The 144179-nt window shown below is 33.4% G+C and overlaps 3 protein-coding genes and 1 non-coding gene across 4 annotated transcripts in view; 2 read left to right on the top strand and 2 right to left on the bottom strand.

The window, feature by feature from the left end:
* Positions 1-12977, top strand: part of LOC129234136 (transmembrane protein 98-like) — a 16636-nt gene extending 3659 nt beyond the window's left edge. The window contains 5 exon segments of the mRNA XM_054868031.1: positions 4477-4546; positions 4548-4594; positions 5902-6108; positions 7872-7992; positions 9216-12977. Coding sequence (XP_054724006.1) covers positions 4477-4546; positions 4548-4594; positions 5902-6108; positions 7872-7992; positions 9216-9350 — 580 coding nt within the window. The 3' untranslated portion in view covers positions 9351-12977.
* Positions 12978-26564: 13587 nt separating this feature from the next.
* LOC129218160 (F-box/LRR-repeat protein 4-like) lies at positions 26565-73867 on the bottom strand. Its single transcript, XM_054852378.1, has 13 exons — positions 73637-73867; positions 71375-71471; positions 68002-68107; positions 65941-66036; positions 49627-49870; positions 47817-47887; positions 45416-45485; positions 40808-40917; positions 38933-39042; positions 32279-32414; positions 32102-32194; positions 31917-32024; positions 26565-26655 (listed from the first exon to the last, which is right to left on the bottom strand). The coding sequence occupies exons 1-13, from the start codon at positions 73865-73867 to the stop codon at positions 26565-26567; spliced, it is 1563 nt and encodes a 520-aa protein (XP_054708353.1).
* Positions 73868-74170: 303 nt separating this feature from the next.
* On the top strand, positions 74171-93604 carry LOC129234134 (probable actin-related protein 2/3 complex subunit 2). The gene is made up of 10 exons (XM_054868027.1): positions 74171-74361; positions 74669-74762; positions 74841-74894; positions 76142-76187; positions 83798-83984; positions 85034-85127; positions 88025-88151; positions 89744-89844; positions 91922-92022; positions 93269-93604. The coding sequence occupies exons 1-10, from the start codon at positions 74288-74290 to the stop codon at positions 93291-93293; spliced, it is 903 nt and encodes a 300-aa protein (XP_054724002.1). The 5' UTR covers positions 74171-74287; the 3' UTR covers positions 93294-93604.
* A 10083-nt stretch (positions 93605-103687) lies between these two features.
* On the bottom strand, positions 103688-103775 carry Trnay-gua (transfer RNA tyrosine (anticodon GUA)). Its single transcript is given in 2 exon segments — positions 103688-103723; positions 103739-103775. It is a non-coding gene; the product is annotated as a tRNA-Tyr (tRNA).
* Between the last annotated feature and the right edge of the window lie 40404 nt (positions 103776-144179).

Raw genomic sequence — 144179 nt, 5'->3', positions numbered from 1 at the left:
TGCACTGCCAGAAGCTAAGTGGGGATAAGTTTAAAGTTGGTAACCCAATCTGAAGCGATCACATTTTTCCCTAACCCCTACTATCCTTTGTTAGTTCTAAGTTCATTTCGTTGTATATTATTATTTATTAAATCATAAGCGGGGGGCGGGGGGGAGAAAAGTGTTTAGGACGCCCTTTTCAGAGAAAGTTTACGCTTTTTCAGAGAAGTTTACAACGACACTGCTGCATAAAACAAACAAGCAAAATTATAAAACCAAACAGACTGTCAGCTATTAATTTCTTTCAAAGAAACAAACAACAAGCAATATATTTATTTGGCTGTAGTAATTTATTGCTTGCAGGAGCATCACAAGAGTGCCGATTTTTTTTTCAAAATTAGTAGATTTTATATAAAGCTGATTCCTCTCATTTAACTTTAAAAAAGGTTCAGAAAATTATCGTTATTATTCACAGAAAATATGCGTTTTGATTTAAGAATTGCTCTTTCAATAAACAATTTGTGAAAGATCCATTTTTGTTTATCAGAATTTTGTGAAGGGTCCGTTTTGGTTGATCAGGATTTTGTGGAAGGTCCGTTTTAGACGGTCAGATTTTTGTGAAGGGTCCGTTAATGGACCCAAATTTCCTCTGGCCAGACCCCTGTTAGGTTTCCTTAAAATTTTTACATCTGATTTACTGGTGTGGATTACAAATTATCTCTTGAATTTTTAATTTTCTATTTTGTATGTATGAGATATTTCATGTAAATGTCTGAGCCAAGATTATGTATCAAAGTACATGTAGAAACATGGCACCAGTATCTTGACTTTAGCTAACAGTGTTGGTTTCAAAAGAAAGTGTTTTCTAATGTCTCAGAAAATAGAACAATCTATTTACAGAATAATCATCCCCAGTGTATGAACTTTCTTTTACATATTTTCAATACTGAATCATTCTGAATTTTTTTTTTTTTTTTTTTGCTAATTGGTGTCATAAGTATGCTGTTCTTTTAGTGGTGCAAACAGAAAATGGTTTTGAGGGAGGAGGGGCACTTTTAATTTGTGTTCCTTCTTTGAACTTCATGTCCTCTCTTTCTCCCTCTATTTATATATACTAGAGCTCCAGCAGTGTAGCCCCCCTCCCCCCATTGTGCAGGAGTGGCATTACTAATCTCAAATGATTATGCATATAGCCAGCTGATTATCAACACATCCCTGCAAGCCAGTAGCTGAGCGCGTTCACCTTCACTCGCTGTTTACAATCTGTTCTATACATATTCCACCTTCTCATGACTTGAGAAGCGTGGAATTGCACACTTCTAGATCAACTTCCTCCCCCCATATGCCATCTTGGGAGATTTCAGTGGTCATAACCCTCTCTGGGGGAGTCCAGACTCCAACAGTAGAGGCTTAATAATAGAAATATTTTATAGAAGACAATAACCTTTGTGTTCTTATAATAACATTGAAAACACTTATTTTCATCTTTCTACCCAGACTTACCATGCCATCAATCTTGTAATATGCTCACCTTCTTTTCTGCCACGTTCAGATTTCCAGGTGGAGGGTGTGGCCACTTTCCGATCAGGATAACCTCTACTGGACGCTGTGGCCATCAGCAGCATTAGCAAGCCTGACTTCGCATTGATTGAGCTGACTGGGCAGCATTTACCTAGTTGACAGAAATAACATCCGAAGACATGATAGATATTGATATAGTTCGATGTCAAATTTATGGCTCTGCAGTGAAAAGCTATCTAAAAGCCCTGGATCCAATACATAATCAGGCACTGCACATCTGCGTAGGCACCTCCAAACCTGAACTATCAACAGTCTTTATATTCTTGCACATAAACAATTTCTGAACTATAGACGTGTTAAACTTTCTTTAAACTTTTACTTCAAAACAAAACCTTGCACTAATCACCCACTACATCTCCATATTTTTAATCCGTCTAACGTTGTCCTATTTCTGCATCGTCCTTCTGCAACCCCAACATTTGGGATCCTAATGCGCTGGCTGCTCTCAGATTTGCAGCTGTCAGATTTCAGTACTCTCAATAGAATAGAACCAATTGAACAATGGTGCGAAGTAATTACATCTACCATCAATAACCTAATTAAACTCCCTAAAGAGACTACCTCCAATACAGCTTACCAACAAATATTTTATGATACAAAAAGCAAATATTCTGACTATCATGACATTTTCACAGACAGATCAAAAGCAAACGATCACGTCTGCTTTGCTACAATAGTTAATAGTCTAGTTACCACAGAAAAACTAAAACCCATCTTGTTCAGTATTTACCTCCGAAATAAAAGCTATATTTAAATCTCTCTAATCAATAGCCCAATCTAACCACAAAAAATGGGTAATATACACTGACTCAAAGAGTTCAGTGGAAGCCATCACTCACTGCAATAATAATAGCCATCCTATAGTCATCCAGTCATATCATTTATACACAAACCTTATGCAAAATAATTTTCAAATTCTTTTTTGTTGGATCCGTGGCCATATGGGCATTGCAGGCAATGAATCAGCCGATTTGGCTGCCAGAGCTGCAAGTATTCTGACCGATGACAGTGTCCCTTTTGAGGATATTAATAAACTCATTTGTGAGTGTCTTAACACACATTGGCAGCAGAACTGGAATCTTGAAACACAAAATAAATTGCATTCCATTACAGCCCTCCACTACAGGTTTCAAATCAATGCAGCTCACAGGAGAGAACAAGTTTTATTAGCTCGACTATGCATCAGTCATACCAGATTTACCCATAAATACCTCTTATGTCATGAACCAGTTCCAACATGTATTACATGTAATGTAAATCAGACAGTGTTACACATTTTAAGTAACTGCCCACATTTTAATCAAATACGTTTTAATTATTGGAGGAGTTGCTGGGGGGGACCCACCCCCATCGCAATTTGCACTCCTTCCTCCAGGAGATTGGTTTCTCCTTTTTAATTTAGTGTTTGTGTCGTCAAAATGTGATTTTGTCCTTTTCTTGTTAAGCAAGGTTTATTGTTACCTATTGTTTTAATCCATATAAATGCTTTTAATGTTTACATGTTCTCTACTACTTATTTTCAAGTACTGAAGTTTTATACATTTTTTCCCTCAAAACAAATTTACTTTTACAATATCATGACTTTATATAAATAATGTTAAATAAAAAGTAAAGTTTGGTGCAGTATAGCCCTCAAGGGCTCTTGCGCCATCAAAACTAAATAAACCAACCAACCAATCAGCAGTGTAGGAATTTCTACATTGTGATGCATCGCCAACTTTACATTGTTATGTTGCAATACATCATGTTTCTTCTTTTTTTAACAAATAATAAGTTTCATGCTTAAATTTTACAAAAGTAGGAACGATTAAAAAAAACATCCCAGGAAGAGAGTTAAAAAAAAAAAAAGCGTCAATTGTAAGATAGCAATAAATATTGCAGTCACGTGTTTTGGCATTACATTGAGCCTATTTTTTTTCTGTGCAAAAATATGTGAGCCTATGAAAGCAAAGTCGGACATTCCATTCATATGCTCACTTTTGGCATTTAAAAAGAGGCTCCATTTAACGCCAAAATGTGTGACTACATTTTTTGTAGTTATTTTGTGCATACAACTTAAGCCCTTTTTTATGAATGATTTTACTTTGCTCATCAGTATGTTTTTTTTGTTAAGAGCTAAAACAATTTTACAATTCTTTCCTGTTTTGGGAGAAGAAGAGATCTTTGTTTGCTTATGACGCTTCCTATTACTAACTTATCACACCTTCATTGCCCAGCCAGATTGACTTCACATATAGCCAATTTAACACTGGTGAAAAATAATTAAAATGGCAGTGATCACAGACCGGTGTTTGTTCATTGGTGCTAGGATATTTAGTCAGTGCATCAATACTTCGGTTTGGAGAAAATATCTAAACCACTGTAATGATGTGGGATCTACAACTTTTTTCGATGCATTGATTCATCGATCAGCCTTAAAGCTCTAGATTAGTGGTTACCAATCGCCAGGTTAATTGAAAATTGCTACCAAACCCCCAAGTCCCAGTAGCTAAGAGTGGTCATCATATATATATATTTTTTTTGTTAATTATATCGTGCTATGACTACGAGATTTCAGCCCTTTTCTTGAGTCGAAAGAGACTTGATTTTGTTCTAATAGTTTTGCTTTGTCATTCAGTTCAGATCAAATATTTTCAATTAAAGCAGCGAAGAACAATGATTCCTGAAGCTTTCCATCTACTTGTATTTAAAAATGGCAGATAAACCAGTTATATATAGTCGATGAATTTTGAAAAATGAACATTATTCTACACTTCGTTCTTCCTGTTTTATGTATTCCTACAAATGTTTGTACCTTTTACAATGAATTGATATTAAAATGAGCATAATCTTGAAGTGAAAAGTGTATCTAATGATCTATGTAACTATACCTACATATTTATTTTTTCTAATAGTTGATTTGAATTCTTTTTTCAGACCTGAAATTCACCTGATTTCAAATGATGATGGAACAGACATGGAGTTAGATGATGTAAGATTACATCCAAAACATTGAAAAGATATTGGCTGATGAACAATGGGTTGATGATGCTACGTAAGATTTTTCATCATAAATAAATTAATACTGAAATTAGCATGTTGCGACTATTACAAAACTTTCTTCTATATTTTGCAAAAAAACATTTTAACAGGCTCGATTTTACGGTACAGCCGTCATATGCCCCCTCCCCCAAATGAGAAAAATACCCGTCAAAACAACCCCTCTAAACATTTCAATGCCGCAGTCTGTGCCAGGACCGTCCCCCTCCCCCCCCAGGTAGGCACCCCTGCATGTCTAAACTCTTATTTTTTCCTCTTTGTCTTTTTGAAGGAAAAGGATTTTGTAAATTTGGGCAGAAAAATCATGAAAGAACAGTTTTTATTTGATACTAGTGGTACCCGAACGGCTTTGCCCGTAATAGAAAGTTAAAAGGTCTTTTGGTTCGCCTGTATATTTACAAATAATGTATGGTGAATTTTTTTGCCAATTGGCTTGTGTCCATGTTACGGTTCCATGTTATGATAATTTTGTAATTTACTCGCTCATCTTATGATAATTTTAATCTTAAAATTGGAATAGAAAAAGAACCACATCAAATTTTTGAAAAATCGCTTCGAAGTGCACATCCCCATGCTACAAACTAACTTTGTGCCAACTTTCATGAAAATTGGACGAATGGTCTAGGCGCTATGCGCGGCACAGAGATCCGGACAGAGAGAGATCTTGACAGACAGACTTTCATCTTTATTATTAGTAAAGATGAAGAGAAAAATTTAAAGCCAATTGCAAGTTGACATATTTCTAATAGTATTCTTAAATCTAAAACTGCAATCCATACAAAAATTTGTTTTATACTGAAATTTAATAATTATTCATAATGGGGACCATTGTGCTAACACAACACCAAATGGATAATCTTTATTACTAATAATAATTACTAATAAAGCTGAAAGTGTCAGGATCTCTGTGACGCGCATAGCGCCTAGACCGTTCGGCCGATTTTCATGAAATTCCGCACAAAATTTGTTTGTATCATGGGGGTGTGCACCTTGAAGTGATTTTTCAAAAATTCGATTTTGTTCTTTTTCTATTCTAATTTTAAGAGCATTTTCCCAAGCAAAATTATCATAAAATGGATGAGTAAATTGCCAAGTTATCATAACATGGTACCGTAACATGGGCAAGACAATTGACAAAAAATTCATCATGCATTATTTGTAAATATACAGGGGAACCAAAACACCTTTTAATTTTCTACTGCGGGCAAAGCCGTGCGGTAATAAATTAGTAGTTATAAAAGAATTAATACAAATTTCATCAAGAAAATTACAGTAATTATAAATATTTCATTTTTATTCTAGTGGCCTCATTCCTCACTGCTTAGCTATACTGAAAAAATGCCATCACTTGACAGAGAGGCTTGTTCCAATGATGATGACTCATGTTTCCCAGCAGTCCCACCAAGAGCTTGGTGAAATCATTGAAGTTGCCAAGAAAATAAGCCCTCGTGTGGACGATGTTGTCAGAGCAATGTACCCACCCCTTGATCCGCGTCTGTTAGAAGCAAGGTTTGAAGTTCTTTTTAACTATTAAAAAGTGCGAAATATGTCATATTTTTAAAAATAATAGTGAAAAGGATATATCGTCGTCTCAGAGCAACCGTAAAACATCTAATTCCAGAAAAGACAGTATGATATCCGACCGTTGCTCTGAGGCGACGATATAGTTGACTCTCTCTAGTCCACACAACTTGAAACCAAGCAGCTTCTAAATTTAAAGTCATTAATTTGTCCCCATTTATGGCAAAATTATCACTATTATTATCAAAGAAAACCTTACTACTACTCAAAAAAAGAAAAGACTATATATTATTATTATTATATAAAATAAAGCCATTTTAAAAAACAAGTTTATGTTATGCCTTTTTTATGCCATTTGTTTGTTTTTACAAGTTATATTACATACTTACTACATTACAGATACAGTTGATTCTCTATTTAACGCCTTTCAAGGGACTACAAAAAATGTTCTTAAGTAAAATGCGTCCTTAAATAGAATGCTTCTAAAACACAGTGGAGCATTCGGGACCGTGAAAAGTCATTTTTAAATAGAGAAAGTCATTAAATAGAGCATTGTTAAACAGATAATCAACTGTAGTTCGTGCTTGATATTTCTGCTAATTGTGTTTTCTAAAGCAAGTTTAATTTATAATAAAAAGTTCCAGACATAAAATGCACACCTGATCACATAAAATCTGATTGATAAAATGAGTTTTTTTACATGATACATCATTAAAAAAAGGTGTACCAAAAATTTTGCATAAAAGAATGAAACCTGTCATATAGCTATAATAAAGTATAGCATAGCATAAAGATTATTAGAATAGACTTAAATTTAAATCATATTTTTGCAAATTAAACATTAAAAAAAGGTTGAAGCAAGAATTGATTTCTCATTTTCAACATTTTCCTGCTATTTTCATCTTGAATTCCTACTTAACATTTAATTGCAAAATTTATTAATTTACATCTCAAGTTTGGTGCAGATTTCAGCTCGGTGCCTTCAAGAAACTTGACTGTAATAAGTAATATTTAAAATAATTAATAAGCATTTGATTTATTAATATGCTGGTGCTAGAAGTTAATAGGTATGCTGACAAAATTCCTTAAGCTTGGTAGTCTCAATTTTAGATAGATCAATCTGCAAATAGTAGTTTGATTTCAAAATCAAAAATAAATGTTTACTTAAAATTACATTTAATCAGAAGTGTTTAAAAATCACAATGTTGCTTTGAAACATCTCTAAATTTGCTGAACCATGAAAATTTGTTTTATCATTTTTGTACATAGTTTCCTGTGTTTCATATGAAACAAAAGGAAAATCATGCGTTTTTCTTTAATTATTTATTATTATTATTATTTTAATTTGTTTATTTCATGTTTTCCAAACCTTTCATGTTTGTTAGGAAAGAAAAAATATTTTTCTCTTGTTATTAAAAACTTTCTTTAAGGGCATCAATTACTGAATTAAACTAAAAACTTTTGATTACTGAATTATATACCAAACTTATATCAATTTTAAGACAACACCCTAAAATTATTTTTAAGCACTTTTTGGAAATTTTCTTAAAGTTCAAATGGCATTTTTTTTTCATAACATACATTGTGAAAGAATATTAACTGATTTATCAGTTGATCTGAGTTAGTCAAGTTTTACTAGTATTTCATGCCTGTTTGTGTCGTTGAAAATATCTATTGTATTTTTAATATTGTACAAGTTTACACACTTCATACCTCTTTTTTTATGCCTTTTTTTCTTTAATTGTTTTTAGATGCATGTCTCTCATCTTATCTGTGAATCACCTGGCTCTTGTAACAAGATCTTTGTGCCAATTGAGGACAACTTGTAATTGGATTGAGGCTGCTCTGGCAGATATGGAGGAAAATTTACAGGTATGTGTCACATGCAGTCGAAGTATTTGATAATCACTTAGAAGATCTTAAATATTTAGTCTTACAGGTAAAATGACTCTGCTTGACTTGGGGAGCAAGTAACCCTAAACTCAAAAAGTTTTTAGGGCTCTTGTAAAAACTTTAAGTGGTTTGTAACTATTTATTCATAAATTACTTCTTGATGAATATTGTAATAAAAACTGAGCAATGAATACTGTATATAATTTAATAAAGATGTCAGAAAAACTAAATGAATTAGAAATGGGCCCAAATTCCCCTCTTTATTAATTTACACCCTGCCAGTGTGGGTGGGAAATTTTTTTTAGTTTTTTACTTTTAAACTAACCAAATTTTTAATTGGTAAAGTAAGTTAAGGGGCAAGTTTTAAGTTTTTGATGCAAAAACACATTTTAGGTTCTTATTTATTATTGTTTTGTCCGGAAAAATCATGAAAGAATGGTACCCATCAGGATTCTAAAATTTCAAGAGAATTCCTTGAGGCGTCATTATTATCACTTTAAAGTTTTTTCAACATAGATACAACTGAAAGTAACTTGTGAAGAACGCCTTCATTTATTTATAAGAAAAATAAAGAACCGGTAAAAAATGTTCGTCTAAAAAAGCCTTAATCAGGCATTGCAATTTTGTAGCAGTTGACTGAATTCATTCAAAATCATACCAAAAACAGCCATACTTTTAGTAAATACCTTTTTAGCAAAACTAGTTTTGAGGAGTATAAACCCAGATAAAATTAAGTTTACAAAACACAGTAAAACATTTAATTGATCATTATAATTAATGGAAGGTTAAAAATACAAAAAAAAAAAAAAAAATGAGACCTTGTATTCCACAGCTATATCTCAAGATAGGACTTTTTAGGCAAACTTATTGTGAGGATTATTCGAGGCAGTCAGAAGCAAACAAATTATGTGTCAAAATTAAAAAATTGGTGATTACCAGTCATATTCTTTGTTTTGGGGCAACAAGTAGTAATAGTAGCCCTGGTAGGTGCTGCATGATTTAGAAGAAAAATTGAATGAAAGCCCTTCCTAGGATCTGAAATTTAAACTTGATTTAACCAAAACTTTAGAACGTCCACTTACCTCTCAGTGCCGCATTTTGAGATAGTGTTATTCAAATTTTCAAAAGATGAACATTCATTTGAGTGTCATTGTATATTTTGAACATTTTATCGAGTTGCTAAATTAAAATATTTTATCTAGGTATTGAGAGAGGCTGGAATGGCATTAGAAACGGCGCCTGCCCCTCAGGTCAATGGCAGCTCATTTATGGAATGCAATGAAGCGGCCCTAGGATGTCAGATGTCTCATAACACAGGCCTAATTAATGCATGCTGAGATGTGAAAGAAGTTTGTACTTTATGACATTCCACTGTTCTTTATTACTTCCTTTCAAGGTTTCTGAAATCTCATTTTTTAAAACGATTTATTCCATTTTATTATACTATTGTTATAATGTTGATGTTTTGTGTATCTGTTATTTGTTATGAGCTGTTATGCTTATATACTCCACGGAAGATTCATATCAAGGTAGTGACATAATCATAAAAAATACTGTAAGCCATGGAAGTCCTTAAATATTTTGTGCAGAGGTTCCATTGCATTTTAAAATGAATGAAGATGATTCAAATTTTACAATCTGAACTTAGTGTTTCAATACCTTAAGATTTTATAATTGTATTTCTATATATTCTTCTGAATATCAATGAAGCAGGAAATGTTCTATTTTCATGTTTTGATATTAATTAAATGAAAATGCTCATAGATTTGCACCTACATGTGAAGCCATAAAGAATTTGTATAATGAACATAATATATATACATTTGTTTTCCCTATTTAAAAATACTGCAAGCTAAAAATTAAGAGTCCCCCTCCCCCTGCTATCAAGAATAAAATAAGGTTTTCCTCGAATAAATTTTTCTTATATAGTTTTAGTCTAATATTAAAAATTCAGAATAAGAGGGAGGAACATGGATTGTACTGTAACTCTATGCATTTATATGTATGATTAAAATTCATGCATTTATAAGTTTGTGTGTGTGTGTGTGTGTTTTTTTTTCTTCAAATGTGTTACCGTTCATATGTTTCAATTTCATCAAGAAAAAAGTGCCTAAAACCATTTTTTTTTGACTGTGCAGTACATACTATTACTGACAAACTAATTGGCTATGTGCAGTTAATTATAATAAAAAATGTTTATACATACAGCCTGTTTACATTGACAAAAATGTCGGACACATTTTCAAACTGCTGCAAAAAATAAAAGCTCTATAAGGAAGAGTGGATGATTAATTGTATGTAGAATTTTCAACTCTTTACCAGGTGAAAAAAGTATTGAATCAAATGCGGTTTGCAATGTAAGTGGGTGTAATTGGAACTCTCTATGTTTGCAGTAAGCTGGCCTATTGCATTTCCTTTGTAAATCTGCTCATATATATCCTTATCATCTATGGGCAGTATTACTGTTCCATGAATGGAATATTAATATTTTTTGTTGTATGTATATTGTTTTAATATTTTAAAAGAGCAAACTGTATGTCATAGTTGTTTTAATGCAAATACTCACCAGTCTAGGTAAACAGCCAACTTGGGGTTTTTTAAAATATTAGTGCCTTTCTAAATTTGTTCTCTCTCTCTCTCTTTGTTATTGTAATGGTTAAGAAAAATTGTTTTTAAGGGGGAAAAAAACACTATTTAGAGTACTTTTATCATAATTAAGTTATCCAAGACTTTAGTTAAAGACCACAAATGGCAAAAGTATAAGCTCCCATTCTATTTTTTAAAGCTTAAAATTACTTGGTAAACATACTTATTTAAAATCTATCTCAGAGCCAGACTGACGCAAGTCCAAAAACTGAAATTTTCCGTTTATTAGTGCATTGTATGTTAAAGCCTATTCCCTATCGAGCCATGTAAACGTAGGGTAACGGCACCAGTAACAGACAGTCATAACTTTGAATTTTAATAATAAGAATTTCTGATGGGTAAAACTGATGTTGCTGCAACCCATGAATACGGTGCAACCATCTAGTCTTATCAGAGTGAATTTTATGAGCCAGTTGGTATTTAGAAGGCAGTGGTGGAAGGTTATGAACAGCTACCGCGAGGTCTGCCAGTATTTCATGTTCTTTTGAATTTAATAAGGTTTTAGGTCTAAAAATAAAGAATTTTTTCACATTTTAAAGAGAAAAGGGGGAATTCTGTCCATTACTCATCCTTTCTTCTTCCAATCTGTTGCTGGGTATCATCAGAATCGACGGTGTCTGATAATGGGGTTCTGGGGTTTGTAACTTTTTTTGAAATGGAGTAAATAAGAATAAAATTAATTAATTCAGAGGATCCAAAAGCAGCCAAACATTAGATGAGATGTAGTTGCATGAGAGAAAACTAGTTTTAAGAGTCTAAATACATTCAAAGGCTCAGAAAATTGAGTGAACCTGAGAGCGATGTCTTAAACATGTCTGTTACTGGTGCCGTTACCCGTTACCGTAAAACGTACACACGCCCCGTGCTTTCCATGAGCCAAAAAAAAGTTTTTCCTCTTTCCTGTAAAATTACCATAATGTGACTAATGTCCTTCTGGCTCTGAGGTACAGAAATTATGTGTATTAATCTTTTAAATAAAAAAACTGTGTGCTGCCATTCTAAAATGAATACATGTAGAATTTTGCATCCATAAAGACTACAGTGGACCAGTGAAGACAACCAGTGGTTCCATTCATAAAGACAACAGTGTACAGACTCTTGCGTAGTAACCGTGGCAACAAAATTGTTTATAAATAACAACGTTGTTGGACTTATTGCTAACCTTTATGATGTGCAAAATGTGCATGTAAGTTATTTCATACTCTTCAATTTGTTCTGTCTGTCTGTCTGTTCAATCTGTCTGCATATTAAACATAAATCATGTACAGGCCAGGGTCGCATTTCTCGCAAAATGCGAGAATACTATCCAAATTGCAAAAATGGAACAAAGCATTTTCGCTTTTTTGCTCCAATATAACAAGAAAAAGAAGGGGGTTAAAAAGGTGTACAATCAGAGAGAGGAAGCGATATTGAACTTAATCGTATTTATAAATCATATCTAACATGTATAAACTATTGTTAAGTTAAACAATATTTCGTCTTAATTTGCATTTTATCCCCCCCCCAAATTAATGAATTATTGGGGTTTTTCAAAAAAAAAGTTTGCTCCCTCAATACCAAGAACAATTCTGAATTTTTCTTTTAAAATTTTTAAAAGATATTGTGCATTTATTTCTTCAAAGATGCCAAGCCTGAATTTTAGCATTTTGCTAAAGACTTTTCCCCAATTTCAGCTTTTTTGCTAAAAAAATTTTAAACTCGACTTAAACGCTGGTACAGGCTAAAATACAGTTGAACCAGTCGAGCACAGAGTTTGTTTCTTTAGTTGCATTTGGTTCTTTCAACTCCCGTTATTTTTCTAGAACACCTCAAAGTGTTTATACTTCTAAATTTTATGGTTCAAATCAAGATTTAGGATATCTTCCAAATTTAAAACTTTTGAGTCCTGCTGTTTGAAAGGGGAAAATTTAAATAAAAGGTATTATTCAGCTAAGCATGTTTAACATTTTTATCTTCACTATATTTACCTATGGAAAAACTGCTTTGCTTTGTGATGAAAAAACTCCAATCAATCTTAATATTTGATCATTCATCTTATTCCTCTAATTTGAGATAAATGGGTAACTAAGATCTTTAAGGTAAGACTAGTAGCCAAAATAATGCTCCGTGGCAGCTTTAATATTGGAAATATATTTTTTAAAGTATGAAAGCTATATACTCCATAACTTTTGTAATCAAAAATATTTGTGATATTTTCCATTTAGTTTAAAAGTGGAAAGCTATATTTTTATAACAACTGAGAATGTAATTATTTATGATATGATGCTCTTTAAATGTAGCAGTAAAAGTAGTGAAATAAAATACACACTGAATTCTGAATTTTGCTTGTCTTTCTTCTTTTTTGAAATAATCAGCTAGATACTATAATAGATAGTAAAATATACATTTGAATTTTCAGAAGAAAAATAGAAAGGATAAGTAAAATAAGCTAAATTTATTTGAAATGCATTTTTTCACAACATTTGTAAGGTATAAAAACTTACCTTCAGAAAGTTTTTTAAAAAATCATTAGATTTATCACAAAATTTGTCCTAAGAAATTAATTTTTATTCTTTTCCAATATTCAAGCAAAAGAAATAAACAAACAAAACAAAGTTGCAACAAAAACAGTTAGAAAGATATTGCAATGATAATTTTCGAGCATTAGACAATGAGTAAGTATACATCATCGCCTCAGGGCAATATTAAGACATCCAAGCACAGAAATAACAGTAAGTACTGTTGCACTGGGGCGACAATATAGGAAGTATAAGTGCATTTTTCACTTTCAGTCAATGTTAAATGTCTTCATGAAATATTTTTGGATATAAGGGTCTAAGGACCTTTAACCTTCAAAATTTAGGAGTTTTTGGAAAAAATATATGTTATGCATAATTTAAACAATTTAATACCTTAATTATTAACATACACAAAAAACTTTTCAAGTTAGTGTAAAAATGCGTAACTTTTCCCCATAGAGATTTATGTTAACAGCAGCTGTTTAAGCCTGTTTTTCTCAGGTGCCAGTTTCGCTGGTTTTACGGTTTGTGCGCGTGATATTTCAGAAAGTTTTCTATATATTTTCGTAAAACTTTTTATGCATGTTCGTCTGGTTCACTTCTATGATCTGAACCTAATTTTATTTATTATTTTAAAGTTATTTATTTATTTTTTTAAAAATTTTAAAAGTTACTGTCAAAATTTTCCAAAATTTTGGGCAAAAATATTTTTAAAAAAAAATATTAACTTTCATTTTTAGTTAAAATTTAGGTTCAGATCATAAAAATAAACCAGGCAAACATGCATGAAAAGATTTAGGGAAATATATAAGAAACTTTTTTAAATATCACACACTCAAAACAAGAAACCGGCACCTGAGAAAAGAGGCTTAAATAGCTGCTGCTAACGTACATCTCTATGAGGAAAGTTTACTCATTTTTATGACAACTAGGAAAGTTTTTTTCGCATGGTAATAAATAAGGTATCAAATTGTTCAGAATTAAACTATACACAACATATTTTTTCGAGAAAGTCGAAAATATTGAAGATTTAAGGCCCTTAGACCCCTTAAAAACTACCTCTGCTCCACCAATTCATTAGAAAATTATGTAAAAGAACTGAATATTTTACATGAAGTGTACAATTTACAGATAATATCACATTTTCACAAAATGATAAACTTTGATGATCTGTAGGAAAATAATTGTAGACATGTTTGTTTCAACAAATACATAAGCATAAAATTACAAATAAGATATTTCACATGTCACCTGATGATTTAAATAAAATATGGATGATGATGTACAGGATCTGACAAATCCCGGATGACTATAAAAAATACCTTGGGGATCAACCTCAAATGATGTCACAGTTTAAAAAAAAATTTTTTTGTCCCAGAGTGTCACACTTTACCTTTCTTGTCTCTTGCCCCCATACAATTTTTCATATGCATATTGTTATTTAAAAAAAATTGTGATATCATAATTCTTGTTCCTCTCCCCATCAATGTGCGACATTATTTGTGGACAATCCTCTGGTAACGAGTTCTTTCACAATAAGAATCTTTCAAAAGCCATTTTACTCTGAATTTTCTATAAATTCTGAGAAAGAGATTTTCCTGGTGCCTAAGATTTTACAATTTCTGTCGATCTTTGATGATGCATGTTTTATAAATTTGGTCAGAAACTTAAAGCAATTTTCATGACTTTCATATAGAATATCAGACCGCTTTTCGGCCAATTCTGAAGCACTTATTTTAATAGTTAATACCATTTTAGGTAATATTTTCTAGTCTTCTAAGGAAGAGAAAAAAAATGAGAGATAGAGTTGAGTTACCAAGGTTTTGAAAAAGTAGAGTCATATTCACTAATTTCTGGAAACTGAATTACACATTTTCTTAACACTTTTTTCTAATTTTCTCCATCTAAAGTTTTTAAAAACTATGCCAAGGGTTTTTAAATTTTTTAAAAAGAATATTATTTATTTGTTGTGGAAAATGTGCTGAAAGGGCATTTAAAAATAAACGAGTTTTAATTTTTTTTCTAGTTTGCTTTCATTCCCAAACTTCAAAAATTTAATCTTCTATCTATAAAACATTTGCTTTTCACTAGCCATTTCTAGCATTTAAAAGTGGAATGATGAGGACACATTTTTGCTCAAAAAGTGGTTAGTTACAAGTTAAAAACCAAACTTCATGTTGTCAAAATATTAAAAAAAAAAAAAAAGCACAGAATTCGCCTGGTGATATTGTAACCTCTTTCTTCCAACTCTAACCCTAACATCCTACTCGTATTTATTACTTTTCTAGGAAAAGGATTGAAAGGGCATGCAAATGCCAGAGTGAAACTAGGTTTTCTGTTGATAGTTGCTAAGAGAAAAATGTCAGTTGAATCTCACTTTCGTAACAAAATTTTCTATAGTAATGGATTTGTAAAAAAAAAAAAAAGATAACTACAGAAAGCACGCAAGAATTATGCAGTTTTTTTTCTTTTGAAACATCAAATTTCAATTTAAAGTCTAGAATGAGCTTTGTGCATCATATAGGTAACAAAATGGTTGCTTGTCACAGACAAAACATATAGACAAATAACTTCAAAGCAATACATTAAATTAATATTTAAATTTAACTGAATCTCTCTCCCCCCCCCCTTTAACTTGCTTTTTTCATTTAAAGTTAATGCATGAAATCTGGAACTTGTGTTTAGAATGAATGAGGAAACTTTTTCTTTCACCTTAGTTACAGCGATTACATGCTGTTTGAAAGGATTGGCACTTTAGTTACATGATAGCTGAAGGAATGCTGCGCTTAATTGCAACTTGTGGAAAGTCTTTGTTGAATTCAGGTATAGAGTTTTTTACAGAATTATCACAGTAGGAGACATCAATCAGTATTAGGTTTCTGCAGGATTGCAACACACTGTAAAGAAAAGACAAACATATTACCCAAAGATGCATTCAAAGCCCAGCTTCCCCAAAATAGTAATTGAAATGCTTCTATACAACAGCCTTACAAGAGCTCTATTAATTTACAGATGGATGCATGAGCATTTGCGGTGGGCTATGTCATTCTTCTAAATGATCCATTCATCAGAGGATTGTTCATGTTTTTGACACGTACGATAAACTCCTTCGTTTTTGAAGAACTTTGTTCATTCGAAAAAGTTGTAGGTGATATTTTTGAGACCAACAAGACTTACTCATGTACATTAAAAATGTTTCATTGGTTTTGTTATATTCTTTTAAGGTAAAGCAACTAAAACTACCTAATACTTAGAAAATACAGTCGAACCTCCATATATCGAAGTAGCAAATTGCCGGAAAAAAATTTGATATATAGAAACAATTTTAGTTTATCATAAAAATATCCTAAAACATAAAAATTAAAGCTAATTTTCGCCAATTGTAATGCTGTTTCATGGTTTTGAGTGACGTTCTGTAAGTTTCAGTACATTTATTATTGCTTTCCATCATTTCTCATTATAGCAGGAACGCTGCTTGCTGAAGTACTAAATTTACAAGAAATGACATTTTTGGGCCTTCATACATCTTTGGCGATTTAACTTGATCCACAACATTAGGGGACTTTCGTTTTGACAATGTAATCGTGAAAATAGTAAAAAAACAATCCACTTGAATGATTTTCACCGAAGCTAAAAAGACTAGGAATGATAATCAACACATAATAGGGATAACTTGAAAGTGATGTTACTATATTACTGTTTGCAATTAAGATTTGAAATAAACTTGAGGGTATTTAAGAACTCCAGAATGGAACTACAACCTATCTACACACCCCTCAATCCCAGATTCCTGGTGAGTTTTGTAACAACCTTTAATAATTTTCTCCCCTAACCTTCCTTTTTCAAGAGACAAACAGTCTAAAGTGAAAAAAAAAATTACGAATGTCTCGAAATTTTTTTTGATATATAAAGATTTTTTCGATATATAGAAGCAAATTTTCTATTTAATGGTCTTGGAAATTTGCTGGGACTTGTATATATAGAAAATTTTGATATGTGGAAGTTCAATAGATGGATGTTCGACTATATACTAATAAAAATTTAATCAAGAAATATATTATTTTGGTTAAGATGTATAAAGCAATTAAATTGGTTTGTAAGTTATTTCTCAGTAATCAAGTGGTAAGACATGTTATTCCAAAAGTTGCAGGTTTGATTCTTGCATAGTACGAAATTAAATTGTTACATTTTATCTGATTAAAAAAAAATAAATTGACATGAAGTCGAAAAAATTTCAAAATTGACCCAAAAAAGAAAGAACTGCCGAATACTGTCCTATCAGGCTTGGAGTTATCGCCGATTATGTAATCATAATCTGGCAATGAGACACTCCTAATCTTGTAATCGTAATTTTAATTAATCGTAACTCTTGCATAATCGTAACTGTAATCCAAATTTCAATAATCGAAATCTAGCTTTGTAATCGTGTAATCCTGACTTGCTGCAAGTGAAAACTTATTAGCAGAGATTCTACAGTGGTATAAAGGAGATGGGTACCGGACAGAGGAGAAGATAAGACTTCAATGGAAACGTAAAAAGGATGGCCTTTAGGCACTGCTGACCATTGTCAAATGAGGATCATAAACAAGCCATATTGTAAGTCGTTTGTACCCTGTAGGTGGCATTGATAGGGATCCTGCAGGAAAGGTCTTGTCTCCCGGGGTTTTAAGGATTGGTCATCAATTTTCATTTTCATCACTCAATGAAAGGCAAACAAGCGAAGCTACCGCCTCAGAAAGAGAACAATATGAACAGACTTGCGTATGTATTGGGTTCGAAAAAGTTTTGAAATACAGTTATATGCCTTTTGGCGTTTTTTACTTTCAATCAGAAGATGCGTCATCAAAACTGCCTTCAAAAAAAAAAAAAATTGTTTGCATATTTGGAAAAACCTGCCCACACTTCCATAACTGATAATTCTTTCATAAAAGAGAAAGTTGAAAACGAACTAAAAGCTTACGAAACCAGCGCACCAAATGGGCATGATACTGATCCCCTAAAATACTGGGGATCAGACTGTCATGTGTACCCATTGCTCAGTAAAATTGCACTTTTGCGCATCATCTGCTCCAGTTGAGCGTTTGTTCAGCATTACTGGAAAATTTTACACTTCTCATTGAATGAGAATGAAACCTGACAGTTTTGAAGCGTTAACACTATTGAAATAAAATAAAAGATTATTTTAAATGCAGTATTTATATCTATACTATATTTTCCAACATTTACTTTCATATCATTTATTTATACTATCTGAATTAATTTTAATACTAGGCATGTTTTACAAATCCTGCATTAAAAAAAACACAGTTTTTTTCTCAATTAACTAATATTATATTAAATTCTAGAGAATAGAATGTAGAAATATAGCATGTAAATTTTAGGAACTGTTACCTCTAAAATTTTGTTGTATGCAAAAATAAAATGAATATTTAAAACATGTACAATATGCATTATGATGGGGTGAGCCATTCAGATATGGGAGATCTAATTACTTATGCAGGATATATTGTCAAAATAGTTAGGAAGTATTGAAATTCACAATCAAAACTCATTTTTCAACTATGATGTTACCGCAAACCAGCAAATGAGATTAATATATATATATATATATATATATATATATATATATATATATATATATATATATATATATATATATATGTGTGTGTGTGTGTGTGTGTGTGTGCATGTATTTTTCTCCCATGAGTCTGTAATCGTAATGAAAATAGTAATCGGCACATCATAATTGTAATGGATTGCATTTTAAAAATAATCTAATCATTGCTGTAATCGTAATTACATTTTGGCAGAGGATTGTAATCGTAATCTCCTATTTGTCAAGCTTATAATCGTAATTGTAATCGATTACATTCTTTCGTAATTTACTCAAAGCCTGCGTTCTATAAAACATTTTGTAGAAGAGAAAATTAAGCAAAAATTGATTTTGAATGTGTAAACTGAAAGTAATATCAAAAGCTATTTAAATAATTTTTAGATTGAAAAATTTAATGAGACACAGAGAACTATATGAAATAAATATCATCATTCAAACGAATGGCCGTTCACTTATTAGGAGATCTTATTGTACCATTCATTTTGAGGAGTTGGTCTTTTAAACCCATTCGTCCATGAGTGACACATCCCTAATAAACTTTAATTTAATGCGAAGAGGGGTTTGGAATATTTAAGAGACATTTTATGCAAGCTATGTACACTTTCTATGGAGATGTGTAATTACCTTTGCACCAGATGATGTAATTACCTTTTTCGAGTCCCAGAAAATAGTTGATTACATTTTGTTCAGAAGAAAAAATTTTTATGAAGTTATTGTTGGGTAATATGTGGTTTTTTGTGTTGAGTCGAAATGCAGCAAATGTGAATTTCAATTTCTGTAAAACTTCAGATAGGTTTCAAAGTTTTCTTTTCAGGTGTGGTTTATAGAAGGCTACTTACTATGATCATTTCTTAGCACCTGTCTAAAGTTGCCAGAAAATGAACCCTTAAGTGAGGGTTTTGTTGGCAAATTTTTGAAGTTCGAAGCTAAAACTTGACAAGTTTTGTACAAGTACCAAACGTTTTTGTGTGCCTTATGTTTTAGGATCATGTTAAAATTATTCTTACAACAAAATAACCATGGAAACTAAGCATTTTTTATGCTAAGCAAAAATAAAGTTTTCACAAATTTTACCATTTTTAAAGCTAATTATCACACAACTTCAGAGTCCCAAATTTATCCTCATCATATCCACATCCAGGATATAAATAGGCAAGATCCACATTCATGAAACGAGGGTTTGTTTTTCATTTACCTTATGAAATAATTAAATTGGAAAAAATATATAAATATCCCCGACAATTGAGCTTTTTGTGAAATTTTTCAACTAGCCCAAAACCCTAAATTTTCTAACTTTCTACTTCTGTAGCAATTCTGCAAAAAGCTAAAATGCCAAATAATACCAGAAGATTGCATAAGAGCATAGAAATTAGAAAAGGTGCTTTACTTTTTAACAGATGAAGCTGTAACTTCACTCAACCCCAGCAAATCTAGTTGTTCCAAATCTCTTGAGTAAGATGCAAGAGCATTTATTTCAAAATCTGACACAGATCTGGAAAAGAACATGAACGAATCTTTTAATTTACTCTAAAACTTAATGCCAACAAAGAATGTTAAAACTAAATAAATACTTATTTTAATTTAAAAAAAAAAAGCTATCCAAATTTTAAACCTAGGTTTTTTTATCCTGTTAAAACATCTCATCAAATATTTGTTCAAAACAATGGTATTTAATATTATTTTACTTCTAGCATTTTCTATAAAATTCCATTATTAGCTGACATAGGAATAGGAGGAAAAACTTTACTTTGGGTTAGAAATTGGCTGACTGGAAGGAAACAGAATAGTTGTGAGGGGAAATCATTCTAAATGGAGTGATGTTTTTAAGCAGGGTTCCTCAGGATTCCGTTTTAAGGCCTCTCTTGTTTATTATTTTTATGAATGACATCAATGAGAAGATTTCTGAAAGCATGAATTGTTTTGCTGATGATGTAAAAGTTATGGGGATTCTAGAATATGAAGGACAGGTAAAACAGCTTCAAGAGGATTTAGATCATATTACTTAGTGGGCGGATAAGTGCGGTATGGCAGTTAATGTAAGGAAATGTCAAGTGCTACACTTAGGTCATGGAAATAAGCGTACGAGTTATCGTTTTCAGGGTTCAATCATTAGTCAAGCAGAAAATGTTATTGATCTGGGTATCTTTATAAAACAGGACTTCAAGTTTTGTCAACAGTGCAGTACTGCAAGTAACAAAGCCAACAGAATGCTTGGGTTTATCAATAGATCTATTTCAAACAAATCTAAGGTGGTTTTTCTGCCTTTATTTAGGAGTTTAGTAAGACCCCATTTAGAGTATGCTGTGCAGTTTTGGTCGCATTATCTGAGGAAAGATATTTGTGTATTGGAAAGGGTTCAAAGAAGGGTAACTAGACTAGTAAGCAGACTTTCAGATTTAGATTATGATATCACACTTAATAGGCTTAATATGTATAGCCGAGAGCAAAGGAGGATCAGAGGGGACATGATTCAGTTGTTTAAATTTATCAAATGAATGATGGTAATGGATTAAATTTTTGCACCGAAAGCAGGACGAGGGGTCATTGTTTTAAGCTATTCAAATCTCAGACTAACCTGGAAATAAGGAGAAACTACTACTTTAACAGGGTTGTGGGCACTTGTAACAGCTTACCAGAAGAGGTGGTAATGAGCAAGGGGTGGATAGCTTTAAGAGGGCCATTGATCTTCATTGAGGACTAATAAATTGACTAGGACCAGCCTAGCTGGGCCAAGAGCCTGTTGCTGGTCGTCACATTTGTATTATATAAAGCAATCACCCCCAAATCATATTTCCAATGAAAATTAGGATATTGAGAGGAATGATGTCACACAAGAAGTTTCTTAAAAGTCCCATACAATTAAAGTTAATCAATCCTTCAGAAATCAACTTTTGAAACATGATTTTGGTTCACAGTGAAATAATAATGTTTTTCAAATGTGGCAAAACACTAAAGCATCATTACCTGTAGCATCATTACGTGTAGAGACGGGTAATCCAGTTGTTAAAAGCGAACATTTATTGTAAATTGCAACAAAACACATTACCATTAAAAGAAATAAATATAAATTAATCAGTTCCATCTCGGAATAATCCAACATTTACACAACACATCAATCCAGATACCGCGAGCTAGCCAACTCAGCTGGAGACTTTTAAATAAACTTTGCCAGATTTGCATGCGCTGTTTCTCTGAGTTTAGGCCGTTGCCACAGACTCCCTCACCAGTCTCACAAGACCATTGGGAGACGAAAACGTACTTTGCGGCCAAACCTTGTTGTAACTCCAGGAGTCCTTGGATTGGAATCTCCAGCAATTAAAAATGCTGGTTTGAAGCGATCGATGTGAACGATCTTTTCCTTGTCGTTCACCGAAATCAAAAAGTTCTTGTCCATTCTCTTTAGGACCTCATAAGGCCCTTCGTATGGCGGCTGCAATGATTTTTTTACAGCATCTAAGCGCACAAAAACATGTGTACAGTTTTGCAGATCTTTAGGGATATAAATCCGTTGTTGATCATGCCGAATAGGGGTAGATGGACTTAGCGAGCTAATCAGTCTTTGAAGACGTGCAACGTAGTCAGGCATATTAGATAAAGTTTTTTCTTCATACAACTGTCCAGGTAACCGTAGAGTTGACCCATAAGTCAGCTGTGCCGCGGACGCGCCAAGGTCTTCACGTAACGTAGATCTGAGTCCCAACAGCACTAATGGAAGTGCTTCAACCCAATCGGATTTGTAACACATCAAAGCTTGCTTCAATGGTCGGTGCAGTCTTTCCACCAGACCGTTACTTTGGGGTCTGTACGGCGATGTCCTTGCTAATTTTATGCCAAGCATCTTTGATAGACTCGTAAAAAGTTCAGATTCAAACTGTCTGCCCCTGTCACATGTTATCCTTTGTGGAGTACCAAATCGAGAAACCCATGACTGTACGAAAGCACGAGCTACCGTTTCTGCTGTTATATCAGTAATTGGCACAACTTCAGGCCACCGCGTAAATCTATCCACTATAGTCAAGCAATACTTAAAATTTTGAACTTGTGTTAGTGGAACTATTATGTCTAAATGAATATGAGAAAATCTCTCATCCGGAACTAAAAATTTAACTAACGGGGATTTAGTATGCAAATGTACTTTAGTCTGCTGACACGGAACACAAGCTCTGCACCAAGCAGTTATATCTTTGTTTATATTTGGCCAGACATATTTGCTATCGATAAGACGTTTTGTAGCACGTATGCCGGGGTGAGACAAACCGTGCATTGTATCAAAAATTTTACGCCTTAGAATTTGCGGAACAAAGAATCTATTATAATTTCCTGATGTATCACAATATAGAGATTTATCGGTACCAGGCATAGGAACTTTAGCTAATTTACCACTGTACTTAATTCGTCCCTCTAAAACGTCCTGAAGTTCTTCATCCTCAGATTGTGATTTTTCCCACATTTCTATATCATCTAGAGATGAAAATGTGATCTCCAATATTCGCGATAGGCTGTCCACAACCAAATTTCCCTTACCAGGTAAATATCTGATATCCGTAGTAAATTGAGATATGAAATCCAACTGACGGATAGTTCGGGGGGAGGATTTTTCATGTTTCCGCCGAAATGCGAAAGTTAGAGGTTTGTGGTCTACATACAAAATAAATTTCCTTGCCTCTAACATGTATCGAAAATACTGAATTGCACTATATGCTGCCAACAATTCTCTATCATAAGTTGAATATTTACATTGAGTAGCCGATAGTTTCTTTGAAAAAAAACCTAAAGGCTTGGGACCTTCGGGGGATAATTCATGCAATACACCACCCATCGCAAAATCACTGCAATCAGTTGTTAAAGCAAGTTCTGCATTAGTAGAAGGGTGATAAAGCAAAGTCGCTTCCGCTAAAGCACTTTTAATTTTTTCAAAGCTTGTTTCTGAAGCAGTATTCCACGGAATTTCCCTCTTATCTTGTTTTTTTGCTTTAATTAAAAACTTATGAAGTGGCGCTAAAATCACGGCGATATCTGGAATAAAGCGATGATAATAGTTTACCATACCCAAAAAACGTCTAAGTTCAGAAATAGTTTTGGGTTTAGGGAACTCTACCACTGCCTTCACCTTTTTTGGATCTGGCATACACCCCTTACTGTTTATCATATGTCCTAAAAGAATTATAGTTTCTTTCCCAAATTCACATTTTGATTCGTTTATAACGATCCCGTAGTTAAGGAAACGTTTAAAAATTTCTTCTAAATGCTTTTTATGCTGCTGGTGATTTTCACTCGCGATTAAAATGTCATCCAGGTATGGAAAACAGAAATTCAACCCTCTCAAAACCTCATCCAAAAAGCGTTGAAATGTTTGTGCTGCTGAACATAACCCGAAGTTTAGAAACGGAAATTCATATAACCCAAAAGGTGTTATTATAGCCGTTTTCGGAATATCAGGGGGGTTCACAGGAATCTGGTGATACGCCCTTATTAAGTCAACTTTCGAGAATATTTTCTTCCCGTGTAAAATGCTAACACAATCTTGAATGTGAGGAATTGGATATTTGTCCTGAACTGTTATACGATTTAGTGCTCTGTAATCGCCAGTTGGTCTCCAGTCATACTCGCCTTTTGGGACCATATGCAAAGGACTAGCCCAATTACTTTTTGACGGTCTACAAATCCTTTTGTCAAGCATATATTCAAATTCCTGTTTAGCTATTTGAAGTTGCGTTGGGTGTAACCGACGCGCTTTAGCTGAAACAAAGGGTCCCTCAGTCGGAATGAAATGAACTGTATTATGTTTCATTACCTTTTGTGAAAGAACATTAAGTTGTGTAATCTCAATATATTTCTTTAACAATTCTTGATATTCAGAATTCCCATAAATTGTTTTCACATTCGGAACCTCGCAAAATATCGATCGACCGCTTGCACTAAATTTAGTCACCGGATCTAAAATACGTCTTTTCTTTAAATCGACTAGCAATTCAAAATGCTGCAAAAAGTCCGCCCCTATTATAGGCTTTGTAACGTCAGCTATGATAAACGGCCATCTCAATCTGCATCCTAACCCGAAATCTAAATTTAATAACTTAGTACCGTAAGTATCAATCCCAGATCCATTTGCAGCGTACAAAGTGAATTCTTTTTTTCCGCTGTCTAAATTCAAAAAGGATTTTGGGTAACAAGAAACATCACTACTTGTGTCAATTAGATAGCTCGTTTGAGTTAAAATATCAGTGATATACAGTCTGCGACTAAATCCTGTTTTAGTAAAAGTCATAGAAACTTCCGACGATTTTGAAAAATTTGAAAATTTCGCTTCAAAAGCGCATGGTTTTACACATTTGGTAGCTTTGTCTTTAAATTTAAAATGATACCAACATAACCAATTATTCCGCTTTTCAGCTCTCAAATTAAATTGTTTACGGCCCTGAGATTGATTTGGAGACCTTGAGCGACTGCGGGTTTTTACAATTTTAGTAAGTTCGTCTACTTTCAGTTGCAATTGTTCCAACTGAATTTCAGTACTAGCAGTTTGGTATTTAAAAGTTTGCTTATCAATTGAGTTTACAACCAACCCAGTATATTCGCAAATCTTGTCTGCCATTTCCGCTAACTTTTCTAAATTTTCAGAACTGACCGCTAAAATTGTTTGCACTGGTACCGGTAACCTACGAAGCCAAATATTTTTTTAAAAATCATCATCTACATGACTCTCACTTAATTCTTTCATTTTTCGTAATAACATAGATGGAGATTTGTCACCTAATTCTAAGTCTTCAATTAATGTCTTTACTTTACGACTCTGAGAAAATTCGAACTCCGCTAACAATCTTTGTTTAAGTGCGGTGTATGATTTTTTCTGGCGGCTGACATAAAATATCGGTAGCATGAGACAAAGTTTCTGCATCTAGCGACGCAACCAAATGATCGAATTGCGTTTGTTCAACCGTAACGCCAGCTAACCTAAAACTAGCTTCAAGTTGTACAAAAAATAACTTCGCATTATTAGGCCAAAAATTAGGTACTTTTACAGAAACCCTATTGCAACTTAAGTTTTCAGCACTTACTTCCTTTTGAGTCAAATTTAAATTCTCTTTTGTTTCCATACTAACATGAAACAAATATTTACTGAATTTGTAACACGAACAACTAATAGCTTAGGTACAATGCTACACTCAAGAACCTCAAAGGACACATGCACAGAAAAGCAAGACAGTTGAAAAAAATTGAAGTTTTTCGTCGAAATAAATTACCTTCCGGTGAATTGCTGCGACACATTCTTTCTTGAAATCATTTCGCTACCAACTGATAACTGCGTGTTCAGGTCACCAATGTAGAGACGGGTAATCCAGTTGTTAAAAGCGAACATTTATTGTAAATTGCAACAAAACACATTACCATTAAAAGAAATAAATATAAATTAATCAGTTCCATCTCGGAATAATCCAACATTTACACAACACATCAATCCAGATACCGCGAGCTAGCCAACTCAGCTGGAGACTTTTAAATAAACTTTGCCAGATTTGCATGCGCTGTTTCTCTGAGTTTAGGCCGTTGCCACACCTTCATTAAGGTATGGAAAGAAAGATGGATTTTTTTTTTTTTTTTGACAATGAATCAATTTTGGGGTTTGATAAGAATTAAGAAAACAATACTATCAAAAATAAAATGTAAAACATATATAAGTTATTCAGTTGCTGTGTTGAGTTTCCTGCCGATTTCATATCAATATTAATATTTTAAAGCAATTTTAATTGCACAAATAATATTTCAGTGCAAAACAGCATTAAATAAAGGTCTCACCTAATGGCAGTTAAAAACAGCTTTTTCAAATTATGACATTGACTAATAAGTTTCTTGATGCACCCACATGCTGCATCAATTTTATAGCTGTAAAATATAAAACTTCATGTTACAAAATCTATGTAAACATTTACAAATGCCACATTAATATCTAAAATCATGAAAATGTTCTTTATGTATTCATAACAGTAAGAAAATTAGAAGAAACAAAATGCTAATGCAATTTTTGGAGGGAAAAAAGTTTGAGGAATGGGGGGGAGGAGAGGAATTTAATGAATATTCTGAAAAGTACTAGAACAAATGTTGAAATAAACACATGAGCAAAATAATACAACCTAAAAAAAATACTGCACTTTTTAATAGTAAAGGACTTTTTTTTTCGATACCAGAGGTTCCCAACTGGTGGTGGGGATTCGCAAGAGCTTTACAGTGGGTTCGCGAAAAAAATATTATAATGGCAGAGTTTTAACATGCCTGTTTCTGATGAAATCTCACGTTCAAGCGGTTTCAAGCAAATTTTGCTCCTTTTTTATTCATTTGTCTCTCGTAATTCGATACTCTTAGCATGAAAATATTTGTATACTTGCTGACACATTTTACATTTAAAGAATTTAGTCTGTCATTGCAAAGCGCCGGTTTCAGCGCTTGAGAATGATAGTCCTGAAGCAATGCTGAAAAAGCTCTACTATGAATGCAATGTCCTCAGATGAAAGAATTTGAAAACATTCGTTTCCTTAGAAGCTTTTGATCGGAAAGATTGATTAAACTTGATGAAAATATTACATGGAACATATGCGAGCGTCTCAAATATTTGTAAGTTTAGTTTCTTTACCATTTGAGTCCAACAAAGAGCTATTGCTCTTCTTGTGTGTTGAGTCAAAAATGCATGGAAGTGAGATCGCGCTAATGTTTGTTGCTATAATTTTCACACTACATAGACTACAATTTACTTCGAGCATTATTGTCGAAAAATAGAAAGAATGGCTAGTAACCCAAAAATACCACAGGAAGAATGGAAAATTAATTACTTTAGTACATTTTTGTGGGTGAAAGTCTGGCAGTGTAAGGTTTATGCAGTAAAAAAAAAGAAAAAAAAATCAAACGACTTTAACCATGCAACTTAATTTGTGCTATATGTAAATAAGGAATTTATAAAATTACTGTAAAAACTTTCTTTTGTAGTAAGTGAGATTGAAAATATTTGTTTTTTAAAAATAACCTTTTTTGTGTAAAAATTACAGTAAATGCTTTTTTTGAAAAGTAGATGCTTCTATTTTTTTCAATATGCGCATTTTACTCCGCACTTATAGCATAATTACAAGAAAATTCTTCAGCAATCAAATGATTAATGTGCTCAGTATATCTTTATCAAACAGCTAGGCTCGTAGTCTTTTTCACGAAGACTTAAACCGAAAGATTTTTCTCATTTTAATGGAAAAAGTTCATTTAGTTTATCTGAGACAGTTCCCTGAAAGGTATTTTAAAGATAATTCTTTAATTGACTTCTGATTTAGTGATAAATAACATAATTCATGTTCAAAGCTTGTGTAAGAAAAATTTCATCCTAAGTTTTGAACCTCTTTGTTCCACAAAAATTCCATTAAAAATTTTTTTCTTTTTAATTGATAGAAGCTCAACGCAGAATTATCAGTTTATTTTTTGGTGAATTTGTTTTGCATTCATTTTTTAGTGATCATTTTAGTTTATAGTAATATTTGTAATTCTATATTTTGTATGTATGTTTTTGTTCTTGTTGTTCACTATGGAGCAGCATCAAACTATAAAAAAAAAAAAAAAACTCCGAAATTTTATTGTCTATGTGTGTGTGTGTGTGCACTTTTTTTTTGCTTGTTACTTATTACCTAGTACCCAAGGGGTTCGCCAACCTCTTTCAGAGTTTGGAAGGGGTTCGCAAGGGGGAAAGTTGGAATCGGCTATTCTATACAATATATCAATCATCCCAAAGGGAGGAAAAATATTGTCATAAATTAAGTGCAACTAATGGGAAATATAATTTAGTGTAAGAAATAAATAAATACCTTTGTGCTGAGGAATAACAGGAAATATCCAACGTTTTTTAGCACAAATCTTTTTGGTGCTAAAAAACGAATATTTCCTGTTACAATACAGTATCTTGCAATTAAGTCAATAGCTATTAACTTTAGGCACATCAAGATGAACAGAAAGAGAGAATGAAAGCTGATTTATTTTTAGGTTATTACAGAATAAAACTTAAAATTTCAAAAATCAATGCAATAACCAATAACGCAAGAATCTTACAACAAAAGAAATTTGTACAAAACAAACAAAACTAAAATGGTTATATAATAAGATACTCTATTTACTTAGTCAGGGTTGCTATTTTGTAAAAAGTCCGGGACGCCGGAAGAAACTGGACGAAATGGACAAATGGACAAAATGAAAAATAAACTGATTATACATACATAAATTTATTGTTATGGTGTAATAACATTAATATATTATTCTAATAAATTTTCTATTATGAATTAATCATTTAATTAAAATAGAATCATTAGCTTTAGAATTTCATAAATTAAAAAAAATTGATTATACATTGGTGCAGTTAATTTTAGATCATAATTTACTTAAAAGTAATAAAATTTAACAATGTGAATAAGCTATTGGGCATGATTAGACTATTATATACAATAGTAGAAAATAAACTCGATGGGAATGTCAAATGAAATGCTAGGAGACATACATACAAAACAAAGATTTATAGACTAAAAATATTTTATAACTGTTACATTTTTCGAGTTTTTATTGATCAGGGGTCTCTATGAAAAAATACCTGAACTTTTTTTTCCAAGAAGAAAAAGTGTTTTAATGGGCATATATATATACACATTACGTGTATGTACACATCATATTATGTATATAAATAATTTAGATACATAGTTATTTGTTGGGGCTAAAACTCGAAGTTTTAATTGGACTTCATACGTCCATGAGCATGGTGGGGATTAAATTCTTTTAATTTTTCTCATTTCTTAAAATTTTCAAAGAATGTTTTATTTTCCTTCTTTGTATCTGAATCCTTAACCATTAATTATATTCATTTACTAATACACTAAAGCCTAATACACCAGCATTTTTTAATGATCCCCAGTTTCTTTTATGAGTATTTGTAGAAGAATGTTGCATTGCAATAATGCCTTCACACCATCATTAACATATGTAAAGGGCTTGTTGCAAGAAACGCAAAACCAAAATCCAGCCCTATCAATTTTTTTACACTATATTTCCATCTTTTCATTGTAGGAATCCACTTTGTTTAACCATTCTCAATTAAACTTGTTCTTCTTTCCTGCATCGATGAAGCCAATATCTTCAGATTTATCCAGATGCCTCATTTTTTAAATGAGAACATGCAAAGTTCAAATGAATAAATTTATCAAACAAGAAAAGTAGCGAAATGAAAAGTAAGAGTTAACTAGTAAAATTCAATCCTAAACAAACTAATTTATATTTACGAGGAGCATATTAATAACGATAAAGTATAATTAGAATTAGTTCAATAACAACAGAACGCACACAGATAAAGATCATAAACCAGAATATAAAATAAAGAAAATATTTGCATAAGATCAATTCCTCTAACTGCTATAAAGAACAAAGACAGGAGTCGAAGCTCTTATTACTTTTCTCTTCCTACCTTCCCCCAGTTCACAAAACATGACCGTAGCTTACGCTTCATATTTATACCAAATGTCTTCAATTTGGATTTTTTCGTTTCATCAAACATCGCCCTAAATTTTACTAAAGTGGGTTTTTCTGAAAATATAGAAGTTCCGGCATTTTCGAAGATGAAGATGCCGGAATTCAAGATGAAAATGCCGGAAATCCGGTAAAATACCGGAACACAATCACCCCTGATTGATGTCACTCCATAGTAAAATACTTATGTACTCAGCATATTTTATGGATACGTTAATGTCATTAGTCATAAGAAAAATTACTACTTTAGTATGGTTGTGGGTACTCAGAACAGTGTACCCAAAGAGGCTATAATAGGCAAGAGCTTTAAAATGGCCATTAATCTTCATTGAGGACTAATAAATTGACTAGGGGGAACAGCCTAGTCAGAGCCTGTTGCTGATCATCGCATTTGTATTTGTATTGCAAGAACAGATTTCACTTCGTGGCAACATTTCTTTTATTAATATCAAGTAGTTTTTCTTTTTCTTTTTAAATATGATTTTTAATGTTTTGAAACTCTAATCTTTAAAAACTTTTCGTTTCTACTTTTGAATTTTATAAATGCACTTAATATGGGCAATAAACCTCCATATCACAGATAAACATCTTAAAATTTACACCTGATGTGCTAGTTTTATAAATGCTATTACATGCATTATAGTTTATTTTAACACACTCATTTGATTTATTAACACTTAAATAAACTTCAACTGATCTTACTTTTTATATATTCACTTTAAAATATTTTACAATCAATTATTTATATACATATTTATGTATGCTATTTTTATCTTAAAATATTTCTTGAATTGGAAAAATCTAAATAATTATTTGTTATTTTCAAACTTCAAATTTTTAACCCAAAACTTTCAGTTTACTGATGAAGTGGAAAAAATGGACAAAATGACATTTTGTCCAGGATGGTTTTTTCCAGGGTGGACAAAGTAGGACAACCCTGTACTTAGTTGAAATAGAAGAGACTGATAAGTGATCAAAACTATACTGAAAACTCTATTATTCAAACAATAGGATGAAATGATCGGCTTTCACTGAAATCTTTGAAAAAAAAGGTAGGGAGACCAAAAGCTCTGATTACAATTTTTCTGTTTCCAAAAGATATGATAGAGCATGGAAAAGAGAATTGTCTTTGGACTACAACTATTGTAAATTAATGAAAGCTGTCATTTTGAGCATTTTTTAAGAAGAACAACCTCTTTGCTAACTGATGCTGAGCATTTTTTAGTATCAAATGTAAATTGTTGAAAATTTTACGGTTTTAATTTTAGTATAATAACAAATTTAATACAATAAGTCCCAATATCATTTCAAGCAGCTGTATCAATTTCCATATCTCTATATCAATAATATTAAAATGTTATGGAGTTTTTCCAATGTTGACAGACTTTTGGATCAACTTATATTTAAAGCTGAACAATCCACTACTATAAAGATTAACAGTACAAAGTAATTATAGGATAAACCATGAGAAAATATATGTACTAGGGATAATATGTGTTGAAAGATATAGCAGCATGGTGGAAAAGGGTTAATAAGTACATTGATTTCAAAGTTCAAAATTAAAAAAATTATAAAAAAAGCTGCCATCAAAGTGAAAGCAATATACTAACCACCAACCAATATCTAACTCAACCAACTCATGACACTTGTCAGCCAGTTCAAGAATCCCAATGCAAGTTAAAGAACATGCTCTCCAGAAATCCAGAGTTTTAATGTTTCTGAAATTAAAGAAATTCAAATATTTCCAAATCAAGAAATTTACCAGATATAAGCAATACATCCCAGTTATACTTACGGCAAATTTTTTCCAACTGCACTGGCAAGTTCATTGAAAGAAGAGATATTTTTACAACTCCCAAGAAGCAAGTGTTCTAACTTAGTACATCCTCTAAGGAAAAAGGAAATACAATATGATTTCTGATGAAGAAACTAATCTTCTTCATCTTGCAAAAGCAGACATGAGTATACTTACTTAATAATTGTTAGTATAGATGATTTATCAATGTGTGTTCTATATAAATCAAGATAAATCAAGTTTTTCATTTCCGAGATGAATCTGAAACCACTTTGAGTCAAGTCAGCAGCGTGGCAAGATTTCATTTCAAACTCTAAATATAATGGATGAAAGTATAGATGACAGCAGATTTTCAAAAAACAAAACCAAATCAAAAATATTCAATGTGCACAGTAGGGTGGGCCGAAATAAGCCGAAATTTTTTTTCGGATAGCGCGCAAAAGTTGCGTAGTGAGCTAGTTAGCACTCACAAAAAATTTCTTGGATGTTAAAAAATATCTAGCCGGCGCTATTTGACATTAAAAAACCGAAAAAAAAGAGAAAAATGAATTTTTGTCAAAATTTAAAAAAAAAAACTAAATTTCAAATATTTTGCTGGAATGCACCGAAAATGTTATATAATGAGCCAGTTCGAGCCCATAAAATGTTTCATTGATTTTAATGAGCATTTAACCGCTCCTTTACGACATCAAAAATTGGAGAAAAATGAAAAAATATTGAATTTCTTTAAAAACCAATGTGAAAATTATTTTTCAAAATGAAATTATAGACTAATTAATTAAATACCACTATTAATCATAGTAATCAAACCACATTGGAGCATAAACTAGCATTACATACTTTACAAGCAGTGTAAGCTTTTCTGGTGGAGTTGGAGTGCCTATATACAAACATAACAAACGGTTTGCAGTTGTCAGCCATCGTGCATGACTGAGTTTGCCTGGGCTACTGTCAGCCACACTAGAAGGACAACTACCATCTTTTGCGGCAAGACAGATTCTATACAAATATTGTTGTTCAGTACTTAAATTTTTTATATCTTCCATGTCCAAAGTCAGAAGATTCAAATATGACCACCGGATTTTTTTCAATCTCTAAGAAGTTGTCCGATAGCTCCAGAATATGAATGTGGCCCCTTTGTGCAACCGTCCAGTTCCAGAATAAGATGCCTCAGTGGCAACTCATTAGTATACAGCAGACATATGTTCCACTGTAAAGGTCTTTTGAGATATGTCTGAAGCAAACGAATTAACTCCACCTTTCCATCCCGTATTTACATTTGTTCTGTCGCATCCAATAACCGATAAGTTAAGCAAGATCATATTATACTTTTTTGAAAAGCCTATAAAACTTGCGAAATTTCTTTTGCACTTTCACGAACTGTTAGTGATAAATGACCGATGTTCTTGCTACCTGATTCTTCTATCAGTGCTAAATATGCTTCAGATGCTAATTTTTGATGGCCAGATGTCTTTTGAAGGGTGTCATCTTTGTGGCCGTCAAAATACAAACTCTTTATAGCTGCCCCTTTAACTGCTCTTAAATCCTTTTCTTTTAGCTCGCCCCCCTTTTTTTATCGACTTCCCTCCTTACTTTGTTTTTATCGACTATATATTTTTGTTGTTTAGGAGAAACTAAGTCGAAATCAGCGAGAACTGCTGAAGCAATTTTAGCCACTGCTCTATTTGAAGTGCCAGTTAGATCTGCAGCTAAAGCTGTATGAGACATAGAAAGTCTCATTTGACTTCTCGTTGTTGATAACGCATCAGTTCGCTTACGTTTTCTTGAAAGCGGATAATTCAATTTAAAATCGTCATCTGTATTTTCTGTGCTTTCTCCTGATTCAAACTCTGTTTCAGATTCATTCAATGTAATATGACTTTCCTTAACCCTCAATCCTCTTGTGCTGGGTACTGATACGTCTTTCTCTTCCAAAGCAACACTTGTTTCAAATTTCTGGCATATTTTTTTCTTTTTCGTAGTTTCTGGGTTATTACCTTATCCACTTTTCCAATAGCTATTTTTCTTACTGTCCTTTGATCAATTTGAAATTTTTTCTCTATCAGGCACTTTTGCTTTTTTCTGCAATTACATGAATATAAATCTGCGCATTTGCAGGCACAAATGTCAAACAAAGTCGTAGCCTCTGTTTTAAATTTGTCTAGCTTTGATTATAAAAGTTGCATCTTTATATTCTTAGCATTTTTTGTTGCGCTATTATATTTAAAATAATAAGATAAAATCATGGTAATCACTCTCCTTACCGAAACAACGGGAAGGGAACCACGCTCCCAAATATCAATTACTTTACTTGCAACTACAGCAGCCACACTTGCAGAAGATGGTTGCTTACTTCCTTCTCCCTTTATTTGCATTCTAGTGATTTGATAACATCTGATAATGTCCTCATATGTTGGAAGAAATAAAGCATCGGGAGGAGACAAATCTTTTTCAGGTCCAAATAGAAGACTACTTGTGCTTTCTCGCGTTACTTTTTTTTTCGCGCGTTTCTCCATAACAGTCGTGTTGTATACCAAAACAAAGATAATAGCGCAATGACATTTAAAATTTCTCTTTAACACGTTCTGCAGCGAGCAATCGAATGCTCAGAATTTCGTTCTGACTGAAGCGCAGAGAGCAGCCGGCCGGGAAACTTTTCTTTCCCCAAAGATGGACACTGGACACGAGAGGACCCCTTTAATTGCTTAACTCCCAGCTGTAGAGGAGTAGAATTACAGCTTGATCAGTTTAAAGGACTTCAGAGGATTCACACTTTTTTTTAATACTCAAGGGCTCTATTTGTCAAACATATATAAAATAGTTATAAAATAACCTTAGGAATAATAGAAGCAGTTGAGCACCGGTTATTATCCAGGAGAAACAATTGGAACCGAAGATTAAAAAATTAGCATCTTAAGTAACTATTTTTCATTTGAGTGTGTGCATTTTTTTTTATTGACGTACAAATGTCACATAAAATTGATTGAATTTTCATTGTTTTTTCTAAGTAACGTATTGGGTAACATTCCATTATTTACTTATTTTGAAACTACTTAAAATTTTTGTTTTTTCATTTTTTCCATGTTTCAGTCTTAAAGGAGAGTAGCTAAAGATTCTACGAAATGTAGAAAAGTGTTTGAGGATTCCAACTAATTCACTGACAGATACTTCTAATGTTTGCTGAAACTAGCCTCAGACTCTTATTTTTGACCCCTCCCCTTTTTTTTTTGTTGGAAAAAATGCATTTTTGCCCTTTTTTTCAGTTTTTCAAGGCCAAATAGCGCCGGCTAAATATTAAGCAAATTTAGCGAAATTTTTTACGGGTAATAACGGGCCCATATAGCAACTTTTCCGCACTATCCAAAAACAGATTTCTAAAAAAAGTTTTTTCGGCCCACCCTAGTGCACAGCAACTGATACTTCAACAAGAACTAATGTTAAATTTCAAATTATAAAAAACCCTGATCCCAGCTGCCTTACCTTTTATCAAAATGAACTTTGTCGGCCAGAAGACACATTAAATTTAAATATATTTAATTTTTTTAATAACATGTAAAAGTAAAGAAAAAGAAAGATAATTACAGCTAATAAGTTTTGCTACACACAAAAGCAGAATCAAGAGGTAAAATTGAAAATCCATTAAAGTCTTAATTATATACCCTAAAACCAATTACAAGTACTTTGTTAACAAAAAAAAAAGGCAACAGATAAACATTTTAAATCACTGAGTTTTCTCTCTTTCAACAATGAAATAAAAATAAACAAAAAATAGAAGAACAAGGAACTATAAATTTAAAAAAACCAGTAGCCCAGGGGTTGCCAAACTTTTTTGATTTGTGACACCCTTTGAAGAATAAGAATCTTTTTGTCCCCTAGACTATCTTTTTGACACATATTGAAACCATGAACACTTTCCAGTACCCTCGTCTCTCCCAGTGGCACCAACTTTGGGAACCCCTGCACTAGCCTCTCCAGTGGCAGATAATGGGAGGGGTATCATGACCCCCCCCCCCCCTCAAACCCGCAACAGAATTTGAATGTTTGCTTAAAAAAATTAAAACCTTGATCAAAATATTTTTTTAAATTCAACTTTTGTTTGGCATAATATGAAAGGGTGGATACAAGGAAGGGAGGAGGGGGGGGGTAGTGACCCTCACGACCGACCAACAATACTTTGTAATTGTCATAAGGTTCATTGCATTTGAGCAGTGAAAATGACTGCTTTAAAAAAAAAAAAAAAAAAAAAAAGAAAACTGAACGAAATCATAAGAAAAAGTAAATAATTTTTGAACTTTTTTGTGGCATTACATATCATTTTTCTATTGATATATAGCTCTGCTTGAGACAGTTTTTCTACAGCAGGTGCCAGAGAAAGAGCGTGTCTGCAGCCCTAACGCTTTTTATGCAACAAATTTAATCAAAGATAGTTATTGTAAAACTATTTCCAGAGCTACAGGAATTGCTTCAATTGATAAAGCATTTGAGTGTGTAAATATTTTTTATGTAAAATCTCTGTAAATTACTTCTTTCTGTCGTGATTTTTAGACAGTTTCCTTTTTGTTTGTGCTGAGTTATGTGTAAATGTGCTGTAAATAGTTAATTAGTTTGAATGTTTTGGATTTTGTGCCGTGCTAGAAATGTAAAACTTCAGTTTTGTGTTAGCGCGAAACCTCGTTATGCGAGGGTTCCCGTAAATTAGCCCCGCATATTAGATGAAAACTGCTAGAAAAAGCCGCTTTTTGTTCGAAAAGGACTACCTTTAACAAGGACAATGAAGCTTTCGGGTGACAAAACGTTGTCTGTTTTTGCAAAGTAAAAAAAAAAAAACAAGTGATAAACCCAAATCTGATGGAAATATATCCCGAGTTCCTGTATCAGTTTCTGAGACTGTGACTTCCTCGTCCCACCTCCAATTTTTCTACAACTGAAGAAAATCAGTCGGTGAGTATTTATCAATGTCCGAATAACATTCATAAAATATTTAACTGTAAATTAGATTTTCGCCGAATATTTAAGTGAAGTTTTAATGGTATATTTCTGCATACAAGATGGATGTGTCACAATCAGATATCTGAATGAAATGAACCTTCTTTACGGAGATATCAGTACATAAAACACAAAAAAGAGCAGTGACCGTCGTAAGAAGCTATTATCTTAATGTTTATTTCATTACAATTAATATGCAATAACTTTTTAGTTACGTCATTTAGTTAATGTTTAATCACAACTTTTATGCTAAACAATCCTTCACTTCAGGCCCAGATCTATAATTTTTGTGTTCCACTACAAATATCAACAAGCCCTATAAGTTTCATGGTCTTGTATCTGAGATACTGTTCAAAGTCGCTGTGTAAATTTGATCAGGATTAAAACTTTTTTTTCGGCCCAAATTCAAAGTTCACCGTTAGAACTAGAAATATCATACTATAATTTCACGGTTTTTACAAGAGGAATCCTAGAGGTCAAACTAAGACTGATTCAAAATTTTTGAAAATCTTGGGTTGCCGTTTCCAAAAATTTAGGGTTGACAACATATTCTAAAACTAAAAATTATTTCAAAAAAAAAGAAATTAAAAAGGGTTATTTTAATGATTTTTGTATGCAAATTTGAATTTTTTTATGGGAAGCTTTTTTTTATAGTATAAAAAGAATTAAAAATATTCAATGGTTATTTTATGAAATGAGAATTAAAATAATTATAACTGAAAATGCAGCGAATTCAGAATTAATATATTCCTGTTTTAATAATTGGTTGAAAGGGGAAAGCAAAGAATTTTCCTGAGAAATACCAGGTTTTTACTACTTAAGTGACCTCAAATTTTGAGGGAAGTTTTATTAATTTTACTCTTTCAGGGCACGCAAGGGTAGGAGTTGTTCTAAAAATTCCTAGACTTTGAAATTAGAAAATTTCAGCCAAGTGATACTTGAAGCTAAAGCTTTTTTTTTTACATTTCCTTTTTTTTTTTTTACATTTCCATTTTTTTCCCCTTTACAGTCATTGTATTTTTCACATTTTAGTCACTTTTAGGCTGAAATAGTAGCACTTTTTTTTACAAAATAGTCGTTTTTGCCTTATTATAAGCTAAAATAGTCGTCACAGTCAGCAAGTCTTGAAAATAGTTGCTTTTTCAGTCGCTAGTGGCAGCACTGCAATATGGCTGACTGCCACACAGACTACCAAGCTCCTGGCCAAAGGGTCAATACTGGCTGGTCAAAGACCTTTCAAGTATATTAGTGGTGACTATGTGTATTTAATTTGTAGCCATCCAAAGCTCCAATTACAAACCAATAACTTTCAGGATACTGGACACAGCTGTTTGATTCCTGGTATGATTAAAAAATATCAAAATGTCGATCGATTGATCTTGTGGCATCTAAGCTAAATCACACTTCCACTCGAAAGGTGGTGTTCGAGAAAACGAAAGTGGCACTTGTTTATCTTAAATCAGGTAGCAATATATACTGGGAACCCTTTCCAGGGTGGTTTTAACTAAAACAACAGTTGTAAGGCAGACACAGAGCCAAATGTTATGAATCGATTAATATATCTCTTGACAAGAACTGCTATTTGATTAAGTAAATCTTTGGTACAGAACAATCTTTATAATCCAATTGGGGTATAGGATACTCTGCTACTATAACTGTTACAGTTCACAGCACATGCATTTAACCATGTTTTATTAGCAACAATATGGATAGAAAATGCTTAAATTAATATCCAAATTACTTTATGAAACCTTGAAATTTCTTTGTATATCAATCAGCAATACATGTGTGTTGATGTTAATTATTTAAACTGTTATACTTACTATGTCATTTTATACAACCAACCTTGTAAACTTGGGCAACATTTAGAAATGGCATTTAAAACATGGTTGTTGACAAATGGACAGCAGGAAATGTTTAAGCTTGTCAAATTGCAACACTTCGTTTCCAAAAACCTGAAATGAAATCACAGTGTTAAATAAAATTGCTTGTCTTTTTTTTTCCTCCAAATATCAGACATAACTAATTTTTAATGAAAATATTACTCTTTCAGTTATCACTTAACCCAAAACGCTTAGCCCAAAAGTAAACAGCAAAGAAAATTTTGCAATTCAATGCACTCTGCAATGTTTGAAATGTAAAACTATTGCTTTAATGCAATAGAATTCCATTACAAGGACATGAAAAGGAAAAAAATGTGATTTTTCAGTGTTAATTAAAAAAAATATGATTTTTTAGTATAAATCTAAATCAGATTCTTTTCAATATTTTTTGAGCAAACTTTAGGATTTGAGTTATTAATGAATTTTGTTGAATAAATATAACTTCATGTGAAATTCATACTTTCAAAAATATAGAGAAACACCATGAATTACCTATATCAAAAAACCTAATAAGTAACATGGAGTGAAATACATTTTAAAATAAATAAATGTGATTCAAATCAAATTAAACTGTCATAATAATGCACTATAAATATAGAAAAATTGGGGGGGGGGAATTGGCTGGTGCTCCATTATCTAAACCGAATGAAACTAAATAACATTTCTTACAAAAAAAGAAATGAAATGTAACAAAATGAATAGGCAGTTAAACATTATTGCATTAGTAGATATTACATATTATGTTCAAATATCTAATGGTATAAATATTTCTAAAAAATAACACAATACAATAATAATAATAACAAATAAATAAATAAAAATAATTTTATAAATTATTTTTAAAATATTGTCTTAGTTATTTTTTATGAATTTACACACAAATGTATTAGGGGAAGATCATATACATTTGTATCAATATATATCTTTAATGAATTGTATGATTTAAAACTTTAGTTTGAATTCAAAAGAGTTTATTAATGTTTTAGTTTATTTGAAAATTATGATACCACAAGAAGTTTCGATTAAGTTTGAATGAAAAACTAAAATCAAAAATTGAACTAAAACTTGAACCAAAACAAATGTATCATTTTTTACTAATACAGTTTTTTTATAAGATTTTTAATATTTGAGATTCAATCATTTTACACTTTTTCATCCTCACTTTTAACTTTGTAAATCAATAATTGGCATTACGACTTCCACATGAAGAATGAGCCTACGTATTAAAGTTTATTTCAAATTTAAAGACTTTATAAGTGCTGTTAAATGCATTAAGCATTATAACTCAATATTAAAGTTAATTTATTTTATAAATGTGCTATCATGAAGAAGCATCTATATATAATAAATTATCATTTTTTAACGAAAATGCATTTAAAATAATTCTTATAGTGTTGGGTATATGTTTTAATATAAAATTAACATTAAATATTGAAATGTGAAATAAATTTAACATTTTAAAACTAAAATGTTCATTAAATGAGAAAAATCAATGCATGTATTTATTATTCTTCAGTTCTGCATTTTTAGTTTAGAATTTTTGTTTTGCTGAAAAAAGTAGACGAAATGGTCAAAAGGAAATTTTGCACCTGACAGTTTTTCCACCATTTTTTCTCTGGCCAGAGAAAAAATGGACAACCCTGGAGTTTGGTTTATGTGCATTTGTTTTTTTATTTGTATATGATTGTCATTACTATTTTTAATATTTACTAATCAGTTATTATACAAATATTTAACAAACATTACATTGTGGGTAATTCAAAGTGAAAGATATTTTTTTGCATTTTAAAACTGCATCCTTAAAATTAGCATTTATTTAGAATGATATTCGTCTTACTTAATGAAGTATGGATGAGTAATTCTTCCTTGCCCCCCACACCAAGACAGATTCATGTTCCTTAATGAGTTTAACCTTGGTTCTAAATTTTTTAATGCTGACTCATCAACCTAGTGGGGGAAAAAAAAAAAACATATTCAGTAAACTTTGAGCACATGGAATTAGTACTTTTACAAAAAAAAAAAAAAAAAATCTATTTGTATTTGTATATTTAACAAATATCATAATATAAATAAAATATTTTAAATTCTTTTTACGTTGAATGAAAACAGTTGAGAAAAAAATGGAAAATTTCGGAGGAAAAAACGTTTTTTTTTCCAAAGGAGTTTATTTCTACTGCAGAAAAATTGGAAAAATGATTTTTCTTCATTTTAACAGGAAGTTCTAAATGAAATTTTCAGCAAAAAGTTATTAGAAATTTCTCATACTTAAATTCTGCTGTAATTTTCTCCCCCCAGCTCCTTCTTGTATGTTAAAATACTTTCTAACTTTGATAATGCAAGTTGTCATATGATAATATAATTTGCTTATAGATCAAAAAACATTTAATATTTTTCGCAAAAAAATAGCGATATCCTTAGTGAAGAATTTATTTTCCTTTTTCATAAAACAAACAGTAACTTTATTGAAAATAAATAAATTAACAAAGCACAAAAAATAATAATATGAGAGGACCATTAGCAATCAACAAATTAATTGGTTTCAAACTGGCTGCCTTTTGAAGTAAAACAGAGGTGCAACTGCTTATTGAATTTTTTCTTACAAGGGCTGCAAATCTTTTTAAAAATCTATTCCCTATAAAGCATTTGATTTAGAGAGTGTAGTTTATGGTAGACCTTTGACTCTAAAACAGGCCATACAGTGTAATAAATGGAATTGGGGTCTAGCAAGTAGAGTGCCCACTCTAAAGATGATATTGTGTCAAAAATGTGTCAAAAACAATGCGCCTTGCACCACTCTTGTCTTTTTGGCCGTATGAACTGGTGGTGCAGTCAAACTGAAATGCCCAGTCAATATTGCTGTGCGAAAGTGCTCTTAGGTTCACAGAGGTACAACAGCTTCTAAAATGTCCTTCTGGTACACTTTTTGATTCATTTTGTGGCCCTCATCCACAAAAAAAAAGAAGAGATTTTTGTCACTTGTGCTGATTCTATCACAGACAAAGCCTGACTTCGGATTTTGGCGATGTTTAACATTTTTTAAGGTGTTTAGAGTGTCTACAGACCAAATCGTATTGTTCTGGGGGTTATTGTTACCGTTTAGCTGGTTGAACGGTAAATCAGTGAAAGGTATCTCTTCCAGCATGGACTTGCGGCCCGTCCCAAACGTTTCTGGCCTTTTTGGAGTCATAAGAATGCCTGAACTTTTTGAAACTCGTAAACATTCTGTTTGAGTTGTTTTTGACCTTAGTCGCACTTATCGGTCACAAATTCCTATCCTACAAATGATTTTTCTTGTGGAAACCCAAGGATTTCATTGAACTCACTTTTGGATGACGTGACGATTAACTTAAATGTTTACTGTTCGTTTTAGTACTTTCCGGACATCAACTATCATTTCCAAGCCACTTGAAGTGGCATACCACATCAAATACTGTTTGCCAAGGCACAACAAGCAAACGAACTGTTGTTCTATTTGGTAAAACAACTTTAAAATAGCAGGTCTTTCGATTAGAATTCTAAGAAAACCGAAAAAAAAATACATAAACTAGGAGATATATTGTAAATTATTTTCAAATAAAGTGAGACAAAAATAAAAAAAACACTCATTTTAAAAAATTAAATTACTTTCTTTCCATTCAATAATGTAATCTTCGTCCGAGTTTTTTTTTTTTTTGCCGCACCCTGTATACTGCCGCACTAAGCACAAAAGTTGAATCTCCAGTTGAGCTCAAGCTGAGATATTGTGTTTTAAAGTTTGGTTCTTCCATATATTTGATTATTTTTTTAAAAAAGTAGTTTCTGTTCAAATGACTCTAAAACAATTTATTTATCAAGTAGAATACCAAATAGAGAAAAACTTGGTTATAACAACTCAGTTAAGTTCAAAAGTGCAGGTATGACTACTTTTACTACTATGCTTAGCACGGTAGCATGAATAAACAGAATCTTCAGGTTTGAAAGTCGAAAATTACAATATTATTTCAATTGCAAAGGCAATCTCAACTAGAAAATGTAATAACTATGATTAGACGCACCTTACCCAATATTATTGGTTGAACGACGATTTGACTTATTCCTGGACTGCAAAACTGATAAAAAGTTTCTAGACACAGAGGGGACAGCTGACTCTTTGATCCTCCCCTGAATCCGTCGATGAATTAATTATGACTTTTGATACCACAGTGTTTCAGACAACTTTTTTGTCAATTACAATTTTGGCTCTTCAAAATTTGTTAGTTGTTTGTTTCTGTGAGCAATTATTTATTTTTCTCCATTTTCATAACTTTTTTTTAATACAGTTTTAAAATTTTCTTCAAGTTCTGTGAACCATTTTTTAAAATTATTATTAATAAAATTATAATCTGTTATTAACCAGACATGAATTAACTGAATAACAAAAATAAAGTTTGAATTGGAGTTGTCTCTCACACGCTTTGAGGGAGGGGTGGAACTGCCTAGTACACATATAATTAACTTTCTCACATTCTCCCACTTTTCAAAAAATATGCATTAGTTCAATAAATATTTTAAACAGGGTTCATACTCGATTCGGATGAATAATTTCCATGACTTTTCCAAGACTTTTTCATGACTTCACAAAAAATTTCATGACCCAGTTAAACGAAGAGAATAGAACTATTTACTACCAAACTCGCTAATTTTAGGAAATGAGCATTCAAAACTTCTATGTCAATGCTTCTACCTCATCAAAGCACTTGTAATTGAAAAAATATCAGTGTACACAGCAAAAACTAAGCTATTTTTATACTTCTTCATCATATAAATTTAAGTAAAGTAAAAATACAGCAAATGCAATATACTGATGAAATGTCTAATAAATATTTAATAAATGGAGCAAAATGATAATGAATGGGACAAAAGTTGAATGAGTCATTACTAACTTTCAACAAATTTGCTTCAAAAAACATTGCCTTTGGGTGTCAACAGTGCATCTAATAATCTATCTAACTTGACAGCATTTTGGTTCTTAAAAGCAAAGCCAGTCTTCAGTAAATTCATTTTTCTTAACCAGATAATAATGAAACATCGTTCAGTAGTGAATATATTCTGACTCAAATGTATTTTACTTACTTACATATTTTCAAATGCATATAAATGATAAGGTTTTGGAAAACCCAGAAAAATTTCCCAATTTCTGACAAGTAAAAAGAACATGGGAAAACTGAAACAAACGCATTGGGAGATAGAGGGCAGCAGTTTCGTTCGCCATATATTAGGCACTACTGTTTTAAAATAATAGGATTCTCCTATTTCTGTATTATATTACCTGTTTAATTACTTACTAAAACCTTCAGCAAATTAAGATAAACTCTGATAAATTCGAAAGGTTTTAAAAGTAGTTGAAATGAGCTCGGATGCAATCGAATTGCGATTTTTGAGTGGGCGTGGGAAATTAAGAATGTCCAAGATTGCTACCACAGAATATAAAATAAAGAAATGATGAAAATAATGGAAAACTCAAATTTAGTGATGTCGAAACAGTAAAATCTCATTGCAGAAGAAGGCAGGCGGCTGCCACAGAAGTGGATGCAATGGGATTTGAAAATTCAGATTTGCTTTTAGGATCATTCAATTTTCCAGTTTTAATATGCAATACTGTCAGATCATTCAAGATTTCTCATGTTTTTTTAGCTACTGCTTCTTTTTTTGCCCAGGACATTTTTCAATGACTTTAAATAAATTTCCATGACCTTTAACGAAAATATTGATTTTCCATGACTTTTCCAGGTCTGAAATGTGTTAATTTTTTTTCCATGACTTTCCAGGATTTCCATGACCCGTACGAACCCTGTTTAAAGTTTCTAGATTTAATAGTTTACTGGGCAAACTGAAAGTATTTTCAACTTAGATTAATAGGTGAAACTTGGCTAATTATGAATGTCAGTGAAGTGACCGATTATAGCTGATAACCAGGGACATGCATGAGGGGGGCCCAAAACTTTAAAAATGAGGGATGAAATATATGTAGGGACATAGGGATAAACAATATGGAGGGGGGGCATAAAAGTCATTTGTGACGGGCCCCACAATTCCTGTGCATGTCCCTGCTAATAACTCCCAATTAAGCAATGCATTCCCATGTGCAACGCTGAATATTCAGTGATGTCAAGCTTTTTGCCAAATCTCAGATTAACTTTGAACATTCTCCAGTGCGTTAAAAGCTTTAACTCAACTAGTTTTTTAATATTTACTTCTTTTTAGAATGAATTTGAACCAAATCATTTCAAAGTTCTTTCCTTCTTTTTTTTTTTTTTTTTGCTTTCTCCTCTTTTGCAAAAAAAATATTAATCCAGTAAAAAAATTAAGTTTACACAATTAAAGCATAAAGGTATTTATATTCTTGAAAAACATTTTTTTGTTTTCATTTTATTTAAAGTTTGAACATAGCAAGTTTATATTATGAGAAAAACATAAGAGAATTTACCAGATGCCAATACAACTGTAAGTTCAAGTCTCTGTATAACACAGGATCATAACAGACTTCTCTGAAGACTCTAAAATATAAAATCAACCTTATTTCAATGCTTTACATGGACATTGATGTGATTTCAATCCGAACAATTTTAGTATACAGGATTTAATTGATATATCTGTTCTCCCACTTCTCAAATGATACAAGGAATTGCATACATTTATTGAATTGACTAGCAAAAATACCCGGCGTTGCTTGGGTCAGAAATAAATGTAAGAAACAATCGCTACTTCCTTTTGTTTTCTGTTTTAACTGAAAGAACTCAAAACATATCACTTTGACGTGATTAAAAATTGAGCTTCTTCCTTACCCATTAAAGTAAAATAGCAATAAGTATAAAGAACGAACGAATATTCATTTAGAAATGAAAGCACAAAATTAAGCATATAAAAATTTGAAGAATTTCCAAAATATGAAATAACAAAAACAAAGATCACTGAGAAAACCGTGCGCTTTATTTAATTAAATAGTACACACTCAAAAGAAAAAAAAGCTCTCTACTACTTTTCTTTAAGGATGCAAAAAGTAGAGTTTCCAAATGTTTAAACGACTTTAAACTTATGTCTGCTCCGGAGAAGCCTTGATTCAAAATTTTCATTATGATTACTTTTATTATTGCTGTTGTTTGGCAACGAATTTTTGTAACAATGGGTTTTATATTCGCAACTTCAAAGCTCGAATACGCTACCTTGCGGTGATTACCAATACTAAAGAAAAAGGTAAAACATTCCATTCCACGAGTTTTCTTTAGGGTAAATTTCCGGCTTCAAGCAGTTTGTGGTGTAATGTAATTTCAGAAGAATAAAAAAGAAAGCTTCGCACAAATACAATGAAAAAGTACTGTCATTCCCTAAACGTCAAAGCAAGTTATAAGTTATCGCATTTGTTTGTTTCACCTTTTTTCATCCGCCATTAGACAGTGGCTGCTGCGCCCCCTATAATTTATTGGAGTTGCGAATTTAATTATTTAATGGGGAAATGATATGAAATTTACTGTTTTCCACCATAACCGTTTACAACTAAGTTTTTAAGGAATAAATTACAGCCTAAGTTGCTCCCTCATAATGTATCTATCTATGGTGAAAAAATGGTTAAAATCCGTCCAGTAGTTTTGAATTTTACACCGGACATCCGGACAGAGATTAGCCCTTTATGTATAAAGATGAGGATGCAATTCCTAAGAAAGCAATGTCATGCTTGCTCCAGAGTGGCCTTGATTCAAAATTTACATTATGAGTACTTTTAATATTGCTGTTGTTAGGCAACGAATTTTCGAAACAATGGGTTTAATCTTTAATCATTTGATGTGGAAATTACATGACATTTACTGTTTTCGATCACGACGTTCTTAAACTAAGTTTTTTAGTGATAAATTATAGCCTAAGTTGTTCCCCGATTATGTAGCTATCTATGGTGAAAAAATGGTTAAAATCCCTCCAGTAGTTTTGAAGTTTACCCCATACATCCGGACAGAGATTAGCCCTTTATGTATAAAGATAAAGAACCTTAACATTCTTTTATTTTTTCAATTTTATCATAAATATTTTATACCATCATGAGACAGTTGTGTAGCAAACTATTTCAGTGCTCAAGAAATCAACATAAGTTCCCAAGTACTGTCCAACCACGGATTGTATGGAATTTTCAAACGTCCAGATAAGACGAATCGATTTGAATGAGGAGGAAAAGTAAAAATTTGATGTGCATAGTCCGCTCATTTGAATGAGACTATGCTTCTGCAAAAGCTGACATCGCTAAAAAATAATAAATTCGCCCGTTTCCGGCTGTAAAACGGATGTTTGTCTCACCATACAATCCGTGGTCAGACAGTACATTTCAAATCAAAAGGGGGCCACCGTGACTACATGATGGATTTTCAGATACAAAACATACTTAAGGTGCCTTCATAATACTAATTTCTAAAATTTGTCTTTTCAGAACAGGTACACTTTGACCAATACTAATCAAGGCTTGAGGTTTCCTGTTAAAAGGTGGGGTGAGGTGGAAAAAAGTTATATTGACTAGCCTAGGGCTTTATGTTAAGAGGCTAGGAAAGGTGGAGAAAAGTTTCAGTGGCTAGATCTTTTATATCCATAGCTATAACTATATTGGTTTCTGAAGTTTTGTTTTAGCTTTAGTCTTGTCATTAATGTATTCTTTGGAAAGCTTATTAGAAATGAAAAAAAAAAAGTGTTTTGTAACAATTATTATTTTTAATTAATAGCCAGGTAAATAGAGTAAAAATAATTACTTTTTGGAAGCTTATACAAACTTGAGATTAACTTCTTGAATGCAAACTAAAAAATATAAACAAAAATGTTTCTACATTTGCATATTATTTTCAAATACATACCTGGATACTTTGGCAGTACAGCATAAGCTTTGTAGATCCAAATAACTGAGTATTGTGTGCAAAATTTCATGCTAAAAATAAAACAAACTATTTTGAAATACAGGAAATATGCATGCTTAAAATTTTGTATCACATATACATTCAATACAAGTATTTTTACAATAGAATTAGGAAGTATGAACTTTTGAATTATTTTATTCAGAATTTGGGACAGCCTAAAATCCAGGAAAAAATTTTTTCACCAACGCTTTTTTAAGAATTTACATGTTGCTAACCAAACACTAATGAGCTCAAACTCATAAACAATGTTAAATCAACCCTTATGAGTGGCCACTCAAACCCCTCTAAGCGCCAGGGTAGTCGCCAGTCTGGGATTTGAAATACACTGGTGACTACTCTTTCACTTCATTTTGTTTCACCTGTACCCTTTCGTTAAAAGAACTGCCAGGAGTTCTCTATATGGTTTTGTGGTGCCAGGTTTTGGTGCGTATGGTGGAGGGGGGGGGGGGTATTTTGAGATATAGGCAAGTGTAGGTGTAAACTATCGTTTCTCCACTTGGCTACTTTAGTAATTTATGAGGACTGATATTTTTCCATAGATGGAATACAATAATTTTAGCTTTAGGAAAAACATTTTAATTTTGATAATTTTTTCATTCATTGATTAATGATTGTAAAAAAAAATGTGACTTTTAAACACAAGCAAAGTTTTTAACACAGCAAATTTTGAAGACTATTTGAAATCATCGCTATTTCAAAAGCCATAGCTGATTATTCAATTCAGGATTTGCTTTGACAAGTTAAAAATAAATTTGATTAAAAAAAGTAGTTTCTATAAAACTGTAAACAAACACAAATTGAACCATTTATTTCCTAAAAAGGAGAAATCATGGAATAAAGTATTTATTTTCTTAAAAAATCATTTTAAAGTGTTGAATTATATCATCAGTAAAATAGTTCAAGTTCAATAATGAAAACCTTTCCGAGCGGCCACCCCCTCTATGCAGCAACATTTTGGCGGAACCGGGGGTGGCTGCTCAGAGCAGTTTCACTGTATTACTCATTTTTGCACTCATGTATACTTATCTAAAAGTGGATACTAAAAAGGAAAATATGCCTATCATTTTTCATGACTTAAGCCAGTTAGGCTACTATTTATAATGGGGTCGTTTCCAAAATTTTAAAAGTATTTTTTTCTGAACGAGCATGCATAGAGTCTGACCAGTTTTTAAATAATTTCTTTAAATTTAATATTTAAAAAAAATTACTAAAATCGGTGCTCTTTCATCGTTTAATGCTTCTGCTGATGACATCACAAATGATGAAATACCATTCAGTGTTGCCATTCACGGTCCAAAATATTTAATTTGCATCTTTATCACGTGTATTGGTAACAATATGGTTGATAGCAAGCATAGAGCGCAATTGTAATTCACTTCTTGATTATCATAACGTGGAAATGCGGTAGACAGATGCACTATAGTGCATCATTTGTGACGTCATAAAGACCACCCCTTGTTTGAAGAATCGGACATTTTAAAAAATTAATTAAAAAATAACTGTTGGGAAAATGAAAGTATTTTCTGAGTCCATGTTATGTTTTTTGCTTATTCTATCAATTTCAGTGACAAAAAGTACTACTTTTGACTGAAGGAAACAACCCCATTGCTAGTCTACAACTTTAATTTAAAAATCTTCAACTTAAAAAGCAAATCAAGGAAATGGTAGCCAACATAACTAAATGAATAAACTCATTTATAACTAAATGTGCAAATGTAATATTATGAGATATATTTAATAGAATACTTACTGGTAATAAATCAAAAGCAAAACCAGAATACTCTTGTTCACTAGCCTTGAAACAGCTCACAGTACAATTTGAAAAATTATCACCAACCACTTTCTTAACAAGAGGTTTGGAGCATAAATAACTTGTAGAAGGGAGACTATGATTCGTAAAAGGATTGGGAAATCTGTCTTCTCCATATAAGATAAGACCATCAACTTCAAAATAATAATTTAAATGCCGATGATGAAATTCTATTCTGTAATAACTGCAATGAAATCAAAATTCAGTATGAATTTATACTCATAAATATATACCAGGGTTCACACTAGGGCGGGATCTGTTCACCATTAATGGACATAGATTCAAAAGATCTCGAAAATTCTCCCCTCAGATATTTAAATTTTTTTATATTTGTTACAGGAAGACACCAGTTTAAATGGAATAGCTTATGACAGTGTCATCTGCCATCTTATTGTTATCAATGAACAGAAGAATCGAAGAATTTAGCAACAATGATGCAGGAAAAAAAGATTGAGAATAAATTTATTTTTTTTAAATGGAATAGCTTAAGATAGTTTTAACTGCTATCTTATTATTATCAATGAACAGAAGAATCTAAGAATTTAGCAACAAAGATGAAGGAAAAAAAAAGATTGAGAATATATTTATTATTATTACTAGCTTTTACCCGCGGCTTCGCTCACGTTGATGTAGTTTCTCTCAATTGATTCAAGTTAATGGTCATTACAGGCAGAGGTCGAATAGTTACCAAAAATTGTTTGTCTCTAGTTTCGCCGACATTTCAAATTTACTGCTCCCTTAAATGTATCAAAAGGTATGATTAAAATTGAAAATCAGGATGAAGGGAAGTAAATGAAATGTCGGCGAAACTGGGAAGACACTACGTTCTGTTTGGTGCAACTAGGAGCAGAAAATAAACTTTGGAACTGTAAGTTTATTTTCTGCTCCTAGTTGCACCAAACAGAACATAGTTTCAAACCCATATCGAGCTGAAGCTACACCAATATGCTTTTGTCGATAAGATCATCTTTTTATTTTTTTGAGGCATTGATACATTTTCTTGAACAAGTGAGAGCAGTACATTAGTTTACCACTTCGTAAATAATGCAATTCAGAAAAAGAATCTTGCCAAACAACAAACATTGCAAAATATTTTGATGTCGATTTTTTTTTTTAAATCTGTTGATACCATTAAAAGAATAAGATGCATCTTTGTTCAAGCAAACAAATGAAGCATTCTCTTTTGATAATGCTATGTGCATGAAATAAATTTTGTGCTGCATATAATGCAAATATTTTGTGAAAATAAATTTAAAAAATATTATCTAACTGTGAACTGTGGTCCACGCAAGCAAACCAAGCAGAGTTTGGGCACTCCAAAAATAATTTTCATTTCTCATTTGTATGCTCATAATTGACAGGAAGTTTAAATTATAAGTTTTTTCTTATCGTGACTTTCACTGAAAATAAGTTAATAAAACAATTATTAGCCGCTAAAACGGCGATTTCACTGGAAAACGTATCCCCAGGTAAAGGAAGGAAAAAACACACTGCCCCACACAGAAGAAGAACTGAAGGGGTGTTGCCATGACAACAAAGTGACGTCTTGACTCTTATCCAAAGATAAGAGACCGTTGTTGGCGCTTTCTTCAGATTCGAAATCAAGCAAGTAGTTTCATGGATGGAAGAGATTACAAGAAGTAAGCAGGGTTGTCAGATTGGCCTTTTTAAGCTAAATTTCAGAAAATCGGCTTTCTTTAAAATTGTCTAGCTTGAAGGAAAAAAAATGTTTGGCTTCTTGGCTTTTTTTTGGATTTGTAATAATTTTAAACAAATTTTCGACAAAAGGTGAAGTTCTTTAGACTAGGATTTGTTTTAAGTTCTTCATACCTTTTTAAAAATTTCATTCGGTCTTTTTTTAACTATGCTTCAGCTTTGTGATGACGAATGTTTTTGTCATCACGATGGTAATAGGCAATGGCTTTCGGTCACTGGAGTATTTATTGTTCCAGCCGATAATGTTGGCCGATAGCAGTTTTCGATCCCAGTTTGTCATTATTTGTTTTCTTAATGAGTTGCTAATATGCATTTCTAATGTATTTTTGTAATTAATTAGAGTTACATATTTGTTTTTGCTGCATAAAAAATGTTCAATTCAACATTTTTTTTTTTTTTTTAAATTACGCCCACCATCGTTCTTTCAAACGTAAGGCGTCTTGCTGTCCAGTATAACAATGAAGTGGCTTCAAAGGGTGTTAGGGCCTGGAAATCATCACAATTATGAATATCATGAAGAGAGGAGCATCTATAAAGATGCTCCCCTGTCATTGGAGAAGTCCCCTCACAGAGCACACAGAGAGGTGAATCTGCCAGGTTGATTTTATGCAAATGGGCCTGTAGATAGTCATGTCCAGTAATGGTTCGGAAAGAGGCAACTCCCAGGGCTCTAGGAAGGAGAGAAAGGCGCGTACGCTGTTCATCATCCAGAAGGCAAGCCCAGGGCTTTCCGTCAGCTTTGTTCCTCAGAGCAGAGACTGTAGCATGTTGGATTTTGCTTGCGAGAAGTCGCTTAGCGTTTCTAAATGGAACCGGGCGAGAAGGTGGATGCAGGGACGCAGCCTCTTTAGCCAAGATGTCCGCTCGTTCATTTCCATAGATGCCACAATGGCCTGGGATCCACTGGAAGACAACCTCTCTTCCGGAACGCAAAAGAGAATCAATGGATTTTTTAGACTCAAGCTCAAGTTCTGAAGGATATAGATTGTAATCAGTAATGGTCTGAATCGCAGCCTGAGAATCAACAAAGAGAACAATATTTTGTTCAGCTGGTTCTCCAATAGATCTGATCCGCCCAAGTGTCGAGAGGCTCCTAAAGACTAAAATGTTTGGAGTAGGCACCGGCACCTGCTCTACCAGCTGAAGGAGTGGCTGATCCATCAGTATAAACCCTAAACCAATCCTGATCAATCTATTCAAAATGGCAGCTACTAGAATTAACACGCTTTACTCAGAAAACACAAATATACTACAAACAAATATTATAAAGAATGAGTAATAGTATGAAGACTGACTTTGCAGCTGCTTGGGCACTCTTTTGGGTCACCGGAGGTGTCTACTATCTAAAATGTTCAAACAATAAACTTAACTGAAAAAAAAAAGGAAAAATACTTCCACTTCACTTTTAAAAATTCCACCTAAAATTTTATTCAAGGTGAGAAATTCCAACTTACTTTCTTTTCCTAGTGTGAATCCTGATGAACACATAAGATATATACATACACTCTCTCACACACACACACACACATATATATATATATATATATATATACAGTGGCGGACTGGCCAGGTCGGCTAGTCGGGGATCCCCGATTGGGCCAACTGCTTACGGGGCCAACTGAAATAGTTGACCCTTATTTGTCAAACAAATTTTCCTAAAAAAATTGCTTAAGTTCTTACCCTTCAAATTCAAGTCGAAATTGGGTACAAAGTAAAACGGGAAAAGTTCTGTAGAACTGAGATTGATGCTATACATCAGTGGTGCACAACCTTTTTTATTTTTACCTCGGGCCACAGGTTACATTTTATGTTAAGAGGAATATCACTGGCCAGAACAAATATCAAGTTATTTTTATAAATAGAATTGGTAAACAAGGAAAATGAATGTCAATAACAAACCAAAACTGGCTTCCATTATTACTCAAAGCAGTCTAAATAAGTCTTTCAATCTCAAGAAAGCACCCCTGAGTCTTGCCTCAGGGCCCCCTAAAAGATTTAAAAATGACTTAAATTCAAGAAAAATTTTATATTGAAGATTCGAGATGCCCAAACCTCGCACCCCTTATTATGGTGCCTTTATCGTTTCTAAATTGAAGCCTAAAGTCGCGTTTTTAGAACGTCAAATTCAAAAAAACTTTGAAGTACAGGCTTCTGACTCTACTTTTAGTAATATCAAGGCTTTCTTCTAAAGTCACCAACAATGGTCTACAATTGAGGGCTTTGATGCAAGAACCAGGTAATCCAAATTTTTCGGTTTTGGTGCAACAACGGGACACAAATATAAGACCAGACCTCTCCTTTGTAGTAAATAATGTGGGACAGATAATAGTTTTTTTTTTATTGGACACTGATGTTATTTTTTGGTCTTACTAAAAATGAGTGAGTCTGGACTTCCCTGGGTGTTGCATCAAAGTCCTCAATAGTGTTTTACAGACTTGAATATCGAAAATTTACATACAAAGTCTTCGAATCTTCACCGTTCCCTTAAAATCACTAAAGATAGCTTAAAATTTTACTTTTTTAAATTTCTGTGAGAGAACTCCATAATCCTTTTATCCGCACTATGGCCTAAAATTGATTTCAGTTTCAGAAAAAAACTGCACAGAGGGAACTATTGTTTCCCTCAGACCAAAAAAAAGGAAGTGTGTTTTCAGATAAAAGAACACTTTTTGATAGAAGTCATATAAACAAGGTGCTTTTTTTACTTTTTGGTATATCAGGTGCTTACAAAGTCCAAATGTTTTCGATCGTAATCATTTTTAAAGTATTGAAAAGCTTTTTGATGTTTAGTTTTAAAAACAATGTTAAGAACATATATATTCTAATCAGATTCTTGTAAATAAGTGATTGAAAGGAGGGATTGAAGTTTCAAGGACAGGATGAATCTTTACCTTCATCAATCAAGGACACAGTGTGAATCTTTACCTTTAGAAAAAAATTTTGCTTTTTGTGAAGTTTTGTTGAAACTTTTAAGGGGCAAGGAGGGTAACTGTGGAAAGGGTCAAAGGTAAGCTTAAAAGCGGAAAGGCACGGGGCTTTCCAAAAAAAATGCTTGGGGGAAATACTAGGGAAACCTGTCCCTTTTCCTTTTAATGTTTCCAAACATATTATAGAGTCCCCGATGCTTCCCTGATCCATTAATTTTACCATGGGTAGCATAAAAATGTATTTCTAAATAGCATTTCGGTGAAGTTCCGGGAAGAGCCCCCCGATATTCTAAGACTAAAAATGACTTAAATTTTGAAAAAAAAGAAGGAAAGAAAGAAAGAAAAACAAAATCTTGGGGGAACCCCTGCTTTTCCCTCTCCTCTCACTTTTCCAAAAATTGTAAAATTGCAGTTTTTAACATCAATTTTGAAAATATCGCTAGGAAGGAAACTAGAACATAGGAAACTTCTTCTCCCGATTCTTTTCTCCTTAGGCCTATAGAGATCTACCAATTTCGAAAAATTTCAGTGGGATTCTCCCCTTTCCTCGTGTCCCGCCAATCTTGTCAGTATTGAAGATTTAAGACGTGCCTTTTTTATACAACTGCGCGTGCGCGACGCAAAGGAGGGTAATGTATTTATCAGTCTATGTATGTATGTGTTTCTATGTGGCGTTCTACAGGCTAAACGCCTTGGCCAATTTTGGTAATTCTTATGTCAATCGATATTTCTTAACCTTGGGAATGTCACTAAACACATGACAGTAATCAGAATTCACCATATCAACAACCAGTTGCCGTATTTTGTCAGTTCGGGATCGGCGCACGTTGGGTGTTGCACACTGTGTCGCACGCAGGTAGCATGCGACACAGGGAGGTAGTTTTCGCTGCCTGAATTTTTTTGTTTACTAAGTCTACTAATTGGGGTCTCAATGGCCGAGTGGTCTAAGCGATTGCTTCTCCCACATGAGGCGGTGAGTAATGACACCCTCGCTCCGGATGTACTTCCCCCTCTTTCTGATGTAAATTCTTTCATGTGTTCTTTATATGTATTCTGTGCTGTAATAAAAAATATATTATGCCTAACGAAGGCAAGACACTCAGATTGTAGTCCTCATCAAAATAAACCTGTGCAATAAGCACCAAAAGAAAAAAAGTCTACTAATTCGATTTTCATCTCTAACATATTGCATTTGTTTTTGCCTTGATTCAAGGGATTGAGTTTCGTGATGTGTACTTTCTTGACAGACTTTTTTAGTTTCGCGAGAAAGATTTGACGGACGACGTTTCCGATTTCGCATCATCATGAGTTATACAGACTGTTTATATAGCTTTGCTGTGGTTGACTTAAGTTTGCGCATTTTTGCCGAAGGTCAAGCACATCTAGCTTTAAGAAAAGTTAGGTCCCTAGAGGGACTAATTATCAGTAGTTTAGTGTTAGGCATAAATGCCTGTTAATAACAACAGTAAATAATCCTATCTCATCACCTCACAACACCAAGAGTAAAATAATGTTTTTCCTTACTTATAATGTATTACCAATCATTCTGCATGACTGGGGTAAAAGAATCTTATCAGCACTCATTCACATTGGTCGAATCGACCGAATGTTTGTTTCACTTTCGTTCACCCTTGGCGGGAACTCCGTTGTGGATGACGTCATAGATACTTCTAGAAGGAATCTGATGGCACGTGTGCTTAACGATAGCAGTGATGTGTCCGTTCACGTGACTCGGATATGCTAATGATCCGGGGGGATATTTAAACTGCTCGCGGCTTTAGTTCTCTCTCTCTTTGATCATCTCTCGTCGTGGTAGGCGGTCGCTCGTTCGGCATTCGAACTTGCTTGTTCGTGCCGTTTGCCCTTTATTAGAAATTATTAGCTGGACTTAGCTTATTTCCCAATGGGTCTACTTCATCAAAGTTTTTAGTCAATAGTCATGCAGTTTGCGTTGCACTGTTAGTTATCTCATGCAGAAGTAGCATGTAGAGAGATTATGTTGTTAGTATTTATTTTTATCATTTACAGCGTGTTTTTAACTATTTACATTATCGTTTAAATAAACTTCATGAAAGTTAGAAATAGTTTGTCAAGTTCTTATTTCCGAACTCACTCTGCTAGTATCAAAGAAACATTGGGGAGATATTATTAGATTAGTAATTCTCCCCAACATTTAGACCACCGCAAGTTACTTAATAAACCTCATGATACAAACAAACTCTCTCAATGAAATGGCAAGATTATGAAATGTACCATCTTATACCTAAGTCAATGAAAATTAACTAAAAAGTATAAAATAAAAAATTATTAAATAAAAACAAAAAACCTGACTGCGTAAAAACCAAAAAAACTAAAAAGAATTATGTATAAGACCAGTTGTTCATTATGTTATTAAGTACTACTGAATAACTACACCGTTGAAATATCCAATAGTAGAAGGATCAACAGTCGGGGCCCATTCAAATTTTTCGAGGTTCCTTGATTTAGAAAGGAATGGGCCCCGACTGTTGATCCTTCTATTCTGCTTTTGAATTTATGATTTGTCTTATCTAGGATTATAAAACTATTTCAATGGTGTAGTTATTCAGTAGTACTTAATAACATAATTGTAAAATACTTAATAAAGATGTAAAAACTCTGGTTAACATTGGTGAGGCATAATGTATAAAATTTTAAATCAACTATTAAACTTGAATATTTCATTTGTTTACCATTTAACTTCATATTAATATCATTTGCGTTGTGAAGGTGACTACAAAATGATTGATAAATGTGTAACAAGCCATTTATTTTAAATATAAAAAAAACAATAAGATACCATAAATTGATAATTATCAATCTTCATTTAAAAACACAATTTAACGAAGGATAAATTCTTAAAATTCGAGATTAAATATCATTTCATAGAATACCAATCAATTACCATCAGTAAATATATATTGACCGATAAACAGTTCCACCAATGTAGATATGGATTTAAGACATTAGTAAACACATTTTTGACCGATAAGCAATTCCACCAACGTAGATGATGAATTTAAACCTCAGTAAGCACATATCGACCGATAAGCAGTTCCGCCAATGTGGAGATGAATTTAGATATCAGTGAGCACATATTGACCGATAAGCAGTTCCACCAATGTAGAGATGAATTTATATAAAAAAAAATACGAAGGGATGCGACGATCCCAACGTAAGACTTGCTGGTAGAACCAACGTATTTCTCAGGGATGGTTAATTCTCAATTTGGTCTGCAAGTCTTCACAGGCTCATCCAATATATTTTGCTGTGGCAGTCAGTTCCAAGGGAAGACATTTCGTCGTTTCTCTGGGACGGTGAGATTACTAATTAGTCTGAGATTATTTACAGACTCATTCAATACATTTTGGTGGCGGTCAGTTCAAAAGGAGACATTTCGTCGTTTCTCGTTGATGGCGTTTTATGAAAAACAATTGACAGATGAATTCTAGGTTAAATATTTACGATGATCACACTATACACTTTGTTTCGAATCTTTTACGAATTTACGATGATAAAAGATACAATTTTTTTTACGTTTTTTGCTAAAGGGCAAAAATAGCCCGCCAACAAACTCGCCTCCACACATCATCGCCGCTTGAAGAGCACACACTACAGAGCAAGATAAATCACGAAAAACAAGATTGCAAAATGGCAAAGGACGCTATCACTTTTGACGAATCATAATCCTGGGATTTAAACTTGACGTTTACCACGCCTTTGCATTTGACGTCATTATGTAACAGGCTCGGAAAAACTTTCGTTGAATATAAGTAATGCCAGCTGGTGCTGCCCTCTTGCGTGTGATCATGTTGTTAAAGTGAATAAAAAAATACAATTCAACAATGAACTTTAACATTCCCCCCCCCCCTATAGGAAAAAGACGAAGATGGGGAGAGCAAATGTTTGTGGTAATGTGTAAACATTTCAAAAATACATGACATTCAAAAACAAAAATGGCAAGTCACCAAAAATTTCAATGGAAGTGAAAACCACTCTGTATTAGCATTAAAGAATTTTCCAAAAAAAAATTGAATCGAAAAAAAAATTGTTGTTCTTAATATATTTGACAACATAGTTAAACTGAAAAACTGTTCGACCTTCAAATTGTAACAATTGTATGTTCAATAAAATTTCCATGATAAATCACAACGAATATTGCAATTGTTAGTTAAAACATTCTCCAAAGTAGCTAATTTTAGACAATGACCAACCATTATTGCAATTGTATATCAGGTAGCTAATCTGATATTAATTATTAGAGTGATCATATAGATCTTTTGCAGAAACAATACAAATGTATATTACAATAATAAATGAAGAGACAAAACAAAAAAAAAATCCCCTACTCAGCAGGAAAAATTTTACTAACATGTAATTTAATGCTTTTATCATTTGTATCCTGCGGCTTTACCAAATAATTGTCATTTCTAAAAATTCTTTCAATGGTAAATGGCCCTTTATATTTAGGCATCAAGGCACCCGGTTTGTTCAAAACCCGAATGAATACCCTATCATTAATTTGAAATTTGTGAATTTTTCTACCCTTTAGTTGGGTTGCGTGTTGTTTAAAATATTTTTCTTCATTTTCTGCCACGGCTTTTTTATTTTCATTTGCACATTTATCCATTTCCTTAACATATGCATCATAATGAGATACTAATTCAAGATCAGAAAATATTTGCATTGGAACATTGATGTTTCTACCCAAAAATAGTTCAGCAGGAGAAAAACCAGTGACACCATGTTTACTGGCGTTATAATGTAATTTAAAAATCTGAAGTTTTTGAGACCATTCATATGTATTTTCGGATAATGATGCAACAGATTCCTTTAAAACTCGATGGGTTCTTTCAATTGTGGAGTTCCCACGGGGATAGTAAATTGAAGATTTCCTATGCTCAATGTTTAATCCCTTGAAAAATTGTTCAATCTCATCAGAAATTAAATTGGGACCATTATCAGTCAAAATTACCTTAGGCACTCCATAAGATGAAAAGTATGTGTTCAGGCATTTAATTATACTAGTAGACGAAATATTTGATAAACAGAAAGTTTCTAAAAATCTGGAATAATTGTCTACAATTGTAAAAATAAAAAATTTGTTATCAACCGACCTACATAATTTACCTACCAAATCACAAGATAAAAATGATCCAGGGCTTAAATCCTTCTTAGGAATGAATTTTGGTACAGTGTTATTACGCTTGTTCTTATTAGCCAGACATTTGGGACAAGCACGACAAAATTTTTTAACAGCAGTAAACATGGATGGAAAAAAATATAACTTCTGCAAAAAATTATATGTCTTCTGAGCTGCAAAATGTGGAGTGTGGGCATTTTCAATAGCAGCATTTCTTAAAGTAGTTGGAACATAAATCCTTTTAAATTTTTGAATTTTATTCTGCTTCTTTACCTCAACAATCTTAAGTAAAATTTTGTCATCATCTAAACAAAATGTTTCCAAAGTATTTTTATCATTGTTTTGCAATCTTTCAATAATTTCTAAAATTTCCCTATCCTTCTGCTGTTCCTGGAAAATAATGTCCTTCGACAAGTTATGTTTTGGTTGGAAAAGATTAATGTTATTAACTGTCATTTGATTTTCCTCATATACGCGGCTTAAGAAATCGCTTGGATTTTTTGCCCCAGGGATAAATTGTGGGTCGTATGAAAAGTCACTTAAAAATAAAATCCATCTGCATACCACGTCAGGTTGTTTTTCCATGTGTAAGAATTCCGTCAAGGCTTTTGCATCACAAAAAAGAGTAAATTTGACTCCATATAAAATTTCCCTAAAATGTTTAATAGAAGAATAAATAGCGAAAAATTCCCGCCTCACAGAAGAATATTTTGATTCAGAAGGTGACAATTGCTTAGAAAAAAATTCAATTGGAAAAAATTGATTGTTGATTTTTTGCATAAGTATAGCTGAAATGGCAATTTTGCTAGCATCAGTAACCAAAAATAAAGGAGCATCCTTTACAAAATTTTTTAGTGTTGGCTTGTTTAAAATGGCATCCTGTAATTTTTCAAAAGCATCCTGACACTCGTTTGACCATAGGAATGGTGTGTTCTTTTTAGTCAAATTAACAATAGGAGCAACAATTTCAGCATACTCAAACACAAGATGTCGGAAGTAATTAGTCATGCCTAAGAATGCTTGTACTTCTTTGGTGTCTTTTGGAATGGGAAATTTATTTACCTTATTTATGTTATTCTCAGAAGGAGAATAGCCATTATGGTCAATGTTGAATCCTAAATAGGTTATTGAAGATTTACACAGCTGAAGTTTAGATGGGTCAAGAGTCAGGTTAAAAAGTTTCAGTCTATCAAAAACCTGTTGTAGAAGATTTAACAACTGGGATATGTCATCAGCTGCCAGAACAATATCATCAAGGAACCATTGTAAGTTAGGTCCTTTTAATCCCTTTAAACAATGTGATAAAAGAGCACAAAAGTAGCTTCCACTATTTCTAGCACCAAAAGGAAGTCGTTTAGGCTGAAAATTCCCCAATTCAGAGCAAAAGGCCAACTTTTCCCTATCCTCGGTTCTTAATAAAATTTGGAAAAAAGCAGATTTTAAATCAAGCACACAATATAGATTTCTACCAGAAATATTCTGCACTATCTCTGAAATTTTTGGTAAACAAATTTTGAATGGTTCAGTAATAGCGTTTAAAAGGCGATAGTCAACTACCATTCTGAAATTTGGTTTTGCATTGGGATCATTTGATTTTGATGGTTTTTTTACAAAAATGCAAGGGAAAGAATAACTACTAGTGGAATGTTCAATAATTTCGGCCTCTAAAAGCTTATTAATCTCCTTTTCAGCAAATTGCTTAGCTATTCGAGGTAAAGGGTATGGTTTAGTTGATAGAGGAAAGTCGTGAAAAAGTTTAAATTCAGGTACTATAAAATCCGTAGAACCAAGTGTTAAATAATTTTTTGAAAAAACTTCATAGTTGTCCATTAACAATTTTGTCATTTTATTTTTGTCATTGTCATTAAGGTGATCTAAGCAAAAATCATTGGGAGAAAGTTCTTTCTTTCTTAACTCCTTAATTTCCTGCATTGTTAAATTGTTTACATGAGCGGTTTGAGAATCAGAAGGTTGTTCAAAATCATCTTCAGAAATTTCCTGAACAGTACCTAAGCATTGATTTTTTTGAATGATAAATTCAGTGTCCGAATTGTTGTCAACGATGATGTACATTCCCTCAGCATTTTTGGCAGAATGTAGAGAAAAATTGATGTTACATTTATCCTGAATCTTGCCAGGTGAAAAAAGCAATAGGTTGGAATCTCTAAGTTCCTTAGGAATACACATTTTTACGATTTCAAAAGAATTAGGAGAAATTTTAACATTAAGGGCAGATTTCACTTTGAAATAATTAGTTGAAAGTTCCTGAACATCATTACTAATGGTATCATTGGTTGCAGTAATAGCATTAGCCTGCTTAATTTGCTCATTAGGCGAAATAATAACGAAGTCTAATTTAGTTTTGTCAGTGATTATTCTCTTATTTACAGTGTCGAGAATAATTTTGTTACGTTGGAAAAAATCATATCCCAAAATAAATTGATAATTAGTATTCCAAGAAAAATTTGTGGTGAAAAAAAGATTTGAAAACCATTTTCCCTGAATTTTGAATTTTAAATCTACCGCTGACCTACAACTTATACTTTCGTTATTCACGGTTTTAATTTTCACACCCCTTGATACATAGTTTAATTTTGAGATCTCTTTAATCTTTTCTAAAACAGAACCTTGACAGATTGAGATGTTCGCACCAGTGTCCATGAGTGCATAGCATTTAAAATCCTTAAACGTAATTTCAATGACAGGTAATGCATTATCAGAGTTGGTGCAAGACATTAGTACCTTATTAGTAAAATTCTGTAATTCATTATCATTTTGATTGTGAGTATCAAATTTTTGTAAGGTTCCCATCTCCTGCACAATTTTCACATCATCTCTATAAAAAATATCATTGATCTCATTTGAAAAATTTTTTTTTCCTTTAAAGTTTGGATCCTGCCATCCTTCAGTCACTTTGACATGATTATGGGGTTCCGAATTCTGATGGCTAGCATAACCTCGAATACCCCCTTCTAGTTTAAATTTCCTCTATTTGCATTTCCTTTATTGTATGGCCTGAAATTCCTAGCTCTCTGCCGGTTGTGATAACCTCTATAGCCTGAGCGGTTCCTTTGGGAAAAATTGTTTTGATTGTGACCCCTGGAATTACCTGGAAAGTACCAACATTTAGTGGTCCAGTGATTACGGCCGCAAATATGACATTGAACATTTTCAAAATTGGTTTGATTTTGTGAAGTTGATGGACCCTGATTAAAATTTTTATCTTGAAAATTATTTGGTCTATTCACCTGAAGAGAATTTACATCATAATTAAAAGTTGCAGCATTCTCATTTATCCCCTTTGAACTTTTTAAATTGTTAACAGATTCTGTCAAAATGGAAATTTTTCGATTAGTTTCCTCCTGGCTTTGTAACAAAACATTAATTTCCAGTTGGGGGTTACAGAAATTCCCAGAACTGTTAAGGGCATTTTCAACATGCTTCGCAATTTTAAGTGCCTGTTTGAAAGTGTTGGGACCCTGCTTCTGAACCTCAATTCTGATGTCGGGCCTTAGAGCATCAATAAATTTGGAAAATTTTGATTTATCCACTAAATCCAAAAGATCCTTCTCTGCGTTGTTATTTGGGTTTAAAAATCTATCAGCGGCTTTAACAACACATTCACTTAAATCCGTTACGGATTGCCCCTGCTTTTGTGATATACCCCAGAAATCCTTTTGAGCAGATTCAAAGGAAATTGTGTAAGAATATTTTCTCTTTAACTCTTGAGAAAGCTCGGAAAATGTAGCATTGGCATTTCTTTTTAAGATTTCGGAAATAAATTCCTGTGCTTTGTCTCGTAATCTCAATTTTAATATTATTATTTTCTTTGCAGCTGACCATTTTTCGAGTTCAGCAATTTCACAAATGTTATCCAGAAATGCATGCACATTCTCGGAGTTTTCTCCAGAAAATGTTGGGATAAGGGGTAACAATGAATTTGCCATGATATAAATTTTAGTACTTATTCAAAATATATATATGCAACTCAAAAAAAATATATATGCATTCATGAAAAAAATGACACATAAATATTCAACATAATAATAAAAATCATAAAATGCAATAAATTATATAATGCAATCCAGAGTGGTCCCCAAAATTTCATTGAAAATCAATAACCCCTGTTCGGCACACACGGCACCATATAAATGTAAAAACTTATAAAAATGTAAAAACTCTGGTTAACATTGGTGAGGCATAATGTATAAAATTTTAAATCAACTATTAAACTTGAATATTTCATTTGTTTACCATTTAACTTCATATTAATATCATTTGCGTTGTGAAGGTGACTACAAAATGATTGATAAATGTGTAACAAGCCATTTATTTTAAATATAAAAAAAACAATAAGATACCATAAATTGATAATTATCAATCTTCATTTAAAAACACAATTTAACGAAGGATAAATTCTTAAAATTCGAGATTAAATATCATTTCATAGAATACCAATCAATTACCATCAGTAAATATATATTGACCGATAAACAGTTCCACCAATGTAGATATGGATTTAAGACATTAGTAAACACATTTTTGACCGATAAGCAATTCCACCAACGTAGATGATGAATTTAAACCTCAGTAAGCACATATCGACCGATAAGCAGTTCCGCCAATGTGGAGATGAATTTAGATATCAGTGAGCACATATTGACCGATAAGCAGTTCCACCAATGTAGAGATGAATTTATATAAAAAAAAATACGAAGGGATGCGACGATCCCAACGTAAGACTTGCTGGTAGAACCAACGTATTTCTCAGGGATGGTTAATTCTCAATTTGGTCTGCAAGTCTTCACAGGCTCATCCAATATATTTTGCTGTGGCAGTCAGTTCCAAGGGAAGACATTTCGTCGTTTCTCTGGGACGGTGAGATTACTAATTAGTCTGAGATTATTTACAGACTCATTCAATACATTTTGGTGGCGGTCAGTTCAAAAGGAGACATTTCGTCGTTTCTCGTTGATGGCGTTTTATGAAAAAAAATTGACAGATGAATTCTAGGTTAAATATTTACGATGATCACACTATACACTTTGTTTCGAATCTTTTACGAATTTACGATGATAAAAGATACAATTTTTTTTTACGTTTTTTGCTAAAGGGCAAAAATAGCCCGCCAACAAACTCGCCTCCACACATCATCGCCGCTTGAAGAGCACACACTACAGAGCAAGATAAATCACGAAAAACAAGATTGCAAAATGGCAAAGGACGCTATCACTTTTGACGAATCATAATCCTGGGATTTAAACTTGACGTTTACCACGCCTTTGCATTTGACGTCATTATGTAACAGGCTCGGAAAAACTTTCGTTGAATATAAGTAATGCCAGCTGGTGCTGCCCTCTTGCGTGTGATCATGTTGTTAAAGTGAATAAAAAAATACAATTCAACAATGAACTTTAACAATAATGAACTACAAGTCTTATACATTATTCTTTTTAGTTTTTTACGTAGTCGGGTTTTTTGTTTTTATTTAATTATAAGACTTGTAACCATTAATAACCTTCTTTCAAGGCACATAAAAAATGTGTCAATGTTAGCTTTATTTTACATTTCATGATTTTCATTTTTTTAGAACTTTAAAACTTGATTTAGAAACTTAAAGGAAATTAGGAATTAGTGGTAGTTTAATGTCTTTGCTCGGCCTCAGAAGAATCAAGATCCAGCACTATTAATTTAACTTTTCAAATTTATAGAGGTGGGCCAAAATATTTTTTTGCCGACTGGGCCAAAGTCAGCCAGTCCGCCCCTGTATATATATATATATATATATATATATATATATATATATATATATATATATATATATATATATATATATATATATATATATATATATATACTGGCACACACATATACACAAGTTCCTCAATATCATTTGGGCATATCACTTTTCTTGTCTCTCAAAAAATTGAAGGTAAATAAGAATTTGAGAAAAAATTAAAATTACTGAAAGAGTAAAAATATTATATTTCTTAGGAAATTTAAATTCTTTTCAAGACAATGACAAGACACAGAACAGGGATATTTTTTATTCATCTGATTTCACTTATGTTTTAATTTGGTACAATAGATCTTACCCCCCCCCTTCCCCCAAAGGGTATTAAGATCTTAAAATATTTCACAAGCCAAAAAAATATTTAAAAAATATATAAAAACATTATGCACTAAATACAGTATTGCCAATACTAAAATTTTGAATTCAGAACTTATATTCCTGATTGTTAAAATCTGTAAAAAAAATTTTACACTCATTCCTCTATTTATTTCATAGATATAGCATTTTATATGATATTATCAATGACTATATTATCTCATTGACCACTAGATGATAATTAATTTGGCCAGAGGAAAACTAGTTTGAAGAAATGAATATTTTATAAAATAGTTAACCAAAGCAGGGAAAAATTCAAAGAACAAAAACAATACTCTTACTCTGTTAAAAAATCAATGCTTTCAATTTCAATACTGAAACAATTAGATTTGCTAGGATTTTGAATCTGAGGAGCTCCTTGCCATAAAACAGTCCACCTATAGAAACAATGCTCTAATTAAGATACATTTTTTAAAAAAGGAATAAATAATGATAAAAAATTTAAATATTCAGAGACTTATATTCTAAAGCAGGGGCCTCGCAACCAGATCGCAAACAGATTTTGTGTGGACCGCGGGCAGCTTGCTAACTGAAAAAATATTTTTAATTTTGATATCATGTTTCCTTTTAATCATGTTTTAATAAAACTAAGCCCCAAAAATATTAAAAAAACACTGAGTTCTTAGTTTAAAAAAGTCATGGACACATGTGGAAGCTAGAGCTAACTGAACTATCTGAACTGAAATGTTGTATTTTTGGCAGCCTTGTCTAAAAAAATTTACAATGTGGCCCTTGGGTAAAAAAGGTTGGAGATCCCTGTGCTGTATATATATGTAGAGCTATAGAATACTTTTTGAATAACACTGAATACTCTGTTTTAAGACGTAAAGTTCGTGCGTGGTTCAAACAAAGGATACTGATTATTGAACAATTATTTAATACTTTTCATTATCATACTTAGCCTAGTAAAATCACAAAACGTGACGCCGTTCTGATTTTTTAATATGTTGTTTGGATCAGTTAGGGTAGCTTGAATCCAAGTTTGCAGTTTGGAAAAACCTGTGGTCACTGCTGAACATGTAAAAAACTGAAATTTTTGGCCTTTTATCAGAATTCGCATTTTAACCACTAAACTATGCATTTTTTACACTAATTATTATTTGCAATTTTCAAGTACATTAAATTTGCAACAACTTAAGTTCAACTGGCATGCTGTATAATTAATAGTTTTTGAGATATCACTCTTTAAAGGTTGGTAATTCTTTCGAAAAGACAAAATTTTTATGCTTTTATCTCTTTTCCAACCAAATATCGTCAAAACTCTTATTTTATACGAAAATTGATAATAATGCTGATGTAGTAAACTTAATTGGCTCTCATTTAACTCAAAACAAAATCTTTAGACTGAGCTGTTCTTTTGTTGCAATTTTTCCTTTGTTCATTAGTTTATTCTTGAATTAACAGTATTATGACAAGATTCTGAAAAAATACTTAGTTCTAAAGTGTTCATTGTCGCACACAAAGAAGACTATGTAGCTTTGCCATTCAAAGTTGAGTTTTTAAATGAAATATACTTTATATTTAGAACAACACAGTCTGAAACTTCTAAGTTGATTTTTTTTAAATGATTTAATTCAACGACTTTTTTTTAAATCCCTTAATTTAAATCAATGAATCCTGATACAAACATCAATACATTTTTTTAATCATGTATATTTTTCCCAAAGATGTTTTTTAGTACACTGTAACTCCCTCCATACTCACTATGAATGCCTTACTTATGAATAAAACATCAAATGAGGCAGTGAGAAGCAAAGGGATGTAAATGGATATTTTAAGTTTTGGGTAAAATACGTTTAAAGATAACATTCTAGGTAGGCTTTCGTTGAATTTTTTTTCTAAATCATGCTATACAGCAGCACCTACCAGGACTAATAGTACTATCTCTGGCCCCAAGACAGAGGAGAGGTTCCCCTACTATTTGTACTGGTTATCTCTAAATTTTTAATTTTGCCACTTACATCCCTTTGCTTCTCACTGCCTCAAATGTAAGATGTCATTTTAAAAATATTCTTCACCACTTCTGGTGAAAAACAAAGAGACAATTCACAATTTGGTTGTTAGAGCGTCATGCTAATAATGCAAAGGTTGCAAGATCAAACCCCTAACGGTGGGAGGAGAGTTTTTTTTTAATGACTTATTTCCTTAAGAAGTAACCATCTTATATGATATAGCAACTATTCAAAATAGATTTCCCCACCTATATAAACATTTAGCAGACTAAGTGATGACAAAAAATTATGAATGATTGTTGAAGAAAAAAAACCATGGGAAAAATTGTCAGAAATAATAACTAATATTTTTCTCATATTTCTTTTGGTATTGATAATATTTCAACTTACTTTTGAGTTTCATAGCAGTAGCACAATATTTTTACAATGGCTCCAGGATTGTAAACTTCATATACCCGCATGAAGATAGGCGAAACTTTTTTCTCTACAAGAAATTCTGAAAAAGTGATTTGATTCTTTAAAAACCATTATACACAAATAATTATAAAATTTCCTTGATTTCAAATTTCAAACTTTCAAAAAGTCTGATGCTGAGACAGTTCATTTCCTCACATTCTAAAATTAAAATTCAATGTTTAAGAGTGAAAGCTGTTCCACGTTAGCACAGTTTAACTCCTTCAGTACCAGGGACATAACTATCAATGGTGGTTCCAGCACCACCTGAATTTGGAGGGGTCTTTATCGGAAGGAGGGTAAGGGTCATAAGTGTATTGTTACAAATTCTGTAAATATTAGTTGTTTTTGTGATTAATTTGTCGTAATCTAGCTAAATTTGGCGTTTATTAAATTATATGTCATCTAAAATTATTGTAGTAACGTAACCTGTAAATAGTTTCCTGTAATGAACATACAGCCCCTATACATTCGATTGAAGTATATGGTGCCCCTATTTTTCATTGATAAGATTCGTGAATGAATAAAAAGAAGATATCGAAATGCGTAGAACTTGGTAGGATTTTCTAGAGATTTCTTCGCTCGGTATAAAGCGCCGGGCGTCTTGTGAATGAGTCAGTTTCGAGTTAGTTTTTGCTTGTGAATCGTTGCAGCAGAACGCTGGAGAGCGTTTATTGCTCTGTTTTGTGAAGCCATTTGAGCTGTATTTTTGCATATTTGGAAGTAAATACGTGTGTAACCGTTGAGTTTACGGTGTTGAGTGATATTTGCTTAATTGCTGATGATTAACTTAGCAGTTGTTGACAATCTTTCCTGTACATAATGTAAATAAATTTCCTGTGTGTTCTAAAGAACTGTGTCTTCATTTGAAGAAAGTTGGAAGTCGCACCGGATCCGTTACAATTTTGGCGCCCAACGTGGGGCTTCTTCATGACTTTCTTGGAGTAAGTGTGACTTTGGACATTTTTTTCATAAAGACTGTTTGAATTTAGACTTCATTTTTTTTATGGTGATTACTCACGCAATGAATGACCAATTAAAACAACTTCTGAAAGCAATTAAGGCTGTGAAAAGTGACTTGACTGAAAGTTTGGCGGCTAATCAAGACCAATTAAAAAGTGATCTGATTGCAAGTATGTTGGCAAATCAAGACCAATTAAAAAGTGATTTAACGGTGCTGAAAAAGGACTTAACGTCTAACCAAGAAGAAATTAAAAATGACCTTATTTCGGTAAAGACTGTGATGGAAAATAAATTTAATGACATAGAGCATCGAGTTGATGCTATTGAAGAAAAATTTGATACCGTTGAAAGCCGATTCAATGCGGTAGAAAATAAATTTGAAGAAGGAGATAGAAAATTTCATCTACTTAAAGAAGAGATCTTTAAAGATATGGAAAGGAAATTGGCGGTCTCTGGAAGCGGTGCTGGTGATTTTCTACCTTCAGCTGCACGACCGTCAATTAAGCTCGCCACATTTAACGGCAAATCCTCGTGTCAAGTGTACAAGACCCAGTTCCTGATAGTTTCCGAAGCAAATGGATGGGACTCTGTTACCAAGACTTGTCATCTTGCAGCATCCCTGAGAGGTGACGCAGCGGACATTCTTCAGACCCTTCTGGACAGTCAGCGCCTGGATTGCGCCACCCTCACATCTGCTTTGGAGCTTCGCTTCGGTGAGAAGTGCCAGAAAGATTTCAGCCGACTCCAGTTGAAGTCTTGTTTCCAGAAAACCGGGGAAACCCTGCAAGAGCTAACGGCAGACGTCGAGAGACTGTCTCATCCTGCTTTTTGCGACTGTCCTGCGGATGTTTGAGACAACCTGGCACTCAACTACTTCATCGACGGAGTTTGGAATCCTGAAATCCAGAAGGCCCTCCGGATGGCGGATGTAAACGACCTGAAATCTGCTTTGGTGTATGCGATGAGATACGAGGCCACCCAAGAAGCAACCCGTGTGGATCGCCATCCCATCCGGACTCTGGATGCTGATAAGTCTGATTCCAGGTCGTCCCATTTTGCCGAACTTGAGAGACAACTCGGTGACTTGGCAAGACATCTGAACAGCATAACAGCCCAAAAGAACCAAGAGCAGAAGTGCTGGAAATGCGGTAGTAAAGGGCACCTGCGAAGGAGTTGTCCGGCTCACCAAGCTACGCGAGGGAAGGAAATCACCTCCGCCAGAGCTCTGCAGATTTCCTCTACTAATAGTGGCAGTGATGGACTTTTCATTTACGCACATGTAAATGGGAATGCTTGCAAACTGATTGTCAACACTGGAACCAATGTGACAATCGTTAGGACAGATGTGGCTCGTGAATTTGGATTGAAACTGTTGTGGACATCGCCACGCGTAAGTCTTAAGACTGTGACAGGTGACAAAGTTGAGATTGAGGGTAAAGTGGACTTGGAAATAGTGTTTGGGAATGCCACCTACCACCATACGGCATTCGTTGCTGATATCACGGACCCCTTCATTCTCGGATTGGACTTTTTAAAGAAATACGACTTCACCCTTGACTTCAAGACTAATGAACTGCACTCGATGAGAGAAGACATAGCCATCTTCAAAGCAGAAAATGACGTAAAATCCGCTCATCAAATAATAGCACAAAAGGATTTCACCATTCCCTAAAGATCAGAATCATTAATACCTGGCTCCATTAAAGAAAGTAATAGTTTTTGATTCGGCCTCATTGAATACCCTAACCTAAGCAATAACCTAAAAGGAGTGCTGGTAGCATCTACGCTTGTGGACCTTTCTAAGGATGTAATTCCTGTGAGAGTCGTGCCATTGAAGTTTTTAGGGGGGGGGGTCAGGGACGTTTTTCACTTTTTTGGAGGGCTCTTGCTTTTAAGGGGGATGTGCCCCCTTGCTAATTATGAACCTTAACCAGGGATTATAATAAAGAACACAAGCAGATAAATTTAAACATTTTATTTGTTATGTTTATAATTAACTTTAGTAAGAAGAAACAATTTGAATGAGGACCAAAAATTTGAATAATATTTCTGTGGAAATTTTTTTTTCGTAATGCCCCTTCCACGTAAAACAAAACAAAAACATCAATCTTAAACCATGTATAATTAAATCTGTTTAAAATGAAGGTCTACTTTATAACTATAATGCAATTCATGAAAGTAAAATGTAATTTAGAAGATGATGGTACCTATGTAAAAATTAAAAAATATCCACAAAAATATCCAACACTGCCACTATTGGATTTTCTACATCTTTTCTGCATGTATATTTACAAATGACATCTATATTGACAGATAGATGTAATGAAAATAAAAACATAAATTCTACCAACAAAGTCTTGACTTTCAGCAGGGCATCCAGGAGGAAGATTTATGAAATGTTTCCGACTTGAGGGCAAAATGTTCCACCAGTCGCCATATGTGCGCTAAAATGAAAGAGATATAGGCAATAAATAAAAATTCAACATAAGAACCAAAGTGTTATGAAATGGCAAAGTTCAGTCATGTCTCAAAAACTTTTGTTACAATCTTTTGAATAAGGCTTAATCAAAGCTTGCACGGGACAAGGAAAATCAAATATTGAAAAGAAAAAGAAAAAAATCAGAAACAAATAAGAAAAAAAAAGGTTTTACATGTCATACTTCACCAAAAAAAAAAAGACAAAAATGTTGCAGAATATACAGTTGGCTAAACGTTTAGGGAACAACAGGCAGAGCTGAACAAAGGTAATTTATTGGTGCACTCAGTTTTTTTTTCTTTGGGGGGGGGGAGGCATATCTTATCTCTTAATTAGCTTATTATATATTATTTCCTGTTCACAATCAAAACTGTTCTAGTTTGCCTGAAGAAAAAAAAACACATAATCAAAAATCTCCCATTAATCAGATCCTTAACTTTAAATCAGGGTTTGTGATTTTTTTAAAAAAATCAAAAAAGTCAAATTTTTCAAAATTTAAATTTTTTTTTTTTTTTGATTTTTTTAAATGTTCAAAAATTTGTAGATATTAATTACTTTACATTTATAAACATAATATATTTCATACAGTAGATGAATCCATTCAACTTACTTTTAAAATTAAGATAAGTTCTCTAACTATTCAATAATATTTTAAGATTTATAAATACGTTATACAGTGCAGAACCTTTTATCCGGGAACCAAAAAACCGCGAAACCAGAAAACCGGCAACTTTTACCCGATTTTCCAGCCATCTTTTAAAAATACGCCATTTTGACAATTTTTGAAAAATGAAGCATTTTTTCTGCAATACCAAAAGAATATGAACGATTTCTTAATAAACACCATATAACTGACGAGAAACTGTTGCAAACACTAACTTCAAATGGTTATCCTTTATGCGGGGCAAAATTTCCGAAAGATTTTCTTGAATTAAAAAGTACACTCGTAAGTCTGAAATTTTCGTGTTTTATTCCAACTGAAAGCTAAGGAAATGAATATTGTCGCATTCTAATGCAGTATTTGATTGAATGGCCTCTAATTAAAGGCATTTGGCGTAAGTGACGTCTCAAAAGTATGGGAAACGCCGAAAACCAGATTCGCGATTTTTTTGGATAGTTAGTTGATCGTGAAGTCTAGAAATCCATTAAACGCAAGACTAATAGGGCTGCAAGAACTCATAAATCAAATTTCTGTTGATATTAACGAAATGCAAAAGCATTAGTTATCAATAGCTATCGTAATCGCAAACACAAAACCTTTACAAAAAATTAAAAAAAAAAAAGTGTGATCATGAAAGTGAATTATTTTATACACTATAGTAGAAAATTTGCACATTTAGGTTCAAAAACTTATTTTTTGCCCTTCCCTTCATTTTCTTTCGTTTAAAAGCATCGAAAAGTGGAAGATTTTCCCTTTCTTTTCCAAACAGAATGTGAGGGTCCCCGGTATTATGAGAGATTAGTAGTGTTTTGGTGTTTAAATTATTCATTCACTAGTAGTTTTTAATATTTCGATATTTATAAGCATTTCTGAACTGTTTTCTTCTTATTTTAATATGCATAACTATTTATTATAGTAATTTAAGTTTTACAAACAATCGTCCAATAGCGTTTTTTAGCGATTCAGAAAACCGGGAAATTCAGATATCCGGGATAGCGATGGTCCCGAACTTCCCGGATAATTGGTTCTCTACTGTATAATGATTAGATAAGATGGGATTTTGTTTTATGCTTTACTTAAAGATAAGGTTTCCATTATAATGCACGTTTTTAGTGTAAAATAATGTGTTGAACGATTAATTTTCTGAACTATTAGTCATGGTGAATAAGAAAAACTCCAAATTTTTATTTTGTTCTAAACTGTAATTTTTAAGTAAAAGCAATACAGAGTGAGAGAAAGAGGGATCTATGTAGTTTTGCCTGTTGAAGTTAGTGTAGTTAAATTTAGAGCAATACATTCTTAAAATGCAAATTTAATTTATAAAAATAAAATCAACTGATTTTTTAAAAAAATTTGTTAAAAAAATCACTTGATTTAAATCATGATTTTAATCACGATTTAAATCAACGAACCCTGCTTTAAATAACTAACGACAGGGAATGAAATCCCAAAATCATTTTCACAAAACAAACCATTTGATAGGCATAAGCGTGATCTCCAGCACGAGGAAATATACAAGGAGGGCCAAGAATATTCGGTGCTGTATATGACAAGGATCCTTCAGCACCGTACTGAGAGCTGAAGTCAACTACTTCGTAAGCTCGTAAAGAAAATACATGTTTTCCTTTTTTAAAAGATTCTTCATGCAATCTATTCAAAATAATATCTTCTTCATATTCAACCGAAGCCTCAACTGATTTCATTTTAACAGATAATATTAAATTCAAATGTTCATAGCCCGACCGAGAAAATTTCAAACAAATCCAAACCAAACGTAAACAAAAACAGAAGTCAAAAGTATTGCCATTTTATTAATTTGATAACTAAAAGAAATTTTTCAGCTCATAAGCACACACATAATGTCTAACTGAGCTATATTTTAAATGATACAAAAAACTGTACTCTTTATTAAAAGAATATATTTCTTTTAATTTGTATAAAGAGTTTTTTTATTTTAATGAAATAACTGTCTCTCTTAACTGTAACTAACTTTATTACCTGACATCCGCTTTCACACCCCGTAGGTTGTACTACTTCCGGTCTGATAAATGCCTGAAGTATTCTCTGATTTTACTATTATAGTTTCATAAAATTTCTGAATGAACTAAAAATAATTTATCACCATGATACTTCTAGAAATCAACAATCGGATAATCGAAGATATTTTGCGCTTAAAGTTCAAAAATGCTCTGGCTGGGTATGACATTAAACACCAATGTTTACTATTAAAAGTTCTATTTGAATGCTTTTTTGAAATGTAACGCTGCCGATAGAAGATAAACTTATCTGCTTTCAAACAATTTAAATACTAAATAGTAATGCAACATTTTTTTACCAAAAACATAAGTCATAGTTACAATGTATTTTCTGTAATCTTTAAATGTCAAAGTAGATTTACGTTGGGCTATTTAATATCTCGTCTTACAACTTGTTATTTTTGTCTTTCTTGAAAGTATAAAATCTTCATAACCTCTCCAAATCTTTATTGTTGGATTGTTTTTTAGAAATAAAGCAGAGACTGTTGATGTTACTGTAGCTGATTTTGATGGTGTTTTATTTCATATTTCGAATCTAAATGGAGACAAGACTAAAGTTCGTGTGAGTATTTTTGTGCACACAGTATACATTTTTCTTTGATTTGATCGGGAAAAATGATGTTAATTTTTTTTCCGATAGGTGAGTATCTCACTGAAGTTTTATAAAGAATTGCAAGAACATGGTGCTGATGAAGTAAGTTTTAGCTAATTGCATTTTTGAAGTATTACTTTTAATGCAATATAAAAAAACATTTTTTCTGATAACATAAAACTCCGGCTATCGCAGCGATAAAAATTGTGCAAATAGGTAACATGGATTTAAGTCGCTAACATATTTGAGTATCACAAAAAACCCCTTTTTCAATGCAAATGATAAGACATCTAAATTTGTAAAATGTCTTTTCATCCACATATCCAAGTGTCCATTTGGTACTAATTTATTATTTCGTCCATATGGTTGTTCAATCCCCCTCCCCCCTCCCTCTCTTCCCCAAGTTTGAAATATTAATGTCTTTACATATAAGTGGGCGTGGTTTTTGTCACTTACGCAAAGAATTTGCATAAAGTATGTTATACACCCTTTTCCCCTGAAAAAATTCAAAATAATGGACCAAAAGCCCAAATGATCAAGTTTTGCGCAAGTTTAGTGAGATTCATGTCATCAAATTGAAAAGTGGTAAAATGTTCAAAATAACCAGAACAACTGTGGTGACTTTTCACATTGCATGTAAGCCCTTATGACTGAACACTTTTTAAAATAGCTAGAATGTAAATTTAGCAAACTTTGATATCATGCCAGAACAAGCTGACTCTAAGTTTGGCAATTAATCATATAAAAGGTGAAATTAATTTAAAAAAAAGTTTGACATTTGCATTTAGTTTTTTTAGTGAGATAGATTTAAATAAGTAGGTTTATGAGGGTGTGCTGTATTTTATTAAAATTTTGTGATGACATCTTGTCGCGGATTCATTTCGCCCATGAACATGTTAATTATGGAGGAACACTTCTTAAACAGTATGAAATAATTTCATTCACTATTTACAACTTAAAATTTTACTTAATGTATATAGGCCGCACATGCTGCTGCCATCAGGTATGCTAGCACGATGCAGCACAAGTACACTTACGACTCGCTTTTTAAGCATAATTTATTACTGTTGCCACACACTCATTGGCAAAACTTTTCAGGTAAGAGTCAAAATGTATGAAAAGCCATGTTTAAATTTCATATGGCGTTCAACACTTTTAAAAAATTTGCTTAAATTTCCGAGTTTCTTTTTCTTCTGAAGTTTCAATTTTCAATGTATGATAAATAAAATATACATGTTTTCCTATTTATAACAACATTATTAACACAGCAAATATTGCATCAATGTGTTTCAGCTACAATTGTTAAAAATTAAAATGTAAGTAAAATTTTAAAATGATTTGTTTTTTAGCTGTTACACAGAGAATATGGTTCACTGTTAACTACATCTGAAGAAGGTGAGTCATATTTTTCTTTTTGTGCATGAACTTTGTAAGAATTTTATTGAGCCTATGAAGGGTATGAATTTTATTGAACCATATGCATGCAGTGAAATAAATAAAAAGAAAACCTTACTATTAAAAAACGGTTTCAACAGTGATGTATTAATTTGGATAATATGTAGTACAATTGTTTGCATATCTTTTAACATGAAAATCTTTTAACGAGGAGAAAAAAAATATTTCAGTTCCCTCAGTTTTGTGTTACATGTTTTCTTCAAGAAATTTTGTTGCAGCTTTTTTTTTCTTTTTTGCTTTCTCTTTACCTACTAAATGATGTGTGTGCTCTATGAGCTTTTTTTTTCTTTTCAGATTTAAAATTACGTGTTCATGATAACAAGTAAATGCATCGTTAATCATGCCTAGTATGATGTAAAACGTTTTTTCAATATTGACACTTTATATAAACTGGAGGCAAATCATCACACATTGTGTTGCAGTTTATCCTGCAAGATAACTATTATTTTCCAGGAGCAGATCTATAAATCCCCCCCCCCCCCCGCAACAAAATCTACATTCAGTCGCGAACAGTGTATTGCAATGGTAATAAGTCTTAGTGCTAGTTTTGTTTTTTTTTTCAATTTGTTGAGCCTCTTAGGGGTGTGCCTCCCCTGCACTGCAGAGTTTGTGTGTACGCAGAGCCAAGCTTGCTATTTTTGCTACCATTAGTCCTAGATGCATATTTCCGATTGCACAAATGTTCAAAGAAAAATGCAGAGTTAGGATATTAAAAGTTTGAAGCGGAAAAAGAATAAGGGAGGAGACCATTTAAAAATATAACTTTTTATATTGGCTTCAAGTTACCTACATTACGTTTAAGGAAACAGTCCTGATTGAAAAGTAATTCCAACACAAAAATGTTTAAATGTTTGCGACCAAAATAAAGTTAAAAAAAAATAGGGTACTGTCGGGCTATCATGAGAAAAGCTCCCGCCGTCAAGTCTGAGCCCGTCTACTGCCATAGAAATGGACTTCGTTCATTTTCTGCTAGGGTTAGCAGGAAGGCTTTTTGGCACCATTTTGCAACTCGTCTGCTCGCCTTTGTGCAGTCGTACGGGTTTTTTCAACATTAAGCGTCCCTTGGAAAAATGAGGCGCGCCTCGTTACTATAGCAGTAGACAGGCGCAGACATTTCGGCAATGGCTTTTCTCGTATTGGTTGGACAGTAACGGCTCCAGTAATCTCAGATTAACTCAATTTTCTGAGCCTTTGAATGTATTTAGACTCTTAAAACTAGTTTTTTTTTTATGCAACTACATCTCATCTAACGTTTGGCTGCTTCTGGATCCTCTGAATTAGTTAATTCTATTTTTATTTGCTCCATTTCGAAAAAAGTTACTAACCCCAGTAACAGACACCGGCAATTCTGATGATACCCAGCAATAAATAGGAAGAGAAAAGGATGAGTAATGGACAGAATTCCCCTTTTCTCTTTAAAATGTGCAAAAGTTCTTTATTTTTAGATCTAAAGCCTTATTAAATTCAAATGAGCATGAAACACCCTCAGACCTCGTGGTGGCTGTTCATAACCTTCCACCACTGCCTTGTAAATACCAACTGGTTCACAAAATTTACTCTGATAAACACCAGATGGTTGCACCGTATTCATGGGTCGCAGCAACATCTGTTTTACCCATCAGAAATTCTTATTATTTGAATCCAAAGTTGTGACTGTCTGTTACTGGTGCCATTACTCTATTTATCTTTTTCATTGCTATTGAAAAATAAATGCAAATGGTATATGCAAAAAAAACCCAAGTTCATACATTTTGGAAAAATGTACTCTATGCACATGTATAATTTAAACAATTGTTAACCTCTACATTTTACTCCCGAAAAAGTATAATTGACTACAAGTGTAAAGTGGTGTAGGTCACAAAATGTTGTATTCCATATCTTGGTGAATATTAGTCATATTCACCATCTTGGTGAATATTAGTCATATTCACCATGTCAAATGTTTTGTGTTCAAATAGTTTTTTCATGCTTGTAATTTTGCTAAATGGAATGTAGAGAACCTAGGGACCATTAAAAAGTTGAATTTTGATTTTTTTATTTTTTTTTGCTTCAAACTCGTATCTTAACTCTGCATCACATTTTATCCATTTTTGCAATTGAATGTATACCTCTAGATCTAACAGCTGCAAAAATAGAGGTCTTGCAGGTTAAATGAGGACACGTTGTATAACTCTGTTTATATAAATATGTTCACACTTTCAAATAGGCCTTAGTCCTTGAAAAATCTCATTTTATTCTTAAAAAGTCTTTGAATACTCCTTGAAAGAATTTCCAATTTAGTGCTTAAACCTTTATAAATCTTTGCTTTTATTTATTTATTAATTTGTTTTAATAAAACAAATCAAGTGGAAAAGTTCACTAAAAGGAAAAATCAAGTCCTCACAGTTTTATGTATTGCCAGATTGAAAAGAAATGTGTTTAAATAAAATGATTCATTTTCTGCATATTTATTTATTTTTTGAAGAAATTAATTTCTATGCTTTTCATCAAGTATTATTAAAAATAAATTGACAACTGTCGGCCTCTGGGCTGATTGTGATCAGGGGTCTGTCCAGGATTTTTCACAGGGTCCGTTTTTTTTTTTTTTTTTTTTTTGAAAAATAAAATAATTTTGTGAAAAACGAATTAATTTTGTGACAAATCAAATAATTTCGCAAAAAAAAAAGAAAAAGTTTAATTGAAATTTTAGAATTTAGAGCGTGCACAAACTGCATCATTTTAACTTAAAGTAGAGTGTTTTCCTCTTCTGTGGTGAGAATATCATTCTGGGGTGTTTTTCTAGTATTTGGTGGGGGGGCATCGCTCCCTCAAGTAGCAATATTGATCTACCATTCTTTGTTATGTTAAATTGTACTAATAATATCTCTGTGCAGCATTTAAAATAATTGTAACAAAATATTTAAAATTCAGACGAGGGGGTTCAGCATTTAACTTTTTGACCCAAGACACTCTTTAAAAGCATAGAATTTCGTTTAAAACTTATAAATTCCGTGATTTTAACAAAAATAAGAAGAGATTTTATTTGTTTACTTCTTAACAAAGCGTATTAAACATCAAAAATTCAAAAAATCAGATTCCCATGGCGGATGCAAAGAGATCGCAATTCTCAAAGTTGAAGGCATCAAAGGTATAAAAACGGCTTGTAAAAGAAATATTTTTGATAAAATTATTTTCAAATTGCATTTTAGAGTCCTATGATAAACATGTCATTAATATCTGTGGACACAGTTGAAGCAAAAATAAAATTAAACCATCGATTCAGCATTTAAATTTTTACTCATAAAGAAAATGAAATTTTGCTTTGAAAACTTGAAATGCGTGTTCTAACAAAAATAGAGACTTTTCATTTATTTGCATCCTAACAAAGCCAAGTTAGCTTGAAAAAAGAACAAAATATGATTCTTATATCGGATGTTAAAAGGTTGTATTTTTCAAAATGTAGACATTTAAAGGAAAAAAACGGCAAGTAATGCAGTTTATTTAAAGTTAATCATCCTTGTTAGTATCGAAAAATCAAACCCATATCATTTTCTTCCAAAATAACAGTTAAACATCGCACAGCAACATAAAAACGCAAATATTGACAAGCTGGTAAAATGATGAGAATATTTTGTAATTAAGTCGGAGGCTAAATGGTGAAAATTTTGAAGTTGGTAACCCTATCTGAAGCGATCATATTTTCCTCAACCCTTACTATCCCTTTGCAGTTCGAAGTTCATTTCGCAGATATATATTATTATTATTGTTCATTAAGTCATGAGTGGGGAGAAAAGTGCTTACCAACGTATTTTCAGAAAAAATTACAACGCCACTGCTAATTAGCTGTGATAAAACAAACAAACAAAATTATTTAAGACTAAATTTATTTTCAACTGTTAATTTCTTTCCAAGAAACAAACAACAAGCATTATATTTATTTGGCAGTAGCAATTATTTATCGCCTGCAGGAGCATCGCAAGAGTGACTTTTTTTTTATACAAAATTAGCAGATTTTGTTTTAGCTGATCCTTCTAATTTGACTTCAAAAAAGGTTCCAAAAATTATTGGTGCATTATTTTACTTTCAGATTTGCTCTTTCAATAAACTACTCGTGAAAGATCCGTTCCTGTTTATCAGAATTTTGTGATGGGTCCGTTTTGGTTGATCTTATTTTTGTGAAGGGTCCGCTAACGGACCCAAATATCCTCTGGCCAGACCCCTGGTGATATAATAAAATATGGATTTCTCAGGCGTCCTACATATGGGACCTGTTAATTGATGACCAGAAATGCTGGGGAAGAAGTTAATCTAAAAGTGAGAAAGAAGAAACATTACTTCATGAGACCACCTGGAAGGGTTGGAGCGCTCATGCTCTGACGAAGATTGCTACGATCCGAACTGGCTAAATTGAATTGTTCGTTATAATATGAATTTATAACTTAATCTAGGGGAATTTAAATAAATGAAAAAGTAAACTTGGGAAGAGTCTTTATTGCCTAAACATTGCGTGATATCTCGCCAGGCAGAGTGACAAAGTTTACAGAAGAGTTCAAAGTGATATTTTAATTTTTTCTTTTTGCAGTTTGAACCATTATCAAATTTGGTTTCTTTTAATGAGTTTGTCTATTCATTCACCAAGAAAAATTACCTTAATCTATATTTTAAGTTAAATTGCTTTTTATTAATACAGTGAAATACGTTTATCACGAAAGAACTTTACATGAAGAATATGTTGAAGAAAAAGTACCTAATGGTACAGAGTATATGATTCAACTTAACAGAAATCTTTTAACACCAAGCTCTTTTATCATGAAAAAATATTTCCGTTTCCTAAGGGTCTTGCTGAATGTTGTTCGTTGTATTGGAAATACAGTAGAACCTCACTAACAAACTCCAAAAGTTCCCTTAAAATCAATTTGTCTCTACGAGATTTTGTCTTATCTGACAGACAATAGAACAGGGATTAGAAATGAAGTCCTTCTTAATAGCAATTCGTTTTATGCACATTCCGAATAACAAGGTTACTGAACAGATGATTATTTTCAGTTTCGTGTTAGTAAAGCTATTTATGTTAGAAAGTCAGTTACATGATAAGAAAGCCATTTATGTCATGTTAAAATTTACTGTAATAAAGTGCATACAGGCCTGATCCTAGCAGGTGTGCAGCGTGTGCACCGCACTAGGGCGGCTAAAGCAAGGGGCGGCAGCAGGCCGCATCTTATTGTTCTTTTAAGCAAGCAAAATTCTTCAAGAATTTCTCACAAGATAACTTATAATAAGTCAAATAAATATGCTGAATTTTAAATGTTCAATTATCAAAGTAAGTGCTGATTTCCCGACAGCATAGCATAGTTTAAGAAAAATAGATTGTTAGGGAACATTGTGTTTGTTCATTGTCCATTAATATCTACTCTTTACATACATGCTTCATTTGCTTGCAAAATTTGTGACAGAACCGGTAATCACGCAAGGATACAGGGGAGATGAGGGAAATGGCCTCCCTCCTGAAGCATAAAAAGGTGCCTTCTAAAAAGAGCACTCAGGGTGGCCACTAATGTTTACCCCCAAGTTTTTATAGATCTAAACAATGAAGACATATTTTATATATTATATTTTTAAAAATCTATACTGATTAGATACTCTCGCAAGCATTTCAAACAACAAATTCTGTTTTCAACAATCGCGAATGCGTGGACAGACAGTGGAAAATTGCGACTCTCCTGAGAGTCAAACATATATGAATGATGAACTAAAATTTTGTAATTTTCCCTCTTTACAGCATTTTTTTTTCGAATTAAAATCACGAATAAACTGCCCAGTTTCAGATCAGGGCTCTTGCCCCAAGTAGTAAATTTAAACATAGCTCCAAAAGGATGCCATGACCTCCTTGACGAGACTAAAGAAGGCTTAAAATTGCGTTTTTAGGACTTGAATCTCAGAAAATTTTGCTGTTTGAACCACCAGTCTTAAGGACCCAATTAAATCTCTTATTCATCCCTTCCACCTTAACTTAATCAAACATAGCCTGAAAATGTTGGCTTTAAAATCCAAAATGTGTTTTCAGAGGACAGCCCTTTTTAATGTCATCAAAATTTGCTTAATGACATTTTTCGTATTTCTGTTTTGAAATTTTTGTGATAGAGGGCCCCGAAATCCATTCCCAAACATTACAACCAAAGATAGTCTCAATTAGCGTCTTTAGAGAGGCTCCTAATCCCACCACCTCAGTTTGAAATTGACTTCAGTTTCAAAAAACAGTTCGTGAGGGCACACTGAATCCCCGTCCGATCTTTGTCCCATCGTTATCGAACAATGTAAAATACAATTTTCTAAAAAACTCGGGAGGAGAACTGCCTGGCTAATATGTAACTTTTTACCGCGCTAGGGCATATACCTATCAATCGTCGAAGTGAGATGGACAAAAGTTTATAGTTGTGTTTTTCAGATATTAATATCGAAAAATATCCGAAAGACCCGCCGAAGCTTCCCAGTTTTGTTAACGTCACGAAAGATAGCAAAAAATTGCGCTTTTAGAAATATCCACTTGGGAGCTCCAAAACCCTTCCTTCCCAAAAAATAGCCTAAAATGGATTTTAGTTCCGAAAAATATTTTGGTTCGGAATATTTTCATGTTTTCCCTATCGTTTTCAAATGTAGCCAAACATGGGTTTTTGAAACAATAGTGCAGAGAAATTACCGGAGGAAAGCCACCAGGAGAGCCGTCACCAAAGACAGCCTAAATTTGCGTTTTAAACATCAATTTTGAAAACTTTCGATAGGAGATGATTGAATCTCCCTCCCTCTAGCAACTTCAACAAAGATAACCCAAAACTGCTTGATTAAAACTTCAATTTCGGAAAATTTTCGGGAAGAGTGCCGAACTTTCCTAAGCTACAGTTACAAAAAATAGCTTTGTATTGATTTCAATTTTGAAAGAATTTTAGTTGAGAACTTCAACATTACATTTCCCCTGAAGTCTCGAAAAAGTTCCTAAAATTGTGATATTTGACGTCAATTTCGAAAATTTCCCCATGCACCTTGAATATACCCGACTCTTTTCTCCTTGCAACCAAACACAACCAAAGATTACTAAAACTATTTTTCATGCCCTAATTTCGATAATTTTCTGGGAGCAATCCCCCCCTTCCCTGATTCCCCCTCCTCCGTCCTTTCTCTGATGTCACCAAAGACAGACTATAAAATGCGTTTTTACGATTAGTAAATTTTGGTATCTATTACTTTCTTCAAAGATATAAATTGTACCTAAAGAGTTTCTTACTACAAAACTTTTCTTCCTTTTTATAAGTTCATCATTCTTATTTTTTTTTCTTCTGTTTTAAATTAGAACTTGATATAGAAATTTGAAGAAGTATTTTTATGGACGTCAAAGATTGGTCAAAATATGCAAATTACTCTTGAGGGGCGGCACATTAGATCTTTGCACACGGGCGGCCGACACCCTAGGATCGGCCCTGAGTGCATACATAATTAAGAATGATTTAAAGAGTAAGTAGTGAAGAATAATGTTCTTTACTGTTGTCTTCTACTCATTTCTTTTATTTTTCTTTTAGGATATAACGTTTCGCTTCTCTTTGATTTGGAAAACATTCCTCAAAAGTATGATGATTTAATTCAAAAGGCTGGTCTCTTAAAGAGGAATTGCTTTGCCTCGGTGTTTGAAAAATATTTTGAGTTTCAAGAGAGAGGAGAAGAAGGCCACAAGAGAGCAGTCATTCACTACAGAGATGAGGAGACATTGTGAGTTTATGTATTTTTGCTTTAGCCCTGGCTATTGGGCGGTAGTTTATTGAATGTAATTTACTGAGTTTTAACACTTTCACAGTTGATGGGATTCAGAAATGCTTCCTCTTTTTCTTAATCTTCATCTTATGTCTCAACTGACTGAAGTGAATTTCTTAAGGAGAAACTAATCTATGCATTGATTTGTATTGTATTACGTTTACATATTTTGCTAATTTTATATTTTTATGCCTTTTATTTAAGTGTCACATAATTTTTTACAAGAAGTCATTTTGTTAATGAATTATTCTAAACAAAGTTTTCACTGATTAGGGAGAACCTGGAACTGTCAGGGAATTTTATTTTGATCAAAAAAGTCGGGGAGAATCCTTAATATTGCCAAAAACCCGGAAATTGCCCAGACCTGGGGGGGAAAACATTATCTTTTTTATCATAAACTGCTGCAATAAACTGATTATATTCTTAACCCATTCTGTCGAAACCGGAATGAATATGGGCTTTTGCATATGAAGGGAGTACTTACTCAAAGACTTACCGTATCATTGGAAAAAAGAGTTAAAGAATTAAAAATAAAGTTTTGATATTAAGATGCTTAATAATAGTTTGTTTTTGCTTATGTTTTGAAGAAAATCATAGCTGTAAATTCATTTGGAAAGCCAAATTCAAAAATAAAGTCTGGAATAAGATTTTTTTCTTCAAAAGTCAGGGTATTTCATTTCTCAAAGCGTGTGAGAACCCTTTTGTAAAATATGCAAATCAAAGATCTGAGGAATTTACCTTAAAGTTGCAAGAAATCAGCACAAAAAATTGATCATTACTTTTATAACCTTTAAATTGAACAATATTGGCTGCTCTAACACATAGGTTCACAGAAAAATGTCCAAAAATAAATTATTATTGTTTTTATAATAAAAGTTTCAATTTAAGCTTGAAGATCTATTCAATATCAGGCTATTGAATTTCATAAAAAATCCTGGAATTAAGCTTTTTATAGTAAGATCTCTATTTTGACTGAGGATTTTATTTAAAATTGAATTAACTTTTAGGTATGTTGAAGCAAAAGCAGACAGAGTTACAGTGGTATTTAGTACTATTTTTAAAGATGAAGATGATATTGTCATTGGTAAAGTTTTCATGCAGGTACGGCAAACTTCATACAATTTTGTTAAATGCTAAAACAATTAAATGTTTCATCTGTGGTTTTTGAAATTGAAGACCTTGTTTCAAGAAGGGGATAGGTCTACTTTTTATTGGTTTTGTGTTTTGCATTGAATTTAATATATGAAGAATTATATTGTTCATAGTGAACAAGAATAAAACAGATCCCACCAGTATTCCATAGGATATTTTTTAAAAAAAGTTGTAACCGTCTTATGTTTCAGGAGAAAGTAAAGAAAAATGTGAACTTATTATGTTGCATTATTTCGAAATAAACTGGATTTTTTATCAGAAATCTCATTTTTTTTCTCATTAGAGCCAAATAGTAATTAAATCATTAATTAAAATTCAAAATTTATCTGGGTTAGTATATGTTTAGGAGCAAGAGAATGTGACAACTCCTTCATAACAGGTAATTGCATATAGTTAACATAATTTATTAAAATGTCACTCAAATTGGTTTTATAGAGGCCAATTCCAACATAATATCAAATATAAAGTTAAAAAATAGATTTATTAAAACTGTTTTCTTTCATTCCTGAAAGCAATGCCGGATATGAGGAGCAAGTCTTGCCCTGTGGGGGGGGGGGGCGCAAAGTCACTCTACTTCTGCTTTTTTTTCCCCCATTGTCACTCAATGGAAAAAACTTGAAAGAAAATGAGTAAGGGCGACAGTTTCAAGATTTTGCCCCAACTTGGGGGAAAATCGAAAATCCGACCCTGCCTGAAAGTTTTCAATACGTGGAACAGATCTCTTCCTGCACCAAGGTCTTTAATAATATTCATTAGTATTTTAAGCTTATTTTTCTTGCCATAAAAGTTGTTTTAATCTCTGCTCAGACTGAAACTTTTGGATCCTCTTAGTTGATTCACAAAGTGGTATGATTTTTGTCCCTTTTGAACTATAAATTGTGACAGCTTTTATATATGTGTTTAACAATGCTGTCGTTCCTGTTAATGATTATACAGTACCCACCACTAAAAAAACCACTGGATTATAAAATCAGCCGCTTTTTAAAACCAAATTTGGAAGAACCTAATAATTGCTTCACTAAAACATACTAAAATTATCCTTCAATAAAATCACTATCGCTGTTTTATAAAATCAAAATTTTGGACAGCATACATAAAAAAAATGATAAAGAAGCAGGAACTGGTCTCATAAGGTAAGGGAATCTCAGCGCCAAATTTGCCTCTTCAATGAATGTCAAAAAAGCACTTGATATACAATGTACTTTAGAGCAAAGAAGAAACGTTTCAAATCATTTAGTTAACTCTCAAACGACATTGAATCTTTACTCGCCAATTATGTCAACCAAACTGCAATACCTCAAGATTTTAAGACCTTTGTGTAAAAAAATCCCTCATGTTTAGTTAAAATGACAACTGTATTTTGAAGTACTTAAAACAAAAATAAATGACGTACTTCATTTAGTTTTTTAAAGTATTTAAACTTCAAAATCTTTCATTTTTTTAAATGTAGGTATGCCGGTTTATAAAATCAGCCGCTTTGTAAAATCAAATGTCCTTAGAACGAATGTGATTTTAATAAGCGGCGGTCACTGTACTAATTTCTTTCTTATGTCACTATTTATCATAAAGGTTAGCTAAAAATTGTTAAAATAAAAGTTTTCAGAGAAATGCATGCTGTAACTTTAATAGGAGTAAAATTGAGTGGGGAATATCAAATAGATGTGTAACTAACTGTATTGTCTAGTCTTAATTGACTCTTTCAATGACCACTATTTCCTCTATTAAAAACGATATTTTCTCTTTTTTAGTTTATAGTTTTGACTCTTGCTTAAAAATTGTTTTTTGTAATTTGTGTTCTTGAATAGCCTTAAAATGTGCCTAGTTTTTTTTTTTTTTTTTCATTTGCCTAAAAAAAGATTTTAAAATAACTTTCTCTTGAACTCTATCATTAAAAATATATAGGTCTTAGTATGTTATCATGACCGTAACCAGACTTTTGTTTCAGGGAGGGTTTCACCAAACACGTTTCTCCTGAAATCTATATGATCCATAAAATTTGATTTCAACCATGCATTCTATTGAATTTTGTTACATTAACTTATTTAAATGAGGGGGTACTGCTTTAAGGGAATTTACATGAGCAAAAGCACAAGATGACATATCTATTAAATGGAGGAAAAAAAAATCTGATGTGTACACTACATAACTTCAGCCCTTTAAACATTCACTGTCTTTTTAATAACTCAAAAGAATTGATGTGTGTTCTCATATACACGCATTGAAAGCAGCACTTCTTAAATTCCTATTTTATTGACACTTATAAAATATGTTTAAGATTGAGAAATATAGAGTTTGATACTTTCAAATTCAAAGAATTTCAGTGTTTTTGTTAGCATCAGGTATTCAAAATCTTAAGGAAAATGCTGTATTGTTTTGTGAGAAACGATATTCGCATTAACTATAGTAAAAATATGTATAAATAAATACTGCAGATAAAGCACTGAGTTTGTAAAATTCTTCAATAATAATTATTTTATTTATCAAATGGAATTGCAAAATAAATTAATTGAAAATGAAAAGTAATCGTAATTTTTTCATCAAAAAAAGTATAATAAAGAGCATTAGCTGGAATAGTTTTGAAAGTTTTCTGAGGGGGTTTAAATCCTAAAAGTCCGTTCTGATTGTTAAACACACAATATGAAGAGAATTGTATTAAAATTTTAGCTACATACAAAGCTCTTCATGTTATGGAATTTTTAAAAAGTATTACTTAATTTGAAAACTCCCTCATTTTATCAATTAGCCACTTTAGATAATTTTCCCACTGGCCGAAATAAATGAATTAAGTAGATAAGTTCACACTTTTCTAGGTGTTAAATGATAAAATTATAAAACTTATATTACAGGAATTCAAAGAAGGTAGAAAAGCTAGTCATACAGCTCCACAGGTTCTGTTCAGCCACAAAGAACCCCCGATGGAACTTGCCAATACTGATGCAAGAACTGGTGACAACATTGGTTACATTACATTTGGTAATTATTAAACATTCACATTTTTATATTGTATTCTATTGATATTTCTGAATTTTGATCGACTAAAAGATAAAAGACGGTTTTGTTATTTTGCAAATGAAACTTACAAAGCAAAAGAAGAAAAAAAAAAGAAAAGACATTTGTTTTCATGAACTAAACTATACTTACGATTTCCTGTAACACAAGCTCTTCATTTCACTGATTGTTTTCCTTGGGCATATTGTAGAATTTAAAAATAATAATAAAATAGTAATTTGTAAATTGTTTCATTCAAAGAGGTATTTTTTCTCTTTTATTTATTTACAAATTTTGAATAAATTAAAAAATTCTATAAGATTTTAGAATTTTTTTATTTGTTTCTAATGGCACTCCATCTGGCAGATTTTATTTGAATACAGGACGTTAAGACTTCCTAAAACATATGCACGTGATGCTAAAGATGTATCGTCGCCTTAAAGCAACAGTAGAATACCCTAGTGTTATTCCTGGGATTAGATGTTTTAGTGTTGCCCGGAGGTGATGGCATAATCTTATTATAGTTTTCAAAATGGTTTGAATTGGAAAGAAAAAGTTATGTAAAACATGAATTACGTATTATTAGATTTAAAAAAAAAAAAAAATAGATTTAAGAAAAGAGTTCCATAAAATTTCATTTTAGCTCAAGCTTTTCAAAAATTTTACAAGATGGATCTTGTTAGGTGATTTTTAATTTTACTGTTATCACCGATTGTTTAAAGAACCTATTTATTTTAAATTTTTGTCTTTGCTCATGTACTGAATTTTAATAATGATTTTATAAACTTAAAAATTATAAGATTCATGCTCTGGTTTTTAGTTTTCTTTTGTTGCCTTTCTCAACTTAAGTTTCTGGTTTTAAGCTTAAGTTTATGTCTTAAAAAGGCTTTGTGTCAAGGTTTGAAGTTAGATATGAAAGTTAAGCATAATTGACACCTAGCTTTTTTATTTTAGTAGTCGAAATGTTCTGCTTAGCCTGATTTTAAAATCATTTTGTGTCAATAGAGCAACTAACTGCAAAATGTTGTGATAGTTATATATTTGTAACAAAGTACCTCAAAACATCACAGCTTTACTGACAAAACTATGTATAAGTAAGTGAAGTTATCCAGTTGTGTAAAACCAATTTCCATTAAAAGGTATAGATGTAAAATCCTAGTTGTTAAAAAGAAATTTTATTTGTTAAATACAACTGACAGCAGCTAATTTCAAACCCTGCTTTGTACCGTAAAAGTGTACTATTTTGTTATGTTGGTTGGAATATTTGACTTACTTTGCTACAAAGCAACACACGAATAGGTTGCTGTTTTTGTTTTCTTTTATTTTTTGCTGTAAATATTTGCACGTAAGTGAGTGAGAATTTCTTCTTTTAATCTTTAATTATATAGTGAAGTGATTTGAAAATACTTTCTCATTGGTCTTTTCATGATTTTATTGTTTAACAGCCTAGGTTAAACAGAAATTCTGCAGTAATGTGTCATTTTAGTTTTTTAAATGTAAATGCATTTTATTTCCATCTATAGTAAATTCTGTACATTTTCTCTTATTTTAAGTAGTAAGTCTGCCTTTCTTTTCAGTACTTTTTCCCAGACATACGAATAAACAGGCAAGAGACAACACTATAAACCTGATCCATACATTCAGAGATTATTTGCACTATCATATTAAGTGTTCAAAAGTAAGTTGAATATCCATTCTTTTTTGAAGCTGTATGTTTATATAAGGTGAAAAGTTCTTTGTCCGACAATGAAAAACTGCAATTTTCAGTTTAAAAGTGGTTTTGTTTTTCAGCATTATCTCCCTTGACTTCACGAGCTTTATTCAGCATTACTTCATTATTCGTGTATTTTTCGTAAGAATCTGGAAGGCTGAGAAAGTATTCATCTCCAGCCCACTCGAACCCTTCCCAGAATCAAATTTCTTCTGGTTTGGGAGCAGATAAAAGTCTGAGAGTATCTGAAGAATAGGACTAATAGCCAAGAAAATTGGACCTCAAATTTCAGTGTACTCATTGGCAACGCATCCTTGTAAACTGGTGAAAGATGATTTTTTTCTTCTTCAAGCTAGGCCTCGTCTTGGGAACTTTGGCATCCAACTGATCAAGAAAATTGATGTATTGTCTGCAATAGCTTTGCTCTTTTGCACCCCAAAACGAGCTGGCCAAAACCTTTCCGACAGATGAATCGATCAACTTTGCTTTTTTAACCGGGGAACACGAGTTAGGACCCATTGTTTAAATTGTTGTTTTGTTTCTTGCGTGTAGTGGTGGGCCCATGTCTCATATATGGTGACAAATTTCTGCACAAAACTGCTCCAATCCGTATTAAAGTGGTCCAAACATTGCTGCGAAAATTGTTTGTACATCTGCTTTTGATCAGTATTAATCAAAGGCGGCAGCCATCTTGCTCCAAACTTTTGCATCTCCAATTCTTAGTGCAAGATGGTTCGTACCCTTTTTTTTTTTCAGTATTCATACAGCCCCAGCTTTCTCTCCAACCTTCACTCACTTATCCTCCAACACGATATTATGCACTTTTTTGATGATATCTGCTATGGTTATGGATTTTGGCAGTGATTCACATGGACCATCTTTGGAGAACATGCGACTACATTTAAATTCAGCTTTCCTCTTTTTAATGGCTGACGTAGAAAGAGTCGAGTCCCCTTAAGAATACCCTATCATCAACTCTTGATGAATTTCCTAAGAGGGTAGTTCATCCAAAAGGAAAAATTTTATGCTTGCACAATATTCAAGTTCAACCATTTTAAAAAGAAACACATATAACATCTACTGTAAAAATGTTTGTAAATAAACTACTTGAGAGAACAAGTTAAAACTTTTCATACAAACTAATGACAAATGCGCCCAGGCAGGGAACTTAGTTTTGCTATTTGGAAAGCCGTTTTCGTGTTAAGCAGAAAACTTTTCACTTTAAGCTCATATATTGTCGCCTCAAAGCAACAGTCGAATATCTTAGTGTTATTTCTGGGATTACATGCTTTACTGTTGCTCTGAGGCAGCGATATCGACATATTACTGAGAAACATTATCATGAACTGCATTTTAAACCTGGACAATTCAAACAATTTAAATTAAATTGAATCAAGCTTCACAGCTCAGTTCAACAGGCGCCACAGACATCACTTTGATACTGGCTGACAACACATTTAATAGCAATTTAAAATTTGAACAAGAAGGAATGTAAAATTGAATCAAAATCCCAAAACACACTGGGGTCTCATCGGGGGGTAACTCCCGGAGGATAAGGAAAAAACCTCTAGCACTCACCAAATATCTCAATGTTTTTTCCCTAACCTAGGGGAGTAACCTTAATGAGGCCCCAGAGTGTTTTGAGATTTTGATTCAATTTTACATTCCTTGTTCAATTTTTATAATGTTATCATTATATATATATATATATATATATATATATATATATATATAATTATAAAAAAAGTGAAACATATTGAAAAGACCACACCAAAAGCCCATAGATGCTCAACACAGCAAAACTAAATCCATATTTATTGAATCCTCCATGCTGATGAGCTCTGGATTCATCCTTTGTCTTTTCCGATTAAATTGCTGCTTGTATTTTCCTTTTTCTCATCATTATTTTTTGCATAAATTGTATAAGATGTGTGCTTTATTAGGGGTACAGGAATAAGTTCTACAAGGATCGGAAATATTTTTAAATATTGATTTATTGAAACTTCTTTTGTTTTATTTTTAAATTTTTGTTTATTTCTTTCAGGCATATATTCACTCTCGTATGCGTGCCAAAACCTCAGACTTCTTAAAAGTTCTAAATAGGGCAAGGCCAGAACCAAAAATTGTAGAAAAGAAAACAATGAGGTAAGACAGTTTTAATCATGATGGTGTTTTTTTTCTTTTGAGACCAGGCGGCAAGCACCAAGTCCTGCTAAGATGAGTTTTCTACTGAAAGAAAAATTACACACATTTGTTGAGAAAATTTTAGTTCATGACTAGTCGCCCTTTTTTTCGCTTTAGCAATTTTAATTATTATTCTAGAAAAAAATTTTCATTTGTTTTAACATTAAATGAATTCGTTCGTTGATAAAATATGAATTCATTATATTTTATACCAGCTAGTCTTACCGCAAGACAGGTTTTTCTTCCATTTTTGTGCGTTTTACTAAAAAATAATACAGTTGCTTGGCATGGATCAACAAAAATATGTTAAACAGTTTAAAGGTCTGATATAGTGTCTGAAATTTTTTTATGATTAATACGCATATAATTTAAGTAATATTGATGTACTGAAGAAACTCATTGCATTTATTGTATTGCTGATACAGTGGAACTACAGAGTCAGCATAAAAGAATATCTCGGTTTTAAAAATTTATATTCATAAACTATTAACTTACCACTGTAAATGATACATTAAAATAAAGATGAACTGTTCAAGTTTTTTTGAACGTAAGTAACTACTAAAACATGCATGTTCTACACTAGCGCAGCCAGAAATTCTTTCCAGAAGGGGGTTTTGGTCACTGCAGTGCATACACATGTATAAACTATTGTATTAGGATTGACAACAATGTTAAAACTAAGTCTTTTGGGGGGTGTTTTTACCCCCAAATCCCTCCTCTTTACTGCGCCACTGACATTCGAGGATTTACCCTTTATGTGTTGGCCAGCTAGATCACCAAATCTAATCCCATGTGATTTTTTTAATGAGATTTTGTCAAAGACTTTGTACACCATCATTGCCTACAACATTGCAAGAACTGGAAGATTGCATGCGTGTAGCATAATGGAAAATTGACAGGGCAACACTCCAAAATGTATGTTGTAGATGTGTTGCGTTACGAAAGGTGCACACATCAAACATTTGTGAGTGATAAAAAACTTCTACAGTTTATTTTTATGTATCATTTATAGTGCTAAGTATAATGAAATATAAATTTTTAAAACTGGGATATTCTTTTATACTAACCCTGTATATTTTAAAGATGGGACAGGAAAAGAAACTCTACTCACCCTCGCTATTCAATATGTATCAGTGGAAAACAAATATTGCTATGTGTGAGATATTCCAATAAAATTTGTATTATTAACATTCTTTTTTTGTTTCAGTGGAAGAACGTTTGTAAGGAACTGATTAGAACTTCAACTGTACTTCCAAAATCAAACTGTAAAATAATCATTCTTTTAAAGTGGTTTCAAGATCCATCTAAATCATGATCTATTTTATGTGACATCTGATTTTTGGTATTTAAATTTTGTTACATATAGATAAACTGTTCTTTTCTATTTAAGTTGATTTGAATGCTAAATGCAAATGGGAGGTTGCCAATGTTACATTAGATTAATTTATAAAATATTTTTTTTATATTTATAAGTACATATTTTAATAGTACCTTGTTGTTTTTAGAAAAATGTTTTAGAAACAACTTCTGCTGTAATTATATCTTACTTATAATTTGTTAATATCTTATGTATTATGTAAGGTATTTGTAAAATAAATATCTTGCACTTTTTGTTGAGTAATGTTTGACTACATTTCTGCTGTTTTCATGCAAAATTTACTGTTTAGGAAATACTTCAAATATGACACATGCCTAATCTGTGCTACACTTGACTAATGTGCTTTTAAAACATTTACCAATTATTGAGTGTAGTAATTTTTTTAGGGAAGTTCTTTGGTGCTCCGATAATTTTTAACAAAATTATTCAATTGAATACAGCTTCGGTGAACTTTGGAGCTCATAAGATGTAGTGAGAAGGAAATGAATGTGAGTAAGAAAGGAAAGATTTTTAGTAAAATGAAGGCAAAATATAAATTATATAGAAGCTTTAATGTATTAACTTTTCTAAATCATTTTCAATACCTGCACCTGTTAGGACTCCCACTAACGTTACGTAACCTCAAAATTGGTTATTGTTTCTTTTTCTCTACACCAGGGTTTCCCAAACCGTGGGACCGCTTAAGGATCTGCCGACCCTTAGTAGGGAGATCATGCATAGGTGGTCGAACCAATTTCTGTTACGACAGAGCCACACAGTCTGTCGCAATGTCAAAATGAATCTTGATGGACATAACTTCAGACTGCAATATAACATCAACCTTCTGCGATAATTAATGTTCTTCCTTTTGCCACAACAGCCTTTTGCGGATACGCATTTTCCATCTGTGCAGCCACCAAAACTAAATAACAAAGCAGTCTAGAAGCTAGACAACATTCGACTCCAGGTACCAAAAATTATACCCAATATATTGAAATTGTCTGGCTAAAACAACGTGTCACTCTTATTAATTCAATGCTCAATTTTGAATTTAAATTGCTTTGTGACCGATTGATTTCTGTTTGTTCAATTTGTTTTTTGTCCTCTAGAAATTTTAAATCAAGTACTGTTAAAATAACTGACCTAGTTTAGTTTAAATAGTAAATTTCCCCTGAAATTAGTAATGGTTGATTTAATTAAGTTTATTTAACTACTAGCTACAAGTATCTATTAATTCTGATGACAGGGGTCCACACTGAATATTAATCTCTGAAGGGGGGTCCACTGGCTATAAAGTTAGGGAAGGCCTGTTCTACACTAGTCATTCTTTAAATTCTTAATTTCACTCACACCACTTTTGCTTCTTGGAAAGTTGTTAAGTAACAGTGGTGTTCCCATAGATTATACTCCATAAACGCTGGATACTCGCAAACCTTTTTTAGACATATAGCGTATACCCTCAAGCTTCATAAATTTTCATATTATGACATACTATGTATATGATGACACCAGAGAATACCCAAGGATTGCAAGGCTTCTGGTCTGGATGAAAAAATTAGAGCTGTCTTCAGGTTCCCTTCCAACAGGTTAAACCACAAATAGTGGTAGGTACAGGGGACCCTAGAGTGAGAAGTAAAAGGTGTACTTCGGGAAAGCAACATTGCACACGAAAACGCCTCATTTGGCACTTTTTTTCTAGAGCAAATTGTAATAACTCCCAAAAGTGGGCAGTCTCTAAGGAAGTTACAGATAAAATGGGTTTTTCAAATCAAATAATATCTTCTGTGAGGAGTATGGCCTCAAAACTTGAAAGTTTTAAACAAGAATACTAAAATATTCACTAATTTTAGTTATAGTAAAGAGGTCATATTTTTGAGTTGGAAGATGACAATCCTGATGAAATTTGATGTTCAAATCTCTAAAGGTCACTCTTTTTTGAAAGGGTAAAAATGCCTCCTTTAGTTGTTGGAATGGGTTGTGGCATAAATTCAGTGAAATAAGCAGATTTTTCAATTTTCCCTATAAAAATTTTCATGTTTGGATTACAACTGTAAGCACATCACATTTTATTGCAGCTGGATCCCCTCTATCCTGCAATATCTATACTAATAGCACAATACCCCCCTCCCCCTCAATACTGGAAAAGTTGAGACGAACATGTGTCAAACATACAAACCCAGGTGCTTCATTTTGCACTTTTTTATTGGAGCAAATTATAATGCCTGCCAAAAAAGTGGCTAATCCTCATTTACATTTTAGATATATATTTTTTTCAATCAATAATATCTTCTGTGAGAAGTATGGCCTGAAAATTTTGAGTAAACACATTAAATTTTTCACTAATTTTTATTTTAGTAAAAAGGTCATATTTTCCCTTAGGAAATTTTGAATGTGATGAAATTTGATGCTCAGACCTCTAAAGGTCATTTGAGGCAGTGAGAAGCTAAGGGATGCAAGTGGACTATTTTAAGTTTCGAGTAAAACACGTTTAAAGAGATCAGATCCTAGGTAGGCTTTCATTGATTTTTTTTTCTAAATCATGCTATACAGCAGCACCTACCAGGGCTACTAGTACAATCTCTTGCCCCAAAACAGAGGAGAGGTTCACCTACCATTTGTACCAGTTATCTCCAAAATTTTAATTTTGCCACTTGCATCAATTTGCTTCTCACTACCTCATTTACAGGAAGTTATAAAAATAATGGAAACACCTGTGAATAAAAGTGACATTTTGACTGTATGTAAGAATAAATCTAGATGTTTGGTTTTTTTTTTATAAGTAGCAATGTACATATTCTGGTAGTATACGGTGGCTTAATGGAAGTTCTGGAAGTCTTGGAAATTTTTTTTTAAGCACGGGAAATGTCGGACCTCTTAAATTTTAAAAGAGGCCAAATTGTTTTAGCACGTCTAGCTGGAGTCGGTGTAACTGAAAAATCTCAATTTTTGGCATTTCTAGAAGTATAGTATCTAAAGTCATGACAGCATACGCACAGCACGGTAAGACAAGCTCGGCAAAGAAAAATAGTAGATGGAAAAAGAAGCTCGGTAAAAGAAACCGACGGGTATTGAAGCGGATTGTAATGTCTAAAAAACGAACAATAGGCCGCAAAAATGACCACAGTACTCGATCACTATCTGGCTTCACCAGTGTGAGTGATTACAGTCAGAAGGCACCTTTATTAACAGAACATTTACGGCAGAGTAGCGATTTTCAACACCACACTTGTCTCAGTGTTTCCATTATTTTGATAACTACCTGTATGTCATGTGTTGTTGAATTAACTGACTTTTGACCCTTTTTACTAATCCTTTGTAATTCAAACAGAAAACGAATGAAAATTCTTTTATCAAAAGTCTAAAAAATCTGCTTATTGCACTGAATTTATGCTAGAGATGTGTCATTCATGAATGAACTGGTCAAAAGGAACGAATCCTTAAAATGAATGGATCCATTCGTTCACCTAAAAAATGAACAACCGTTCTTTTGAACGGTAAGCAGTTTGGAACATTGTATTGATGCACTTGTGATTAAGTTGCATTCTTTTTTGAATTACATTCATTTTCAAAGTTTTAACTCTTAATCAATCTCAAATTTTCTTTTCAGTGCAGTACAATGTATTCATTTCGAACCTTTTTACTTTCTGCTTTATTCCTCACTTCTCTTTAACCATTGCAGCTCATTTGCAATTTTCCAATGTATCCATTAGTAATGTTTTGTGCAACTTGGCTAGAAACAAAATGTTTGTACTTTCCACTTCCTGTTCCACGCACCTGTTAAGATCCTTCTCATGCTTTTTGTCGCCAAAATTATTTCATAAATTTCCTTTTATCACTTTTCTTGGCGATCCTTTTGTCTTCTGTAATACCCCTCCTATCAACTACCATCTATATTGATTTGGCTCTATTTTTAACTTGCTTGGCGACTTCCAAGTGGCTTACATCACATTCAATATCCAAAGAATTTTAATAAGTATTATTACGGTCTAATTTTTTCTCCATTTAAAAGAGTGTTGAGTTTTTTTCCATGTTCGCATTTGTACTGTGGGGTAATTTTGAAGCTCTCTAATATTTAGGTGAGTCTTTTTTTTTTTAATTAAGTTGTCCAGTGCTCCGGTTGAGCTACCAATATATATGTTGTTACTTTTCTCGTTATACATGGTCTATTGGTATTGCTATATAGTGCTGTTGCTGGAAAAAAATATTTGAAGGAATGCACCTTTTTTTTTGGGGGGGGGGGTAGATATCATGGTTCACAGATGTTTGTTTTGCGGTCAAAAAAGGTCAGTTTCGACAACTTACGGCAACGCGTTTTATGATATAATATTTTTGATGAGTTCATGTATATTTAACGTACATAGTTTTAATATACATTTCTTTATTCTCGTGTTTAATATTATAGCCTGTTTCTTTTTTTTTTGATGTAGTTTTTATTTTTTTAGTGATTTACATTTTTTTTTTAATGTAACCTAAAGTACATATTCAAAATTATTTTTTGTTTTATTTTCACCTGTGTCCATACTACACTTGGAGTATGATATTTCTATTTAGAATTAATGCACTATTTCACTTAAGTTAAATTTTGCAAATTTTCCGACATCATAAACAGTTCATTTATTATTATTATTATTTTTTAATATATAGTAGAATTCAATAACTTAATTTTGTGACATGCTGAAATGGAACCTACAATTTTTGGAATGGAAAACAAATCTTACCATTCGGCAACTGAGGAATATCTTACAAAATAAACTATAATTGCCTTATACATCAAAACCTGAATTAAGTTTTTTTGATTAATTTTTATAGGCCTTTTTTTTTTTTTTTTTTTGCTTTTAGATGATTTAAGTTATTTTTCTTTCAAAGAATATTACTGATAAAATGCAATATTTTGAATGTGCGTGAATATGTCGTGCAGAGAGATTACCTGCAACTTTTTTAAATAAACGGGTTAAATGAACGGATCAAAGGAACAAACGATCGTCCAATGAACGGATCATTAAAAAGAATGACATTGCCCACCTCTAATTTATGACCTATTTCAGACACCACAGGAAGCATTTTCGCTCTAAGAACACTTAATTGACCTTTTGAGGTTTGAACTTCGAGTTTCATCACACGTTGGAGGAAAGGACAGTTGGGGATGTGTTGCTTTAAGGTAAGTATTAGGGGATAGGGGGAATCAAGCAGCAGTGAAATGTGATCCGCTTCTACTTATAATCAAACCCAAAAGGAATGATTTTTTTTTCTGACTTTTTTTAACTAAATATACGTCTATTTCAGGCATCAAGAGTAAACACTTTTTGAGGTTTCAACTCCAAATTTCATCACAGTCGACATCTCATAGTGCAAAAATACAACTATTTTACTGCAGTTAAAAACTAATGAACATTTTAGTGTGTTTGCTCAATTTAAAAATTTTGAGACTTTTCCCAGAAGATATTATTTGATTTGAAAAAAAATATCTGTAATGTTCAATTGTTCATAGGGATTGCCCACTTTTTGCTGGTACAGTATTCTGCTAAAGAAAAAAAAGTACAAAACGAGGCATTCTAGTGTACACCAGCGTGCCTTGGCGACTAGTTTTTCAAAAATTCTTTGTTACATCATAATTTAAACTATAAAGCTATGTACAGTAATCTCGAATGTAACCACCTCTGGTTGGTATCTCCGAAAATCGATTGACAAAAGAGGTTTACTTTACAGAGGTTGCTTTAAATTGGTTAATATCGTTCAATACATATTTTGTGATTAAAAATTTTATAGATTGTATTAATTTCTGTAAAAGCAAAGAATTTACTACATTTTAGCAAAACTTTAAATCTAATAATAATTATTTTTAGATTTATTTTAGTCTATTATTTCCCTCTAATATGGTTTGACCAACTACAGGGCTCAATTTCTGTGAAAAGTCCTGTCGCATGGGTGTAGGGATATCATATGTTATGTAAAGATCATGGCAGTCGAGAGAAAAGATTTATGTGTTTTCAATATCTCCCTTGTTGGTCTATGTTATTATTATTTTATGCAATGATAAGTCTGTTAGAGCTCTTTTTATTAATATTGTAGTTCTTGTTGACTTAATTACTATAAGCTAAAAAAAAATCCCGAAGTGTGTCCTCGAAGAAGAAAATCCTCCCAAAAAGTGGTCACCTTCCAATAACAGACAAAATTTCTTGTTCCGCGACTGTCTACTGTTCGGGAGACCTACTATATTCGAAGTTATTTTTAACAGACACACAAAAAGAATTAAAAAACAAATGCTATTTTGTGCACCAGATGGCAGCAGAAGTATTGAGTAACAAAAAAGGAAGTTTCTGTTTCTCATGCGAACCGCGCATCCATCGCCTTTTGGCGAATTGCCAGCTGAATGATGGGTTGCGAAACAATTGGTGTAGGAGGGGAACTTTTCGCAGTGGTCTGAGGGGGAGTAGGTGTGAGTCACGTGAGTTCACCCCTATCTCTCTACAATCTATTGCTACTCTGGTACGGTAACTTTACCTCTGCGCTTAATTACCGCTGTTTCTGATTACGAGAACCCATAAATTTGCATGGCAAAAGTGCCGCCCCGGGGTCTCGGTTTTCAAGATATACAGCACATTAGACTCTCGCTGATATTGTTACTTGATGCAACTGTGATATCATTGGATGAAAAGTGTTATTTCGGATGCATTACTATTAATAAAGTAATTAAAAAAATTTAAATTGTGAATCACGGCCGTCTTAATGGATCACGGTGATGAATTTTTTTTTGGCGCAACTCACCCCTCTCTTTCAAATGTAGTTGGTTAAATACTACAATTAGTGATAGGCATGCAAGTGAGCCCCGATTGAAGGTTTCTATAACACCCCCAAAGAAGTCCTCATTCGGTAAATTTTGACACTTCCACAAATTTGAAGACAATAATGCACTATTGAAGGATGCTTAATATTGTCTCTTCTCAATAGGCTCTGGTTGCTGGTATTATTTTATCATTCGGTAAATAGGGTATTCACCCTCTCCCAAAAATTGAAGTTCGGGAACCTCTGTAGGGAAGTCTTAATTTCTGCCAAAAAAAAAACCCTCAAAAGCAGGGCTGTGGAGTCGGAGTCGTGAGAAAACATGCCGAATCCGACTCCGGGTTAATTTTTTTTTCTTTAATTTTCACTGACTCTCCTTGCATTTTTTCAAAAACGAACTACCTAATTGGTTCCATTACATGTATAAAGGCCGACTAATAACAAAATAACTTCCATTGACAACCAACTGGCAACCGAACTTTCTGTAATATATGCCGTCCCTTGCTTCTTCTGTAACTTTCTTTAACTAATAGCAATTTTCAGCAAACGGTTTTGTTGCCCAAACTTTTCTAAGTAATCACTTTCAAATAGACATAATTACATATTTTTTACTTCGATCACAGTTATAAAATAGTAAAAGTAATATCCCTTGGGCAAGTAGACTCAAGTGGAAATCAGACTTACATGTACCCGGCCTCTCCCCGCAATGTAGTGCCATATTTTCGTTGGAATTTTACAGATGAAACACTATAATTAAAAATTTATTCGGGAAAATTTTCAGAATTAAAGTAGCTATATTTTTTTTTAATTTACAATAACTTGGAGAATCACCCGAAGCGGACCGCCTCGCCTCCTCTCAAGAAAGTTTTTTTGACTTAATAAAAAAAAGCTTGTTTTCTCTCAAGTTGCAGCTTTCAAGTATTGAAAGCACACGATTCGATCAACATCTATTTGTTAACCATTGAAAAGGGAGCAAATTAATCCATTTCAGAGCTTGAAAGAAAATGGAATTTTTAATTAATCTCATTTTCAAAATCGCAACTATTGGAAAATTTGATTTTGAAATCGAATTTCTAACGTTGTATGCATTTTAGGTTTACAGTAAAGTACTACGCGAAAATTCTATAAAAAGGCTGTAATATTTCAATCTTTGTTTAGGGGCTTTTCTCCTTTCCATGAAGGGGGAAAATACAAAAAAATAAATTTAAAAGCCGGAGTTGGAGTCGGAAGCTTTAAAATCCTATCGGCTATTTTCCTTTCGACTGCGCAGCCCTGCTCAAAAGTCGTCTCTTTAAAACTTATCTTCATGCATAAATCGCCTTAACTCCGTCTAATATGTAAAAAATCCCTTTGAGTTCCTACGTGTACAAATCAAGCATTCGAGGTAGGTGAGGAATTTGGGTAGTATTTTAATTATTACATTTAGAGATGGGCATTGTCGTTCTTTTTAATGACCCGTTCATCAGAAGATCGTTCATTTTTTCGACCCGTTAATTAAACTCGTTCATTTAAAAATGCTGCAGGGGATCTCTGTACAAGACATAGTCATGTACATTTGAACTGTTTCATTTTATCAATAACATTCTTTTAAGCAGTGGCGGATCTTTGATTTTTTCGGGCCGGAGCCGGAGTAAAAATTTCAAACTGCCGCCCTTACCCATCTTTAAGTTTTTATTTTGAGGTTCAACGAAAAAAACCCTCAGAAAGGGTAAATTTGCTGCATAGAAAGTGCACCAGGCGGCAACTTCTGGGGCGGCTTGCCCCAGATCTTTTGACCCTGCTTTGGGAAACTAGAATGAGACCCAAGATTCGAATGCCACAATATTAAAGATTTAGCTAAAGGGGGAAAATTTAATAGGGAAGGAAAAAAATTACATACATAGAAAAGAAAAAAATATGAATTATGAATGCCAAAGATTTTTTTGTGTTGACACATACGGAAAATACCGTAGAAACATTTTACTTGAATTTGAAATAAACGTTTTCGAAAACATAATATATATACATAGTGCTGTAGTTGAAGGGGGAGGGGGTAACGTAATTTGGGAGGGGGGGGGCTTTGCGATATTTAGGGGGGTTGTGCCCTTGCTCTTGGGGTCTTGGGGCGGGGATCGGGCACTGTGACTGTGCTTTGTGCAAGAGGGCTTCCCTGATGCTTCTGCTCAAATTACTAATTCCAAGCTAACAAATGAAGATACCTTTCGATTTCACGTTACTCTAATAGATGGCGCTAAGTATTCTCGTTCTACAGTTCTTCTAAAGAAAAGACACATTTCGAATACTTAGGAGCATTCTCAGATAATAATTTATTTATATAAAAAAACTGAATGCTTTTAAGTGTTATTCAGTCCATTCAACAAAAGTTATCACCTTAAAAAATGAAAGTACATTCTAATGCGTTACATTGATTTATAATTATCAATTATACCCCAGGAGTGCCCCCCCCCCCAAGTTCAATGGCACAAATTCCCCCCTCCCAGCCTCCCAAAATTTTTCTCAACCTTCTTTGCCTATTTAATATTTTATTTTTAACTCACTTTTTTATTTTATTTATTTTTTAAAAAATATTTTTATTTATACAGTATATTTATTTATTTTAAATTATTATTATTGTTATATTTTATTAGAAAAGTTCTGTGCTACGCCAATGACACACATACACACACACAAACTAAATAACTAAATGAAATAAAATACAAACAGAAGAAAATAAAATTAAAAAAATAATTCAAGTTAAAAATAAATCAATAAATAAATTTAAATAAATGAATTTAAAAAAAATGAAATAAATGAATTTAAAAAAAAAAATTAAAAATTCCCCACAGAAATTCTGATGTCACCAACTTGCGCCATATCCCCCCCTCCCCCAACCCTGTGGGCACTCCTGAATTATGGTTAATGTTTTATTGTTTTTGTTGTATCGTAAGAAAGAACAGAAACCATAGGGACTGTTACATTGATATTTTTATACTTAATATCAATATTTTCGTTATGCTATTGAATAAATAATCTTGAATGAATAGAAAGTGTTTCTTCAATGGATGAACAAAATAAATGTAAAACTGATTTCTAAAATTTCTATGTTCATTTGTTTTTCTTCCTTACTTTTCTTTTCTTTTTCTTTTCTTTTCTTTTTTTTTTCATTTTTTCTTTTAATTTTCTATTAGGAAAAAGAAAAAAATTAAGCATTAAAAATGAATGTAACATGCAATGTGATACATTTATAAATTAACTAAAACATTTTTTTAAATCTAACAAAATTCTGACAAAATATTCTGATTTAAAGGTTTGCAAACACTTCTCAGCTTAGTTTTAGTTGGTAAGTCTTTAGAAAAATCCCTATGTTTTATTTCTATTTATTTTTTTCAAAAAGGAAAAAGATGATGAAAAGTGATTAATGAAAGCCGCACGTGCGAGAGGAAAAATTTCTTTCTTGTTTCAACGAAATTCAACGATTTCTTTTAAATTAAAAAAGAAAAAAAAATGGCGTCCGTCGAGCCGGAGTCGAACCAGCGACCTATGGATTTCTGCTTAAACCAGCTACAGTCCACCGCTCTGCCAACTGAGCTATCGACGGCACACTTGATGAGTCTTATTTTCTTTGAATTATGCACTTATGACCTAAAAGTTTGTTACTTCCTTTTACAAAAAAGGAAGTATTGTATTCGCGAAAAAAATTTCACTCAAAAATCGCCTTTAATTTCCATTTTGCTCACCCCCAAATGAATGTTGAGTTTTTTTTTCGATTCGACCACATGCGGAAAAGTGCCTAAGAATGTATAGACACGCGAAATATCCATTTTGACCATCACCGAGGTAATTACAACGACTTTTCTCGTGACGTCTGTATGTATGTGCGTATGTGTGTATGTGCGTATGTATCTCGCATAACTCAAAAATGGTATGTCCTAGAAAGTTGAAATTTGGTACATAGACTCGTAGTGGGGTCTAGTTGTGCACCTCCCCTTTTGGTTGCTTTCGGATGTTCCTAAGGGGTCTTTTGCACCTTTTTGGGGGGAAATCATTGTTAATATCAATGCAAACTTAAGTGGTGTTATAATTTGGTAAACACTTGGTGACGTATCGCCAAGCTTTTGGTCGCCAAGTTTTTTCGCCAACTTGGCGACGATTTTTTTTTTTTATTTTAATCTGGTTTCAATTTGGCCACTGTTGGTGATATTTAGAGAGTAAACTATTGAATCATATTAAAACTGCCAATAATGAGAAAATGACATTAAATTGGAGTAAAAGGAAGTCATGTGATGCACACATCAGCTCGTTTTTCTCTAATTGAATGTTTAGGTTTTGCTTCGTTTATACAAAATGAATAAAGAGATGAAGGAAAACATGGGCACCGACAGAATCTTGTGTAAAGGGGTGCATCCACATGCCGCATATGTAGATCAATCAAAAATATTCTTCTTTGCTGTTTTTTTTTTATTTTTAATTAAAAAAAATAATTTATTTGTTAAAATTTACCTTGTTCCTTTTTTTTCTTTTTTTTTTTAATTTTATCTTTGAGAGCCAGGAAGTGAAAATACACTATTGCAGCCCGTGAACGGCGCTCGGTCATGGACACAAGCATGATTTCAATAATATTCGTGATGTATTATAGTAATTTCTAATTTGTGCCTCGGTTAAAACAAATGTAATTTTATTTAATATTAATGTAGTTTATTATTATTTTTTTAATATTAAGTTTTTTTGAGCAATCACGTTTGCTAATTGTTTTTATTTGACCCTTCCTTGAGGTCCGGTTCCGTTTTCAACCCCAAAACGTCTGCAGACGCGGCTTTTCCGGTCCCTGAGCAATCTACTTCTCCAGGTCGGTGTTGGCGTCCATATTCTACACACACGTACGGTCATACACATTCACACACACCTTTACACACATACACACACGCCAACGTGCACACACATAGGCTGCGCACACAAACAAGTCTATATACATAACACAACTATACTGCTGTGGGCAGGTAAAGGGCAGTCACTGCAAATATTTCACTTTTCATTTTTTTTTGCATTTTTGTCATCTATTTTGTTCGTTAGCTTTATTGTACAAGTTTGCTTATTTGGTTTCCGCTGACAAAACGGCGCGAAAAACGTTCTAAAATTTCAGCATTTTCCTATTATTAGTATTGACTCCAAAACGCGTTTCTTCAAATATCACGAAAACTCATTTTTGCAGATACTGCCATTTACCTACACACGGTAGTATACACTCGTAACCGCCCAAGAGGAGGGGCAGGCTTGGAGAGACAGGAGTCGTTTCTAGAAACAATAAATCCAATGAGCAGGGTCCTGTCGCAACTCCGGGATCGCGTAAAACATAATTTGAATTCAAAACTTCAGAATTCATATTTTTTTTCTTCTTTAAGTGGGGGTAAAAGGGTGCTTGAGAACAAAATATTTTAAAAATAAAAAAACTTAAATAGCACATTGAGGAGCATATTTATTTTATTTATTTATTTATTTATTTATATTATTTATTTATTTATTTATTTATTGAGCAATCACGATTGCTAATTGTTTTTATTTGACCGTCCTTGACGTTGTGGTTCCTTTTTCAGCTTGCACCGACGCGACGGCCTCAGCAAAACCCGTTCACCAGCCTCTGTTGGTGCGCCTCCTCATTTTTAGGGGGCTCTTGCTTGGGGGGAGGGCTTCGTGAGATTTAGGGGGGTGCGCCCTTGATCTTAAGGGGGTGGGCACCCCTGTTACACACACGCACGCTCACACTCATACACACACGCACCTTTACACACATATACATACATGGTTACGTGCACACACGCCGGTCAATGCGTGCACACAAACCTACAAACACACACACACAACTAGACACACGTAACCACCCAGGAGGAGGGACATGCTTGGGGGGGGGGGGCAGAAGCCATTTCTAGTAACAATAGCCCTGATGAGTAGGGTCCTGTCGCAACTCGTGTTTGCGAAAAACATAATTTGAATTCAAAATGTCAGAATTCGTTTTTTTTTTCAATTGATTTCATTTTATTTTGTTGAAGTGAGGGGGGGGGGTGAAAGTACTTCCTCCTGCAGGCTCCTGCCGGTGCTCATGGAGTCATAGCCCTTCTTCCTCCCTGGACATAACATCTAGGCGTGAGATTATTTTTCATGATGCATTTTGTAGTTTTAAAAATATTTGTAACTCGTCCTTTCTAACAAATTTCATTTTTAAATGCAAGGGGGTCAAAGTGCACAGTGCACCCCCCCCTTGCCGGCACCCATGCATGGTCATAAACATGATATTCATGCGATATGTGTAGTTTCAGTGTTTTATAGTTTTATCTCTGTTTTCCATGAATTTAATTTAATTTATTGAAATTACCTCAATTTAAAAAAGTTTTTAAGGTAAAAAAATCAAAACATATTTTTATTTATTTATTTTTTATTTAGTTATTTATTATTTATTATTTAGTTTTTTCAAAAAACAGGAGCTACGACCCCCCCCCCCCCCCACCCCGTCTACGACTATTAAAACAAAACATCCAGTCAATGCCGGATTTAGGGAGAAGCATGCTAGGGCCCTCGCCCCGGCCCCAGGTGGCAACTTCTGCGGAGCGCAAATTTTACCCCATTGAAACTCGATATAAAAACTTGAAAGAAAACGGGTAAGGAAGGGTGGCAGTTTCAAATGTTTGCTCCGCCCGAAAAATCGAAGTTCCGGCACTGCGTCTGGTGTGGATAAATTCGTCGAGTATTTAAAAACAATAATAATCATCATATATATATATAATAGCCAAAATCACTAATTGAGTGACGCTCTGACGTCACCAACAATAAAACTCACGCCATAGCATGGGTGGCGGCATTATTTCACTGTTGAAGCACCAAAAATTCAGCATGTTTTTATAATTTGATAATATTTTTTGGCAATTTTTGACACGCAGGGAAATGTTTTATTTTGACAAGGCTGAACTGGATCCGGTAACTTAACTGTTTTACTGGTTGGACTGTCATTTTAGGAGAATGCAGAAAAAAAAACTGGTCAACAATGAACGCTATCTACCAGAGTTTAGGGTTAATCCACTAGAGTTAGCGTTAAAATTTCAACTAGCAAAATATCATCAAACAGGCAATTGCTTCGTTGAAATGTAGAAGCAATTTTCACCCGTCATACCTTAACGGGCAATTTTCTAGTAACAATAATAATAAAAGTACCAGAACTGATTTCTCTTCCACATGAAATTAAGTTTAATTTTTGTCTCATTTTTTCATTTTCAACTTTTTGACGTACCACTTGAAAGGCTATACTAAGCAAGAACTGATCGAGAATAATATGTATGTTAACATGTCGAGGTAAATTTGTATTTTTCATAGAGAACCATATTTTCGCAGTCTGCTGCAGTACCAAATTAAACGAAGCAGTTTTTTTGTGTGTCAAATGTCCTAGAAATTGTTTTATTTAAAACTAATGCATGTTTAATAACGCTGGTTTGTTCAACTAATGTTGTATCATTCAGTTTATATCAATATTTGCACTTAGATATTTTGCAATTATGTTTTCATTTCCAGCAATGAACTATTGTGCAACATGGGTAAATGATCCCCAAAGTTTTATTTTCTTACCTGTTATTGAACAAAGGGGTTCGCAATTTCTTGCTGATTTGGGAAGGGATTGGAAAGCGAGAAAAAATTGATAAACACTAATTTAAAAGAGCTATGAATGCTTCAAAAATCACAATTATTTAATACATACTTCTTTAAATTATTTGATGTTAATAAAGGAAAGATTATAGACAAAAATGTTTGAATAAATTAATTTTTTAAAAACCTCCTCGAAAATGATAGTTCTAATAAGTATAGTTTCAGAGGCCTAAGAAGCAGCATCAAAAGCAAATTGAAAATTCAGCGAAAATTTTAAAACACGTTCCAAAATTTACAAATACAGACCTTGCGAGTCTGTAACTGAAGATTTTCTTTTTTGAGTAAAATCCAGGTGCACCGATAGGTGGTCAAAGGACTGACAATGTGACCTCCTAAAATAAAATCTTCCTTATTCAGCAAATTTAGAGACAACATTGTAAATCTGCAATTAAATTAAATTTTTATAATGATGCAAAATACCTCTTTTCATTACATGCAAATCTCTCCCCCCCCCCCCTCCCCGCGTGTGTACTTGGTAAAACTCGAACTTTCATTCGTAAATTGAAAATGTAAAAAAAAATTAAGTTCGGGGAGCGCTTGGTCAAGTCGTGTTCTTTTTGCCTATATTTGCAGTGTTTTTTGAATGGAAGAAGGGGTACACGTTTCTTGGAATCTTAGCTCCGGAGGGAATAGAATCATTCGGGCTCCATCCCTCCCCATCGATCGGTTATCGATTGCTCGTTTGATGGGCAAGAGATCATCTGCTTCGTACCAACGATTCTTCGCAGAAGGTTTAGTAGTCTTGATACTGGCTTATACATTCAGAAAAAGCATACCCCCTCACTTTTCCCTAGCTATTGCCGATTTTGTTTGGCAAAAGACCGTTTGTTTGATGAATTTAGTTACACTGTCAACGAACGATTTTGTTGGTAAAGCATAGTAGTTTTTATTGCCGGTTGAAAAAGTTGTGCAGTCTACTTTGCGATTGTTGGCGCTAGTTTAACCCGAACGCATCTATTTCAACACCGATTGAAAATTAGAAAAGCCAGTTTCTAAAATCAGGCGTTGAAAAAAACAAGTTTTCTTCGTTAAGCGTTGTTTACAATTTTGCAAACAATAATCTTTACTTATAATAAAGCTGAAAGTCTGTGTTATGGATTTCTGTCTGTTATGCACATAGCGCCTAAACCGTTCGGCAGGTTTTCATGAAATTTGGCACAAAATTAGTTCGTAGTACAGGGGTGAGCACCTTGAAGCGATTTTTCGAAAATTCGATTTTGTTCTTTTTCTATTCAATTAACAGTGTTTTGAGGGGTATTTTTTCCTTTGAGTGTGGGGGGGGGGGCTCTTGCTTTTTGGGTGGGGGGTCTTTGCGATATTTAGAGGGGCACCCCTGAGTGCGGTGGAGGTGGACTATACTTACATGGAAGATTGAGAACGTCAGGTTTGGTTTGGCTACATCTAAAAACCTTTGCCAGATGTTCTTTCTTCAATAAGCTCGCTCATGTCGTGTCGTCTGAATTACAAAGGGTTCTTTGTATGCAATAATTTGCAATTTTTGTGCTTCACTTACGTTGCTAATTTCCATTTTTTTCCAACACAAAGGTATTCCAAATGTAATGATTACTTTTGTACAAAAAATTATGAAATTCTTTTTGCTGTTCGTGGAATTTTATCGTTGTTCTATTACTTCTCCGTTTTTCAAGCCGAAAGTATTGCTATCTAATTCTTGTCACCACACTTATAAAATAAAACACTGGATATCTCAAGCGAGACTATAGAGTTACAAACAATTTACAGAAGAGTTACAGAGCTTAAAAAACACACTTAGCATTTATTTATCCCTATAGTTAGGGTAAAACTAACCTGCCAGTGTCGTAATGCTGTAATGAGGACTTCCGATTCCGAGTCACAACTGACTACAACTGTATTTATGTCGAGGACTGCATACTAAGTGCCTTGCCTCCATTATTTTTTTATACCGATAGATGGCAGCACCATCACCGGATTGAACAGTTAATGAGAATTTAGAACTAGACCAGGAGCTAATAGCTACCTGGTGCTAGCACCCCCAGAGGTATCGTTTCACTTGGAGGACATTGAGACTACGAGCATATTTAACGTCGCCCAGTCCCCTTTAATGACGACGGTGGATCTTCGACCATCGAGGTTCGAACTCAGGACCCTCCGGCCCCGAATCCGACACTCTACTGATCGGGCTACCACGGCCCTAATGAGGACTTGCGTAGCTTTTACAATGCTAATGCTGCCAGGTTAGCTTTTCCCCCACTATAAGGCTATTCCACGAAAAAGCAGACATTTTGTCCCGCTCGTGACAGATCTATTATATTTAATTCTAAAATGTGTAAAAAGCAATTTTTTTTTTGCTTTAAGAAACTACAAGTGCGTGTGTGGTTTTTCTTAGGAGAAAAAACCTTTGTTTATTACATTTTTTATGTATTCCTTTTGATATGAAATATAGTGTCACGTGTGGGACAAAATGTCTGATTTTCTTTAGAATGGCATACTATTTGTTTCTTTTTGAAACTAACACTAAAAATTAAGTAGGAAAGCAAAACATATATTTAACCGATTTGCAACAACAGACACAGAGACGAAGGATATATTGCTAGAATAAAGAACTCTAAAGCAGATGTACAAAAGTGTGTTTCACACGTGACAGGTAAACTTCATTTAAAAAATGCCAATTTAAATAAAAATTCGAAAAAATTTTTTTCCTTAACGACTCACACGAGTCAAGTACTTTCACTTGACCAACGAACTTCAAACTTCTAGCCATTGCTAATTTGCATACATATGAAACTGTAAAGAAAATTTTGTCCAAACTGACCCACACGTGACCGTGGAATCACCCTATAAAAGATTTTGCTCTTTTCTGTTTTTTTTTTCTGGTGAACAATATGCTAACTTTCAACCTTCTTTTTAAGAGTTAGAAAACTCTTCAAATAAGATTTACCGGCACGAAAGGAAAAAAACAGTGGAAAATCAGCAGTATAGGATTTTTTTTTTATTGCGTCAAGTATCAATATATAAACTATAATTTATACAATTACTTTGCAGTCGTGGATAAGCGATAAACTTTTTTTTTTTGCGTACGCGGTAAAATTAAGATTCAATATCTCATACATTAGTTGCCAATGCTGATCAGTTCAACACTTAGTGACAGAATCAATAGTATTTGGTTGTTTTAATGTTATTCCAGAGCTAATTAGGGTTACACAGATGAGAGGTCACGAGAAACCACTGTAACCTCCAAAGAATTCCTTACTCGGCTAATCTCGCTGACAATTCGGCAAATTTAAAAAAATTACTGCAACATTACAATAAAAATTACAATAGTAATTTTTTTTAAATGTTACCTAATGTCCCATCTGATTAGATGCAATGTAGGTATGGAGTGGATTATTGTTCGTGTTTATCATTCAATGAAGTTTGGAATTTCATTCGGTAAATTAAAAATTTCCCCCTCCCACAAAAATAAATTCGGGCTGCCCCTGGAGCTCATTATACTACACTGTCCTCCTCGTAGAAATCCAAAATCTTAGATTCACAAAAACTGCAAGGAGTATAGGAGCTCAACGATCAAATAAATTATGTTCCCCACGTTTTCTCTGGATGCGAAACGGCACTGGCAAAGGCAAAATTGAGGCGTTGAGGAATGCTCCAACTCACTTACAAACCTGCGACAGGCAGTTGAGGCTGGTACGAAAATTTATTTGCATACAAAGCTATTTCAAATGCAACTTCTTAAACTGAACATAGGTTCATACGCTTTCGAAGCTAGGAGAACAAAACCAGATTTTGCTTTCTTCTCTCCAACCGAATATGTTAAAAGAATTCTTCACTTCAGGTTGTATCACCAGAAGTAAAAAAAGTATCGAGACTATGATTGGAGCAAACCTATCCTGGCAGCGTCTTAAGATCTGCGTTGCCTTCACAATACTGCTAGGTTAAGTTTGAACCAACAATAGTTGCACATGAACTTTGGGCTTTGGGGATGGCAAAAAAGCAGGCTCTCTTAGCCTCGGAAAACTGTAAAAGCTTTGTGCCTTCCTGTGCATCACACTGTTACTTTTTGTTCATATAAGGATGTGGATCAAAATCTATAAAAAAAATTCCAGTTAATACAGTAAAATCCCTCTAATGCGGGCACTAACAGGACAATTTTTTTTTGTCCGCAATAGAGAGGTGTTCGCAGCACACGGGTTTAATAATGTTATTTGCATTGGAACTGGGGAATTAAAAATTTTCCGCATAAGAGGGGTGTCCTTTAGGAGGGGTTTTACTGTGCAAGCATTGCACACTACTAGCATCGACCGTCCAATAAACGACCGCCAAGAGGTGCAACAATTTGCCACCAAGTGGTGGTGGTAGAGAAGGTATTAACTAAGCATTTGGCAGTGTGAGGGTTGGATGGAAAAATTCTGTATTTAGCAAAGCGTTATTGTGTCCGACCTCTCCAACGTGAAAAAAAAACATGATAATTGGAACTCATCTCGCTGGAGCGTGAGGGTTGCATGGAAAAATTATGTATTTAGCAAAGCGTTATTATGTCCGACCTCTCCAACGTGAAAAAAGGCATGATAATTGGAACTCATCTCGCTGGAGCGTTAGGGTTCAGAACAGCCAGTCTTGTGGATGTTTCAAGGACCACTGTATCAAGGGTTATGACAGCCTATAAAAATCTCGGGAAGGTGTCTTCTGCGAAGCTCAGCAGTGGGCAAAAGTCGAAGTTGAAGGATGACGAGTGTTGAAGAGGATTCCCCCCGAAACGCAAGTCTACACTACCTCCGAAAAGTATACAAACCTTCAGAGCCCCGTATCAATAAAATTTAATCAACAGGAGTTGCATGCTGCGCTGCGCACATTCATGGTAGAGTAGCTATTCCAAAACCGTTAGTTTCGACGCAAAGTGCTGTAAAGAGACTACAGTGGTACAGAGACCACCTAAACTGGATACAACTGCAATGGAAACAAGCCATATGGTCTCACTAGTCATCATTTACACTATTCGAGACCACTGGACGTGTGTTCGTCCGGCGAACACTGACAGAAGCATATCGTATAGAGAGCTTGGTTCTTAAATGAAGAATGGAGGAGGTTCTGTGATGGTGACGGGAGCAAATCTTCCAGTGGATTTGGGCCTCTTGTTGTCCTGAGGTAGAGAATCACAGGTAACCATTATTGAATCATTCTCGCCAATCATCTTCCCTCTATGCTTCATATATATGCACAATTGCACATACTCTCTTTCCGGGAGAACGTCTGGTGTTCCAAGATGAGAACGTCCCTATTCACAAGAAGCGCTGTGTTCAAACATTGCTGCATGATCATGACGATGAAGTAGAACATCTAACGTGATGCCCCCAGTCCCCTCATCTCAACATCATTGAGCTTTTGTGGAGGTTTTCAGAGACCTAAGTCCGTACGCGGTAACCTCCTCCACGCACTCTATCTGAACTCGAGACGGTGTTGCCCGAGGAATGGGTGCTAATTCCAATGAACTATATTCAAGACCTTTATTTGTCAATCCCATGTCGATTACAAGTGGTTATTCAGGCAAAGGGTGGCCCAACCCGTTATTAATGAAAGATTTTCATTTTTTTACAGGTGTTCCTGTTATTTTGTCCTGTATCTGTACGTGTTTAATTCCATTTAATAAACCAACCTTCACTTCTCTCAGTTATATTCGTTATTTTTGTCTCTGATGTTAGCTAAAATGCAGCAAGAATGAATGTTGCCGTTATGTAAAGATTTAGTCGCTTTTGAAGTTAGTGTTAAAAGATGTCCTTGAAATTGTGCTCCCCCCCCCCTTTCCGAGATAATTATGAAATCGCGTATACAGGATCAAGACTCCAAGCTGACGGCCCGAGACTCCCCAAGTTTAAAACGTCTGGGACTTTTATCAGTTCATATTTTTGAAGCCCTTCTCTACATGAAAGATAATTTTCAAAATTATATAATTTAATGTTCTTTCAGTCTCATTTTTAGCCGTGATTGTCAGAACTCATTCCCACTCCATTTCCACATTGAACCACGTTTCCTCGTACCTCCGATGCAGAAAAGCCTTATGTAAAGGAACAAAACATCATGAAAAAGAAAATGAGAAAACGCACTCATAACGACATTATCTGCCCACCTTGTGGTAAAGAACTGAAAGCGCACGCTTTCCAATGCTGATTTATAGCACCCTCTACTCTTTATTGCCAACATCGAGCAAACATATTTACAGCATTGAAGTGCAACCATAAAAACAAGAGCGGAAGAGAGAGAGAGAGAGAGTAAAAAAAAAAAAAGAATATTGTTCCCCGCAAAACCCTTCCACCTAGGTGAGGGCCACGTGGCGCTGAACAGATTTACATGGAAAGGACCATGTGACCTTTTAAATGTTCAGTAGCAGCACGGTAGCTATGGCAACGCTTGCCGATTTTGCAAAGTCGGTTGCTTTTAATTTGTGACACTTAACATTTTGTCGATAGGGTACAGAAAACTTTTGGAAAAAAAAGCGAAAGAAGAAAAAAAAGTAAAGTTTGTCCAGAAATAAATGAGCTTATTTTTCCGTATCACCAAGATCTGCATTTTGAGCATATTTGTTTTGAAAAATTTGTTCAGACTCCCTTACTTGAGTCAAAAAATGTTATTTGACCCACCTTACCACTAATGACCGGTCCAAAATCAGAAGCTGGATCCACTCTTGTGAGAGTGCTGGTATGTCATTTCGTTTTTTTTTTTTTTTTTATCCTGGTGGGGAGGGCAGGAGGAAAAGGGACAAAGGGTGTACACTCAATGCAAATTTTATCGGAAAATAACAAGAATCTTGTAGTAAAAACATTTTCTCTGTTAATCTGTATTTTCAGTATAAGCATACAAGTCAAAACATTGAACAAGGTATTGAAAACAGTAGCGTAACTATGGGGTCTAGCGCCCTGGGGGAAATTGCGCTCCCCCCCCCCCCGGGTCGCCCACATAGGAAGTCACCGGAGAACCTTTTTTTCTTTTTGGAACATTTTGATTAATTGATTCCACAAATAGAAGGCAGCATTGTAATTTTTTTTCTTTTCATTTTTAGACATGTTTTCAATTATGCCCAATGTTCCTTCTCAGTAGATGTTATGTATATAGTATATATATACCCTGGTGTGCAAAAATTAAGGACGAAGTCGAAAAACTAGCATATTAGCTGAACGAAGAGGCAGAGCGGACAGAAAGACCAATCAGGAGGTTAAGTAAGGTGATGTACGGAAGCACATGCGCAGATATGCAGGCAGACGTTATGGGGGAGTGTCTGAGTAGTATAAAGCATGCTGTCGGTGTAAGATCAGTATTTCTGGCAAAGAGATTGCACGCCGTATAGCAGTTAAAATCACACCGAGTTGCTGCCTCAGAGAGAAATGGCGAATAATCAATCTATTAGACGACATCTGGATGCTTTTACCGAGGTCGAATCATTGGGAAGTTGGAGGAAGGCCGCAGTGTGACAAGTGTGGCTGCAGAGTTCGGAATTGCTCACAGCATCGTTTCACGACTTTGGAGACAATTTCAAACTACAGGAACAGCTATCCGGGGGTTCAGTAGTGGTCGTCCACGAGGAACCACACCCGCAGATGACCGGTATATTGTCTTACAGGCCAGAAGAAACAGGCGGCAGACAGCGGGAGAAATCGCTAGACGCACGACACAGGCGACTGGACGACCGATATCGCGTTTTACCGTGGCCAGAAGACTGCACGGTGGTGGTCTGTTTGCACGACGCACTATACGGAGTGTACCTCTAACGCCTGCCCATCGGAGAAGGCGTTCTCTGTGGTGCCGGGAACACCGGAATTGGAGAGACAATGAATGGGGACGAATACTCTTTACAGATGAGAGCAGATTCAGTCTGAGTAGCGATTCTCATCGCATACTCATCTGGAGAGAGCGGGGAAGCCGCAATCATCCCTCGAGCATCATTGAAAGGGACAGGCATGGAGGTCGCGGTGTTCTCGTTTGGGGAGGCATCATGCTTGGTAGTCGTACAGACCTTCACATCTTCGACGCAGGTTCAGTCAACGGGACCTGTTATTGTAACGAGATTCTTCTTCCATATGTCCGTCTTTTTAGAGGCGCTATGGGTCCGCAGTTCCTTTTCATGGACGACATTGCACCATGTTATCGCACAGTAGCTGCCGAACAGCTCTTAGAGAGTGAGGATATTGAACGTATGGATTGGCCGGCACGATCTCCGGATCTCAATCCCATCGAGCATGTATAGGATTTTCTAGGCAGACGCTTGGCAGCTCGTACCTTACCACAAGTAACGATTCGGGAGCTTCGATTGGCGCTGCAAGACGAATGGGCAGCACTGCCTCAACAACTCGTTGACACCTTCATTCTCAGCATGGGCAGACGCTGTGAAACCTGCCTAGCAGTCGGGGGAGATCATATCCCCTACTAAAGACCGGATGTTTCTTGCTGGACACCTATCACTGGGATGTTTCGTCCTTCAGTCGCATTGCACTCCATGCTACTTTTTCAATAAAGCTTCTTTTTATCCCTCTGATTTCTCTTTTAGTAAGTGTTGCTTACATTACACATGTCCTTATGTATTGGGGATCTTACGGTATTAAATGTGTTGATTTGGAAAGCTTTTGTACAAAGTTATATTGAAAAAACCGTCTCGTCCTTAATTTTTGCACACCAGTGTATATACATAACCCCTCTAGCTCTTTTTTGCGAGTTTTTTTCTTTTAATTTTTTAAAGCATTTTTCAAATTCTATGATTTAAAAAAAAAAAACTTTTTTTTTTTTTTTAATCAGTCGAAATGCTGCCCACTTGGCTGCTGCACCCCTGGCGAGAGCCACTCCTGCCAACCCCTAGTTTCGCTACTGATTGAAAGTAATCTCACGTGTACTTTGTTACAGTTACAACCAATTATATTCAAAAACTTATCAAGCACAAAGAATGGCAGCCCTCTCATTAATGTGGCGGTTATTATGTGCCCTCCGCAACGAGATTGTATATTTCCTCGAATTAATGTACATTTAGTTCTTTGGTTTCATGTGTTCTCATAATGACACGCTCAAAATAAAGTTATGTGAAGTGATATTAAACACTGTGCAGAACCTGAAAGTTGGTCGCTATGGTGAGGTGGCTGAGGTACCAAAATGTGCAACAGTTTTTGGTATTCTGTCAAAAGAAGATGCGATAAAAGTTTTAAATTTCAGGGGAGACAACTGGCAAAAGTTGGTAGGGGTATTTTTCTCTTTTAGGAGGACTTTTTGCCTTTCTCTCTTGGGAATGGGGGGGGGGGGCTTTGTGATATTTAAGGGGATGCCCTTGCTCTTGGGAGAATGGGCACTCCTGCAAATTTAACAATAAAAAAGGTTTTCAAGCTCACACGTGAATCTAATCTTAAAAATTACGTAACCTTATCTAGAAGAAGGAATTGCAATTACAGTAGGTGTCCAATGAAACTACTATAAATACTGCCACCGACAGCTGCCCTTAGAGAAGTAACAAAAAATTCATATTTTTGTCGGAACATTCAATTAGAACAAAAAGGAACGCTAGAATATGAACGCCCCTCTCACAGCTAATATTATTTTGCCATGAGAGTCTGAAATTAACCCTAACAAAATCATCTCCGTTCCACACACTGTGAAATATTTTTCAATTTAATCCAATTTGTTTTTATGCGTATGGGGGGAAACAGACCACGAAACAATCAATTTATCTGTTTTCCACGAAACGAGAACACCGGTTTTGATGGATCGCTGACATTATTTTTGCGAACGCTGCTTTGTTCTCTAACTTCGATTTGTGTTCTGTGGGAGGGAACGCGAAGGGCATCCATCATGAGGACAGACGACGCATCACAACTACGGGCTAGAGGAGGGCGACGTGCACGAGAGAGAATTTGATTTGAAAGGGGCAGGAAGGATGGATTGGCCACTCACCTGCGGTTTGTCCGTTTTCAGCTTCTGTTGACCGAATTGTCATTGTCAAAATCTGTTTCCCGTTGCTGGCATCGTTCATCGCCGCAATCCGCAATAGAAGCAGTGATTAATTGATGAAATGAAATAGACCTAAAAGTATGGCTTCAGAGATTTTCTCATAGGCCTACTATGTTCGTTTTTGAAGAGAGAGACAATCAGTTTTCAGACCATTTACTAATTTTTATTAGGTACGATTTAATTTCCACTCTTTTTTATGACTTCTTGCTAGCGTGTTGTCAAATTGTCGATCTCATTTTGGAAAAACGTCTTGATTTTTGGAGGTGACGAAGGCGGTTTTGACATCTTCTTCCTTTTGGATTCTTTTTCCTGACAAAAAATTTTTCGAACAGAGGAATAAGTAAAAATTCGATGATGCAAGGTCTAGGAAGTGTTGTGAATGCGAAATAATTTTACAGCCTATTCCTACGATTGCCTGAAAAGTCTGAATGCTGCACGTGACGATATAAAACAGTGCTACTCGAGCTCTAGGCCTCCTAAAGGCAAGACGTTCTTCAAAAAGGGTTTACAAATTGCTACCACGCTGGCAAGAAGTCACAAGAAAGGACATCGTTGATTACATCGTCAGAAGATATTGTTAATGTTTTAAAAACGGTATCATTTTTTTTCCTCTTCACATAAGGACAGAATTTTCAGATACATCGGATAAATGAAATGAAATAAATCTAAGTGTAGCTTTAGAGATGCATACTGCTGTTCCGGTGGAACACTGAGGTAACTGCAAAAACTGTAATTTTACAGTAGAACCAGTACATTCAACAACCTCATACAGTGAAAGATAGCCAATTAATTTTGCAGTTACTTCAGTGTTTCTCCGAAACAGCGATATAATACGGTAGGTTTATAATATAATCAATCTTTTTAGGCCCGTGTGATTTCAGTATGACTACTATTCGAGCGTATGTTACAATTTTTGACTGGTGCTGAATGGAATAACAAAAATACTTTAACGTATTTAAGTATTTTAAAGTAACACTTTTCTGTTCCTTTTTTTAAACATTGCTGATCTCTACTGGTCCGTTCGTGCAGAGTTTGGTCGTTGGACTCTCCCCTAGCTCAGGAAGAAAAAAATCTTTATTTGTACAAACTCATCTGTATGAGAGCTGTTGCAATTCAAAGAGACTTTCAGCTTATTTGTACGAGTTGTGATCAAAAAGTACGGTGAATAAATTTTTATAGCAGCAACTGCTGAAGCTGCATCCATATGCTGTGACTTGTTCAATAGCATGATCATCTGAGTCCAGCAGGGACAATTTGCAACACGTTTGAACTTGTCAGTCAGCTGCCAGAGCCGCTAGAGTTGAAGTTGAGTTTAGCATGTCTGTTGCGTAACATGGATTTCGAACAACGCAATAACACTAAGTTTCTTTTTTAGTTGTAAAAGAGCTCACGAAATGTTAAAATTGATGCACGGCGATAATGTGGTAACTCAGAAGACTTTGTACAAGTGATATAAAACGAAAATGAGGCTGTTGAAGACGATAGGGGTGCGAGACGGCCAGCAACTTCAAAAACAGAAGAAAATGTGCAAAAAGTGGAAACAATGATTCGTTCAAACATACGAATGACTGTCTAGGGATGCTATCGGAAGACCTTAACATCTCGTAAGGTTTAACATTTTAACTGCAAAACATTTTAACTGATGAATTGCAAATGAGACGGCAAAATTTGTTCCCAGACTTTTGAGTGATGAACCGAAAGAAGATCGTGTTTCACGAGTTTTTGAAGCGAAAAAAATGTTCCTGTCTATCCACATCGGTCTTACTCACCGGATTTAGCACCATGCGACTTCGACTCTTCTGAAAAATTAAAACTGTGCCTAAAGGAAAACATCTTGACACCATTGTTGACATTGAGAGGACTACGACTGAGCAGCTAAAAGCCCTTCCGAAAGACGCCTTCCAGAAAGGCTTCCAGTCATGGAGTCAACTTTTGGATAAGTGAATTGCTCGACAAGAACACTATTTGAAGGAGATTAAATCAAATTCTATGTAACTGTATTCACCGTACTTTTTGATCACACCTCGTATTGATAAACTTTCTAAGAAATCTCAAGATAGTACTTCTACTAAGGAATTACATTCCATTATTTGAATCAGTTATCAATTTAATAAAATTCTTAAATATTTTTAACTCCAGATTGAATAGAGCTTCTGCTATAGCTTGACTACGAAGAGAAGGCGGATGACCTTGAAGCGAAACCTCATTTTGTACCATTTGTAACAGGTGGAATCAATCAGAAAGCACCTAAAAGTGAGAGTCGTTCTCACTGATCCTATCTATCACAAAATAATAACAATCAACCTATTACAAACGATACAAATGATGTGTTTGCTTCAAGGTCAGCCGCCTTCTCTTCGCGGTCAAGCTTTAATTTTCAGTTGTAGCCTGTTTTATACGAAAATATAGCATATACTGAAAAAAGCGTAAATAATGTGCCAGGTGCAGGAAATTAACGGAAATACAGAAACTCTCCGAATATTCCAGCGTTTGTGCTTTCATCCCAAATTTGACTGAATTCTTTATGACACCAGTCAACTTCTGAATTTACTGCCGGTACCTAATTGCGGGGTAAACATTAACGTCATCGGAAACAATCCACTAACTCATCGTACAGCGACAGATTGGCAATAACATGAAGGTGGTACATGCAAAAGCCAAACGAAAGGAGCAGATGTCTGCCTGCACCCACGAAGCCAAACAGCTGCCTGCTCAAGCAATCTAATTAACTTCCTACCATGGGGCACACACTACCTGACACCCGACGCGATAGGAGAGCTCGTGATCACAAAGGGCCTAAACTTTCCAAAAAGGGGTCTCTTTCGTTTTTGAAAAGGGTTGCGGACTTTATCTGGGGGCTCTGGGGGTAACTGGAACCCTTTCGGGACGTTTTAGATTTTGATAATAATGATGTGCACTCAAGGTATAATTTGGTTGAGCTCATTTACAATGATATGTTTCATGGAGCAACGAATACGAATAAAAATTATCAACGATCTTTCATGAAATATAACTTGAAGTTGGAAAGCTGGTTGTTGCACTTTTTTTGTTCTTTTTAGAACTATGAACAAAATTATGACTTTGGTAACTTGGACTCGTCATTAAATCTTTTATTATTTGAATTGACTTTGAAAGTGGGTTGTGAGCGATTTAAGGAAACCATCATCAACCACCACGGACTCACCCAAGGAGATGGAGGATTAAGGTCTTTCCTCAGAGTTCTTGGTCTCGAACCATGTTACCAGTCCTAGTATGTTAATATGCCCACATGTGAATTCCCCCTCCAAAAAGATATGACTGCTGTACTGTGTAGAACCATTTGGATTTCATAGATTGTTTGAATTCCCGGTATTTATGGATACAGGTTTAAAATAGTTGTACCATATCTACGGAACAAATTTTGGCCATTTTTACAAAAGGAATGAAGAGGAAAAAAATACTTTGAAATAAGTTATTTAAAAAAAGTTTATTTTTATCATACTTTGAGGAATAAAATCTATTGCTCTGAGGCAACTTCAAACTCAGTCATTTTTTCTCATTTAAGCTGAGAAAAATCAATCTTTTGAAGGCAAAAGAATAACTTTGTATGAAGAGAAGAACACCATTCCTTCAAGCCTATAAATACTTTTGTTTGTGCAACGAGTGCAATAGTTATACCTTACGTGATTTCTGACCCACTTTAGGAACAGTGTAGCCTCTTGCAAACTGTGCTTCAGATTTGCAATAGAGTTATCGTTTATACCAGTGCATAGAAGAGGAACGATACAACACAAATAGCATATAAAAACCCGTTTCCGTCGAATGCTTCAATTCCCTTAAATTGAAAAGAAGATTCATTTTAGATTTAAAATGCATGCATGCAACTGTCATACAAAATTTGTGCCAAACAATTCTGAATTTGATTGTATATTGTCAGTCCTTCCTTCAGAACTGCCTAAAATTCATTGTATAAAATGAATCGAATTTAGTTGAAAACTATGTCAGCAGTTAAGAAGTATGTAAAATTCAGTTTTATTAAGATTAGCACATATTGTATAGAACTGAAACCGTACTGTGTGATGTCCGTGAGAAGGTGATTGGTATGACAAATTCGAGGTGACTCAAAAGGAATTAAATGTATGCAAAAATGTTGTACATTTTGAATTAATTTATCTCTTTTTGCTTGTACGCAGCAAACATTTAAAAACTTGTATGCTTAAAAATGCCAATGTCTAGCTTTCCAAAATTAAGAGCGGAACAAAAGCCCACTTTTTCCTATCTTGAATCAGGAGTGCCATCAAGTAATCATGATTAATCGAACGTGCAATGAAATGCATTGCACATCGTTCGCAGAACTGACTTGACTCGTGCAACAAGGCTATCTTGAAAAGAAAAATTTTTATCTGATGAAAGATGTACACATTTTTTGTAGACATTTTAACAACGCATAAAATTTTGATAGAAATAATTAAAAAATGTGTATTAATTCTAGATATTCACTCTCAAGTTAATACGTATCTACAATAGTTTATACACCGATAACATTTTCTGATTTTAAAAATTCTTCACGAATTCGATACTTTCTTCTAAAAATTAGGTAAAAATCTACAAAAGATTTTTTTTAAAAATATTTAGCACAAAATAAACGATTTTCTCTACTAATTAGTTATCTTTGTTCAAAAAATTATCTGAGCTACATCCAGTAGCGAAATTTAGGGGGGAGCCCAGGAGGCCCGTACACCCCCCCCCCCAAGGATGAATTAATTTCACTATTTTATTTATTACTTTTTAATTGACCTTTCTTTTGCATTTTTTACGTAGTTAATTGAAAGGAACACAAAACACACACAGCATATTTTGAATAAAAGCATTTTTGTTTACTAAAGAAGTATTACTGGAGTCAGATGACCAGAGTTGCAGAATACATTTAACTCACTGGTTTCGAATTCAAGGGCCCGTATTATCGCGATTTGTCCATTAATTCTTCTTTAATGAAATCAATAGTTAACATTAAAAAAAAAAAAAAAATTAATGTGTAGGCGCACCTAAAATTAAGAGTCATTTTGATCCAGGACCTATTTACGAAATAATAGATTTCCTTTTCAGTTTATAAAAAATGCAAAATGAAAGAAATCCTATGGCAGTTTCTTCGGAAAACCATGATTTTTAATGGAAACGGCATGTATAATGCATATGTTATCTCAACTGTATCATGACTTTAAGAACAAATCAGCAACTGTTTTGAAATTCACACAAAAATAGTTACTGAATTCTTCAGTAAAACTTACATGTTATGAAAATATGATTTTCTTTATAAATTAATTTAAAAAAAAAAAACAAGTGAGGTATAGGTTTATTTAATAATCTTGTCCTCGTGTTATAATCATTATGACAATGTTCCTAAGTAAAGCCGCTCATTTTCTAGCATCTCGGTGACTTATATTGGGTTTAGTATTTAAATAGCTTGAAATGTTAAAGATGTTTTCCGTCCACATTCAAGTATACTAGTGCATAATATTCATGTATTTACAAGTAGATTCATTGACCTGAAGGAATCCTAAAAAAAATAAAAATCAATAAATAAATAAACATGCACATTTAAAAATAATGTCATTAAAACGTTGTTATAAAACATCGAAAATGGGGAGGGAGGGCAATTCAATTTCCCGTGCCCCCTCCAAAAGATTTTTCTGCATCCGCCCCTGGCTACATCCTATTACATTAATCTTTACGTAATACAATTTTGCTACATCAATTTTATTATAAAACATGCTATCGAACGTTTTATGAAAAATGCTTGGAGACTCAAGTCCTGTGAAATGAGATATATATTGTATTATTGATGTATACTTGGAGATAAACCATGGAGAAGTGGACAAAAGTTAGACAATGATGGCGACAAGAAATTCTCGTTATAAAGCAAATTTCTGTATTAAATAAATGATTACATCTTCGTATACTCATAAAATGAAGTAATTAAATGCGCAACAATCGACTCTGCAAATCAGGAAATGTGTTTGCATCGTTCCGAACTAAAACCATTCCTTATCACCTCTTTTATATCCCCGACCACCCAGAAAAATATGACACCCATATATCCCGCTCTGTGACACCCCCTTTTGAATTTTTCTCGTTCCTGAGAAAGATTTAGCGCCCAATTACACAGAAACTTTTGCAGAATTGGAAGGGAGGTAACGTAACTGCCGGGGCAGGGAAAATAAATGGATGTTTTCCTCTGCGAATAGGAAGGGAAAACATTTTCTATCGATGACTATCGAAACTTAGCGGCAGCTGAAAAATGACCGCTTGGTTCGAGTTGAGTTGTTGGTCCTCTTTTGCACGAAATGATCGGGAAGGTCGCTTACTGGATTCCAAATACAGGGTTATCATAAAAGAATATGGCTGGATTTTCAAAACGTTTACGTTCAAAGTTGTTACACATATTAAAATAATTCCTACTCTAAATTAAAGAAAATATGCCAAGTTTTTTAAGCAAGCAACGAACTGCTTATTATTCTCATTTGACAAAAGTTGATGTTCCTTTGTTTTTTGAACCCTGGCCACTGTAAGCACCGCCTTCCATCGACTCCTGCAGATTTGCTTCTCTGGTCCTGGGCCTCCGCCAGCAGCATTGTCTACCGGAATCCGCTCCTCTTAGGCTGTGGCGTCCATATCCTACACACATACACACACAAACACGCCTACACACATACAACTGTACACATGCATACACACACCGCCCCGCCCCAGGAGAAGAGACAAGCTCGAGATCCCCTGGGCAAAGGACATGGACGTCAAAGGGAGCGGAAAGAAGTTTGTTTGTCGCTCGCGGAAGTTTGTTGTGTGCTGGATGCTGTTTTTGAATAAAGTAGGATTGTGTGAAGTCAAGTGAGTCAGGCATAAATAAAGTCGATTCCGGGAGACGGGAGCCGTTTGTAGAAACAAGAAACCCAATCGCAATTCCTGATTGCGAAAAACATAGTTTGAATTCAAGACTTCAAAACTCAAAGTTCAAATGAATGCCAGGCCAGGGTACGGATGCTGGATGGGGGGTTTTTTTAGCTACAAATGTTGAATGTGTGAGCCCTTTATTAAAACGATACAACTTCTGTTACCCTGCTCATTCCACATGTTTTGTAGTATCACACCGTCAACGATTTGCAAATTCAGTATAAATGCGTCTGTAAAATGTCCCTAATGCTGCAAAAATGCATTCTCGAAGTTCTTGTACTGTATTTGGCATCTACGGTTAATGAACTGTGCTTGTGGTAACACCATAATAAAAAAAAAAAAAATCACACGGCGTGTGGAGCGAACGTTTGTAACTGTAACCTTGGTATATTTGTCATTAATTTCCCGTATTTATTATTTTAACGGTTTCGAAAACATAAACTTTTTTAAGTTTGCCCATTCTTTCGTACTAACCTGATACATTAACATAAAAATAGCTCTTTTTCTTACTATATCGCATTTCATAAACATTCCTTGTTTATGAAAATTCAAAAATTAAATCAAGTACTTGAACTTTGCATTAGGTTTTTTTTAATTTATTATTTATTTTTTAAGTTATAAAATATAAGTGGGCCTAGAATTATTCATCATAATTTCTCGTAAACGATTGCCATGCCGCAATGACTTGGAGATAAATATAAGTCTGTATCATTAGTGGGAAAAGCACCCGATTTTTGCTGTAGCTCTTTATTGTTCACAAGCATGGGATTAAATTGGCTGTGACAACATTTTCCAAGTTATTGATGTTGCTTTGAGATGTCAGGAAGTAAAATTCTCTGCACACAATGCCCTTAAATGTTGTACTCGCTTCATTTCCGCCACGACCTTTGAGGATTTGTTGCAATTCAAATGTCAGAAAAGTGAAAGTTAGAAACAATAACAAAATTAAAAATGTAATTATAAAGTTCGTTAAGGTAACAAATCGAGTAATTACTTTTTTCAGTGTAAGTCACTCGATGCTGTTGTTGAGTTGACGTCATATATTTTGTAATAATAAAAACAACAATTACTGGGGTTTAGATTCGTGTTTTGGGGTTGCGCACTACACTGTAGAGTTCCCGTACCTACCACTACACGGGTTGAACAGGGTGCACGTGGTGAAGGCAGCTTTGTTTCTTGATGCAGACCAGGAGTCGAGCAAAATCCCTCATCCACAGCGCCTGAAGATATTCATTTGGATAGAAATTTGAAATGTAATGTGACCGCGATTGGTTCAGCGTGTACTCGTCACCATTAGCGTACAAGGAGGATTTTCGGCAAGCAAGCACCGAATCTGCGACTACCCAGTTTCAAGCCCAACACCTTTCTGCGGCCATCACGGTCGTGCTGGAACACGATGAAGCTCGTATTCAATGGGAAAACATGATCTGTCCCCCTGTCTGTGGTTGGGGCAAACCTAACCTGGCAGCAGACATCCTCGCAATGCTGTGATTAGAATTTGTGTAGCTTTCACTATGATGCTAGGCTGGGTTTGTCCCAACTAAAGTGCCTTTTCAGACATTTATTTGTTATTTGTATGTTTGAACGTTGTCTTAAAGTATTGCCTTACGAACAAAGCAAACATTTTATAATTGCTTGATCGCTGCAAAAAAAAAAAAAAAAGTTGAGAATAGTATTTGGAATAAATCACCAAAGTAAATCTTGTGCAGAATCATCTTTAGAAATCTTCGATTCTCGGTCGCCTTCCACGTAAGATCAAACAAAATCACGGATCATTGTTTCTGAAAAACACTAAAAATCAATCACCCGTTCTCCCACCCTGACTTGTGTAAACAATTAATATCAATCCAGAGCTCTTGTAGCCATGGCAACGGAGAAAAAAAATGGGGCAGTACGGGATGGCAAGTTAGGAGTAAAAAGCCATAATCTTGACACTTCGATTCACGAAGGGAATTTTTCTTTAGGGATAAAAAATATATATGGCTTTGCCCGTGGGTAGGGGCTATTTGAGATCCTTTAAGCCCAGTGAGCTTAAGTTCAAAGGTTGCCAGAAGCCAGGCTTATTGATCCGGAGCACTAGGTTGGCTCCGAATCCTTGGGCCCGTTTTACTTTTTTGAAATGTTGGCGAATAAGTAAGTCACGTGCATTTTTGTATCCCTGGGGCCCCTACACAATTGCGTCATTGGTGACATGGTAAATTCGCCAGCACAACCCCTCTCATTACAACCATTCAGCTTAATAATAAGGTATGGATCATTTTCATAAATACAGTCATTTTGAGATTATAAGTTCAGAAAAATTAAAGTAGGTGGAATCAGATGAAATCTTTCGTAGAGATAGATATACGTAATGGTTTTCTGAAAAAAATATTTATTCTGAAAAATAAAAATATTTTTTGAATAGCATTATATACTCACTTAAGCGACATTCCCTCACTGGTGAGGAAATGACGAACTCATAAAAATTGGAATTTTGTAGTAGTTATGCCTAATTTAAAACGTTTTGCTAAATTAGTGAAGTGCACATATTCGGTAGAGTGGATGGGGCAAAGTGAAAAAGCTAATTTCCTTTACTTATTCAATGATTTATTAAATCACTTACGTATGCTTCTATTAATTCATTCATTCACTTTCTTCATTTAATAATTGAGTTATTCATTTATTCATTCACTTATATGTTCTTATTTTTTCACTATTTTATTCATTTATTTGAGTTTATTCGCATACAAATTCCTTCATTCACGTTCTTCACTTAATGCTTCATTTAATAATTTTGAGTCTATTCATTCACTTATTTTCTTATTTTTTTCACTATTTTATTCATTTGTTTGAGTTTATTCACACATAAATTCACATAAAAATATTCTGAATCGAGAAAGTAAATTAGGATTATTCAGTTTTCAAGCATTATTTTACTTTATTTTTCAATAAAAACAGATGTGAAGGAATGACGGATGCAAAACACCTTATCTGAAATTATGCTTTCATATACTGTCCAACCACGGATTGCATTTAATTTTCAAATGTCCAGATAAGACGAATCTATGTGAATGAGGGGGGAAAGTAAAAATTTGATGCGCGTATTTCGCTTATTTGAATGAGACTCTGCTTCTGCAAAAGCTGACATCGGTAAAATATAATATATTCGTCCATTTCCGGCTGTAAAATGGGTGTTTGTCTTTCCATACAATCCGTGGTCAGACAGTAAATTCCAAGTCAAAATTTCCAACAAATTAAAGATACATATGTGCTGCAATATTTTTGTTGGTTTCCAACTGTAAATTACTACACTTTTTTCTAAACAAGACATATTTCGTTGCAGTTTTAGGAAGGAAATTGATTGTAGTAAGGAAATGACATTAACAGCTTGGGACAAACTTAAAAATAGTTACGTGAACATTTTTTTAATGAAAATTTAATTTTAAATGTTTTTTTACTTAAATTCTTCAATATTTTGGAATAAAAACCACAAAAATGTGAACTTATTGTTTTTTTTCTGGGAAATAATTGTTGCTGATTTTTTTACTAACAGTGAGGACATGTGAGATATTGACATTTGGATAGTTTCAACTTACATTAAAAATATTTAAAATAATATAAAGACATTTTACTTTTAATCATCTTGCTAAACTCTATCTTGAAAAGTATTTTAACGGCCAAAAATATGCATGAGTAATGAAACATTCGTAAATTATAACAAGGACATTAAAAATGACTTCCTGTGAGAGTGACCATACAGTAATTAATCTTTTATTCGTGATTTCCAACACAGTAATCGTTATATATGAGTCTAATAATGTATGTCATATATGTCACACCAACTGTAGGATCATTACTATAATTCTATTCAGTGATTGTTTGAGTTTCTGAAGTTTGAAAGAACGAATTTTAAAGCAACTGTCATCACTATCTCGTTAGATGGAACCATTTTCATCGCCAAGAAAGAAATATGTTTAAATTGCTCTTTCCATGTGAAAATAATCATGAAATCACAGTGAATTGCACACTATTTCCCATTGTACCTAACGCTTTTCATATGGATGAATATTTTTGTAAATGCAAACACATTAGCAAGAGAGATTATCACAGATAATGGCTCAATTTCATCATGTTAGCTTTCGTGCAGGCTGCCAGGTTAGCGGAAAGAATAAAGCAGACCGCTATTATTGTATACTCATGCATTATGAATTATCGGAAAATCGAACTGGCAATCAGAATTTGGGATTCAGCATTTGATTCACTAATAAGAACATTTCTCCCTGAGCATTTCACATTATCATTTTTTGAAATTTTATTTTCAAAATGGCCTGGAAACTAAAAGAAAAAGAAAGCATCTACTCCTTCTAACATTCTGAAACATGTTATGCGAAGTCGGGCAAATCTATATACATAAATGGCTACTTCTGTATGTATGTCAGGGGTAACCTTTAAAACTACTGAACCGATTTAAACCATTTTCTCACCATAGATAGCTACATTAACAGGAAGCAACATAGGAAATAATTTATTTCTAAAAATTTAGTTAAAAAAGTTATGATAGAAAACAGTAAATTTAATGTAATTTCCCCATTAAATGAATAAATATAAAACCCCTTGTTACAAAACTTCATTGCTTACAACAGCAATATTAATAGTTACTAGCAAAAATACCCGGCGTTGCCTGGGTCAGTAATAATTATTAGAAAAAATCGTTACTTGCTTTTGTTTTCTGTTTTAAGTGAAAGAATTTAAAACACATCTTTTTGACGTGATTAAAAATCGAGTTTCTTCCTTACCCATAAAACTAAAATAGCAATAAGTATAAAGAACAAAGTAGTATTGACTAGCAAAAATACCCGGCGTTGCCGGGGTCTGTAATAATTATGAGAAACAATCGCTACTTTTTTTCGTTCTCTGCTGTAATTGAAGTAACGTAAAACACACCACTTTGACGTGATCAAAAATATAACTTCTTCCTAAGCCATAAAAGTAAAATGGCAATAAGTATGAAGAACAAAATAGTACTCTTTTAGAAACGAAGAAACGATACTTAAGCATTTACAAATTTGAGGAATTTCCAAAATATGAAATTAAACTTCACTTGTTTAAAAAGTTTTATCCTTTTTTTTCGAACATACTCTAAAACCTTCTCTATATTGCTATTGAAGTACAAACATTTAAAAAAAGTAGCCGCCCGTAATCCCTTACTGCGATTTAAAATGTTATTAAATTTGCATTAATCGTATTGGGATACCTTAAATGAGGCTCCCCCTCCCTACTTTGAAAAACTGTGTGTTACTAATTTTCATCGAAAAGATAGTGTCGCCAAATACTGAGATACTTCTGGTGATTATAAAATGTTGCTACTCGATGTGTTTCCAATAAATAGTAAAAATTTGGCAATTGTTTGAAATTGTGCACAAAGACAAATCAATGGAAGTTTTTGTGCTGTTTATGGATTTGCTTGATTTAGTTGGCGAATTATTTTACGTGTTAACAAATTTAAAGAAAGAAATATTATAGAAATGGCGATATTTGGTTACATGGTGAAAACCGAGAAAGAGTATTGCGTACTCTTTAGCTTCACAAACAGCGACAGTTGAAAAAAATGCCAAACGCCTTAGGTATTGAAATGATTCCACAAAAAAAGTTTGGCTAGATTCCTGCTGATCGATTAAATAACCAGTCAATACAAATAAATAAAAAAAACCGCATTAATTGCCTCAAAGTTGTATTAAAATGGAAACTAAACAGCCAAATCCATGTATTATTTGCCAATCTTGTGCAAAAACCTTACTTCAAGATTTGACTTGAGAAAAGCCTTGAACAGTCACGAAAAGCAAAGATAGTCAACAATACAACAATTGTCGCTATCGACAGGGAGTTGAGATGATACACTAAATACTGTATTGAGTTGAGGAAAGCCTTCGAACATGGAACTAAAAAGCTCATAACTCGTTTTTTATTCTACTTAGAAATTTCGAACAGGTGCCATCTTCAGCAGAAAAATCAGAGCTTTCCATGGACATGTAAAGTCAATATGTGCAAGTATTTTTTCATCCCCGTATTAGAGAATTTATACGAAAATTGTGTTTTATTGCCCACCTAAGGGGGTTTTGCCCCCCATAACGGGACGAAAACTACCCTATGTGTTATTCTGATGCATAAGCTATATTATTGTAAAGTTTCATCAAAATCCGTTCAGTAGTTTTTGCGTGAAAGAGTAACAAACATCCATACATCCAAACATCCATACATCCAAACATCCATACATCCAAACATCCATACATCCAAACATCCATACATCCATACATCCATACAGACAAACTTTCGCATATATAATAGTAGTAAGATTTAGAAACGAAAGCACTATATTTAAGCATATACAAATTTAAAAAACATGAAATTAATCTTCTCATGTTTAAAAAGATTAATCTGTTGATACTTTTTTTTAACATGGAGTCTAAAACCTTCTATGTATGGCTAATGAAGTATGAAGTGATTAAAAAAAAGTAGCTGCGCTCGTAATCCCCATATACTTGCTTTAGTTATTTCGGAAAATTTTAATCATTGTGGCTCTTGGTGCGCTTTTACCGAATTTGCGAAAGTCGTTTCGGGGTACCTTCGATGATGCTCCCCCATTCTTTCCTTACTTTGTAAAATGATATGATATTAATTTTCGTTACAGAGATATCGTCGCCAGATGCTGAGTTATTTTTGGTCACCATAAAATGGCGCTAAACAGTTTCATCCGAAATGTTACCAAAATAAGTAATAAAATTTGATGATTGTTTGAAATTGTGCAAAAAGGAAAATTAATGGAAGTTTTTGTGCTGTTTATGGATTTGCCTAATTTAGTTGCTGGATTATTTAACACAGTAAAAAAAGTCTTTTGAAAATTCTTTGATTGGCGATATTTTGTTTACATGGTGAAAGCTGAGAAACATTATGACGTAGTCTTCGGCTTCAAAAACAGCAACGTTGAAAAAACTGCCAAATGCATCAGCTACGGAAATCTTTCTGCAAAAATTTTGGCGATCTGCTGGTTGTTTGGATAATGAGTAAGTGTTCAATCAGCATAAATAATAATAAAAACCATTAATTACATTAAAGTTCCGTTTAAATGGAAAATCATCAGCCAAATCATGTATTAATTGCCAATCTTGTGCAAAAATCTTACTTCAAGATTTGACTTGAGAAAAGCCTTGAACAATCACGAAAAGCAAAGAAAATCAACAATGCAACAATTGTCGCTATCGACAGGGAGTTGAGATGATACACTAAATACTGTATTGAGTTGAGGAAAGCCTTCGAACATGGATCTAAAAAGCTCATAACTCGTTTTTTATTCTACTTAGAAATTTCGAACAGGTGCCATCTTCAGCAGAAAAATCAGAGTTTTCGATGGACATATAATGTAAATATGTGCAAGTATTTTTTCATCCCAATATTAGAGAATTTATACAAAAATTGTGTTTTATTGCCCCCCTAAGGGGGTTTTGCCCCCCATAACGGGACGAAAACTACCCTATGTGTTATTCTGATGCATAAGCTATATTATTGTAAAGTTTCATCAAAATCCGTTCAGTAGTTTTTGCGTGAAAGGGTAAGAATTTGTAATCAAGGCTTCTCTGGAGCAAGCATGAAATTTATTGCTTTCTTCGGATTTTTATCCTCATCTATGTCACTAAATTGATAATGAAACTAAGTAAAAATACAGTTGGTTTTGGCAACAGTTCGAAGATAGAAAGTGTTAATTGTCTAAAATTACACAGGCCTGCAAAATTCGGGTCATGAAAAAGTGATTGTACGGTAATGAGTGACTTTTATTCTATTGGGTGCGCTGATTTCAAATACAGTAACTCCCAAAAGTGTTCGTACACTTTGAAATTTTTTAGTAAAACCAAAATAACTCAAAACTGAATTCGAATATAAAGTTCAATATTTTTTCACATCATTCCTATGTCATTCTAAATGTAACCCATTCGTTTTTTTCAAAATATTGACGGATCTTCTTTTTGAAATGGGTCAGAAAACTAAGAGACAGAGAAATAACACGCCACAAAGTCATCGTACACTCGAATATTTTCGAATATATTCATGATTAAAATTATCATATGCCGTTTTATTAAAATTTTTGAATTGTATTGACCCTTATAAGTCATTTGGCTTTATTTTTTTCTTTATTTATTCCTTAATATATTGCTTATTACTGTAAAATGGCTGGTATTCGTAAAAAACCGAAAAACGCCATTCAAAATTTTAATATTTTTCCCACAGTAGTGGTAAATTGGTTTGAAATGTCCCTAAATTAGTTAATTTATTTGTTAGTACAGTAAAGTGCTTGATAAAATGCTTTAAAGAAAGGAATCGGATCGAAAACAAGGTAAGAAAAGGTCAACCGGCAAAGTTGGCAAAACGTGATCGTAGATTTCAAGTGAAAAACAATTATGAAAAATGCACATTTGAGTACTGTAAAAGTTTCTGCAGAGTTAAATGGAACATCATACATTAAATTTTCACCTAAAATTGTTCGCCAAGTTCTTTGATTAGCTGGATTAAATGGGACCTCTTCCCGTAGAAATTTTCTTGGTCGTGCGAAAAACAGAAAGCTTACGTTTTTCGTCCCAAAATCAATGATAAATAAGCTAGTAAAACAGTTTAGAATCATGTCTTACTTACAGATAAAAAGTAATTAAACATTTTTTGTTAAATTGTTGTATAACGGTAAGTAGAAGAAAAAATTAGGAACTTAATCTTAAGAACTTAGTTGGATCAGTTAATAAGGACGGTGAAGGTGTTTTAGTGTGAGGGTGTATATCAGCATCAGGATTAGGTAGTTTGCAATTTTTTGATGAAATAATGAATCATGCTGTTCCATTAAATATTTAAAAAACCAATTTTGAACTCTTAGCCAAAAATTTGATTATTGGAAACAACTTTTTTTTTTATCAAGATAATCATAAGAAGCACACGGTTTTCAACGTTTGCGTCTAGTGCCTCAAAAATTGTCCTAAAGTTTAGAAAATATCCCCTCAATCTCTAGATTGTAACTTAATGTAACGTATTAAGAGATATCTGGAGGCTAGATTACGAAAATAGGGCTTAAAAACGAAAATAGAGCTAGAAATAGTAATACTCGAAGTGTAGTAGAACACTTACTCAGAAATTACGCTAAAAAAAGAAAGAAAAATAATGAAATCTATTCCCAGACGTTTAAAAGGTGTTATGAATACCCTATGATATTCTACTAATTAATAACTTAATAAAAAGGTAGATTATTCAGTAATACAATAGACATTTTATAAAGTGTACGAAGACTTTTGTGAGATAAAATTTCCGGCACTTTTGGGTTTTTGATTTTTTAAAAATTAAATTTGAATATTTTTAAAAAACTTTTCATGCAGTTTTGTTAAAAATTGATCGTAGATCTTATAATTAAATACCTATTCCGAAATATTAATTCTAACCAATGATTTGGGGCCTACTTCGTTGAAAAACGTAGGTGTACGAAGAATTTTGGGAGCCACTGTATGACATCCATTTTTGCAATATAAAGAGATTTTCACCAATTGAGCTTTAATATATAGGCAGAAAAGCCTATTTTTTCTTATTCTGAGAGAAAGAGTCTATTCAAAATATATGTAAGTTTACTACTTACAAACGAGTTTATGTATCAAACATAAAATTGGAAATCAGATAATATATATATATATATATATATATATATATATATATATATATATATATATATATATATATATATATATATATATATATATATATATATATATATATATTATATATATATATATATATATATATATATATATATATATATTAATTTCATCGATATAAGAACATAGTAATAATTAATCATAATGATTCAATCATAACGTAAATCAATCTTTTCAACTGGCGCTGTTTTTTAAGCCAAAGGCTACGTAATAATGTTTCTCGGTTTGCATTTCACCAAAATATCGTAATTAAAAGAATCTTTAAAACTTTTGTTAAAGTGTAAAGTAATCCGCTAACTAAATTAGGCAAATCTATAAACAGCACAAAAACTTCCATTAGTTTGTCCTTGTGCACAGTTTCAAACACTGGCCAAGTTTTACTACTTACTTCGGAAGAAAATGTTTAGCATCATTTTATGATCACCAAAAATATCTCAGTATTTGGGGACAATATCTCTTTGACGGAAATTAGTAACAGACAGTTTTACAAAGTGGGGAGGGGAGCATCATCCAATGTATCCCAAAACGGTTACCGCAAATTTGATAACATTTTAAATCGAACCAAGAACCCACAATAATTAACATTTCCCAAAATAACTAAAGCAAGTATAGTGGGATTACGGGCTTCTACATTTTTTAAAACCGTTTGTATTTCAATAGCCATAAAGAAAAAAATGTAGACTATGTTCAAAAAAAAAAAAAAAAAAAAAATGTTAACTGATAAATCTTTTTAAACAAGTGAGATTTCATATTTTGGAAATTCTTCACATTTTTATATGCTTAAATGTCGTATTTTTGTTTGTAACTGAATACTATTTCGTTCTTTATACTTATTGCTATTTTACTTTTATGGGTAAGGAAGATGCGCGATTTTTAATCACGTCAAAGCGGTGTGTTTCAGTTAAAACAGCAAACGAATGAAAGTAGCGATTGTTTCTTACAATTATTACTGACTCAGGCAACGCCGGGTATTTTTGCTAGTAAATCGATAAAAGCGCACTTTTAATGAAAAAGAAAACAAAATTCATTACCAGTTAATGGACAACAAAGCTGCAAGTTACTTCCACTATACTCTCATATTGTAATATTTTGTTGTAAGTAAAAAATTATTTTTGTTATTATAAATGGTAAAGTTCTTGTTATTAGCATTTAAAATATTAATTTAGACCTACTAATATTCTGCGCAGTATTTATTTATTATTAAGCTTATTTTTATTTGAAACGTTTTACTAAATTAGTCAAATGGGCATGATGGGCAAAGTGGATGGGGCGAAGTGAAAAAGTTAATTTCCTTTACTTATTCAATGATTTATTAAATCAATTACGTATTATTTTATTAATTCATTCATTCACGTTCTTCACTTAATAATTGAGTTACATTAATTTATTTATTCGCTTATTTTCCTATTTTTTCCCTATTTTATTCATTCATTTATTTTACCTCACATTGATTAATCAGTTAATTAATTTGTTACTTTAATAATTGTTTCACTATCTATTAATAAGTTTATTGATTCTCATTCATTTGATTAAAAATATTTTCAATTATCAAATAAAAAATATTTTATTCGAAATTTTTTTTTTTTTTTCATTTTGTATGAAAAAACGAAAAGCTAACATTATCCACTTTTTTTTAAAGGTAGAAATAAAATCGTGTTTCAATGAAAGTTTTATTATAAAATAATTTTTTTTTTTGTGTGTGTGTGCTATTTTAATTTTCAGAGTAAATTTATATATATAGGAAAAATTTAGTTCAATTGCTCTACACGTGACGGTGAAAGCACTCAAATTCAGTTTTTCTCTCCTTTTAATTTGTAAATAATGTCGCGTGAACAGGGTGTTTTTTTCCCTGCGCTGACACTGCGCTTGCACAGAAACAACTTCTACAGAACTCGTTTGCATCTCAATTTGGAATTTTTAGTATACGAGGGGTTTGGTGACAAAATTGGTTTCTTAGTTGGCGAATTGGCTTAAAAATTTGTTATTGAACCTCAGCTGCCAGACATATCGAACGTTGATTCAGACGTTTGATCCTACATTTGTGTGATTGGGCAATTTCACATAGAAATGTTTCTGCTGATCGGTGTGGAGAATGATTGATCCATTTATTGAACTAAAATGTTTGAATCTATGTCTGAGCTTCCGCAGCATGATATACGACCCGCAGCGATACACATTCGACTCTAAAATCCGTTAGGTATTTCAGAACCTCTTTCTGTTCTTAATGATATTCAGTGAATGACAAAAGGATATTCTTTACTTTCTTGAGTAATCAAGGATTGTTTTCAGTAAGTTAATGCCCTATAGCCTGAGCTAAGGCAGAAATACATGAAATAGACCGCCAGCTCAGTCATTCCAGCCGAGAACTGCAGTTTTGTGCTTATTAGCACTCATCAGCCCGGCATAGGATAGCAACCAGTTTGTTTGGCACTCTTGGTTTCCTTTAGAGGTTTTCCATCTCCAGCTCAGTCACTTTCCTATGCCGGGTTGATGAGTGCTAATAAGCACGAAACTGCAGTCCTCGGCTGGAATGACTGAGCTGGCGGTGTGTTTCATGTCTTTCTGCCTTAGCCCGGCTATAGGACGGTAACTTACTGAAAATATCATACCTTGCCTTCAATCTTCGAGTTGAACCGAACCACTGCTTCGCTCACTCGTCTGGTCTGTGCTAAATTTTATATTAGCTGCTAGTTTCTTTGGCACTCTTGGCCTCCTTAAGAGGTTTTCCACCTACAGCTCAGTCACTTCCTATGTCGGGCTGATGAGTGCTAATAAGCACGAAACTGCAGTTCTCGGCTGGAATGACTGAGCTGGCGGTGTGTTTCATGTCTTTCTGCCTTAGCCCTGGCTATAGGACGGTAACTTACTGAAAATATCATACCTTGCCTTCAATCTTCGAGTTGAACCGAACCATTGCTTCGCTCACTCGTCTGGTCTGTGCTAAATTTTATATTAGCTGCCAGTTTCTTTGGCACTCTTGGCCTCCTTAAGAGGCTTTCCATCTCCAGATCAGTCACATCCTATGCCGGGCTGATGAGTGCTAATAAGCACGAAACTGCAGTCCTCGGCTGGAATGACTGAGCTGGCGGTGTGTTTCATGTCTTTCTGCCTTAGCCCGGCTATAGGACGGTAACTTACTGAAAATATCATACCTTGCCTTCAATCTTCGAGTTGAACCGAACCACTGCTTCGCTCACTCGTCTGGTCTGTGCTAAATTTTATATTAGCTGCTAGTTTCTTTGGCACTCTTGGCCTCCTTAAGAGGTTTTCCACCTACAGCTCAGTCACTTCCTATGTCGGGCTGATGAGTGCTAATAAGCACGAAACTGCAGTTCTCGGCTGGAATGACTGAGCTGGCGGTGTGTTTCATGTCTTTCTGCCTTAGCCCTGGCTATAGGACGGTAACTTACTGAAAATATCATACCTTGCCTTCAATCTTCGAGTTGAACCGAACCATTGCTTCGCTCACTCGTCTGGTCTGTGCTAAATTTTATATTAGCTGCCAGTTTCTTTGGCACTCTTGGCCTCCTTAAGAGGTTTTCCATCTCCAGATCAGTCACATCCTATGCCGGGCTGATGAGTGCTAATAAGCACGAAACTGCAGTCCTCGGCTGGAATGACTGAGCTGGCGGTCTATTTCATGAATCAAGGATTGGTTTCTTTACACTGCGAATGGCATTTCGCTTCGTTTTCAAAACCGTACGATTATATTGTGAGTGAAATTAAATGCTTGAAATTAAAATTATTGAGAAAAAATACTTTTCCATGTCTAAATAGTGTTCCGTGTAAATATTTTCCAGCTCATTTATTATTTCGGTTACAATCTCGATACTATGGTGTTTGCGATTTTAATCAGTTGATTAAAATCAGATGTTTAAATCATAGTTTCGATCACACGAAAACAAATTATTAAAAAGCAACTTATTAAGGTTAAATATTATACATGAAAAGGAACCGAATTTATTCATATAATTGAAATTTACGCTGAAACGTAAAAAATAAATTTATTCTCTAAACAACAAATTTTGAACGTATTTTTGAAGTAGGCGCAAAATTTCGAACATGGATTCATGCATTAATTTGGCACCGACTTTACAAGTTATTCATGAAAATAGGATTGATGTTGTTATGTTGTTCGGAGAACGATTGAATTTTTTACTCTTCCACGCAACTTTTAAATATTTGAATGGTAGCTTGATTTTCCTTCTAAAATAAAAGAGTCTTTCATTCTTTTCTTCAAAGAAATTTTTTAAATTTTTTTGGAGTGAATTTATTTCTTAAAAAATCTGGCCATGTTTCCTCTAGCAATTGAAAATAAGAATAATAGTATTATTGCAATAATTCCCCTAAATCGAATCATTCTGATTAAATGAGCAAAGTTATGCGCCATAAGGCGAATCTATAATATAATCCTTTTTAAACTGATTAATACGAATCCAAGCAAACCTCTGCCAAAATTGATACGACACACTTACTTAACAAATGTTTTGTGGAAGAGAGTATATTTCGCCGGTTTATTTTATTTCTCAAACTAGCTGCGTCGCACGGCTTTGCATGATCTACCTCTAAAATAAAAGTTATGTCAAGTGACGCGTGTTCAACAATCAGGCTTCAATTAGAGAAAACAAAAACAAAACAAAAAAAAAAAAATACTGTAAAATTTCCCGTCAAAACAATCATTCTTAAAAAAAGAAAACGGCAGATCAAAAATTCCCGAATGAATTAAACGCACCCCTCCATAAATACACCTAAAAACCTAAAAAAAAAAAATAAAGAAGATGAATTGCCAAATAATAATCAAAAAGCGAAATTTTTACCTCGAAACAAAAACAAAATTTTATTTAGTCACAGTCGAGGGAAAAAAAAGTGGCAAACTTCTGAATGGTTTTGTTCACGCTAATTTAAAATGAGATCGCGCAAACGATAATTTTCCAATATGAAAATGCTGTTCCATTAGGCTTAAAAATGATTTTTAACCTTTTTCCCGGTGATTTTGCAACCTTTTTTTTTTTTTTTGAAATTCGAGGGAAGAAAAACAATTTGAGGGGTATTTTTAGCGGGCTTTCGAATGGGAACTGAATCAAGAAAATCGGATTATTATTGCGGGTAGAAAGAGCCGTTTAATGCCACTTTTGTGCGATAAAATTAAAATTCGAACGGTTCGGTACTTTTTTGACGTTCGAGCCCCCCTCCCCCCCCCCTACGTTCCTTCTCGGGTGCCCAAGTACCTCCCTGCCGAATTTGGTTGACTGTGGATTTGTTTAGGGAACATACACACATATATATTCTTTGTTTTATTCATATAAATACCGATAATGTCCATTAGGTCATTATTAGAGGTCATAATTAGCTCTGGCGCACATTAATATTTAAATAAGTTATTGAAAATTGATAATAAATAATTAAGAAATCCTACGTCAGAACTTGTTTCCATCCAAGCTAAATTTATTTTGCTATTTTGTGGCCTCCACGCATATTTTCATCCTTAAGAACCGGTTTTAATTTTTCCCTTGGATCATATGATTTGTATGCAATAATCATGCTATTAAATCGTGCTCTAACTTTATCATTAAGCTAGAGTCATTTAAAACAGCTTGAAAGAAATCTTAGTTTTCTCCCCTTTTGAAGTCGGTTAAAAAGTACTACAACTTTACTAAATATTTAAACCGAGAATTATAATGGACTAGCTTTCACCCGCGGCTTCGCTCACGTTGATGTATTTTTTTTCAATTGATTTAAGTTAATGGCCATTACAGGCATAGGTCAAATAGTAACCAAAAAATTGTTTGCCTCTAGTTTCGTTGACATTTCAAATTGCCCGCCCCCTTAAATGTATCAAAAGGTATGATTAAAACTGAAAATCAGGGGGAAGGGTGGTAAATGAAATGTCGGCGAAACTTCGAAGACACTCAAAAATTACACAAAAAAGAATCTTGAAAATGTTCAGGGGTTGTAAAGAAGTTAGTTTGGGTAATTCTCAAATATTCCAATTAGAGTGAGGTCAACAATTCTTAAATAAAATCAACCATTTCCCTTATAATCCCCATCCCCGTCAAATGGTGCCCAGTGCTACACCTGCTATATAAATTATTGTATAGCTTCTTACCGTGGAAATCGCCCCAAAAAAGGGTCAACAATCACTACAAATCCTGATTCTAATAATGTCCTTTTAGAGTCAGAACATCAAACCTTTAAAATCCCCGCCAGAAGGAAATCAACTGTTTCTAAACAACGTAAACGGTCCTGATTACAATACGAAAAAGTTCAGAGTAAAAATACCATTAAAATCAGAGTAAGCATAACAGTTTGTTTTTTTTTTTTTTTTTTTTAAAGTTCTCATTTAAATGAAAATAATAGTACAAAAAACTTCTCATTTCTTAAAGAGAAAAATTCCCAAAAAGACTCGATTAGAATGGCCTCTATCAGCGTTTTCAAATAACATTTCCCTCTGATTTTCTCAGTTATGATTATTTCCAAAAATCTTCATCAGTACAGGTCTCATAGGATAAAAAACAAAAACAAAATAAAAGAAAAAAAGAAAGAAAGAACAATTTTCTCCATTGTCACCATTAAATAGGGACATTAATTCCCCAAAATCCTAATTAGCATAATTAACCCTTAAAAATACACACACAAAAAAGAAAATGAAAAGTTTCATAAAAATTTTAAATAATTCGTCAATGCACTAAAGTAGTCACCTGGTAAGACTGGAGATAAAAAACGGACTTGAGGGATTAATTTACATTTTAATATTAGTTTTAATGTTATTTAAGAGTGTTGTTTCATTAATTTGGCGAATTAATTTTAACTTCAATACCTCATAATACTTAATGATATTTTTACCAAAATTAATTTGGCGGAATTTTTACATTTTAATGAAACTTTTGTAATGGCTGTAGCGCCAAAATTTTTGAACACTCGTCTCGAACACGTTATCATAACTCTGCCTATGCAATAAGTTTTTAAAATGTCATTTTATATTTCTTGCTATTAAAAGCAAAGTTAAGATGTAAAATAATAAATCCTAATTCATTATTTATCGCCAAAGGACCACAGTACCATACATTCGGCAGAGACTTGCCAAGTTTATGAAACTGCGTAAAATGTTTGGTTAATCTACATTCATAAGATATGATTTTTAACTCCAAACAGAAGATGCTATAAAGGAAATGTTTTGCATGTATTTGGCCGTTTCTGACCAAAAATAAATCTTTCTTCGACGGTAACTGAAGGTAGGGTGCAGACTCTATTTCATGACTTTATTTAGTTACCAGATAATTGTGCGTAACAAAAATATGTGACGTTGCCTGGGTCTGTAATAATTATAAGAAACAATTGCTACTTTTATTCGTTCTCTGCTGTAACTGAAATAACTCAAAACACACCGCTTTGACATGATTAAAAAAAGAGCTTCTTCCTTACCCATAAAAGTAAAATGGCAATAAGTATAAAGAACAAAATAGTACTCTTTTAGAAACGAAAAAACAATATTTAAGCATATACAAATTTGAGGAATTTCCAAAATATAAAATTAAACTTCACTGGTTTAAAAAGATTTATCCTTTTTTCTTTCTTTTTTAACATAGTCTAAAACCTTTTCTATATTGCTATTGAAGTACAAACTTTTAAACAGTGTAGTAGCTGCCCGTAATCCCTTACTGCCATTTAAAATGTTGTTAAATTTGCGTTAATCGTTTTGGGATACCTTAAATGAGACTCCTCCTCCCTACTTTGTAAAACTGTGTGTTACTAATTTTCATCGAAGAAATAGAGTCGCCAAATACAGAGATACTCCTGCTGATTATAAAATCATGCTACCCGAAATGTTTCCAATAAACAGTAAAAATTTGGCAATTGTTTGAAATTGTGTGCAAAAACAAATTAATGGAAGTTTTTGTGCTGTTTATGGATTTGCTTGATTTAGTTGGCGAATTATTTTACGTGTTAACAAATTTAAAGAAAGAAATATTATAGAAATGGCGATATTTGGTTACATGGTGAAAACCGAGAAAGAGTATTGCGTACTCTTTAGCTTCACAAATAGCGACAGTTGAAAAAAATGCCAAACGCCTTAGGTATTGAAATGATTCCACAAAAAAAGTTTGGCTAGATTCCTGCTGATCGATTAAATAACCAGTCAATACAAATAAATAAAAAAAAACCCCATTAATTGCCTCAAAGTTGTATTAAAATGGAAACTAAACAGCCAAATCCATGTATTATTTGCCAATCTTGTGCAAAAACCTTACTTCAAGATTTGACTTGAGAAAAGCCTTGAACAGTCACGAAAAGCAAAGATAGTCAACAATACAACAATTGTTGCTATCGACAGGGAGTTGAGATGATACACTAAATACTGTATTGAGTTGAGGAAAGCCTTCGAACATGGAATTAAAAAGCTCATAACTCGCTTTTTATTCTACTTAGAAATTTCGAACAGGTGCCATCTTCAGCAGAAAAATCAGAGCTTTCGATGGACATATAATGTTAATATGTGCAAGTATTTTTTCACCCCCATATTAGAGAATTTATACGAAAATTGTGTTTTATTGCATCCCTAAGGGGGTTTCCCCCCATAACGGGACGAAAACTACCCTATGTGTTATTCTGATGCATAAGCTATATTATTGTAAAGTTTCATCAAAATCCATTCAGTAGTTTTTGCGTGAAAGAGTAACAATCATCCATACATCCATACAAAGAAACTTTCGCATATATAATAGTAGTAAGATTTTAGTAACAGGTATTTAAGACAAAATTTAAACATATGTATATACATTTTGGTAATACTCGTACCTTTGATGATGCAATTTTGAATGGGATGTAACAAACATCCATACATCCATACAAACAAACTTTCGCATATATAATAGTAGTAAGAATTTAGTAACAGGTATTTAAGACAAAATTTAAACATATGTATATACATTTTGGTAATACTCGTACCTTTGATGATGCAATTTTGAATGGGCTTCTTATGATTTTTGTAGATAGTGTTGAATCGAAACTTCCTCCAAAAGGTTTAAATACTCAAGTAATACATATTGCTACAATTTCTCCATTTCTAAAAAAAAGAAAAAAAAACGAAAGTGACCAAAAAGAAGAGGAAAAAGTGTAGTTAGAAGTAATCGCTGTACTGCCACAGTAAAAAAAAAAAAAAAAAAAAAAAAAAAAACATCAAGTGAGGTGTTTAATCATTTTATAACATAGAAAGCAACACCTTTTATGACCAGAATTCAATGTGTGCCCCGTATGTTACTCGAACCACATCTAAATGGCAAGGTAGACTGGGGCACGTTTACGCGGATTTTTTTCAATGAATTTTCTAAACTTTATGTTTTAACTCAGGAAATGTTAGATATTGCGGTTTTATGAAGCATTTAATGGAGTCAAAATTGGCATATTCAGTTGTTGCTCGGATTGTGTTTTTAACCGTTAAAAAAATATTTTTGGGTCCCCCAGTCGGTTGTGTCAACTTGCTCCGGATACGGGGCACGTTTACGCATATTTATTTTGACACCTAACCTGGTTCTGTTTTTTGAACATAATGTCTTACCATCGTTAAAATAAAGCAAAATTTATTACAGACTGAATAGTGTATAAAGTAAAAGCTGTACGGGCATGAAGACAGCACAACATGATTGTAAGCTATAAGATACGAGTTTGTAACTCAATTAAAAATTAAATGGTGATTTTCAAAGCTAAATAGCTTGCAA

Source organism: Uloborus diversus, chromosome 1, assembly GCF_026930045.1.
Source record: "Uloborus diversus isolate 005 chromosome 1, Udiv.v.3.1, whole genome shotgun sequence".
NCBI classification, from domain to species: Eukaryota; Metazoa; Arthropoda; class Arachnida; order Araneae; family Uloboridae; genus Uloborus; species Uloborus diversus.
The sequence above is the reverse complement of the archived record's forward strand: the minus strand, read 5'-3'. Positions and strand labels throughout refer to the sequence as shown.

What these genes read in the sequence shown, in the direction of transcription:
- LOC129234134 (XM_054868027.1), top strand. Translation starts at nt 74,288, where the DNA reads ATGATACTTCTAGAAATCAACAATCGGATAATCGAAGATATTTTGCGC. An exon ending in TACAGAGATGAGGAGACATT is followed by an intron (nt 83,985 to 85,033) that starts GTGAGTTTATGT and finishes ATTAACTTTTAG; the next exon opens with GTATGTTGAAGCAAAAGCAG. An exon ending in CATTGGTTACATTACATTTG is followed by an intron (nt 88,152 to 89,743) that starts GTAATTATTAAA and finishes CTTTCTTTTCAG; the next exon opens with TACTTTTTCCCAGACATACG.
- LOC129218160 (XM_054852378.1), bottom strand. Translation starts at nt 73,867, where the DNA reads ATGAAATCAGTTGAGGCTTCGGTTGAATATGAAGAAGATATTATTTTG. An exon ending in TTGCTTTTGATTTATTACCA is followed by an intron (nt 47,888 to 49,626) that starts GTAAGTATTCTA and finishes TTTTATTTTTAG; the next exon opens with CATGAAATTTTGCACACAAT. An exon ending in GAGTTAGATATTGGTTGGTG is followed by an intron (nt 26,656 to 31,916) that starts GTTAGTATATTG and finishes TATATTTTACAG; the next exon opens with CTATAAAATTGATGCAGCAT.